Raw genomic sequence first — 144179 nt, forward strand, 5'->3', positions numbered from 1 at the left:
TTATTAAATATATTTCTCTTTCCTTTTTTTTAAAATTTATTTTAGATTTTTTTATCCTTTATTCCCACACTTACTACGAACTTTTCCAAATCTTATACTACTAAAATGAAATTTATTGTCAAAATATTTCTATATTCAAGATAAATTTTAGGAGTCAAGTTCACGTCCATGCACAGAATTCATTCCTATTCAAAACATTGTGCTTTTAGACCAGATTGATACCATGGTAAAACTTTTGGTGGATAATCATAATGAGAGTCTTAGAACATTCAGACGCTCTGCGGTTATGAAGCGTCGTAGCCAGATCGGCAGCACGAGCCAACTAGTTTTCCTGGACGGCAGTTCGAGTCTCGAAAATGATAAATTACTAAATATATTTCTCTTTCCTTTTTTTTTAAATTTATTTTAGATTTTTTTATCCTTTATTCCCACACTTACTACGAACTTTTCCAAATCATATACTACTAAAATGAAATTTATTGTCAATATATTTCTATATTCAAGAGAAATTTTAGGAGTCGAGTTCACGTCCATGCACAGAATTCATTCCTATTCAAAACATTGTGCTTTTAGACCAGATTGATACCATGGTAAAACTTTTGGTGGATAATCATAATGAGAGTCTTAGAACATTCAGACGCACTGCGGTTATGAAGCGTCGTGGCCTGATCGACAGCACGAGCCAACTAGTTTTCCTGGACGGCAGTTTGAGTCTCGAAAATGATAAATTACTAAATATATTTCTCTTTCCTTTTTTTTTAAATTTATTTTAGATTTTTTTATCCTTTATTCCCACACTTACTACGAACTTTTCCAAATCATATACTACTAAAATGAAATTTATTGTCAATATATTTCTATATTCAAGAGAAATTTTAGGAGTCAAGTTCACGTCCATGCACAGAATTCATTCCTATTCAAAACATTGTGCTTTTAGACCAGATTGATACCATGGTAAAACTTTTGGTGGATAATCATAATGAGAGTCTTAGAACATTCAGACGCACTGCGGTTATGAACCGTCGTGGCCAGATCGGCAGCACGAGCCAACTAGTTTTCCTGGACGGCAGTTTGAGTCTCGAAAATGATAAATTACTAAATATATTTCTCTTTCCTTTTTTTTTAAATTTATTTTAGATTTTTTTATCCTTTATTCCCACACTTACTACGAACTTTTCCAAATCATATACTACTAAAATGAAATTTATTGTCAATATATTTCTATATTCAAGAGAAATTTTAGGAGTCAAGTTCACGTCCATGCACAGAATTCATTCCTATTCAAAACATTGTGCTTTTAGACCAGATTGATACCATGGTAAAACTTTTGGTGGATAATCATAATGAGAGTCTTAGAACATTCAGACGCACTGCGGTTATGAACCGTCGTGGCCAGATCGGCAGCACGAGCCAACTAGTTTTCCTGGACGGCAGTTCGAGTCTCGAAAATGATAAATTATTAAATATATTTCTCTTTTCTTTTTTTTTTAAATTTATTTTAGATTTTTTTATCCTTTATTCCCACACTTACTACGAACTTTTCCAAATCATATACTACTAAAATGAAATTTATTGTCAATATATTTCTATATTCAAGAGAAATTTTAGGAGTCGAGTTCACGTCCATGCACAGAATTCATTCCTATTCAAAACATTGTGCTTTTAGACCAGATTGATACCATGGTAAAACTTTTGGTGGATAATCATAATGAGAGTCTTAGAACATTCAGACGCTCTGCGGTTATGAAACGTCGTAGCCAGATCGGCAGCACGAGCCAACTAGTTTTCCTGGACGGCAGTTCGAGTCTCGAAAATGATAAATTACTAAATATATTTCTCTTTCCTTTTTTTAAAAATTTATTTTAGATTTTTTTATCCTTTATTCCCACACTTACTACGAACTTTTCCAAATCATATACTACTAAAATGAAATTTATTGTCAATATATTTCTATATTCAAGAGAAATTTTATGAGTCAAGTTCACGTCCATGCACAGAATTCATTCCTATTCAAAACATTGTGCTTTTAGACCAGATTGATACCATGGTAAAACTTTTGGTGGATAATCATAATGAGAGTCTTAGAACATTCAGACGCACTGCGGTTATGAAGCGTCGTGGCCAGATCGGCAGCACGAGCCAACTAGTTTTCCTGGACTGCAGTTCGAGTCTCGAAAATGATAAATTATTAAATATATTTCTCTTTTCTTTTTTTTTTAAATTTATTTTAGATTTTTTTATCCTTTATTCCCACACTTACTACGAACTTTTCCAAATCATATACTACTAAAATGAAATTTATTGTCAATATATTTCTATATTCAAGAGAAATTTTAGGAGTCGAGTTCACGTCCATGCACAGAATTCATTCCTATTCAAAACATTGTGCTTTTAGACCAGATTGATACCATGGTAAAACTTTTGGTGGATAATCATAATGAGAGTCTTAGAACATTCAGACGCACTGCGGTTATGAAGCGACGTGGCCTGATCGGCAGCACGAGCCAACTAGTTTTCCTGGACGGCAGTTTGAGTCTCGAAAATGATAAATTACTAAATATATTTCTCTTTCCTTTTTTTTTAAATTTATTTTAGATTTTTTTATCCTTTATTCCCACACTTACTACGAACTTTTCCAAATCATATACTACTAAAATGAAATTTATTGTCAATATATTTCTATATTCAAGAGAAATTTTAGGAGTCAAGTTCACGTCCATGCACAGAATTCATTCCTATTCAAAACATTGTGCTTTTAGACCAGATTGATACCATGGTAAAACTTTTGGTGGATAATCATAATGAGAGTCTTAGAACATTCAGACGCACTGCGGTTATGAAGCGTCGTGGCCAGATCGGCAGCACGAGCCAACTAGTTTTCCTGGACGGCAGTTCGAGTCTCGAAAATGATAAATTATTAAATATATTTCTCTTTTCTTTTTTTTTAAATTTATTTTAGATTTTTTTATCCTTTATTCCCACACTTACTACGAACTTTTCCAAATCATATACTACTAAAATGAAATTTATTGTCAATATATTTCTATATTCAAGAGAAATTTTAGGAGTCGAGTTCACGTCCATGCACAGAATTCATTCCTATTCAAAACATTGTGCTTTTAGACCAGATTGATACCATGGTAAAACTTTTGGTGGATAATCATAATGAGAGTCTTAGAACATTCAGACGCACTGCGGTTATGAAGCGTCGTGGCCTGATCGGCAGCACGAGCACACTAGTTTTCCTGGACGGCAGTTTGAGTCTCGAAAATGATAAATTACTAAATATATTTCTCTTTCCTTTTTTTTTAAATTTATTTTAGATTTTTTTATCCTTTATTCCCACACTTACTACGAACTTTTCCAAATCATATACTACTAAAATGAAATTTATTGTCAATATATTTCTATATTCAAGAGAAATTTTAGGAGTCAAGTTCACGTCCATGCACAGAATTCATTCCTATTCAAAACATTGTGCTTTTAGACCAGATTGATACCATGGTAAAACTTTTGGTGGATAATCATAATGAGAGTATTAGAACATTCAGACGCACTGCGGTTATGAAGCGTCGTGGCCAGATCGGCAGCACGAGCCAACTAGTTTTCCTGGACGGCAGTTCGAGTCTCGAAAATGATAAATTATTAAATATATTTCTCTTTTCTTTTTTTTTAAAATTTATTTTAGATTTTTTATCCTTTATTCCCACACTTACTACGAACTTTTCCAAATCATATACTACTAAAATGAAATTTATTGTCAATATATTTCTATATTCAAGAGAAATTTTAGGAGTCGAGTTCACGTCCATGCACAGAATTCATTCCTATTCAAAACATTGTGCTTTTAGACCAGATTGATACCATGGTAAAACTTTTGGTGGATAATCATAATGAGAGTCTTACACCATTCAGAAGCTCTGAATGTACGAAGCTTTGTGGCCAGATCGCCATCACCAGTCTCTTTGTTTTGCTGGTCTTCAGTTCGAGTCTCGAAACTGAGAACATTTTCAATATATTTTTCTTTTATTTTTTAAAAATTTATTTTAGATATTTTTACCCATTATTCCCACACTTACTATGAACTTTTCCCAAACTTTCACTACTAAAATAAAATTTTATGTTAAAATATTTCTATATTCAAGAGAAATTTTAGGAGTCAAGTTCATGCACATGCGCAGAATTCATTCCTATTCAAATCATTGTGCTCTTAGACCAGATTGACACCATGTTAAAACTTTTAGTAGATAATCATAATGAGTGTCTTAGACCATTCAGACGCTTAGCGGGTACGAAGCTTCGTGGCCAGATCGGTAGCCCGAGCCACATAGTTTTACTGGTCTTCAGTTCGAGTCTCGAAACTGAGAACTTTTTTAATATATTTTTCTTCTCTTTTTTTATAATTTATTTTAGATATTTTTATCCATTATTCCCACACTTACTACGAACTTTTCCAAAACTTTCACTACTAAAATAAAATTTTATGTCAAAATATTTCTATATTCAAGAGAAATTTTAGCACTCAAGTGCATGAAAAATGCGCAGAATTCTTTCCTAAGAAAACCATTCTACTTTTAGAACAGATTGACTCCATGTTAAAACTTTTAGTGAATAATCATAATGAGAGTCTTAGACCATTCAGACGCACTGCGGGTACGAAGCGTCGTGGCCAGATATGCAGCACGAGGTACCTAGTTTTGCTGGTATTCAGTTCAAGTCTCAAAACTGAGAATTTTTTTAATATATTTTTCTTTTTTTAAAAATTTATTTTAGATATTTTTATCTATTATTCCCACACTTACTACGAACTTTTCCAAATCTTATACTACTAAAATAAAATTTATTGTCAAAATATTTCTATTATCAAGAGAAATTTTAGGAGTCCAGTTCACGCACATGCGCAGAATTCATTCCTATTCAAAACATTGTGCTCTTAGACCAGATTGACACCATGTTAAAACTTTTAGTTTATAATCATGATGAGAGTGTTACACCATTCAGACGCACTGTTGGTAAAAAGAGTCGTGGCCAGATCGGCAACGCGAGCCACCTGGTTTTGCTGGTCTTCAGTTCGAGTCTCAAAACTGAGAACTTTTTCAATATAAATTTCTTTTCTTTTTTAAAAATTTATTTTAGATATTTTTATCCATTATTCCCACACTTACTATGAACTTTTCCAAAACTTTCACTACTAAAATAAAATTTTATGTTAAAATAATTCTATATTCAAGAGAAATTTTAGGAGTCAAGTTCATGCACATGCGCAGAATTCATTCCTATTCAAATCATTGTGCTCTTAGACCAGATTGACACCATGTTAAAACTTTTAGTTTATAATCATAATGAGAGTCTTACACCATTCAGAAGCTCTGAATGTGCGAAGCTTCGTGGCCAGATCGGCATCACCAGTCTGTTTGTTTTGCTGGTCTTCAGTTCGAGTCTCGAAACTGAGAACATTTTCAATATATTGTTCTTTTCTTTTTTTAAAAATTTATTTTAGATATTTTTATCCATTATTCCCACACTTACTATGAACTTTTCCAAAACTTTCACTACTAAAATAAAATTTTATGTTAAAATATTTCTATATTCAAGAGAAATTTTAGGAGTCAAGTTCATGCACATGCGCAGAAGTCATTCCTATAAAAAACATTGTGCTCTAATACCAGATTGACACCATGTTAAAACTTTTAGTTTATAATCATGATGAGATTGTTACACCATTCAGACGCACTGTTGGTAAGAAGAGTCGTGGAAAGATCGGCAGCGCGAGCCACCTGGTTTTGCTGGTATTCAGTTCGAGTCTGGAAAATGTGAAATTTTTAAATATATATATATTTTTTAAATTTATTTTAGATATTTTTATCCATTATTACACACTTACTACGAACATATCCAAATCTTATACTACTAAAATAAAATTTATTTTCAAAATATTTCTATATTAATGAAAAATTTTAGGAGTCAATTTCATGCAAATGCGCAGAATTCATTCCTATTCAAAACATTGTGCTTTTAGACCAGATTGACACCATGTTAAAACTTTTGGTGGATAATCATAAAGAGAGTCTTACACCATTCATACGCACTGTTGTTACGTAGCGTCGTGGCAAGATCGGCAGCGCGAGCCACCTAGTTTTGCTGGTCTTCACTTCGAGTATAGAAATTGTGAATTTTTTAAATATATATTTTTTTAAACAATTTATTTTAGATATTTTTATCCATTATTCCCACACATACTACGAAGTTTTCCAAATCTTATACTACTTAAATAAAATTTATTGTCAAAATATTTCTATATTCAAGAGAAATTTTAGGAGTCAAGTTCACGTCCATGCACAGAATTCATTCCTATTCAAAACATTGTGCTTTTAGACCAGATTGATACCATGGTAAAACTTTTGGTGGATAATCATAATGAGAGTCTTAGAACATTCAGACGCTCTGCGGTTATGAAGCGTCGTGGCCAGATCGGCAGCACGAGCCAACTAGTTTTCCTGGACGGCAGTTCGAGTCTCGAAAATGATAAATTATTAAATATATTTCTCTTTCCTTTTTTTTAAAATTTATTTTAGATTTTTTTATCCTTTATTCCCACACTTACTACGAACTTTTCCAAATCTTATACTACTAAAATGAAATTTATTGTCAAAATATTTCTATATTCAAGATAAATTTTAGGAGTCAAGTTCACGTCCATGCACAGAATTCATTCCTATTCAAAACATTGTGCTTTTAGACCAGATTGATACCATGGTAAAACTTTTGGTGGATAATCATAATGAGAGTCTTAGAACATTCAGACGCTCTGCGGTTATGAAGCGTCGTAGCCAGATCGGCAGCACGAACCAACTAGTTTTCCTGGACGGCAGTTCGAGTCTCGAAAATGATAAATTACTAAATATATTTCTCTTTCCTTTTTTTTAAAATTTATTTTAGATTTTTTTATCCTTTATTCCCACACTTACTACGAACTTTTCCAAATCATATACTACTAAAATGAAATTTATTGTCAATATATTTCTATATTCAAGAGAAATTTTAGGAGTCGAGTTCACGTCCATGCACAGAATTCATTCCTATTCAAAACATTGTGCTTTTAGACCAGATTGATACCATGGTAAAACTTTTGGTGGATAATCATAATGAGAGTCTTAGAACATTCAGACGCACTGCGGTTATGAAGCGTCGTGGCCTGATCGGCAGCACGAGCCAACTAGTTTTCCTGGACGGCAGTTTGAGTCTCGAAAATGATAAATTACTAAATATATTTCTCTTTCCTTTTTTTTTAAATTTATTTTAGATTTTTTTATCCTTTATTCCCACACTTACTACGAACTTTTCCAAATCATATACTACTAAAATGAAATTTATTGTCAATATATTTCTATATTCAAGAGAAATTTTAGGAGTCAAGTTCACGTCCATGCACAGAATTCATTCCTATTCAAAACATTGTGCTTTTAGACCAGATTGATACCATGGTAAAACTTTTGGTGGATAATCATAATGAGAGTCTTAGAACATTCAGACGCACTGCGGTTATGAAGCGTCGTGGCCAGATCGGCAGCACGAGCCAACTAGTTTTCCTGGACGGCAGTTTGAGTCTCGAAAATGATAAATTACTAAATATATTTCTCTTTCCTTTTTTTTAAATTTATTTTAGATTTTTTTATCCTTTATTCCCACACTTACTACGAACTTTTCCAAATCATATACTACTAAAATGAAATTTATTGTCAATATATTTCTATATTCAAGAGAAATTTTAGGAGTCAAGTTCACGTCCATGCACAGAATTCATTCCTATTCAAAACATTGTGCTTTTAGACCAGATTGATACCATGGTAAAACTTTTGGTGGATAATCATAATGAGAGTCTTAGAACATTCAGACGCACTGCGGTTATGAAGCGTCGTGGCCAGATCGGCAGCACGAGCCAACTAGTTTTCCTGGACGGCAGTTCGAGTCTCGAAAATGATAAATTATTAAATATATTTCTCTTTTCTTTTTTTTTAAAATTTATTTTAGATTTTTTTATCCTTTATTCCCACACTTACTACGAACTTTTCCAAATCATATACTACTAAAATGAAATTTATTGTCAATATATTTCTATATTCAAGAGAAATTTTAGGAGTCGAGTTCACGTCCATGCACAGAATTCATTCCTATTCAAAACATTGTGCTTTTAGACCAGATTGATACCATGGTAAAACTTTTGGTGGATAATCATAATGAGAGTCTTAGAACATTCAGACGCTCTGCGGTTATGAAGCGTCGTGGCCCGATCGGCAGCACGAGCTAACTAGTTTTCCCGGATGGCAGTTCGAGTCTCGAAAATGATAAATTACTAAATATATTTCTCTTTCCTTTTTTTTAAAATTTATTTTAGATTTTTTTATCCTTTATTCCCACACTTACTACGAACTTTTCCAAATCATATACTACTAAAATGAAATTTATTGTCAAAATATTTCTATATTCAAGAGAAATTTTAGGAGTCAAGTTCACGTCCATGCACAGAATTCATTCCTATTCAAAACATTGTGCTTTTAGACAAGATTGATACCATGGTAAAACTTTTGGTGGATAATCATAATGAGAGTCTTAGAACATTCAGACGCTCTGCGGTTATGAAGCGTCGTGGCCAGATCGGCAGCACGAGCCAACTAGTTTTCCTGGACGGCAGTTCGAGTCTCGAAAATGATAAATTATTAAATATATTTCTCTTTCCTTTTTTTAAAAATTTATTTTAGATTTTTTTATCCTTTATTCCCACACTTACTACGAATTTTTCCAAATCATATACTACTAAAATGAAATTTATTGTCAATATATATCTATATTCAAGAGACATTTAAGGAGTCAGGTTCACGCACATGCGCAGAATTTATTCCTATTGAAAACATTGTTGCTTTTAGACCAGATTAACACCATGTTAAAACTTTTAGTGGATTATCATAATGAGAGTGTTAGACCATTTAGACGCTGTGTGTGTACGAAGCTTCGTGGCGAGATCGGCGGCACGAGTCATTTAGTTTTGCTGGTCTTCAGTTCGATTCCAGAAAATGAGAACTTTGTAAACATATTTTTGTTTTCTTTTTTTTTGTTAATATTATTTTATATATTTTTATCCATTATTCCCACACTTACTACAATTTTTTCCAAATATTATACTACTAAAATAAAATTTATTGTGAAAATATTTCTATGTTCAAAAGAAATTTTAGGAATCAAGTTCACGCACATGCGCAAAATTCATTCCTATTCGAAACATTGTGCTTTTAGACCAGATTGACACCCTGTTAAACCTTTTAGTGGATAATCATAATGAGAGTCTTAGACCATTCAGACGCTCTGCTGGTACGAAGCGTCGTGGCCAGATCGGCAGAACGAGCCAACTAGTTTTGCTGGTCGGCAGTTCGAATCTCGAAAATGATAACTTTTTAAATATATTTTTTTTCTTTCTTTAAAAATTTATTTTAGTTATTTTTATCCATTATTTCCACACTTACTACGAAGTTTTAAAAATATAATACTACTAAAATAAAATTTATTGCCAAAAAATTTCTATATTCAAGAGAAATTTTAGGAGTCAAGTTCACGTACATGCACAGAATTCATTTCTATTCAAAACATTGTGCTTTTAGACCAGATTGCACCATGTTAAAACTTTTAGGGGATAATCATAATGAGTCTTAGACCTTTCAGACGCTCTGCGTGTAAGAAGTGTCGTGGCCAGATCGGCAGCACGAGCCATCTAGTTTTGCTGGACGGCAGTTCGAGTCTCGAAAATGATAAATTATTAAATATATTTTTCTTTTATTTTTTTTTTTTAAATTTATTTTAGATTTTTTTATCCTTTATTCCCTCACTTACTACGAACTTTTCCAAATCATATACTACTAAAATGAAATTTATTGTCAATATATTTCTATATTCAAGAGAAATTTAAGGAGTCAGGTTCACGCACATGCGCAGAATTTATTCCTATTGAAAACATTGTTGCTTTTAGACCAGATTAACAACATGTTAAAACTTTTAGTGGATAATCATAATGAGAGTGTTAGACCATTCAGACGCTCTGTTGGTACGAAGCGTCGTGGCCAGATCGGCGGCACGAGTCACTTAGTTTTGTTGGTCTTCAGTTCGATTCCAGAAAATGTGAACTTTTAAATTTATTTTTCTTTTCTTTTTTTTTTAAATTATTTTAGTTATTTTTATCCATTATTCCCACACTTACTACGAACTTTTCCAAATCTTATACTACTAAAATAAAACTTATTGCCAAAATATTTCTATATTCAAGAGAAATTTTAGGAGTCAAGTTCACGCACATGCGCAGAATTCATTCCTATTCAAAACATTGTTCTTTTAGACCAGATTGACACTATGTTAAAACTTTTAGTGGATTATCATAACGAGAGTCTTAGATCATTCAGACGCTCTGCGGGTACGAAGGGTCGTGGCCAGATCGGCAGCGCGAGCCGCCTAGTTTTGCTGATCTTCAGTTCAATTCTCGAAACTGAAAACTTTTTTAATATATATTTTTTTTTGAAATTTTTTAAAGATATTTTTATCCATTATTCCTACACTTACTACGAGCTTTTCCAAATCTTATACTACTATAATAAAATTTATTGTCAAAATATTTCTATATTCAAGAGAAATTTTAGTAGTCAAGTTCACGCACATGCGCAGAATTCATTCCTGTTGCAGCGATTCTCAACCTGTGGGGCGCGCTCCCCTAGGGGGGCGCGAACATACTAGAAGGGGGGGGGCGAGAATATCCAAGAGAAAATATTTTTTAAAAGAGAAAAAGAGAAAATATTATGACTGAAAGAGAAGATATTATGACTGAAAGCAAAGCACACATGCACATAGAAAATAAAATACATTTCGACATATTTAATAACTTATTGAAGTAAAATAACTTACTTAATACAAACATACTAAATTAAAAACAAATTTAATATTTATTCGTGACTTCCTTGGGCCTTTCTTGCAGAGCAAAGTTTTTCGAAGGAAGGCTTAGTATTAAAAATAGCCAGTCTCAGTTCTCGAATATGTCGTCCAAGTACCTCAATTTCATCACAAATAAACTATCGTGAAAATACTAGGCCTCCTGTCTGTTTCTTCTTCTAGGAAATGGCGATTTCTTTTCTTAATTCAAAAATTTCCCACGTGATGACCATCTTGCCTCGCAATTAAATAGTAACGCTGCATGTACTGAACCCATGTCTTCACAAAGTTCGGAAAAGATTCTCGATTTCAGGGGTCTCATTTTTATATAATTTACTACGGTTACAACTGTAGTTAACACAATATTCAAACCAGGACTCATTTCTTTCGAAGCCTAAGTTTCTGTGTGGATCATGCAATGTGTGCACTGAGGCGAATTTTGTTTTAAAAGTGCTTGTATATATTGGAATCTTTCGGACATTGAACAAGCACCATCGGTGCATATTCCGACGCATTTTTTCCATTTTATGTTTGCCTCGTTCCTAAAATCAAATAATGCGAGTGCTGATGTTTTGAGTTCTATTGGTTTGCAGAAAAGTAGTTCTACTACTGACATATTACCACAAATTCGAACATGACAATTAAATGAGCATCTTTATTACTATCTGTTGCTTCGTCAAGCCGTATTGAAAACAATTTGTCACGCAAATTGTTATGATTGTTATTGCTTGTTTTATGATTTTAATTTTAATTCGAAGAATTCTCTGGGTTTGTTGACGTACTCACTATGAAGCGTTTCCGAATGTCGTTTAAGTTTATTAGGTTTCATGCTTTCTGAGGCCAACAATTTTGAGCAAATGATACACAGGGGCCTTTCTTCTTCATTTACTTCAGTACTAATAAACCCAAAATTTAAGTATTCTTGAGAATGTTTCCTTGATTTTATTTTCGGAACCACGCTCGTCTGTGTGCTTGTTGATGCTTGACTATCGTCTAATGCTTGTTTACTTCCGCTTAAAAATTTATTCATGAGTCTGCATAAATCTGCTGCCGTGAATATTTTATATGGTGAATTCCAATTAACACGAAAACATATATAACATACAAATTCACAATTGATTCGATAGCGATTAAAGGATCGACTCGAATGAGACTGGCTGGAATGGAAACTTGCGTATCGAATATTTTCCTTCTTCTTATGAGAAAACATTTACTCCGCGCATGCTCGAGACGACCTCGATCGTGTGGATTCCCTTGCACAAACATTCCTATTTTTATTTATTTTTTTACTTTTGTTTTGCCATGCTTCTGTTTTATTTCTTTTATTATTCTAAAAAATGTATTCCCCTTTTCTAAATTTAGCTCACCCCGTCTAGGTAAACTTTCATTGACGAATTTTTCTACTTTCATATTCTTTTAACGTTATCTCCCTGTTTGGCTTTCATTTCAAATATAATATTTAAATTTTCTCCGCTTTCATTCGTTTCATCTGTTTACTGTCCGCTTGTCCAAAATGCAAAATGTTTCTCGCCAACGTTGGCTAGCTTTTACTCTTGTTTTGGCAGTGAATTAAAAATAATTTAAAAACAGAATCCAAAATACTCAATATACACTATTGTTGTATACATTTTTTTTGTAACGGGGGTCGCGATGAAAGTTATGAGTGAAAACTGGGCCACGAATACTGAAAGATTGAGAAACGCTGTCCTAAACCACGAATTTGTCTTCTTAACAATGAATTTCACTCTTTCCCCTTTTTTTTACTTTTTACTCTTTAATTTAAGTCTTCACTAACCTAATCCTATTCAGCTTGTAAAATCAGACCTTGGACAAGATAAAATATATTTTTATGTCTGCATTTCAGTGTATTGTCAAATTTGAATACTCTCCAGTTTACTCAAAAATATTGTTTCCTCTTAGTCAATAATTAAATTCGCATTATAGATTTTCGGAAACAATAAAATATATTCTTACCAAAAGCGGGACAGAAACATAAAATTGTAATTTTACAGTTCATACTTTGCGTTCTGTCCCTTACATTGAGAATCCAACTGTTAAGCTAAATGTACTCTTCATTCACTCATTCCAATCCGGATAGATAATTGGAAATCTTATTTAATTCAATAGTACATTGCATTTCTTTAGTTAAATCTATAATCTATACTTATAATAAAGCTCAATGTGTGTGTGTGTGTGTGTGTGTGTGTGTGTGTGTGTTGGCGCTCTACAGGCTAGGTCATTTGACATACAGCTATCAAATTTGGTACATGTATACCTTAGAGGTCGGGAATGTGCACCTGGGGTCCCTTTTTTTGAAATTTTAATTAGAATTTTAATTATTAATTAAAAACTAACTTTCCCGCCAAAATAATCTTCCATTTTCCCCACCGCCAACTTTTCCGCCAAAAAAATCTTCCATTTTCTCCACCGCCAAATGAATAAGACTTTTCTCCCAACAGTAATGAGGCTAGGGTAAACATTTTTCGGCGGATTATTTCAAACGATTCTGTTTATTTTCTTAATGTTTTATGCATTTAAAATTAAACATTGTTAATTAATCCATGTTTCAGATTCATTCTGAAGTACTTTTGAATTAAAATAACACAGAATAAAGGAAATTAAAAATGTATAATCTGCATAGCGTTACCCCAACTGGAGTAGAAAAATTCCCGCATTTCGGTTACCGTAAAAGACGAAGAAAATTCACGCATGCGCGTTGTGTTCTGATTGTTGTCATGGCAACCATTATCAACGGACGATTTAAATTACTTTTAGGCGAGTTGTGTGCTTTTGTAATTAAATTGTATTTATGTTAGTTATATATTTTTTTGTATATGCTTATAGTTTTAAGTACATCGTTTTTTAAGTAGTTTTTTTAAACCTGTTTTCGACCGATTATTTTAAACGATTCGTTTTATTTTCTTAGTGTTTGATGCATTTAAAATTAAACATTGTTAACGAATCGATCTGTTCATGAGGAATCTGAGAAAATTTTGTTGACAAATTCTTGAGATATTACATAAATTAAGAAAGATATTCTTTAGTGCCCATAAAGTTGAAACGCTGAGTGACTCTATTTTCATTAATCAGATTATAAAAAAATTCTTTGTTTCAGTAAAAAATATTATTATATTAAATGCAGATTAATTCTTTCCACTTTAATTCAAAGCATAAATTCTACGCGTGCTAACAGAAAATTAGAGATATACATATTACGTTATGACTGAAGGCCTTTATAATATTATGAGTGAATTATATGACTATCAAAATTTGAAGTTTTAAAATATTTTGATGAAGAAGCTATTAAAGTAGGAATTGCATAAAATATTTAAATATAAAAATTTTAACGAACATTAAGATTGGCGAACCGGCTGGTCGACAAATTCTTGAGATATTACATAAATTAAGAAGGATATTTTTTAGTTCCCGTAAGGTTTAAATGCTCAGAGACTCTGTTTTCGTTAATCATGTTATTAAAAAAATTTAACATTTATTGACGAACACGAACACACTGATATTCACCGTTACTCTGATTAGATGTTATAAAATCTGAATAGATAAACATAAACGTGTAAACAGCTGTGCCCCGGTTTCTATGGCAAAACAGCTGGAAAGGGAAAAGAAGTTTCTAAGACAGAACATCTGCTTTACACAATTTTATAGAATAACTTTTCCACTTTTTCGTTTCAATTTTTAAAAAAAATTAATTATTTAATAAGAACAGCTGCTTTACCCAATTTTTTAGAATAGTTTTTCCCCCCTCTTAGCTTGCTTTAAAAAAACATCTATACTTATATATAAAGTTCAATGTGTGTTGGCGCTCCACAGAAAAGACCATTTGAACTACAGCTACCAAATTTGGTACATGTATACCTTAGTGGTCGGGAATGTGCACCTGGGGTCCCTTTTTTTGAATTTTTAATTAGAATTTTAATTATTAATTAAAAGCTAACTCTCTCGACAAAAAATTATTTATTTTCCCTACCACCAAATGAGTAAGAGTTCAGTTTTTTTTCCCAACAGTAATGAGGCTAGGCTTAAGATTTTTCGGCTGATTATTTCAAAGGATTCTGTTTATTTTCGTAATCTTTGATGCATTTAAAATTAAACATTGTTAATTAATCGATCTTTCAAATTAATTCTGAAATACTTTTGAATTAAAATAAAACAGAATAAAGGAAATAAAAATTTCTAATCTGCATAGCGTTACCCCAACTGGCTTAGAAAAACTCACGCATTTGCGTTACCGTAACTAGCGTTGTAAATTCACGCATGCGCATTGTGTTCTGATTGTTGACATGACAACCAATATCAACGGACAATTTAAATTATTTTCAGATTAGTTGCATGCTTTTGTAATTAAAGTGTATTTATGTTAGTTATATATTTTTTGTGTATGCTTATAGTTTTAAGACCATCGTCTTTTAAGTAGTTTTTTTTAACCTGTTTTCAACCGATTATTTTAAACGATTCGTTGTTTTTTTTTTTAGTGTTTGATGCATTTAAAATTAAACATTGTTAATGAATCAATCTGGTCATGATGAATCTGAGAAAATTTTGTTGACAAATTTTTGAAATATTACATAAATTAAGAAAGATATTCTTTAGTGCCCATAAAGTTTAAACACTCACCGCTGTTTTCAATAATCATATTACAAAAAAAAAAATACTTTGTTTCAGTAAAAAATATTGTTATATTAATTGCAGATTAATCCTTTCCACTTTAATTTAAAGTATAAATTCTATGGGAGCCAACAGAAAATGAGAGAGATACATATTACGTGATGACTGAAGGCGTCTATAATATTATGAGTGAATTATATGCCTATCAAAATTTGAAGTTTTAAAATATTTTGATGAAGAAGCTATTAAAGTAGGAATTGCATAAAATATTTAATTATGAAAATTTTAACGAACAGTAAGATTGGCGAACCGGCTGGTCGCCAAAGCCGGCTAGTTGTTTATAAAGCTCAATGTGTGTGTGTGTGTGTGTGTGTGTGTGTGTGTGTGTGTGTTGGCGCTCTACAGAAAAGACCATTTGACCTACAGCTACCAAATTTGGTACATGTATACCTTGGAGGTCGGGAAAGTGCACCTGGGGTCCCTTTTTTTTAATTTTTAATTAGAATTTTAATTATTAATTAAAAACTAACTTTCCTGCCAAAAAAATCTTTTCAATTCCCCCACCGCCAAATGAGTGAGGGTTCAGTTTTTTTTCAAAACAGTAATGAGGCTAGTCTTAAGATTTTTCGGCTGATTATTTCAAACGATTCTGTTTATTTTCTTAATGTTTGATGCATTTAAAATTAAACATTGTTAATTAATCGATCTTTCAGATTTATTCTGAAGTATTTTTGAAGTAAAATAAAACCGAATAAAGGAAATTAAAAATTTCTAATCTGCATAGCGTTACCCCAACTGGCGTAGAAAAACTCACGCATTTGCGTTACCGTAACTGGCGTTGAAAATTCACGCATGCGCATTGTGTTCTGGTTGTTGACATGACAACCATTATCAACGGATGATTTAAATTATTTTTAGATTAGTTGCATACTTTTGTAATTAAAGTGTATTTATGTTAGTTATATATTTTTTGTATATGCATATAGTTTTAAGTCCATCGTTTTTTAAGTAGTTTTTTTTCAACCTGTTTTCGACCGATTATTTTAAACGATTCATTTTATTTTCTTAGTGTTTGATGCATTTAAAATTAAACATTGTTAATTAATCGATCTGTTCATGATGAATCTGAGAAAACTTTGTTGTCAAATTCTTGAAATATTACATAAATTAAGAAAGATATTCTTTAGTGCCCATAAAGTTTAAACGCTCAGTGACTGTTTTCAGTAATCATATTACAAAAAAATATTTTGTTTCAGTAAAAAATATTAATATATTAATTGCAGATTAATCCTTTCCACTTTAATTTAAAATATAAATTCTACGAGAGCTAACAGAAAATTAGAGAGATACATATAACGTTATGACTGAAGGCGTTTATAATATTAGGAGTGAATTATTTGACTATCAAAATTTGAAGTTTTAAAATATTTTGATGAAGATGCTATTAAAGTAGGAATTGCATAAAATAGTTAATTATTAAAATTTTAACAAACATTAAAATTGGCGAACCGGCTGGTCGCCGAAGGTGGCTAGTAATTTCATAGAGCAGCTTTGATATAGAATCATTTTCACACACAAAAAAAGTTTATAGCCAAATTTTAGCAAAATGGCCAAATGTGGCTCGAACGGCAGCAATAGCTTTTCCAATCATAAAGTTCCGATGAACGCCGCAGCAAATTAACAGAAATATAAAAATAGATAAATAAATGTAGTAAAATAGAATGTACCCAAAAAAAAACAAAAAAAAAACGGCAAAGAACAAAAAGTAGTAAAAAAATGGCAGCAATGTAACTCCAAACAAAGCGCTACCGAAAAATTGGTAGCCTCGCAAAGCGCATAATGACTGATTGTATATCAAAGCTTAGCCGAGAACTGTTAGCTGCGTTAACATCTTTTTAGCTTTCCTTTCAAGATGGCATAGATATTTTTAAAAGAGATTAAATAAAGGTTTAAAATGCTAAATGGCCTTTTTAGTAGCTCTGAACGTATTATTTTCAGATACTTTATATTGCATCTCTCTATATATTTTTAAAAAGCTAATATTTATATTTATATTCTAAAATGGATCCTAAAGTTCTATTTATACATCCGCCAACTTATTCTAAAGCTTTCGACCGAACATTTGACCCATGCTGGTCAAGAAAACTTTTATATCATTTCGCAGAAAGTGCTATTGGGTACTTTAGAATTAAGAAGATTGAATTTGAGATATTCGACTTTTATTCGTCTGTATTTTAAGTGGCAGCTTAAATTTGACAAAATTCCAGATCTGTCAAAGCAAAACTTCACTTGGTGTTTACTGCTTTAGCATGAAACACCAAAGAGCATAGCAAATGAATGATTGATCTTTATCGTAGACAATGAAATATCTTATTTCCCTGCTGAAAACAGTTTCAAAATCAATCGGAGGTGATATGACTATTTAAAATCAAGTAATAAAAAAATTATCCAAAGAATTTTTTTCTTTAAATCTTTAAGTTGTTAACAACCTCAATTTGTATTAAGAATTAGAAATTGATCATTTAACGATTAAATGTTTCTAGCAAAAATAAAAAAATCTAGATCTTATTAAAAATAAAAGTTCTAGCAAAAATGAACTGTGTTGCAATCTGAGTAACATAAACGGTAAAACAAAACAAAAATTACGGATACAGAAAGATAAAAGCAGAAACAAGAAAGGCAAGTAAAGAAAGCAAGTTTTAGGATAGACGGAGGAGCAAAATAGCTTTGACTGACCGCTAGATATGAGTTTTTAAAAATTTTAAGAGAAAAATTGCAATTTTGCCTTTCAACGTATTCCACAACTATAAGTAAGGGGCAAATTCTAATGCTTTCCAGAATGACTGGATGTGCAGCTGCATTCTTGAATTCTTTTCTTTTTTTTATATTCTTTGTTCTATTTGATTATTTTCCCCTTTCTATGATTATAGAACTCTCAGTTTGAAAAAAAAATTACTAAAGGCCGATATTCGATTTAAGCATTTACAAAATACAGTTAATTTTCTAATTTTGAGAGTTCTATCTCCCGATATTTATGTATATCTCTTTTATTTTGGATATTTTATTATATTATATTTATTATTTAATTATTATTATTTATAATAAGAACTGTTTGAATATTTTTTCAAGTTCGATAAAAATTCGTATTCGTTTTTCGCATCACTTAAATGTTTTAATCAGATATTTCGGCAATCAGAATATTCTTTTGCAATTACGAGCTAAAAATAGCGTTACTCGTCTACCTTAGCTAAAAGCGTTAGGAATTTAAAATTGCATTTTCCACACCAAGACAATATATTTCGAAAGAGATTTCTCCCTTTAATTTCAGAAATGTCTAGACTCCATTTATTTCGAAACAAATCACGTTTCCAGGTGTTGAAAGTCTCTTTTCACAAATGCAGGACATATAATATAAGTGAGACGGCATTGTTTGAAATAGAAAATATAAGACTAATGACAAATTATTAGGACTACATTTAAATAAACACAAAAGTGAAAATTTGCTCAATGAAAGCGGCATTTCTATTTGAAGAAGGAAGTATGACCAACAGAAATGTTGCGGTAAATTGCGACTTTCATTTAATTGTTGTGTAAATCTATACTTTGTCCAATGATTATAAATAATTATTCACGTCAGCAAGGCCAGAGATACCTAACGGTTTAAAATGCAAAATAAATATACAATTAATAAATTTAATATTAATGACAAAATAATTCGTTTCGTTTCAGCTATTTTGTTGCAAACGACATTTTTTATCTTCATTTTTTAACTAGCAAAAAATAAAAAGGGTAAGTTTATATGAAATATTATTTTGAATCAAAGAAAGATTTCTGGAATTTTTTTCTAGGATTTTATTTATTTAATATACTATTAAAGTTACATTTTGCATTTTCTCTTTGTTTCTTCCTCATTCAACTCTAAATTCAAATTAAATCTAAATAATTGAAAGAGTTTGATTATTTCACGATTTAAAACAATGTAAAAGGAAAAAGCAACGTGTATCAGCAAATGATTGGTATTGGATGATGATGTCGTGTTCGCGTTACCACGTAAAGGGGACGCAGTAGTTTCTGAAGGCAAAGATCCCTTGCGCACCCGAGGGCAGAAGTCTGACATCTATCTCGTATGAAGGTGACATTCACTTGCACAAACCCTTTTCACAGAGGGACTGTTTCACACACCTCATAGATAGAACACAGGGCGAAGAATAGACGAACCTCGACTCGAACCCGGGACGCCCAGATCGCGGGAATGACGTGCTACCCCTAGGCCAGGACGCCGACATTTGTAATGGAACCAATGAATTAGGTATTGCCTGACTGGAAATTATATAATTTTTAAGAAGCTAGAATTTTCTCATGAAGAAAGTTTTTACATTATTTTAACTGTTAATTTATCCATTCTCTTTTTATTATTTTCCCATTTCCATGTACGATATGGAACAAAATAAAGAAGACTGCATCTTCAATATTTGTATTATATATAGCAGAATTTTGAATGGAAGGTAAATCGATAGAACCAGAGTAGATTGTCAGAATAAAATCTTCTTCAATATGAATTTTTTTCTAAAAAGGAAACACCATTATTGTTTGTTCATGATTCTAATATTATTAATGATGCAAATTGTACATTATAGAGAATCTCACAACCATATTATTTAGAAAATTAGACTTTTAAATGAGCAGCAGGAGGGGAACGACTCATCTCTTCCCCATATATACCCCCGCTTAATAGTTTTTGAACACAGGAATAAACTCTGAATATTAGAGATGTTTCGAATAAAATCTAAGAAAGGATCGACCGTCTGTTGGTCTATATTTTCAAATTCATGTAAACGCAATAGTCCAAAAACGTAGTAGTTTAAATCAATAGCATTCGGCATGCGATCTTGTGACTGCAATTATAAGTATTTGTAAAATTTTGTTTTCATTCGGTCAGAAAAAAGACATGCAAAATATATACCAGACAGTTAAATGTCGATTGTGTATAAAAAGCATGACAGTGATTTATCGTCAAAAAATGCCAAAGATCGCACACTAGATTCACGATAAAGATCGATATTTTGTAATTATTGTTCGTTTAAGCCATATAATTAATGCTCAAGTGCATACTTTGTTTACTATAATACTTTTACTTTACGACGACGCACGCAACTCTTAAGTATCGGACTCTGTATATAAAAATCTGAACACTCATGGTGTTCACAGTCTTGGTGCATAATCTTATGTGCAGGCGAAGAGAGATAATGCTTAATTAAAAAAGTATACCAGACAGTTTGACAAAGATTACTTTAATTTGGCCATTGTCATGTATATACACATCATCCGTGCAATATTATAATACAATAATACTAGGAATCTTCAGGAAAAATGTAAAAGAACGTGTTTTTCAAGATTTCAGACGATAGGAAAAACCAAATGAAATTATGAATTTTCAATTTAAAACATTTTGTTCGTTAAACATTTTTCAGATTTAATTTCACAAAGACTAAGTTGCAAAATGAAACATATATGCATCAGTACACATCGTATGCTGAATTTGAGCTATATTTTTGCTTTAAGCGGGGCTCTCAAATTGTGGGTCGGAAGTCAGTTTTTTTTAAAGTATGTTCCTCCCTTCCCCGCCCCCATAAAAACTTTTAAAAGAACTCGTGCTATTCGTCTTTACAAAGTTTCAACACGCCGAAGATAAAGGGGATCTTAAGAGATCCGATTTCAAAAAGAAGATCGTAAGTTTGGGAATCCTTTGTTCAGAGGTATATAATAAAATCAAGAAATTCTGTCTTACGAGAACATTGGATCTTCCTTAAAAACCAATACAAAGGCTGAAAATATAGGTAATGCTTTTTTTTAGCAATCCCAAATATATAGTCAAATATTATAACAATTTTACTTATAAATGCTAACAAATATCCTAACAGTTACAATAAAAATGAACATCAGTTTAAATTTAAAATGTAAAAGATGAAAAGAAAGCGAAAAATCCGTCCACAAAGTGCGCAATTTTTCCTTTATTTAATTCTCAAGGAACTTTCTTTTGTGATCTAATTTTAATTTGCGTTGTTGATTTTGATAAAGTATTAAATGATTAGCATAAACAAAAATAAAGATATTTTCCCCTTTTTTTTAAAAAAAGTATGTTTTTCTATAATGTGAGCAAAATTTTTATGATTTTTAAATTACAGGTGTCATATGGAAGGGATAAACTGACAAAAATTTTCACAGATCAATATTTAAATGATTTTTTTTTAAATTCAGTTTTATCTAAGAAAACAAATTTGTCGAAAAATGTTTTTAAATGCTCTTAAATCTGTCTGAAGTCGTCTAAAAGAATAAAAATCTTACTATAAAAATATTGTTCAACAATTTCAAACAATATATGGTTTAAATACAATGGAAATTAGGCAGGAGTGGTTTTTTGAGAGCCACGTCTGCTCAGATTTTTGTTTCTAAGTGCCCCACACATAAGCGTTCTGTGCTTCAAAGTACAGCGAAGAAAATTGAGTGTGCATTTGTAAGTCATTTAATCCACGGAATGAAATAAAAATTTGGCACTAAACTACAATATAAATGACAAGCTTATATACCAAATTTAATTTATCTCCGTTAAAGTAATTTTGATTTATTGTGTTTAGATGCAGGGCATGAGAATTTACTGGTCAGACGGTCGATTCTTTAACATTGGATCAAAATTTAATAAGTATATATGTTTTATTACTAAAACTTTGTTCCAAATTATATTCATCTATTTACTTTCTGCAATTATCAAGTTCACTTTTATTCGGAAGCCGCACAGACAGACTTCCTGTGGATGAACTTCTGTCAAAATTTAATAAAAGTATACAAATTTGTAATACAAAAAATACAAATGCAAAAATATACAAAAAATATATACCATCCAAATTTCATCCATCTAGCTCAAAACATTCTTGAGTTATCGTGTACCTATAGAGACAGGATTACAATAATAGGTTTTTCAGATTCAGAAGCATGAAAATTCGTCAACATCTTAAGTTCTAATTTTTTGACAAAATAATTTTTTTATATATATAATATTTGATTTTCAATACATATCTTTTGACACATATTTTATATTTTTTTCGTGTAAGAGAAAGTAAAAAAGGTTAAAGTTAAATTTGACTTCTTCAACATTTTGTTTTAATTACTGTCCATGAATGTTATTTCCTGTATTGGCTCAAATTTTTCTAACTAAATTATTCTCATATTAATATATATATATATTCCTACAATCCCATATTAAAAAATTAATTCGTGATAAAAATACAAAGGAATTTAATTATTTTTAATTAAAAAATATCTTTTGATGAATTCTCAATTTTTGATATATGTAAAATAAATTGAATTCATTTTTGCAAAATAGTCACTTTTAATATACTATATATCTGAACTAGACGATGAATGAGTAATGCAAACTGATTATTTTTATTTTGAAATATTTATTTTCCTATGATAAATCATGCATGAAGTGTCGAATTGCTCGGATAAGCCAAAATAGATTCAGTTTCTTTGAGCGAGTTCGAATTTGAATGATATATACTGTTTTCCGTAATCGTAAACATTAAAAATTTTGAACAGTTAGATTTATTTGTAAGAGAAAAAATAGTTTCTGAAGAATTCTCTTTCTAAACTCGCAGAATATAATTGCAACATTTAACCGTAGGAATACGATTAGAGCTTCAGTAAATAATTTCAACAGAAGTGGCTAAACTTTGTCTTCGTTTTTTCTGCCTAGAAATCGTAGTTTTTTTTTTTTTTTTTCAGAGTTTACCAAAAAGGTGTAAAACTGGATACAAATTGGCAAAAGAGGTATCTTAATTCGGTAAAAATATTCCATTACTTAGATTTGAAATTATTTTAATTCAAGTGTTTATAACGTAGGATTAAGGATAGATTTACATATTATTTAGATTAGTTGCTATCTAAGTGACAGAGAAAATATTACTTACATCCTATATTAGTAACAATCGCAAACATAATTTTATGTAATTATTGATAACAATTAACTTAAATATGGCATCACTATTCTTATAAACTTTCAAGACTCCTTCGAATCATACAGTAGCTAAATGTACGTAAATATATATATATATATATATATATATATATATATATATATATATATATATATATATATATATATATATATATATATATATATATATATAAGTATTAGAATCAAGTTAATAGGAAAAACAAAAAATCAAATAAATATTAAACCAAAAAAATTATAAAAAATATAAAAAAAGAATCCGGCCTGAAGACTTTTTCAAGGGTCACCCTCAGGCAGGGATTCAAAGAAAGGGATTTTTTTCTGTGAGGACATACAGACATTGTCTAATAATGATTCCTCGTGACCCGAAAATCCCCTGAAATTATGCTCAAGAGATATACCATTTTAACAGAAAGAAATACAAAACAACAAATTAGAAGAAAATAACCACAACAAAGTAAAAATACAATAACAAAAATAACAATAAAAACAAAAAATATCACTAAAATTAAAATTAAAAACGAAAAGGCCAGGACATACCATCAACAGTCAAGGAAACTTTAAACATCGATTGTGATTCCCTGTTTTAAAAAAAACTAACGGTAAATTATGTAAACAGATGTAGGCTCCCAGCGCTATCTATTGAGTGATCCAATATGCAAGGAAAGTTCTATTTTTATTTAAGCCAAAGGATTAATCCCAAACCACACCTTGTTTAATTAAAAAATTGACATTACAGTAATTTCTAGGAAATTCATTTTTAATTAAATTTTTAAGGAGGTTGTTTGATGTTTCAATATAAGAATTTTTATTATTGCAAACCATTTTGATCCTGTTAACTTGTGAGGAAATTAGAATTTTGAAAATTTTAGAGTTTAGATTGGAATGGTAGTTACATAGTTTTGTTATTTTAAAGTTGAAATCATCCCTTTTATCGTATATACCAACTATTGTTTTATCATTAGCAATTTCGATTTTTAAATCCAGAAAGGTAGCCTCAAGTTGATTTTTATTTGTATCTTTTAAAATTAAATCTTTTGGATAGCAATTAGTAATAATATTAGTATTGTCGAAGTTAATCAAAAGTAGGTCATCAATATATCTCCACCCGTTTATTAAATTATATTTAATTATTTTTTTCTCATAGTAATGCAGGAAAATATTAGCTAAAGCACTTGAGAAAGATGTTCCCATTGGAATGTCCTTGACTTGTTTATAAAAATTAATACCATTGAACACGTAATTTTCAGTAATATTAAAATTACATAACTCAAGCCAGTTATTTTTAAGAATGATATTTTCATTTAAATATTCGTCATATATAAAAGTACAGACCTTTATTAATTTTTCATGAGGTAGATTAGTGTATAAATTTTCGAAATCAAAAGTATTAAGTTTATTAATGTTGTTATCTTTAAGAAATCCAATACTTCTTTGTTACTAGAAATAATAAAGTTGTCTTCATTTTTTATTTTGTCCAGGATAATTTTTAAGTATTTAAAGAAATGTTTACCCATATAGTAATTATAATTGCCAGTGCTACAGGTTACGAATCTGAATTTTAATGGATTATTATGAAATTTAACTGTTGGGAATAAATAAGGATAGTTAAGAGAGCAAGTCTTAGTTTTGGTTGTTTTTTTTTTGCGAAAGCTAGCATTCTTTTATCTAATTCCTTTTTCCCGGTGTTCTTTAACATATAAGTTGCATTAGAGTTATATTCATTAATTAAAAGTTCTTTATAATAATATTTACAAATTAAACAGAAATTATTTGTTGATTTATGTATATATATATATATATATATATATGTGTGTGTGTGTGTGTGTGTGTGTGTGTGTGTGTGTGTGTGTGTGTGTGTGTGTGTGTGTGTGTGTGTGTGTGTGTAGTATGGAAATTTTGGAGTATTTACCAATCAGCCACCAAAGGGATAAAAAATAAGCTAATCAAAAAATATACGATAAAATACATGCATAGTTCGAGGAATTTTGGAAAACACAGCATTAGCTGAAATAAAGATTCTTACATTATCAGTTTACAATTTTCGAGTAATTATAAACTGTTGAATTAGCACTCAGTAACATTTTTTCATCTGTCCGAATCAAAAAAATAATTAATGAGAAGCAGCTGTGATGTGTGTGAGTCACAACCATCTGCATCTGAATGTGGGAAGAGAATCAATAAACATTTCTTAAATATGCTGATTCGGAGGTATATACAATTCTGTATGGCAGGCAAAAGCAAGCGAGGGGAATTTCAAAAATATGATTTATCTATTACTGTTGAAATTTTTCTTTCATGTTAGAATAGGAAAGGCGGCTTTCTTATCAGGAGAATAGTCAAATGTAGAATGAATACTTCATAGATAAGAAACAAAAATTGTATTTTCATGATTTATTCAATTATATAAAATATTAAAATTGTTCATAAAGTATTTATGAACAATTTTTATTTCATGCAACAATTTAAATTAAATTCCATGCAAAATGTTAAAAATTATTAGACTAATTGTAAACTGAATCTCGAGATTTTTAAAAATCTTAATAAGGAAGTTGTAAAGCTAAAATCCTGAGAGAGAGTTGGGCATTGGATAAACTACATAATAAATTTAAATAAATGAAAAATCAAACAGGTGTTTATTTTTCGACAAATTAAAATGCTTTCTAAAATTTATAAAGAAAATTTAAGGTTCCTAACCTAAGTTTAGTTTAATGTATTAATGAAAATAATATTAATATCATATCTTATAAACAAGAGTTAGTATATAAAAAGTTACGCAGTTTGTTTATACAGATATCGCTCTGGTATAAAAAAACGCAAACAAGCAAAGCCAAATAAAATTTGCATACAACCATTTAGAAGAATCGACTTTAAAATATATATTGACCTGTTTTATAAGCTGGGAGAACAACTTTTAAGATTAAATTCTAATACACATTCTAATTATAAGGCAAAGAATAAAAATTTATTAGCTTGACATGAAAAGGTTTTATGCGTAGTAATGTTTCAGGCATTTTAATCTTCACACAATTTGGTAAAGATTTTTTTAGGCCGCCCTTGTTTTTATGATCTCCCGTAGACTATTTGGCTTGGATTGGAACAGTTTTTTGCAAAATGATCCATCGATTTTGGCCCACTCTTCGACCAAATGTTTTCTTAAATCCTGCTTGTTAGAAATTTGATGTTCATACAGTTTTTGCTGCAAATAATCTCACACATGCTCAATTGGGTTCAGGTCTGGATTTTGTGCAGGGCTCCTAATAACACTAAGTGGGGACAGTGGTAGAGGACCCATAACTTGTAAATATCAGCATAACTTATAAATATGTTTCGGATAATTATTTTGGTCTATCTTAAAATGTCTTCAGATTCCCAACTCGCTTGCACTCTGCTTTAAATTTCACTTGAGAATGTCAAGGGAGACATATTTATTCATCATTCCATCAAAAAAAAATGTAATTACCCGGCAACAGTGCTTGTCATACAACCCTAGACTATTTGATTGCCACCTCCATATTTGATTTAAATTTGGCCATAAATTTTTGATATGCATTGCTGCATTTGTTTTCCGCCAAACTTTTTGCTTGCCGTCCGATTCGAAATTGTTTTATTTGCTTTCATCAACAAAAATTACATTTTCTCAAAATTCTTTTGTCTGCTTTACATACTTTTAGCAAAGGCCAGCCTAGCTTGTCGATTTGCTTTGCTGATGTAAGACTTTCTTTGAGGTATTCTGCCATGATATTTTTGTTTTCTTAAGATATTTCTGACAGTTTCAAGATTTATAGATTTTCCAAACTTACTTTTTCATTGCAGAGTCAATTTTACTGCTCTAGTTTTTGAATTAAAGTGAATTTATATCACAATCTACCTCTTTTCACTTTCATTAAATGTCCTTGGACTCCCTGATCTTTCCTTGTTTTGAATACCTTTTGTTTTCTTGAACCTGTGACTAAGGTTAGAAACAGTAGACTTACTCCATTTCAAGATATGTCCTATACAGAGAACTGATTTTCCAGTTTTTCAGTGATCTATTACAAGATTTCGCACATCAACCGATATATCTTTGTTTCTCCACTTTTTTTCTATAAGCATTCTTATTCCTTGAAATTTTTAAGTTTAAAATTACAGTCTAAAAAAAGTGGTATTAAATTCAATTTTATTGATGTGCTATATATTTGCTGAGTTTCTCAATTTAAAAGTGTCCCAATACTTTTTTTGACTCTTATTTGCCTTTGAATTATATTTGGAAAGTTATATCAAATTATAATTCTAAAATACCAAATAAATTTTCCTTACAAATTGTACACCAAATGTTAAAATATTTATTGATTTACTTTGTTTATATTTTAATATGATAAATAGTTTTATAAATAGCTTTGTAGTTATTCACGCCAAGTGTCCCAATACTTTTTTGAGTGACTGTATATTAGAAGTTAAATTGACTCCGTGTTTCCAAAAGAAAGGCAATTGATGTAACAATTCACTGCGAGATGGAATACATATAAATTTTGTGACATCTCATAAAGATAAGCAAAACTGGTTTGATTCGACCCCATGCAAGTAATATAGAGATAAAAGAGCTAGTGCAATCACAGCCTCTCGCAGCCGAACAGCTGGATTCGTGTTTTTATAACCTTGAAAAAAGGGAATTAATACGCAGATATAAGCTTTTCTCTCTCGCATCCTACTCACTAATTTTTTTCTCCCTTATTACAAATTTGTATTTAGAAACAGAAACGGCTGTAAAAAATTAGAAATCGTCGTTAAATAATTACATTTTTAAATGAAACTAATTAACACATTCAGTTTTGATTAGGATAAAAATAATTTTCATGTGTTTTTTTAACTTTAAAAACTATTTTTGTGTACAAACTTTATAAAAAAGTAATTTTTTCATCGATTGAAAGTTTTTTTTAAATTAAAATGACAATATTAATTTAATCAGATGACTTTTTTAAAATGCCAAAAATTAATTTGCTCCATATTAATAAATCAGACTAACAGTTTGTTTTTGATTTAAAATGTTAATAATCTACTTTAATTTTTTTTCTTTTTCTTATGTTCTTCCAGAATTTTGCCAATGAGTTCTAGCAATAGTTTTTCGTGTTATTCTTGTTCTTCATCAACAAAAAAAAGTTTTTTACAAGTATTGTATATATTGTCTTTTAAAATCTATAAAAAAATTGCCAAAGTATTTAAAAAGTAAAATAGTAGTATTAAAATTATGGATATTTCTAATTCTCATTGTTGTTTACCAATAGTACAAACAAATACATACAAATTTCTTTATATCAAAACCGTTTGCATCTATCAAATCATTTATGAAATGTTATAGAACGAATAAAAATTTAAGCAAAACTTCATTGGAAGGAATTGGTTTTATTGAAAAGACAAAACTTTTGATTTTGCGATTGCAGAAAAATATTTCTTGTGGTATTTGTTTCGAAGTCGATGCAGTAAAAACGACGATATTTGGTTAATTTCCATTTAATTGGATGTTTAGTCATTGTTTGCGCTTAGAAAAATTGATGCCAATTTTGTCATAAGTATTAAATGTAGATGTTTGGTTTAATTAGGCCCGGTTATATAGGTGGAGATGTGAAATGTGCACGTATTTATGTGTAACAATAGTGGCTATCATTTACTAAGATGAAGGAGATAAAAATATTTCGTTTGCAAGAGATTTTTTTTGCATGTAAGTTGTTACATATAAGCATATCAAACGCAAACAATCTTACGGTCACTTAAAAAAAAGTTGTAAAATTATCGAAAAATTATTCAAAGAAAAAATTATTTTTATAGAACCATAAAAAACACTTTTTTTGTTTGGTGGCATATACCGGTTCAGAATCTTCAAAAAACTTATTAACTTCTTATATAAATCGAAAAAGACACAACAAAACGAGTTCAGTTTAACCACAGAAATGAAATGTAATCTGTTTATAAAAAGGACTACAAGCCGGCGTCCTGGCCTAGGGGTAGCGCGTCTTCCCCTCGATCTAGGCTTTCCGGGTTTGAGTCCTAGTTCGGGCATGGTTGTTCTCTTCCTTGTGTTTTCTCAGCGAGGTGCGTGAATGAGCCCCCCCCCTCCCCGTAAAAAGTTGTTCTGCAAGCAAGTGTGTGTGTGTGCTATCTTTGTTTGAGCTAGAAGTCAGACTTCTGCCCTCGGGTGCTCAGGAGTCTTTACCCTCAGAAGCTAACCAAACAATCAGCGGTGTGGTTTCTCCGAAACATCTCGTATACGCCCAAATAACGATTTTATATTATCCTCATCCCCTTGCACATAAAAATTAGATCAAGGAGACACAAGTATATATTTAGAATCCTGCACCTAAGTGTCCATTCTGTGCTTTTCTTTGTCGACAGATTGACAACAAAATTGGACACAAAACTACAGTTTTAGTAGCAGAATCATAAACTCTCTTCAGTTTATCTACGTTGTTGCGTTTCTCAGTCATCGTGTTTACATGCATGCGGATTTGCTGGTCTACAGACGGTCAAACTTGTTCAGATTTGTTTCTAAATTTTATATCAATTTACAGTTCAGCTTGTGTATAAATTTGTGAGATTGTATACAAATTTTACTTTTCCCACTCGCTGCGTTTTGTAAATATGCAGGCAAGTAGGCAGAAAAATTCCCTAAAAATGTATTTCGCTTAAAATTTGATAAAAAATAATCTACAAATTTGGTGTAAAGACCAAATAACAAATTTCATCCATCTAGTTTAAAATGTTTTTTTAATTATTGTATTTGTAGATATACAGACAAACATAATTTCGAATTTATGTTTTTCAAACTCGGGGAAGGGGCACGGTGGCCTGGTAGTAAGGTCTCGGCTTCGGAACCGGAGGGTTTCAGGTTTGTGTCCCGATTCCACCGAAGAACCGTCGTGTAAGGGGATCTGTTGCACGTTAAATTCGTCATGACCAAACGTCCTCCCGCTGGTGTGGCATGGTGTGGAGAAGGGGGTGCTAGCTCAAGTGTCGTCCTCGTCATCTGACTGAGGCTCAAATTTACGAGGTCCGTCCCAAAATAGCCCTAGCGTTGCTTTAAACGGGACGTTAATATAACTGAGCTGAACTGAACTCAAACTCGGTTAGATTGAAAATGTGGTGGTGATTCGTCAAAATCTCGTAGGCGAATTTTTTGGCAATATTTCAGCATTCCTTTTTTTATGCGCCTTATATGAGAAAGTAAAAAAAGAAATTGCATAGTAAGTTAAATTGAAAATATTCATAATAATCCATTCTGTGCATCTCACGCACTCTTTAAAGCTTTCAGACATCTGACTCCTGTTAATATATATAATGTGGCCCAAACTCGTATGAAAATTATTTTTAAATCGCATTTTTCAACATGGAAAATCGGACTGTTGTTTTAACATTGTTATGATTTGGAAGGATTATTTGTATAGGTGTTATTCTTATTAACCGATCTCAGTTTGTGGTGAAAGTTTATAAGCCAGTTAACAACTACGTCGCATGAGCAATTGCTTTTGTATCATGGTCATGTTACTGGACTGCGAACCACAAGGTTCCAGGTTCTACCCTCACTCATACCAATCCGCCACATTGGTGACCCGGACGTGATTTCAACAGACTGCGAACCACAAGGTCCCAGGTTCTCATACTAATCCGTCACTCATACCAATCCGCCACAAGTTAAAAAAGCACCCCTCGTATCGACTTTCTTTGCTTTCACATCCCGAATTAATTTCATAACTGAGCTATTTATAAGATTAGCATATGCAATCGCAAACTACGAGGCAAGGTTAAAATATTAAATTAGGCTCAATCGGTCTGATATATTATTTTGATATTTATTCACATCTGAAAATTCAATGAATTTTATGTAAAGTTGAAAGATGATTAGTAATTAAGTGATACAAAGATAAACTCCCTTATTTTAATAAGAAATATAGCAAATTCTTGTTATACAAAATTCTATTGCGTAGTCAAGAAAAAAAAAAATTCAGCTATTAATCCCGAATTTCCTTTCTTTCTTTATTTTTTTGTCTAGCATATGAATTTGATCTGAACTAAAATGTTGTGTTTTTATTAAATTTTAATAATTATTAGATTGCATTATATTTCCTAATTAAGTTTAAAATATCGTGAACTTGAAAACGATTTTTTATCAAACACAAAAATTCTTCATAAAATGAAATGCAGAAAGATATTTTGGCCACGTTTTTGAAAACAAATTTCGCCAAACCGACGAGAATGTAGCTCAGAAGTTTGTTCTACATTCAAATAGGTGATAAACATTTAATTTGATTAAAAAAACATTTATGCAAAAAAACCAGACGGATATTAGAAAATATTCTTTGAAAACATCACTCGTTCCCGATTGGATAATATGTGATGCAGATTTCAGTATGCTTTATCATCTTTGAAAACCATTTGCTGAATTTGAGAGAAGTTTCTGGAAACTATGACGTCAAAATTCTGATTAACATATTGTCTGCGCATTACACTTTGCTTTCGCATTTTTAATCATTTTGTTATGTTGTGGTGGTGGGAGAAATGTCGCAGATATTCTGTTCGTTTCGTGTATTCCGATTCAATTTCAAATTTGGAAATGCTATGCAATTTTTTTCTGTTCAAGTTTTTTTGATCTCCCAAGGAATGCAAGAAATAGGTCTTTAATTATCAATTGAAACAATCAAGAGACATCAAGATTAATTTAATCTTCTGTGGATTTGCTAAAATATTGGACAAAGAAAAGAAAAAATGGCATCTTCGAACTTCTAAATTACCGGCCATCTTGACGTTCTCTTGCATGCGTATTTGGTAAGTTTTAACATTTTTCTTGTCTTAGTTCTTTGATGGTTGCTATAACGCTTCTTAATTTTGCGATTTTTTTAATAAGTATCGGATACAGAAGTGTTTGATGTATTGATTATTTAATAATTTTTATAACTGAATGCAATTTTTATTGCTAGATGTAATTTAAGACTAAAAATGTGTAATTAATAGGTATTGGAGAAAATTGAAGTTATTCTTGCATGGACAGTAAAGAACGACTGTACGTCTTTCAAGGAAAGACATTAAGTTTATTGTGTTTAAAACCCATGTTTGATTACTTTGATTATTAAAAATTAAATGTAACAAAATTAATTTAAATGTAGTAATTTTATAATCATTGGAAATAATCGGAATTTGAAATGAAATGTTTATCGTTAGGGAAGAAAATTATCCAATTTTATTCATGCATTTATTTTATTGTATTTATATGCATGACATTAGTAATTAATTTTAAAATCTTGACATGATGTGCTGATTATTTGCGATTTATATAAAATTAATGTACCAAGAATCGTGTTAAGCTCTTTTAAAATTTCTCACTTATGTTTTGAAAAATAAAAATATGGAATTTTTTTTAAATGGTACTCTTTGAATCTTCAAAGATAGTGAAATGTATTGTCATTTATTTTTCATTAAATTGTCACATAATTTTCTGTTAATTTATCAATTGTGAAAAATCCTGAAGTCGTGATGTGTGGTTTTACTTTGTCACCTTTTCTGATACGCATTATACTTTCATATTCGAGAGCATGCTATGATTAAAACGGATTGCTCTTGTTATTGACGATAATCATTAAATTTCATTTAATGCGAATTTTCGTATCCGAGTACATCAGATGAAAAATAAAACGAGTACAATTCAATAATGAGTGAATGGCTGTTTTTATCAATTATTTTCAGATGTGATTTCTTGGTTATCGTTTTTCTTATTTTATAAAAATGAGTTAAATTTTTTGCTGTTTAGTTTTTTAAAAAAAATATATGCCATCGGGATACAATTACACTTTTAAGGTTTGTGTAATTTGTCCTACGAAATTAAAATAACCTGAAAATTGTGCGTCAGACTATTGTTATTTTTTTGGAAAAAAAAAGCACTCGGATGATTCGCATTGGAGTTTCTCTTACGGCAAATATTAGTGCATTTAATATTTATACTCGTATATTAGTGTGTTAAATGATAAAATATGATATATTTTATTAAAAATTAAATTTTGGCGTTGTGAAATGCATTTTGGTCTCTGACGGCACATTTGAATGGAATTCGCGAATTTCTTTTTCGTAATGTTTTTTTTCTTTTATATAATAATTCAAAATATTTTGTTTATCATTCGTTTTATTGTTCAATTAGTCATACTTATTTTATTTCTTAGTATTTGTTGCCAGATCTCAATATCCTATGATTTTTTTTTTTTTAGTTTTTGCCTGTGTAATGTCAGTGTATAAAAATATACAGACCAATTAATCTGTATATGTATTTGAACTTGGTGAATTATACATTTTCTTTTTCTGTCCCCCCCCCGCCCTTATTGTATTTTGGAATGGAATTGAAATTGAGTTTTATAGCACCTTTAGAATACCAAAAACATATTTGTTTAGATTGTTATGTAAGTATATTGAATTGAAAAATTTGCAGTGAGATGGAATACCAAAAAGTAGTAGGTAGGCTAAGTAGTTTAATTTAGAACATTATGAAATTATTCACTAAAGATTTGTAATTCATTAGAATTTCTCAAAATACATTTCTGTAGATTTCAGTACAATCGGCTGGATGAATCATTTTTCTGTTGGTTAATAAAAATGAATAATTAAAGTGTAATGATATGAAAGATAATCAGTATGTCTAAAGCAATCGCTTGCATATATATATGTGCAAATGTAGCATATAATTATATGTCAATTACAATTCAAAGGTTTCTAAGAATTTCCACCAAAAAAGATAACATATTCGTGATGAATAAACTATATATTTGCATAACAAACTTTACTCGTGTCATCGGTATACAGCTAAAATAATTGTAGAAGGGAAAAGGCCATCTCTATTACAGTATAAAATGTTCTTGTAAATTTGTAACATTTTTTGCATGCCGACAATTTATTGATATTTGCTGTTTTACCTTATACAGATATTTTATGACAAGAACATCTCATTTTTCTTCTCTGTTAATGGGATCACTTTTAGTCAAATATCTGTAGGTCGCAAAATTGAAAAATATTAAGGGTTAGAATACCATTTTTCGTGGCTATATAAACCAACGACCATTAACTGCAAAATCTATTGCATACAACGTCTCTTACGAAAAATTATTTTATTGGATAGTGATGTAAATTTTACAACTTAAGTAGATAGTCGTTTTAGTAATTTACTTTTATTTCGATTTACAAGTTACAAAAATGACTTGAAACTTACTTAGCTTTTAGAATCAACTTCTACTATTGATTGATATGAATGAATCAAATGCATGTTTATACTTGACCTCTTTAAATGACCAGATTTTTAAAACAATCTGTAATGAAATGATTCATATGAAACTGAATGACTTTATTTTAAAGTTTTTATTCAGAATCTTAAAAGGATGTTGTACGCGAGTTTTACGTTGTCACTAGAAATGATATTTGAACCTTTAATATTCTTGCAATTTTGCGACATGGGATGTAGTGAAGAATAGTGTGCCCCTGAGTTTGTCGCCCATATGACAACCCATTGGAAAGCTCTTCTCGCAACCCTAATGCTGTTTTTATTACTTTTTGCAATGGTTGAGTTGTACATGAACTACTATATTTTGAAAAATGTTAAATTAAAAATATTAAAAAAATATAGATTAGCGATTTTAATTTTGTTTTTTATTATAATTAAAAGTTTAATAAAGTTAAGCTTATAATTAAGTTATATTATTTTTTTAATGTGAATACGAATAGAAAATATTTATTCTTTTGTAATTTTTAATTGTCAGTATGCGCTTTAAAAATCGTCTGAATTCCTACTTTATGAAATCGTCTGCATTCTCACTTTCAAAGACAGCTGCAATGGAATTCTTCGCAGTTCTAGTAATTCTTTTGGTGTTCTAACGGTTGGTTCCCTTCATAATTTATGATGGCAATTGTGCAAGAATGGATGTCAAGTAAATGGGATGGAAGAGTATTTCGAACCTGCAGAATGCATGAAGGGGAGCGATATATATATATAATTAAGATTTGATGAAGTTCGGAAAGGATGCTTGTTTGAAATTTTATATGGAGAATGGTTTGATATCGAACAGGCAGAATGGATGAAGGGTGAGTGGAATATATTTTTACGAGTTGATGAAGTTGGGAAAAGGATGTTTGTTTGAAATTTTGTAAGGAGAATGTTCCGATTGCTTTTTTCTCCATTCTTTTCTTTTGGTTATGTACTGTTCCTGTTATCCTCACAGTCCTTATGTTCAATGTGCTAGTGAAGCTTACTAGGTTCCCGCTCCCGCTACTAGCGGAAGCCGTAGGATGTTTTTTAAGTTAAAATTTTGCCCGATGCCTTCTACAGATCTGTGGAAGGCACCGGGCAGTCTGGAAAAGATACTTATCAGTAAAAAGTCCTAATTATATGGCGGGAAATGGTAACCATAACTGTTCCGCGGAAGTATTTGTTTATTTTGTTCGCCATATTTATTGGCGACTTGGTATTGTTGGGGCAGCAAGGGACACACTAAAATTCACTTTTACAGCGACTTGTTTTCTGGAGCAAATTATTCAAATTTTTTTTACAATATTTGTTTTTGAAAGTAATTTCTCAGTGGACTTCTAAAAAGCTTCGTTTTAGTGGAGTAGTGCATCGAAATATGTCAAGTAGAATTTAGATGTAGATGAAATGAGACATGTAAACAGCCCCACGAATTTGATTAAATAAAGGCATTTGTTGTATAAGCAGATTTTATTAATTCATAAATATTATAGGTAAAATTACTTCGTTTCGAATTAAAATTTAAAAATAAAAGCTCAATAACTTGATTTTATTTATTGCATTACAACTTTCTTTTTGTCCTACATTTGAATATTACCCCTTATTCGCGTACATTATAAGTAAGCAATTTATTGAAATGTCGCATTTAAAGCATTAAGTTTAATGAATTCCCTTTCTCAATTTTCATTATACACAGAGTATGATTGCCTATTTACCAATGCAATTGAGATTAAATACTTCAGTAAATAACTGCGTTTTTTTAACCCTTAAATGGGGAAGTGCGGTCTGTGAGACCGCTAGCGATTGATTTTCTGTCACCCCTATTCTATTTTTAGCTCAGTTGAATGTATTGACCCTGTAGCTTCCTGTTTTATGACCTTGAATACACGTACACTTTTTGAACCGATTTCAGCAGATGCTTTTTAAAATAATTCAGTTATTTATTTCTTCGAGCGTGGTCTCTAAGACCGCATCTCCCTGTTAGTGTCCCAGTGATAAACAAGGCTTAGCAGTTGGCGCTAAAACTTGGGCCCCGAAATAGCATCCAGTTTACTGATCTTATTATGAAGCAGTACTCCAGACACTTTTAAATGAAGAATAAAGTGATTTTAGTGATAAGGATAATTGTACAGAAGAGTTTTTCGAAAAAAGTTTGCATTGAACTGATTTTGATATGTATGTTCAAACATAATTAAATTTTCTAGTGGTAATGTATTTTCAAAATTTATAAAATATACCAAGAGATATATATACAGAATTTATAGGTTGATTTTTATACTAGTTCTTAACCTGTATATTTAAAATGCCCTAGAAAACCGTGTTATGAAAGTCATACAAGCCGATAAAAACAAGGGCCAATTTTACCCATTGTCATTTTTATTTTTCATATAATTGTTGAATTTTGCATTATATTGTCTTCTTCCATATACTGTAAAAATAAATATAATTTAAAAAGTGAAAAGTTATATGCTTTTTCAAGAATATTATTTATTGTAACATGTAATTTGAGAAGAAAATGTATGTTCCAACGCATTTGCTGTTTTTGATAATATATTTCGGAAAATTTCTAAAATATGTCTTTATATCAAGAAAAATATCTGCAAAATATATTGGCAGTTTTTCATACTAATACATTCATTAAAAAATTTAATTTTAGTGTAAATGAAATGCGGTCTCATAGACCGCACCTCCCCAGTTAAGTCCTAAAATTTCACCTCCCCAGTTAAGGGTTGAAATCAAATTTCGATTCATTCGGTAAATTTTTTTAATCATTACTATCAGCTGAAATATTCTGTTTGTACATTTTCTTAAAAACTTTGAAGATTTCCAAAATAGATGTTTAATGTAAAAGACCAAATGGTTGAAATTATTTAGAATAATAGTCTGCAGTTGCCTCATTTATTTAGTCTTTTCTGTAATCTCTTCCAGCAGCTGCATTGGCAAAAGTAATACCAACGCCTACTAATCGTAACATTTCTTGACGGGAAGTTTGGCTTGAATCTCATGAATAATAATAGGCAAAACTTCTGCAAATGGAACCCCCTTTTTTTTCATCTGCGCCTGTCAAATTGTTTTTAAAAGAAGTCGGCCTGAGATAAATAGCAATGGGATCTGCCGATTATTAGTTTCATAAAATTATATTTACTTTATACAAACCTCTCTCAGATGAATCAAAATAGGGGACGATTAAGTCATAAAAATACAAACGAAACTATGTATTAAAAAGAGTATTTATGCATTACTTTTGCCCAATCCAGAATTCTGTATTCTGTAAGTATACGGGATGTTATGACTAGATATTGCTTAGGGGCGTCATACAGAAGTCAAGGTTGAACTTTACCCCGATAATTTTTCAGTCTAGCTAGGAATTGTTTTGCCTTTCATATGTTATGCAATTTCATTGGAGTGGCTGGCACTTGAAGCTTGCTGACTGCCTGCTATATTCTTCCACTTTTTTTTATTCGGAACAGCAGATTTTAATCTTTATCTGAAGAGCAGTGTGAAATCTTTGACGTTTATTTCGCTTTCAAGTCGCGAGCGTTCATATTCGTACTTAAAATGGATACATTCGTATAAAATTCTCCGATATTGTGTTTTATTCGTCTTAGCATGTATTGTCACAGTATGTAACAATTGATGTGCATTATTTTAGACCAGATTTCTGTAAGTATATGGATAATTCTTGGATCAAGTAACGTTATTCAGAGATGAGGTTTGGGCTAAATCCGAAAAATAATTTTTAAAAAATTCTCCGAAATCCTCTGTGCAAAGAGAAGACTGAAATTTTATCGAAAATAGAAAATCGCCTGTAAGCGATTGCATTAGGTAATTTATTCTTTTAAAAATTAATTATATTTTTCAATATTTTGTTTAATTTTTGTCAATATTTTGTTTAACTTAATTTTTTTTAAAACAGAAGGACGTTTTTGGAAAGTTTTTAAGTATTTATGGAAGTATTTATATAAAATGTTAAAAAAAATCACAATACATCTGTGTCAATTTAAATAACCTACATTTTTGAAAATAAAAATCTGTTATTTGAAAAAAACTACTTTTAAGTATAGAAAAAAAAACAAAATTAGATGCATCATTAAACGCATAATATATATAGTTTTTGATTTTTTTTTTTTTTTTTTTTTTTTTTTTTTTTTTGTAACGCGCTGTTAACCACTTTTGATTTTATGTTAGCGTGAAATTTATCATTTTTAAAAACTTAGACATGCAGCTAACCTGTACCCTGTTTGTCATGCTTTACTTTATTTCTTTTATAGGTTGACATTTTTTTGTTCTTTTTCAGTTATTTTATAATAACTACCAAACTTTCTTTTTTTTAATTCCGGTTTATGGTAAAGGAATTTGATAAAATATCACACTGAAATTTACCATCGTTTTAAATGTTACATTAAAGTAAATGCAAAAGGTAAGAAAAGGACTGCAATTGAAACTTAATGAAAATAGAATAGTTTTGTAAAAGTAGATTAATCAATTTATGGATGATTTTTAAGTATGTGACTGGAAGACTGCAGGTTCGAAATGCTATTCCAACCAATATCCACTATTTAGTGGTAGAATTCCGGATTAGGCAGCAATCTAGGCCGGTGGACTGAGATGAGATTTAGCCCCTTGGCGTACGAATTTATTTAACTAATTAGATGAGGCATATCCTTCTTCGGACAGTAATTATTTTAATTCCTATAATAATATAAGAAACTTTGCATAAGCATTTTTAGGCGATTTTTGTATTTTAAATCTATGGATTTAAAATTCAGTAATTCGACGCGAAAATAAGATGCGTCATTGAAGGGGTTTATTAAAACGATTTTATTTGCCTAGCTGCTAAATTAGTTAAATATTACGAATTCTTTAGAACATAAATGACAATTATTAATTCCTTCACAAATAGAATTGCTGTGTTTTCTATTTGCTTCATTATGCTCAATTTGTTTTTCTAATATTCGAAAAGAACTGGGCATCTGCTTGAATAACGTTTATTTGCAAATGTTTTCATAATTAAAATAAACATAAAATTATATTTTCATAGAATGTGAAGCAAAAATAAGTGTTAAAATGTTAAACTAAATTGATCATTTGTTTTTGTCTAAAACTATGAAACGAGAAGCCTAAATATGCCCACTGCATGTTGTTAAAAATGTCTTAATCCATAGCAATTTGTATCCATTTTTCTTCGTTATTTTTTCTTCAGTATTGTATTGAAAGTAGCTGCCACTTCTTAAATGTCTTTAGTTTTATTAATGTGTTTTATTTTTATTTTTATAAATGTTTTTTTAATACTTATACCCAGTCACTGCATTTGTGTTTTTTATTAATAAAACTTATTCTTTCAGGCAAGTGGTATCATTTTGACTCGTCATTTTGTCGACTCATCATTTCATCCATTCATCTCTTCATCAATGTAAGTTTCATTCAAATTTCAATTTTTTTTTGTGAAGGATTGGCCAAATATATAAGTGCACTTGACTAATAAAAAAAAATTATTTCAAGTAGTTACTATATAAAAAAACATTTACTAGTATCTACAGAAATGAGAAGGTGGTATCGGTTTTGTTTTTGGGGAATTTTCTTACGCAAGAGTCTGCTGAAATCGTTGTCTAATTGCACTAAAAAGCTTTGGATAGGAGGATAACATGTTGGAGGTCCAATTCCGACAGAAAGTTATTTGTAAATTTAGAAATATGGCCTTATAAAAGGCCTTATATGGTGTATTCTATTATTAAATATAAAATTGTCTTGTTTATGTAGCGTGCAAAATTTTTAATTGATTTTCTAGGGTCATAATTATGTGGTCCAATTGCAATAATCATCGGATGATTTAACAATGAATTAAGAATGCAATAGATTAATTGGCTTATGTGCTTGAAATTTTCACATATTCTGTAATATTTGGCGGTGATTTCTCTCCTTAAACCGCATTAATACTAGACCTTGGGACAGGTTAGAAATGCCATGTGTGTTTAATGTCTTTATTCCCAGGATTCGTTTAAGGGCGTTTTATGCTTCGTCGTAAAATGAAGAAACCCGAGTATGCATTTTAGATGGCTTTTATTTAAATTTTTTAAACTAAACTTTGACACAGAATTACAAGGTCATATACCAAATTTAATTTATATAGATTGCGTTTTTGAGTTCTTGCGTGAGAATGAATGTACCAAAAGACGGTCAAGCATTAAACAGGGTTCAGTCGAAATCCAGTACGGATCTGCACTGTAAGGGCGCCAATCATGTATCAGATTCGATACATGGAACTCTCTAAATTTCTATAATTGTTTCTTTGTACTCAAACTTCCGTTAACGGATTTTGAATAGAAATTGATGTAAATTAATAAACTTGATTTACAAACTTCACGCGATTTTTTTTTTTTTTTTTTCATCTGGCTCTAAGTATTTTTGAGTTATACGAGTTCAAAAAGGATTTCATCGGACTAGAAGGATGAAATGTGGGGGATTCGTCAGAATTTCGAGCATGAACTTTTTAATGATTGCAATAAATTCTCTTTGCTTACTTCTTATTCAAGAATGTAAAAAAATGATTGGTACGATTTTTGTTGCTGTTAACTACATAATATTTTTAAAATTCGATAATTTGTGGAATTTTTTAAATCAATTTGATATTTGGTTCCAATTTATAAGCATTTAGTGATTACTTGACTTGAAACCATTTCTACTATTTATGAAAGTCGTTGTCAGACAATATCAAAGTATCTGACTCCGAAACGGAGAATAACATTATTTTGGATTACAATAGATTAAACTGACACATGGAAAAATTGACGGATTTTGTTAGAACCTAAAGACGAAATAAAAGCATAAGCAAAAATATATACGCATATTTTTAAATTTTGCTTCCTGGTAAAACTTGTAACAATTTTCCTCTTGTTTAATGCAAATCATTGTGTCCCATTTTTCAAAATTCTTTCTGAATTTATTATTAAATGGAATTTCGGAGAATATGAAATAAATGGCGGATGATCCATCTAAATATTCAAAACATTGTTACTTCTGTTTTAATTATGAAAATTTTATTGTTTTTTTACATTATCATATAAATATTAAATATAATTTATATTTGCTTATTTAATAGTTTTAATTCTTTTCCTATTGTTTCTATATTTATTTTAGCCAAGATTCTTAGATGATATTTTACTGAAAACAATAGGTTTTTGTTTATTAGTGTATTTTGTAATTTTGTATTTCTAAAATTTTTGATTAGACGATTCAAAAATGTCATTAGATCACTAGTTTCAAATGATAATATTTATTCTAGACTGTTCTCTATCACTTTCTGTAATTATGCGTTATTTTAAGATAGAATAATCAATTTAAATCTAATCTTCGACAAATTTATTTTCAAAAGTTTAAGGAGACATAATGACGCAACATAGTTTTTTACATAACTTGATCGTTTCTTAGTATGATTTTAGTCTCGCAAAATTTCGGTACTAGTTATAATGTACCAATTATTTTCAATTGTCCTGTTGTAAATATGCTTTTATTTGACAGTGAATTTTAATCATGAAGTGTGAATAATTACAAAATTTTATGTAAAAGAACATTGATGAAGGTAAGTAGTTGCATACTGTGTAAGCTTCCTAGACTGTATGAAAGCAGTTTATACCGTCATGTGAGTATTTTGAATTACAGCTTTAATTGTGGATATATGCCTTTTGCATTTCTATGGCCATTGTGATAAATAAGCGTCCTTCAGATTAGAATTCCCTTAGTTTAAAAAAAATACTATCTACTAAAGTAAAAATACTATCTACCAAACCCAGTCCTCTAAAATACATTATATTCATTATTTTTCTTTATATTGTTGAATTCCCGGATTGCCTTTCATCTGGCGCATTTTTTTCCCCTAAACCGTCATTGGTGATAAAGCAAATTCATGCTATTTAAGCATTTATATTCTTTACCAAGACATTCATAGATTTCACACATATTTTCTTTTGTGAAGTCGGGTATTTCTCGGTATTCTGTTTAATTTCGGTTCGAATTGATTAAGTTTCCTTCGAGTCTCGGTCTTTTGATATTGGGTTGAATAATAGTGCATTATTAAAATTGGTATATTTTGGAATAATTTATTTCTATTTTTTGAATAGAGGTTAAACTATTGCATTAGACTGTAAGCTGATCAATTAGAAACGTTCTTTTTTTTTTTTACGAATTTGATAGAAATTCCATGAACTATTAAAATATATTGATAGTGTATCAAATACAAATAGTCAATTCTTATCCGTTTCCTTACGTTCACATAAATCTTGGATAAATTTACTAAAACTGAGCCTCCGCTTAAATAATACAAACGTCAAGACCGCGCAGTCGTGGTTTACTATAAATAATTAAAAATAAGGATACCTTCACAAAGCTGCTAAAATAAAAATGTAAGCTAAAATAAAGCATTAATATTCTAAGCTAAAAATATGAGACAAAGGTAATTTATTGAGTTAGAACGCCCATGCGTAGGGATACAAAAGCTTAAATTCGTCACTGGAATAATGAGTCATATTAAAAAGTTTCAGATATTAAATTTTAAAATTAATTTATATGTGAAGATCATATATAAAGGACATCGTTAAAATCACATTTTCTAAACACTAATGAATGAGTGAATTTGCTGTTTGAGGAATCTCCTGTTAATAATAAAAAGATCACATAAAAATAAACTAGTTTCTACTTAAAAATAAGATGCATTTTGCGTAAAATTTTTTTAATATTCATTTACAGTGATTATTAAACTGGAGAAACTTGAAAAGAGGATTTTCTAAATTAACTTTAAAAAAAACAATTACGCCTGGTCATTTTTGGATAATGAGCACTATTTTATAATAAAAGGACAATTCAGGGTTCTTATTAAATATAGGAACAAATAATAGATGCATATACAATCTTAAGATAGAATTCAGGACAATCATAGGCGTCTTCTCTCTAAATTGTCCCAATTTATATTTTTCAAAAATATCTTTCGAGCAATAAACAACTCGGTTATCGGCAATAGGTACGAATTTTTTTTTCGGTCATTTCTTTGAGGACTGTTTAATTGCTGTGATTGAATTGCTGCTTTCCTTTTTTTTCTATTTAAATAACCTAGAAAGTCCATTAAGTAACTATTTTATCATTGAAGGTTCAAGAGTTTTAGTTGGTAATAATTTTGCTGTTGAGCTTACCAAGATCCCAAGCGTTTTTCCTAGTTTTTGTTTAGCCTCTTTCGTGAAAATTGAGCTAATTTGATCAGAAATGTAATAGAATGAAGTCGTACATTTTTATCGATATTTAATTGCTCTATGCCATCAGCAAAGATGAAACATCCAAAAATTTCTTTAAACGCATATATACTTGTATCAATATAAACCATTCACTTGAGTACTTTTTCAGTTGTATTTAACGATGAATTGCTGCTGAATGTTAGCTGGAAAAAATATTTTGCCGTTTGAATTGTTTTATGTTTGTTTAAAATGACCAATGGAATACTAAAATGAAAACTGTTTATCCTATCGTATTCTTCAATATTTTTTTTCAAAAAGAGTTATATACAATATTTTTAATTGTTATTAATCCTATTCAGTTATTGTCTCTTTCCTTTGCATATGCAGGAAAAATTTAGTCCTCAATTCGTAAATGAGTATTCATTATTGTCAAATTCATAGTTACACTCAGTTATATTCATTGATTTTTCATAAAAGTTGGCTTTATTAAAATAATTACAAGGTGATATGTATCAATCTACAAAGATAGTAAAATCATTAATTTAAAGCACTTTCTAGGCTGTATGTTTAGCCGAAGTTTCAAGATCAAAACGTTTACCATACTTTCGCATCAGGAATAGATAGTTACGGTTTAAAAGACTGCGTATACGGATTTGATGCTTTTAAAAATATTTAGCTCTTAAATTAGGTGAAAACTACAATGTTACCTCGTTTAAGGAAAAAATTCTTTTGGATGATAGTTTGGATCAAATTTGCTTTGTTTTGCAATAATTGCATCTAAATTGTGCAATAACTAATATTTTCAAATATTTTTCATATTTAGAAAATTAAGATTAAGAACTTTTAAAAAAATAGTCCTTTTTAGAAAGTTTTCCGTTAATATTTAATTTTGCTGTACATTTTTTTAAAATTCTTATAAAATCTTTATTAAAATTAGATTTGATTTTGGAAGCCGAGAATTTATTTTTTTTGTAAAATTTCAATCGGTCAAAATTCGAATGCTCCATTTTTATTCTTAAAACTTTTTACTGCTACGATTTTTGACATTTTAGTGGAGACGATTTCGAAAAATTGAAATTGAGAACTTTAAAGGTTTAAACACAAATTTTATAAAACCGGTTTATATAAAATGTTTTTCTCTATAATAAACAAGCATGTTTAAATCGGAAAGTAGCAATTTAATAATTGTTACTATATCAATATAATTAGTAATTGTTAAGCAAAAATTAAAAACTTTTTATTTGATAACATTTTTCTAGTCGACGAATTTACAAAGTCATTCTCCTTTATATTAAATTTATTCTTTTAAAAGCAGTGAAATAATTGTAAGCTATTAAAAAAAAATAACGAAAGTCTTGAAACAGGTCGGCTGTTTTCAGAAAGACATGGAATAAAAAAAAACACTGCAAAAATTTTAATCGCAAAATTTTTTGCTTGAAACAGTGCTGTAATGTAAAGAGCTATTCCAAATATTGACTTTGAAATTTTTAGTTGTATCCGCAGTGTCTTTAATTTTGATTTAATTAACGAATTTGACTCTCAGATTTTGAAATCTCTTATAAATTGATTTATTTGAAACATCCGATTTATCGTCTTTGTCTTGACATTTCACATAAAATTTTTTCATTGAAAATCTTTTAATTGATATTTCATTAATTAAAAGAACATTTTCAAACCTTTTCGAAATTTAAGTAATAAAGGAATTGTGTTGATACCTTAAAAATGCTAGCTGTTTTTGTTTTGTAAAATTATCCCAAATAAGGAGCGACGATAACACCTACCAAAACAATTGCATCACTGACTAAATATTTTTTCGAATTTTTCGAAGACTTAATCAAAAGTTTAGAAATGGTTTGAAAATTTTCATTCCAACGGTTTTTAGGATATCAAGTTCCATACAGATGACCTTAACAATTTAAAAATTTTAATCTGTAAATAATATTTTGAATTATAAATATATCAGCGCTTGCTTTTAATTTTTGGACCCTGTTTTCTTCAAAAAACGAACAAATGAATGTATCTTAATCTGCTTTGCCTTTTAAATGACTGAATCCTTTCTCTTTTGTTAAAATGAAAAAAGAAATTTAAATGTAAAAATTTCATGTTTAAATCTCTATTACTGAAAATAATAATCGAGTTTGAGAACTGTTTAAAATTCTTTTCAACATATTCTTTTTGAAAAATGTAGATCCGTTTTGCATAAGCTTTAAGAAATCTCTTATTTTCCTTGTTTGTAAAATTTTGCAAGTTTCAAAAGTTATCCTTTTGATCGGAGTGCAGGCTAAGAAAATGCCATGCATTAGTTATTTCAAAGAAGTTGCGAGTTTTTTTAGTAAACCGAATTAAAACAGTAGAATTAATCATTTTCTCAAGTGCCACTTGTGCCTGAATGATATTTTGAGCTTATAAAATAAAATTTATAAACAGCAAATAAATCATTTGTAGATGTTAAACTTCGTTAAAAAATATTCAAATTTTCCAAGGCTTACTCACTTAAACTAAAATTTTTAACTCTGTAATCTAAATAGAATACTAAGAAATCTCAACTATTATCATCTAATGTAAACGGTATATAATTTTTTGCTGGCAATTTTATCGTTAAATTATTTGTATAAGCTATGAAAGGGGGGAAATAAACATGATTTAAAGAAATGACTGAGATGTCTCTCTATACGTAGAAGGAAAATATTACAATAATATGTTAATAAATATGGGAAAATTCGCAAAAATAAAGAACTTGATTCGCTAGTGAAGAAATAATTTGATTTCAAAAATGTTTTGCATGGCTTAATCGAATGAATCCTTAAATGAATGAAGAACGGTTAATTAACCCTCTTATCAAAACGACTCTTATTGTAGGATTTTGTTACGACAGTCAAGTCAGAAATTAATTAATGTAAATCTGAAGTTATATTTTTGTGCACGATGAAAATCCTACTCAGAATTATCAGCTAACATTTAGGGAATGTAGCTTCAAAATAAGCAGTAATTCAGCAGAAAATAACAAAAATGCACAAATGAGGGGAAAAAAACCTATAGTAAATTTACAGACACTCAAACACAACATAAAGTCTACCCAAATTAATTGAATAATTATTATACTACATTTGTATAATTAGTAATTGTACAAGCAGACCTAAAATTTTTCGATTTAAGACTAGTTGATCAGAAACAGGGAAAAGATTGTAAATGTCTATCCACGGGAAATGATTGTATAAAAAAATTTCCGAAAATGATTTGCTCCATTTCTGTAGCTTTAGTATTCGCATTTTTTCCCAGTGGCCATCGGAATGCAAAAGGTTTATTTTGTAATAGTGTCAATACATTTATTTGTAGTGGAATCTCATTTAAAAAGATATGTAATGCAGTTTGTATTTTTAACGCAGTTATTTAACTACGCATGAGTAAGTAAAAGGAAATTCTTTCTCTAATCGGTGTGACGCTCCTACCCGTGTCGCTCTGTTGTTGTTCTCGTTCCGTTGGAGCGATTCATTCGACGCGACAGTCCTCGAGAAGGAACAAATCGATTTCTAAGTGTTGGTCAAGCATGAACTTCTGTTTCTGCAACGCGTTTTATCTAGTGGGAAGGGCTGAAAATTTGAGATGACACAAAGGTAGAACGAATTTGAATCTCGTATTTTTACAAGACGTTGGGCTACAGTCTTGGATCAGAATTTGGAACCATTTTTAACTCATTCACTGCTAGATATGTTAAGAATGTTTTTCTAATGTCCAGTCACCTGAGAATTATCGAAAATAATGCATTCTGCGGAACCCTCACTTGACTTGAATTTCGCCTTGGTTGAATTGAAAATGTGAACTTTTCTCATTTAATTTCATTGGGAGGATAAATTTGCTTTCTATTGGGGGAAAAATTAGCCTGTAAAGTGTTGATCCTTTAATGAATTTCATGTTATAGTTACGCTGCATGTAAATTTTTTGATCGTTTAAAATATTTATATTAAAAAAAATTGATATTTAAAATATTTTTAAATTATTTTGTATTGAAAAATGAATACGATGCCTTATTAACAAATAGCCGTGAATTTAACTCGCGGTTTAGGATCAAACGTCTTCTCTCCAACACTCAAAATTTAGGAAGGAATCGAATGAATATAACAGCTTAATGTAATTATTTTTCTTATACAATTGATACATAATACTCTATTTTATTTTGAATTTTATAATATTAATGTATATATGCAATACGCAAAGTAGCATCTCTTAAAGTAACTTTAGAGTTGCTTAGGAAGAGACGTGTTATTCTTTCTGCAACTGTTTATAGAGATCTTGTTTCTTATATCACCAGCGTATTTTTTTCTTCTTTTCCTATTCAGTTTAAAAATAAAGCAAATCTAACTGAACAGAACTCGGGTTTGAACAATTTAACATGGCAGGGATTTGAATTTAAAAACCGATATATATATATGTTAATTTTTCTCTGCTGTTTTTTTGTCTACGACGTTTAGCAGCGGTATTAGTAGTTCTAGTAATAAATTTATCTGAATTCATGTAATTAAAGGAATAACTATTTGAAAAAGTATTCGAATATCTTAATTAAAAACTGAGAATTCAAAAGCACAATTTGAAGAAATTTATGGGAATTATTATTGGAAAAAATTAACTCTAGAGAGGAAACTCTCTCTCGAACTCACAAGAAATGTTTGCGATGGTTTTGAGAAACCCACAAAAGCTGACGAATTTTCGATTCTTATGATCCCAGTGTTATTCATGTATATATTTAGTACTTAAATAATATTGACTATTTCAAAATAAAAAAAAATACCATACAGTCGCAGGAAGATCTAAAAGTGTTATGTAAACAAAATTACCTTGCAACACTATTATCATAGGATGCAACGTCTTTGGTAAATGTATCAATCGTAAAAAGGTTTCACTTCATAAATTTTTTATTGTGCATTCATTCTCATGCTCGACACCCACTTTTAAATCATGTGATTAATGTAAACAAAAAATAATACAATGGGAATAAACTCAACGGAAGCCACAGCGATGTGGCGATTTGCGTGAAGATGTCTAATTTGAAGACGCATTTTTTGCATAGCAACCATGATCGACTGGAAAGGTAATGTTAAGGAGGCACATCGGTCCTTAAAGAAAAGGAAGAAAACAACGCAATTTTGTTTCTGGTAATTTTCTGGATGAAAAAATATTGAAATACAAATATTTATTGCATCTGAGAAAACGAAATATAGACTGAAATAATGGTTCGTTCAATGCATTCCTTCTGCTTTATATACATGAGAAACTAAAGACACGTTGAAACTGAAGTTTGACGAGTACAATTATGAAGCATAAAACAGCAAAACCTTTTACCTATCCTTTTTTCGGAAGATCTTATTTTCCCATTTAGGAAAACACATTGCTCAATCATTCTGAAGTTTGGTTCAGTACATCGTTTGGTTCAGTTATAAAAATAAAAAGAATAATTAAGATTATTTTTTTTCGACACTCTATGAACCTTTTGTATGTGTACTTTTGGTTCGTAAAAAGCAGAAGTAAAAACTTTGCTAAATCCAACAGTAGCAGTGAATGAGTTAAAATTGGAATTTCTTTTACAGTTTCATGCGAGTTGTTCATTCCTAAGAAACATCTGGTATTTGAAAATTTTACCTTAATTCTTACCCCAGCTCTCTGTAGCATCCAAAAAATTATTCCAAAGCTGATGAATTCTTTCTTTGAATGACGTACATTTCTTACATAAGAATTGAAAAAATGTAATCTTTCCATTACATCAGTTCATTGCAACTGATGTCATCAGTTCATTCACTGATGTCTAAACATTCAGATACAAGATTTTGAAGATGTATTACATCGCTTAGAATAAATTTACATCTAAAAATCAAAAGTTAGCACATTTAATAATTAAGTTAATAGTTGCTTATTAAAATAGTTAACAAGATCCAATTATTGAAGCCAAGAGAAATGATGGATTTCTTTGGCGAAAATAGGCAGTTGTGTGGTGCAAATTTTTTAAATGTATATCGAATTATAAATCTGTCCAGTTTAAATCTTAGATGAGTTCCGTACAGGCAGCAACTGACATGAGATGAAGTTCTTAAGAATATTTGGATCTAAAAGAATATGTCGTAAACCGTAAAAAATTGTGATGAAGAGAAATTATGGCTATAGTACAATAAAATTGTCTGAGCATGCACTATGTAATACTACACTGAATATTGTCACAGTGAAGGCATGTTAGCAAATACAAATTAAAAGAAAACTAAATTTAGAACTAATTTGAAAGACAAAAACGAAACAAAATCATAAATAACCGATCTGCTAGTAAAAAATCAATGATTTTGAAAGAAAATTTGAAAAATAGCTGGCAAGTTAAAAATGTAAATACAAAAAAAAAAATCGAACCCTGAATCGTAAGTCTTTGATGTTCTTTGCAAAAGCGAAAAAAAAGTAGCAAAACTTTTTTCAAAAATTCCGATTATGTCGTTTCTGTAGCGTTTTAAAAGCCTAAAGACTCGTTTGATTCAGGGATGATAGGTGTATTCTGATCAAGACTGTAGTTCATACACACTGTTTGCTTTAGTGATTGTACAACTGACATTTGATTTTTGTTTTTTGTACTGAAAAATTTCTGACCAGCTCTGGTAGTTTTTCATTTAATCAAGTATTTTGGGGAATAATTTTACTAAAACCAATGATTGATGCCGATGCATGCGCTCTTCTGGAAATGCTAATTCAAACAATAGAGTTCATTCGGACTCTTTATGAAACCGAATTCCCAAGTATTCTTCTATCTTGGTTTGAATTATTTTGCTTAAATAGAAAATACATTATTAATCCAGTTGGTTAGTTTTTATTCGAAGAATTTCGATTAATATTTTTGTTGCAAATCCCTAAAGTTGCTTTTTCCGAATTTGAAGGTAGCGTATGTTTTTCGACAAAATATTAAGTCTCGCCATTGGCTTCTGTAGATGATATAGAAGTTTACAATAGATGGCATATTCATTTCCTTTATTTAATATTAGAATTGTACACGCTGCCTGCAATATTTAAGTTTTGTCCTTGAAGATGAAATTTTTCATAAAATGTGAGTTTAAGACTCGAAAGACTTTGAAGACTACATAAAAGTTTGGTTTTGTTTCTCTTTCTGGTTCAAAAAGAAATTTGAATAAGATAATACTAATATTATGTAGTTTCCATATTTCTAACTTCGGGGAAGTATTTCAGATGACCTTTAAAAGTATAGAAAGTCATAATAAGCGATTTTAAAGTACCATTGACAGCTTATAAGAATTTCATCATTTTTTGAATTTCATTCTTATCGGGAATGCTGAATATTTCTTCTCTTTCAACATACATCATTTGGACTTCAAACGAAATGTAGTGGGTCTCATTTAACCCTAAAATTATGACAAATAATGGAATATATATAATTAAATACTGAAATCTATACAATTAACATTGTAGAGAATAGTTGGAAATTATACTTTACTTAATTATAAAGTAAATCAGGATTTTTCAGCTCGCATATTGGAAGTAAATACAGTGACGGGTATTAATATTTTTAAATCGTATTGATATTAAAACATTGAAACATTTTAAAGAAAATAAATTTGTCCTAAATATTTGCTTGCCATCACATATCAACAAGCTTTAAGCAAGTTTGGTATCGTGAAGAAAAGTTCAGTAGAAATAAAAGAAACTTGAAATATTTTAAATTCATGATGAAATGGAGTATATGCACAACGGGTGAATGGTTGAAAAGTAGAGACACGCATATGTTTCTGATTATTTAAATAAGTAGTAAAATGTAGTAAAACCTCTTCCCTGCGATTTTTTTAAATGAAGTAAAAATTTATTCGAAGTTCTTCAACGGAAGTTTTTCTTATAAGGTAAAAAGAAACTCGTTTCTTGTGATGCGGTTATTTTCGGATTCTTTACATGCTCGCTTGCTAACACGGGAGATGTTAGCAAACAATCCTTCGTGATGTTTCAATATAATCCACTAGTTTACTTTCAATTGGATGGATTTGAGACACTATTTAAGCAGTTCTCATTTTCAATATAAAAATACCAAATTATTTGTTGAATGTTCATAAATTGAACAGCTAATGAATAAATTGAATAAATTGAGCTAATGAATCCAAACATTGTCAAATAATCAGTTATGCGTCGATCGATATTTTTAGGTGCTTTGTTTTAAATTGTGGTATATTTTGTACTGTATTTCTTATCGAAAATTTTTATTTTTGGCATGTTATCCAGCCTCTTGATTAATTGGCAACTTGCATGTTTCAGTAATTATGAATTTCAAAGGTAAGTAACTTCGTAAGATTTTTCAATATTATGAATTATCGCTGTAATTTATAATATTTTAAACATAGATAATTTGATAGAAATTTTCTTATTCGACTTGTTGTCATCTCCTTTCTACAATATAGTCTTGAGCTCAAAAGTAGGTTTCTGGTTATGCCTTTATGGGCCACGGTGGCCTTGTGATAAGGTGTCAACTTCGGAACCGGATGGTTTCAGGTTCAAGACCCGATTCCATCGAAGAACAGTCGTGTAAGCGGGTCTGGCGCACGTTAAATCCGTCCTCCAGCTGTTGAGGTTTGGAGAGAGAGGGGGAGGGGGTGCCACCTCAGGTTCGGCCTCGTCATCTGACCGTAATTCAAAATTACCAGAACCGTAACAAAATAGCCCTAAAGTTGCTTTTAAACATAACGTTAATGTAACTAAAATTGTTTATGCTTTTCTTAGAAGAGGAAGATAGATTTTGGTTGTTTAGAGGGATATTTTTTAAATGGGTTGAAAATATTGATTTTTATTTTTTATTTTTAATGTAATACTCTTTGCGTGTTAGGAGGAAAGTGTATCTTTGGGGGGGGGGATGGAAAGCGAGCTATTCATAGGAAAGCTTTTTTTTTGTCTTCATTGGCTATAAATAGTTTAATTTTTACAGAAAAATATTTCTAGTCTTGCATAATATAGCTTTTCTTTTGGAAAAAAAGACTAAGCAGAAACCTGAAATTCAGTTTACCCCTGTATTTAAGTTGAGGATGAGACGCTTTGTTTCTGTAAAGTTCATCTAATAAACGTACCGTTTCAACATTCCTCTTATCTATAGAGATTTAATGTAGGTATATTTTATTATATAAAAATTTAAGAATATAAAAAATGTCTGAACGTTAAAAGTTTTTATAGCCTTTGGCATGTATCTTCTCGACAAGTGGAATATATTCTTTGAAATAATTTCAAACTTACCGAATGAACAATTTGATTCATAGGAATGCATGAATACATATCGATTTACGCCCGAATCAAACGATTTATTGCTTTATCTTCAAATCTTGATAGTGGTTAAGAGTGTTGCATACAAATATTACTAAAAATAGTGGAGTGTCTTTAGCAAAATTTGAGATCACATTTTCCCTCTTATTTCTCAAGTTTAACTAGAAAGTGCTATTTGCGATTTAGATTTTCTTTCGATATCTGTACTTGGAAAAAATTCTCACTAATTAACTCAAAGAATGTTTCTTTAACAAATTCGAAATACTGTCTAAAAAATTTGAAAAATTAAATTAAAATGAATTTGAAACATTTTTTTTTTTTTATTTAACAACAACAAAAAAAAAATGGAAATTTGTTATATTTACAAATAGCGTTTAAAATTAAAAACAACTTCTTGAAATAATTAAAGGCCTGCCGAGAGAACAAAATATTTCATACAAAAATGTAAAAGATGCAACTTAAAAAAAAAAAATCCTTAGCGTATTCGTCATTTATCCAAAGAAAATTCGTTTAGAATTTCTAGATATCTTAAATGTACTAAAAAGTGAATATTAAATTATTGATAAATAATTTGTATTAAATATTGATTTGCTGGTATTCTTTTAAGATGATTTTAAACGATGTTTCATTTCCAAATCTGTAAATTGTCATTCGGTATAAATTAACAAGACAAAAAATAATCTAATCCATGTATTATTTTTAAAAATTAATGTTGTAAAAGAATCGGCTTAAAAAGTTGATTCAAGTTTGATTTCTCTTCAAGAATTTAAAAATCAGTGCCTGAAAATTAGACGAATTATTTTGAAAGCCTATTTCGTTATTCTTTTTATTATATCATTAACAATCTCTTCTTTAGTATTTAAATAGTTACTTAATTTTAATTTACGATGATAAAGGAAGTGCATTCGATAGTGACAATTGAAATGTAATTTTCTCCATGTTAAGGATTGTTACATTTTCATGTTTAATAAATGCGAAGGCTTTTACTCTATTCAAGATGTACTTGCAATTCATGTATAGTTTCCTATAATGTATTTCTAAATAAAATTCGACAAAAACATTTAAAAAATAATTTGGAAATATAAAGTAATATTTTGAGGGGAAAACATCGATTAAAAAGCTGAATAGATTTTCTAGAAAAGAATACCAAAATGCTTGCATATGCCTATCCAATAAATAAAAATTATGGGAAAATAGTGCATTTCAAATGAAACAATCTTCTCCAGCTGAAAACAAAAAGATTTCAAACGCTTATTACGACAGGAAAAACCCTTAACAAAATCCAGTTTTGAGATAGGTTTTCAGAAAAGAACACTGAAATAATAAGACATTTTTAGTGTAATGAAAAAGAAATTCGTGTAAGAATTATTTCAGATTCCAACAATTTAGACACTTAACTGAATATCTTGATTCTTTATATTCCATGTCGGAAACTTTTTAGATTTTAACCTGTAGCATAAATGTTCTATATTTCGTGTTTCCGAACTTTCTTGAAAGCAGTCAATGCATTTGATAAAATGTGTAGTTTTATTAGCACGGTTTTACTTCAAAGAAGGCTGGTGAACTGATTGGGATAGGTTGTGGTTCGGTTGATAGTTAGACATGCAACTCCACTTGACTACAAATGCTTTCATAAATTTTTTATTAATTTCGAACCGGCAATTTTTGTCGGTCAAGAGTGAATCATCTGCCTACGAATCATAATTATATAAGAAACAATTCACTTTTCACTTCAATTCACTTTTGAATATTATTTTTAATTTTCATCGAGTTTCAGAAAGTCTTCTGATGAATGTGTTTATCAACAGTATCCCGAAGGGGCAAATATGTGTTCATATTTTATTTGACTATTGAAACTTATCAAATCTTTTTAAATGCAGGTGTATCACATTGGCTTTTGGATATTTACTTTGATTATTTGAAAAGGTCTCAGTCTTTATTATCACAAAATATAATGTTATCGCTCCGCATAAAAATTTTTGAAAAGTAAATAAAAATTTAAATAAGTCTATTCTTTTCATAAATTCTTCCAATCTTGTAAAGACTGAAATAGTTACTTTCAACGTTTTCTAGAAATTAGTTCCCTTGTATTGTATAAAAATTCCTTTGGATTTCTTGTGAAGATTTTTTAAATCTCTTTATTAACATCTTTGTTTTCATTATTTTTCGTAAGATTTTCAATATGCATGTTTTCTTAGTGATCATTGATTATAGTAATCGCTGTATCTTCATCAATATGAAGAAAATCGGACAGTTCTGTATCATCTTAACAGATGCCCTGCTTTTCAATTGCTACTAATTAATAATGCAATCTATTTATTTTGTTTAAAACAATAGTAGGTAAAAAGTTTCAAAACCTTATATAAGTAAATACAAATTAGATACTCAAGAAAATAAAATACATTAATTTATATTAAATATTTAATTATAAATTATGTAAATTAGAAATTTTATTGGACTCGATCGTTACTGATGGAGTTTCCAAATGGCAATGTATTATTCTCACTTTCCTCCAAAAATAAGTGGTCTGAGATGAATTTATAGGGTACCTTTTAGCAAATACATATCTGCTAAAATTCTATTTAATATACTGCATTCTTGTTTTCTGCTTTGCGCAAGTTGTATTTTAAATCTTGATGCTGTTTTGCATCATAACTTGAGACGTACCTAAATAAAAAAGAACACTTTTTGTGTTTGATTTATTGAATTTGTTGTGAATGAATATCCAATGTCATTAAAGAGAGGTGAATCAGTCTATATTTCTTTTTCGAAATTTGTTACTGAATCTGATTTTACTCATTTTTGTGCAACATTTTATTCGGGAAGAACTAGTATTTTAAAGCTAAGATAGATCATTGACTTCGTTAATTGTTTAAAGAATTTTTTCTCATGCTTAAATAAACTCCTGTATTCCGCTTGTAGTCGTAAAGCAAAATTTATAACTTCGTGTTCTGCAGATTATCTTACTATTTCGTCGAACTTATTTCTTGAAAATAGATGCATAAGTTTAAATTATTTTTAGTTCACCGTACTTTGAACAGTTTTGTAGTGAACTGTATCTTGAATTTAATTTTCTCAAGATCAAGGCGTTTGAATAATTCGGTCACTACCGTTTTCACACTCTCAGAGAGTTGCAAGTTACTCAGTCTTATGTTCCATTTTTAATTTGTTTCCAAAGGAAAATATTTGTCATTAATACTAGCCAGCAAGAAATTTAAAAATGTTTTCTATGCAAGATGAAATACTTTAGCTGCAAATAAATGCCTGCTTTCAAATTTTAAGACCAGAAAGGCTAATAATTATGGCAAAATATGCTATATAGCGATCCTGAATTTTGAAATATGAATGTGGCTTTGCAACATAAAGCAATGAAAAATATTCTAGTGAAAATTCCCACCCCCTATCAATTAATAAGCATCCAATAAGAATACACTAAAAGGATTTCTTATTTGTCATTGGACGGATAATTTCTCATACAATAAACTGGTAACTGAATAAAGATTGCCAAAAAAATATAATTTTAGCAAGGAATCCTTATATTTTTAAATATAATTAGTACTATTTGTTTTTAAAATTTACGTTCTTTATAAAATTGACGGTTACTCATTTATATAAAATATATACAACTGTTGTTCTTTTAACTCCGCAGCTGATTTAACAGTGGGAGTAAAAAAATGGCATTTCATTCAAATAAAATTGGATCAGTTTGCAAAAGTTCGGTTAAAATCTTCCAACCTTCTGATAAATTGAAGATAATGTGAAGGATATTTTTAAAATTATTAATATCTCTCCTATCAACGTGTACATTTTTGTCATTTAATTATTTACCATAATCTTTTAAAAGCAAACATATAACTTTATTTTCAGTAAAAAAATGCGATGAAACGCATTTTGCATCTTTATCATTCTCATTTAAAATTGAGTTAAAAATTGCTAGTTAAATTGCATTTAAAAAAAAATCTTTTTAAAACAAAAATCACCTAATTGTATAGCATGATTCCAAAATTTTAAGTTATGTGTGTATATAATATGTATGTATATGTACGTATGTTTATAATATATATATATTAATGATATATCAAGTATCGCAACATTTTCCTCGAATTTTACTGAAGAGTATTGATATTATGTCTGTATGATTATTTTTTGAAAAAACTGAGACTTCAAATTGTAATATTTTAGATTCTGAAAATGTCTAATTTTTGCGCCAGTGCATAGATAGAAAATTTTATTATTTTATCTTTTGCATGAGCGAACTGAGACTATCTATGAAATTTAAAAAAAAAATTAATTAATGAAAAATTTCGTATAAAGTTTAGTTCAATTTTAAATGATTTTTATAAATTTTTAAATAATTTGAATTAGAGATCGCTCCCTGTTTAAAAACAGAGTGCTCACATGAAGTTAAAAACGAGCGCTTGAAAATAATAATAATAATAATAATAAAATAATAATAAAGCGCGCGCTTGAAATTAAAAAAAATAATAAAGCGCGCGCTTGAAATTAAAAAAAATAATAAAGCGCGCGCTTGAAATTTAAAAAATAATAAAGCGCGCGCTTGAAATTTAAAAAATAATAAAGCGCGCGCTTGAAATTAAAAAAAAAAATAAAGCGCGAGCTTGAAATTAAAAAAAAAATCGCTTGAAATTTTAAAAGGGCAAGATGTACTATGTAATGTTATGTAAGTTACATGTATTCAAAGTTCGCTATAAATCCGAAAATATTCTTTTAATTTATTTCAAATACTGAATTTTGTATATATTTTATATTTATTCTGTGTTAGAACTACGCTAGTAATTTGGTCAGATGTAAATATAAAGCTATTTTTCCATTTATTAACACAGCATTTGGTAGAACACTTGCCTTAACTTTAAAAATTTGATAATGAAATATATACTGTTTTTCGAAAACTGCAACATCATTTTAAAATGTTCAAATGACTCATGAAGTTCTGTGTGCCTATACAGTCACTGGTAGTTCTATGTACCTGTGCCAAGACATTTTCAAACTTTCATTGATGCTAGATCTGTTTGCAACTTGTGAATAACAATCGCTCATCTGCATAACATCGTATGTACTCTCACGTGAAAGCTTATGTTGGAACCTATGCATCGAGACTTACTATTTTCCACAAGAAAATTAAAACGACTCCCTTTCAAGGACCTGGATAACCTCATCAACCTATATATAAACTTAATGCTATAGTAATAAGTCTCGCTAGATGACACAACGTTCCAATCGGTCCAAAATTCTTGTTCCAGTGCTAAAAAAAAAAAAAAAATGGGGCAGTTACTGTTTAGGTGTGTTCATCCTTAGGAAAATCTGCAGTCAAAAGCAAGACAAATTTTTATGGACTAGCTTCTTAGCGCTAATTACGAGGATTCCTGTAAAATTGAAGTTTCGGAAGCCGTGGAGGCCTTTGCATGATACGGGATACCTTTTGGTTAAATGAATCTACTTGCGTAATTATCAAATTACAACCATTTTATAGACAATCTTCCGTGTCCACCAAAAACCATAAGCTGGCAACTTCAAAAATTTTCCAAGAAAAAGCTCTTGGATTCAGAAAGGCAAAGAGATGCAGTTAATCTCATATTTGAGAAATGGCGTCCGGCAAGCTGTACTGAATCATTCCGTGACTTCGATGAAACATGTCTTTGCTGACCAAGTCGAAGCATATAGTCTGTCTTCAAATGATAATCTGCTAACGATGAGGTCAAAATGTGCAAACCAAATACTTTTGACTAATAAAATACACTGATGGCAGCTCTGAGACTCTGGGAATAGTTGGACCTAAGCACCTGGCACATCCGCTGATATAGAATGGACTTCACACTTTGGCTGACTGTTATACCATATCCGATGACCTTCTCCGCTTGACCCAAGACCCGCTTCCTCCACCATTCTGATACATATGGGGTTAAAGAGAGCGAGCATAGAATGACTGGAAAGATCGAGGTGCGAGACTATTCAAAATCATATGCCCTAAGATACTACGTAATCTACAGCAAAAAATATCTCCTAAATCAACTCTGGGAATTTCTGAAAAACTTTGTTACCTTCAATAAAAAAAAAAAAAAGTCGAGTTGAAAATTGAACAAATATCATTCTCTTGCATTCTGTGTATTCGTTGCTATGCCGTTTGAAAAGAAAATTTAAAAGTTCGATTATCTACTGAACGTCTCTCATGCAATCTAAAAACTTGGTACAAACGAACTTTTCTCGGAACTTTAAAATTGGACGAATGGATTTCCCACAAGATGAACAGCTTCTCTTGAACACGTGGTAACCTTTCTCTTCTGCAATATCCAGCAGTTGTCATTGAAGACTGTAATGTGATCAGAAGATGCAGAACTGATTAATATGAAATTTCCAAACAGTGAATGAAAATGACTTGTTATTCAGTATCTATTGTACAATTTCTCTATGGTGATGCAGTTTTTAAAGAGGCAGTTTTTCCACAAAATAAATGGCGTATATTAAATATAATGTTTATAAGAAGAATTAAATTCAAAAAGTATTCATGAAAAGAAATTACCTAAATGGATTTAAAATTTATTCACTTTCTTGGTAAACTTCGATATCTTAAAATATTCAGTCTCTCTAAGTATTGGCGCAAAATTTATTTAACAAGCTATCTAAAGCAATCCCGATATTTTACCAGGTAAATTTCAGTGTACTCTTCTTAATAGCTCTGATTCTTAAATGTATAGAAATGCTGTAATTTTATTTAAACTTCCTTGGCTGTCGGAGAATGTACATCATATTGTTTTAGAAATAGAAAGAAAAAAAAATCCGACTCTATATATAAAAAAAATCCGTCTTAAGATTCTTATTAGTCTAAACTATTTACAAATTGTTTAAACGAATTGTGATTGCATTTTGATGTCTCAGTCCATAATTCATATATAGTAATGCATAAACCTATTGCTTATAATTTTATTTAATTTATTGAAATGAACTGCAAGAGTTTTTCCGGAAAATGGATTATGGGTCATTTTCTGAGCTAATTGCCACAGTAAAATTTCGGAAACTTCTCGTACATTTCCTTCAAAGAATACCACTGTGTCTGGATTTATAAAATGCTTTATTTCTATCATAGTCCTGTTTCCATATTTGTATTTTTTAAAATTATTAAAGTATTTACAAGAAAATATCAATTTTGTATGTCAATTGGAAAAACGAATCCCATTTTGGGACTCGTAACATTTCAAATGGTTGTAAATGGAACTGTAAGATTTATAACTGCTCTGCGTTTAAAAATGAAAGATGAAAAAAAATAACTACTAGTATTTAGCCAAATTAATGTAACTAGGACAGTTTAATTTTTTTACTGGACTAAATAAATTTTGTTTCAATTATTTTATTCAGATATTTATTTTTATTGCTGAAGATTTTAAAAAATGGAAATAAGGAGTGGCGAGAACAGAAAAAAAAATCTCCCTTTCCGAATAAAAGGAAAAAAAAACAATGATAAATACAGAGCATTTCTTTAAGTTTCATTAACTTTTAATAACAATTATTTTGATGGCTTTTTACATTTTTGAATATATGAACTGTATTTGGAATACTGCAAAATTATGAATATGTTAATATATATTTTCCATATATAAATTGTAAATTTGTAACTTTTTAAAAACTTTGACTGCCACAAATTTTCATTACATCCCAAAAGATTGCACGTTACAAATTGAAGTAATAGTGCTTATTAGCAAATAATAATAATAATAATGAAAACTGAAGTTTATTTTGTAAATAACCAACTATAATAATGTTAGAAGTTGAAGGTTTCAGTCATAGTTAAGTGTAGCTTTTCTGTGCATTATGTTTAAATATATAATTGAAATTATTCATACCAATAATATTTCTTGGTTATAAATTCTTGTATTAATAATAGTTTTAATATATGGTATGTACTTCCAATAATATAATTATGAGAATTAAATGTACTACTTCAGTGTATTGTCTCGAATTCCAGTGTAATGGCAGTCAATTTTTACATTGTGTAAAAAATTTTGGAATCCCACTAGTGATTATTTTCAAAATATATATATAATGGAATAAATATTATTATATTAATGAGGCTATTTGTATTCGATTTTAAGTAATTTCTTCTAAACATGATAAAAGATAAATTTTCATAGTTGCTTGATATTCCTTATATTCTTGAAAATCCAAAAATTTATGGAGATGAGCAATGAAAAGATGCACAAATCTGAGTCAAAAGTAAATTGGGTTGAAAAGTATTTCCGATAAATTTTAAAATTAAATCGAATTTTAGAAATTTTAAAGCTAATGAATAACTTAATAAAGTACTTAATTTTTACGGAATTTCCATTGTAGAGATACGACTACCTATTTGAGCAACCTGAAATTTTTGTATGCTAAATTTTAACTTTCGTATGCACCACTAACGTATATACGAAAGTTTTACTTTATTCTATTAGATAAGTTATGCTGAACTATATTACGTTATTCCCTATTGTAACGTATTTCGTATATTAACCACTAACTGTAAATAAAATGCAGGTCTTGCATCACGAGTGCTGAAATATTCTGATGATTAGGTGTATGCCAAATTTGGCATTACACCTGTAAAAAGCTCATAATTAGAATAAATAAATCGAATTTAAATAGCTATCAAAGCTGAAATATAAAAAAATCACTTTTCTGCAGCAATTTCGTCTTGTATTGGTTAGTCACCTTGTGAGATTTATCTGGAATTACTTTATGGTCACAACTGAGGAACTTTTTTCGTTGGTAAAAACGCTTATTGTTGATTTGGGATTGGTTGAAATTTATTTATAGCAACTTCTTTTATTCATAAGATCATCAAATATCTTACGAATGCATGTATACATTGCAGATGTTTGATAATTTAATATTCATTTCCATTTAAGACCCTTCACTTCCTTTGATTACAAATTCTATACAGTAAGATGAGCGAATGCATTTCGCCGAAATATGCTGAATTAAAATGAAGTGATTTGCTGTTACAAATCTTGTTAAAATGAACGGAATTGTTACGAAATAAACTTTTATTTTTCAAAATACAGTCAATAATTGTATTTAAACCTACTTTCTATAAAATTGACTTATTTACGTTTACAGCATATACAACGGTTATACTATTAGTATGTTACATTATGAATATTATTTTGACGAAGACTCATTTGATTAAATAAATGCATAATTATGGTTCCTCACTTAATTTCCTAAATCATTTGACGGCGTGTGTAAAGAAAATGGTACTCATTTGCTTAAAATATATGCTGTTGAATAATTCAGTTAAAATCTTTGTTAAATTTTAAATAAAGATTTTTTTTGTCAATGTCTGGTTCTTTTAATATTAAGAATTGCTGACATTAAACTGTTGATAATATCTTTTAACAGCAGATTTTAATTTTTTTTAAATTAAAAAAAATGCATGTGCTTTCTTAAAGATTACCATTTAGAAATTTAATTAGAAAGTTGCAAAGTAAACAGGTTTTTAAAAACTATTTAAAACCTAAATGTCTCTACGAAGAAAATGATTCCAAAGTTTTTGTTAAGCTTATTAATATTGAATGTTGTAATATTTATATAGGCATCTGGAATGTCACTAAAGAATTCATTGATATTATGTCTGTATAAATATTCTGAAGAAACTGAGATGTCAAAATGCAGTACGTTAGATTTTGAGAATAGAACTTTTTGCGTTAGTGCCTAGGTTGCAAATTTGGAAATTGGTTTCTTTATCATTTATGTCAATGAATTGAGCGTTTCTGTGAAGTTTTGAATATATATATTATATAATTTGCTTGTTAAACTCGAAGTAATCTGTAAAGGCGTAAACTGGAAAATCGATTTCGATCGATTTTCGGTATCTTGAAATTTTTTAATTTCAAGATACCGAAAAACTTTTAATCGGTATCTTGAAATTAAAAAAGATACTTAAATTCAAATAAAAGTTTAAAAATCGAGTAAAACTGTATGCAAACTTAAAAAAAAACTCAGCTGGAAATAAATAAAAAACTCAGCTGGAAATAAATAAAAAACTCAGCTGGAAATAAAAAAAAAATCAGCTGGAAACTAAAAAAAAAAAAAAAAATCAGCTGGAAATTAAAAAAAAAAATCAGCTGGAAATTAAAAAAAAAAATCAGCTGGAAATTAAAAAAAAAAATCAGCTGGAAATTAAAAAAAAAATCAGCTGGAAATAAAAAAAAACAGCCGGAAATTAAAATGGCTGTTAATTGAAATAAAGCTGGATGAAAAATTAAAATTATATATAATTTAAAGTTAAAAAATAGCTCGAAATTAAAAGAAAAGGCTTGAAACTGAATAGTTTAAAATCGAATGAAACTTGGAAGCCTTAAAATAGCCTGTTTTGAAATTTTAAAGTGCGAATTTAAAAAGAAAGCAAAGTAACATTACTTCAGAAAATGTTGCTGAGCTGTTTCATAATTTTTTTCTTAACTTTATCTTAAAATACCTCACAGAAACGCTCATTTTGGTTGCTTGTATACATGCATTTATTTTATTCTGAAATGCAAATAGAAAATAATTAATATATATATTTGTATGCTTTAATATATATTTGCAGTGCCTTTGAGTCATAAAAATATCGTATGCAATATTGTATTGTACGTATTAAAAATTCTAAATAGAATATATATATATCACTATTTTTAAAGTGTTATACGTATCATTAGATATTCAGCTATGAATGCAGAAACCATATCTGTAAATATTTCGTTTCATATTTGAAGTACTGTCGTTAATATGTTAAAAAGTGTTTTGAATTATATTTGTAAACCTTTAAATAATATTTTGAGTTCTGTATTTAAAAATAACATGAGTTATTTATGAGATGCATGTATAAAAAGCATTTCTTTATTGACTTTGTTAGAATGTCTTCCAAAATTTTAAACTTGCATATAGTTAGTTATGTATGAAATGTACTGTTTTTCAAAAACTGTAGCCTCATAAATTATTTGAGCATTTCAAAAGTATGAAATTTACAGCACTGTTACTGCTGATGGATATTATTTACTTTGCCAAAATGCCTTTTCATTGCAATTTATTAGATATTTGTAGCTTGTGAACAGTATTAGATTTACATTGTATGCACTGTCACTTGAAAACAACATCTGGAACTTTGCATCCTTTGAACTTGTTTGTCATCAAACTCCCAATGCTGGGATCTTTATTGGATAGCCTTATATATGTGTAACTGATCAAAAATAACTTTCAAAGTTTTAAGCAGTCAGTCCAATGTTCGTGTTCCAAGTACAAAAAAAAAAGTGTTTACAAAACTGCCATTTTTCTGATAACGCCATATCTGTTGGTATCCAGCAGTGTCCTTACTTTCGAATCTGCAGAAATATGTAGGAAACTTCTGTGGTGCAGAAGTCTTTTTAATCGCTTAAGCTCATGGCAAGTACTGGACATCTTTTGGATAAATGAATTCAGCCATGCAAGCTCAAGGAATTACTAATCTGCATAGACAAACTTGCCATCCAGGACCATATTCCAGCCTGCTTATCAGTCTTGCTTGTTCTTCATCGAGTACAATTTATATGGGCTCCACACAGGGATATGTCATTTTCATATTAAGGATCCAACATTGTCTGCATTAAATGTATCAAATAGTTTCCACTGAGGAAGTCCGATAAAACTGTCTATTTGCCAACCCACTCAAGTAAATAATTTGTCTTCAAACCATTCTGACAGTGATATGGTCAGTATGTGCAGACAAAGATTTCCATCTACAGTTTTTGGCAATTATAGTTCGGGATATCAGTGGTGTCGACTTCATTGGATCAGAAGTCTTCTCCATTCAAAGAAATGGACGAAATAGCCTATTTGCCAGCCAAATTAAAGCGAACAGTCTGTCTTCAAATGATTGACTGCCAATGATATGATCTGTGTGTGCAAACTAAACATTTGATCTACAGCGTGTGCCTACCTACTAAGCCAGTGCCTGCCTTGAGAATAGTTAAACTTAAAGCCTGATATTCCAGCTGGGCAAAGAATGGCCTTCACTCTTGAATTGACTATACTGGATTTGCCCAATGTACTTCGTCGCCAATAATTACCTTTCCTCATCATAATGGTGCCTGCGAACTTAAGGGAAGAGCGCAGCATAACTGGCTTGATCGAAGTGCGAGACTGTTCTAATGCGTATGTTCTATGAAACAATATTCAATAGCAGGAAAAGTTGGACACATAAACACTGCTAACATTTAAAAAAAAACCGAATTGAAGACTATCTTCCTGCATTCAGTATATTCATCTGCCATGTGTTTTGAAGGTGATTTCGAAAATTTATCAAGCACCTTTGAAACCAATTAAAAACTAATACGAATGAACTTTAATTAGAACTCTTATGTGGAAATCTATTCATTCAATTTGATAAACAGCCAGCTCAAAAAAAAAAAACTTTTGGTTTTGTGTTGGTATTTATAAATTGATGCTGCAGATGGAAATGTGTTTATAAGATGGTGATGAATAAAATAATTGAAATGTATAACAAATCATGTTGTATGTTTATATGATGCTGCAGTTTTCAAAAATAGTATTTTTCACAAATGAATGTCAAAGTATTGAATACAATATTTATAATCTAATTAGTTGGAAAAAAAACTTTATAATTGTTTATTCGAAAAGAGTAAACTCACTAAATAAGATTAAATTATATATTTGTTCAACAATGCAATACTAATGCTCACATACTTTTTAAATATGCAATACTAAGTACTGGCGCAAAATTTAATAGTATTTATACTTTCATATTTGGTAAATGAAATATCGTAAATAAATCTGTGAATGTTACCTAATAATTTTGATCTTTCAATTTTTTTTATTAACGGATAAAATAAAGTTCCAATTTTATTTAAATTTACATAAAATGGAGGTCAGTAAATAAAAAAAACTGCATTCGAGGATTGCTGCATTAATTAAAATTTGTCTATACAAATTAAAAATTCGATTTCACTAAATATTCTCTTCTGTATTGCTCACAAGTTGTGTAATGATGGCGTTTTGACATCTCAGTTTGCTATATTGTTTTATTCCATAAATTATTTAGTGAAATTTGAATATAATTCATTGAAATAGATTGCACGGGCCGATCTGTCCAGAACGTAGCTCTTCCAAGCAATTTTCTGGGCAAGCTCGGATACCATTGAAATTTCGAAAACCTTTTATGAATATCAGTTATGAAATCCTCTGTATAACCTGAAATTTATAGAATGCCTCCTTTCTGTCGTGGCTCCTATAATGTCCAAGTTTGTATTTTGTTAAACTCTTAAGAAATATTAAAAAAAAAATGTTTTAATATCCGGTGTGAAATTTCTCAAATCGTGCATATGCCAAATCTAAAACTGGATCCCATTCAGAGATTGGTAATGTTTTAAATGGTTGCTTTTAGAGCTGTTTGATCTATACTTCTCCTAAGCCTTTAAAATGAAAAATATCTATTATTTTTATGCAATTAATGAATATTGTATATTTCACTGCTGTTCTTGTCTCTTGAAATAAAAAAAAACCAGAAGGAAGGAGGGAAAAGAAGAAGAAAAAAAAAATCCCTGCTCCCCAAAGAGACACTTGAAAATAATGTAGAAATTTTTATGAAATCTCATTACAAATGCTTTTGTGCAAATGATATGTATGTACTTAATTGTGAAATTTTTAAATTTAAAATTTGAATTTTCAACATGTATGAAATTATAAATGTGTAAATGTGCGTTTTGCATATTGAAATTTTACTTTTATAATTTAAAAATCTGATTAAAAGAAGAATTTTTTAAGATTCAGAGAAAACACGTAGTGTAACAAAGTGCCTGTTAAAATCATTTTTTACCAATAAATTGGAAGAAATTTTAAGAAATTGAATTCTTAACACTTGTTAGAACTTCAGAAATGTTTCTTGCTATAATTAAGATGTCATAATCTGTACTTTGTGCTTAAAAATTGAATTCAAATTACATTTACCAACATTATTTCATGGTAATAATTCATTATAATAATTTATCATGAATAATTTATAATTGGTTATGCGTATTGTATTTCATTCTCTTGTATATTATATACAAGGAATATTCTAATATTGCTTTGTTTGAATTTTAGTGCATTTTTATTGGAAAAAATTTTGGAATCGTATGTCAGTGGTTCTTTAAAAATAATCCTTAAACAATTAGGCGGATAGAGATAAGCAAATTTGACATTATGCTCTATTTGAGTACATTTAAATTGTATTTAAAATTTTCTAAGAAGCTTGATAAAAAGCACATTTCAAACTGTTTTATATTATGCATTTAAGAGATTCAGTCGCACTTCTATGAAGATAAGAAGATAGTTTTTGTGAGTTGAAAAATGCATATATTAAAGATTGAATTGAGAAATACTTTTTATCAATTTTTATTTAAATACCAATGTTTTTTGTTACAATATTAAACTTTTTAAAGTAGTTAGTCTTCGTAACTTTAGTCTGTCATTACGACAGAGCATTTGAGCAACCTGTACTCTTTCTAAAGTATGATTTTTGTTTTAATGTAGTATTATAAGGCATACTAAATAAATTATTTATTTAGTATATAGACTTGTAAAGGCATCTGTTTGTATTTTCTCTGAAATGCTGTAAACGTAAATTAATATTTCACAAACTTCATCTTATATTGAGGTTTTGCCGTGTGTGATGACGATACAGTAATTCCGTATATAACTAAGAAAGCCTTTTTGTCCGAAGAAATGTTTCTAATTTTTTGATATTGTTTTCAGTTATTTCTGAGATTTTTTTCCCTTCCTAAGAGCATGAAATATCCTGTGAATACAGGAATATGAACTGATCGTGCATCCACAAAATTTAAATTCCTCTTAAGACTTTCCGTTTCCATTTATTGCTTATTCAGTTCACTACAAGACTGGGCAAATATATTTAACTGAAATTTGCAAAAAATAAGGTCACTTCGAATTAAAGTTTTTATAAAAGTTTGTAAAAGTAAGATTAATAACCATTTAATACCGCCTTACGCCCCTTGATTTTACTAATGCTTCGTGTTATGTTTCTCAGTGCATTAAAGGTGCCCCCAAATCCTTTATTTTGATTCATTTAAAATTGCCTTGTTTAAAACTAGTTTCATTTGTCTAAAGCTACGAATTTTGTTCAGTTCATTATAAACCGAAGTAAAGTTAGTTTTTCATGGGAAGTTGTAGAACATTGAAAATAATTTTGAATTTTGAGGGAAGTGAGAATAATCCATCAATTAAAATTATGCATAGTTCTGAATCATCAACAAAAATATTCTTAAAAAAAATTTGATTCATTTTCTACAAAAGTTTATCAAAATGAAATGCTGGCCTTTCGTTTGATAGGTCACGAATTCGACATTTAGCTTGATATATAACACTAAAATAAAGCCCTTTATTATGGTCTCTTCTTTATTTAAGTGTTATAATAGGTTATTAATACATGGTCAATAAATAATACTGTTCTGAATTTTTTTTTATTTTCAAATTGGAAATTTAATATATGCTTCTATTTTTATAAGATTCTGATTCTTTGCAATATGTCTGTATCATATTAATAATGTCGGGCATTTTTTTAATATTTAATTTCTGGTGGAAATATCTCATTCACTTTAATAAATTTTTAGACTTCTGGTGAAAAGAAACCTGAAAACTTTAACCAGTTTCTTTATTTTGTGAAAGACAGCGATGTTCTAGTGGTAGGATTTCGCCATCGGAGCGGGAATGTTTCAATTTCGAGATTTGATTCAACCGAAGAGCCGTAGTATTAGTTGGTCTAGTACTCGCTAAATCTTTAGTTTCTCCCATTGGCGCTGGCAGAGATTCCAGCTCGCGTCTCATCCTTTTCATCTGACTGCAGTTCACAATTTCTATATCTTCTTAATGGGAAATTAAACTAAATTTCATTCTCTAAAGAAGTAATTAAAAATAGAAATTATTACCACAATGTGAAAAAAAAAAGGATCGACAGGTTAGTGATTCATAGGCAGATGATTAGCATTACATTTTGATTAGACCACATCACGTTACTTGGATAATTATTTTTATTTGAACTTGAGAAAATTTTCTTCTTTAGTTGAATTATCCATTGATCTTACCTTAAATATTTTTATACAATGAATGAAATTTCATACGGTTTTTTTTGAATCTGCGCATGTTGAAATGCGGTTAAATCGAAACATCAGAAATGGAATATGAAGATTGAAAATTTAATTTTCTCAAATACTTATCTTCTTTGGCTAAATGATAATTTTAAAATGAAAAGTTCTTTTTTCCTTTCGTAAATATCATATGCAGCATTTGCAATCATAAAACAAAACACTATTTCTAAATATCTCATGGTTTTTTACTGTATGCTAAGAAAGAATTTAGAGTTCAACTCTTTTAGAGTTCTGATTTATCTCAGCAGTTATCTTCTGAACAGTCGTGATTACAGTTCAGAAATTTTTTTAGTTCATTTAAAATTTAATCCAATAATTAATTTACAAATTAGATTCGCGAAATTAAATCTACTGGGGAAAATATTTTCTGCATGATTTCCCTCTAACTCTGGAGGTTAAACATCACTAAGAGTTTCGGAGCAGTTATGAATAAAACTCGCTTTTTTCATATGAAAGTGAAATGAATAGTTTCATAGCAAGTGAATAATATGCATGCAACTCTTTCCTAAACGATAATATTTTGTATACCATGCACATCTCAAACTCTATTTTAATTTTTCTTTTTATGATATAGTTTTTCGGAAAAGTAATACCCCTTATACTATTTTTATCACATTTCGGTGAAGCTATATTTTTTAAGATTTTTACATCCTGATCAGCAGCAACGCAGAATGCTTATTCTGGTAATGGTAGCCAAACGTACAGATATGAGCAACGCGGTGCAATAATGTAATCATTAATATATACCCCATGATTTTATCATTATGTTACATAGTATATACTTTCTGATATGGAGTTATAATAGAAGTGTCGCGCATTTATTTCGTGTTGAAATAAAGAAAATACTTGTATTTAATTTTGAAAGGATTTTAACGTCAAGAGTTAAAAATTTAGATGTCTGTGTTTCAGATCTGCGCCACAAAGCTATAAACCCCAGAGGGTAGAAAAGGCAACATTCCATTTTTTTAGAGTACTATAAGTACTATTTTTGATACTATTAAAACAGAATTTATTTGCCATATCGATATTTTTAATTTTATCGATGCAGTAATTACATAATAACTCGAAAGAAGAATAAATTATCTAATAAACAATAAATGTATCCCGCCACATAACTCGCCGATTAACATGTTGATCTTGAAATTAAAATGAATTTTTAAAAAAATCATTTGATTGTAATATTTACTATTCAATATTGCACAATCAAAACTGCTAAGAAATCAAATTATTTTAAATTGGAGATATTGAAATGATTCTTTGTCTCATTTCAATGCATTGAATTCTTTCCTAATCATATTTTGTTTGGCTTATTGTTCATAGAAAAATGTAATAATTAATGTCTAGAAAGTCGTAAAAACGCTGATAAATATATAATATATGAAGAAGTAACGTCTTTTTTTTCTTAGAAAATATTAGCAGTGAGAGAAGAGATTATACCAATGTCCCTTTACAATGTTGTGAGTTCGGCGCGCAGATAGGTATTAAAGGCGTGTAGAAGGAATGGTTACTATCCTTGACGAAGTGCTTCAAGAAGAGCTAATCATATACAAAAGAATTTTGAAGTTTCTCTTATATTATATGAGAATAGATGGAACTTTTCACTAGACAGTTCTGAACCAAATTGACCCAAATGACAATATTCTGTTAATAAATATGAGAATCTTTCGAAAAGAAACGCCACTGTTCGAAAAGAAACTATTCCTTTGCACACTAAAAACGGCGAATCAAATTGCATTGAAGCTTGATATTTTGATATGGATGTTCGCTTTTATTCAAATTACCTGCACGTTTAATGTCAAGTTTCTTCAAGGTTATAAATCTTTCACTCCTTCCTTGTCTGTTAAAATGGCACTTCGAATAATTTATCAAAACAGAAATGCAGGCCATGCAACTCAATAGTGTCAATTCTGAAGAGCTCCTTGAAAATAAGCAAAGCTCATTCGATTTTAATTTTACAAATACAATTCGATTTCGACGTATTCTACAAAAGTTATCCTCTTTATTAATTATTGATTTTTTATATTACTAAAAAGAATAAGAAAAATATATCTTTACGTTAATTTATAAAGAAATCTGAATTGAATGAGCTGTACTAATTTTATATTTCCTTTTTATAAAGTGAAGCATATTTATCTAGTCAAGCAATTAGTCTTAAGTTAGATGCGGAATTACATAAAAATTTCATTATATTTCGGTGATCGTACCATGTTTAGACAAAAAGTTTGAGTATATCTCTATTTTTATTTGTTCTAAGATATTCTTCATTGCAAGATCATCAGTTGCAGTGCGGCTTGACACAAAATAATAATAAAAAAGAAGTTTTGAAAGTTCTAAGCGTTTAAGAACATTGAAATTATATTAAAAACTAATTTTACAAGTATTCTAAGGCATTTTAAAATATTTAGGATTACGAATATCAATGTCAAGAAAATTTTGTGAAATTCAAGATTTAGAGAGTCAATGCAATAAAATGAACACAATTTTAAGCGAGCCACTGTCTCTGAATTTAAGTTCGGTAGAAAAGTAAATAAGCGACTGTAAATTGTCATTGCATTCTTTCGCTCTTGTAGTAAATTACGAAGAAAGATTCCTAGGCTTCCTTTTTATAATGTTGCTGTCTGGGAGTTAAGTATTTACGTTCAAGTAGTGTAAAGAATAATATGAAATTAGATTCGATTTAGATCTTCAGTAATTATTCTTTATAACTGTTCTTTATCCTGGATGACATGTATTAATAACGTCCGGTTTCCAATTCGCTATACAGGAATTAAATTAAAGGAATTTAAAAAAAAAAATCAGTCTTAGTTGCGCAATTTTTAGCGTTTAGCGCGTATCCTTAATTATGGAAAAAATTTTAATCGTACCTTGTACTATGTTAAGAATAATGCTAATATTCTCTTTCGAAATTGAGACGCTGGCATTTATTTTTTAAATAAATACTTCGTTACAATTTTCATAACTCACTGTAGTATCGTTATACTTCGTAACATTTCGCAGTCTGTCTTAGCATCGAAGAGGAGTTTGCAATCAGTGTAAAGAAAATAATGAGAGTTATTGCGTATTAGAAAATGCCATTCTTTTTACAGCAGTCGGTTTGTTTGGTTCTATTAGGAATTGACAAATGAAAAATCGCCAAATATTGGAATAAAAATGAGTCGAGCTGAACTTCGTTGAATAGAGAATATCTTTCACAAAGGCGAGTTTAAATAACACGCAAATGCCGTTTGAAGTCGGAGTCCTGTAGAAAATTTCATTAAATGGAAGCGGGTTGTATATAGACTCTAATAAAATACTTTTGAGCATAAGCATTTCAAATTTACCACTATTTCGTTTCTTTCTTCTTTGATATCCAACAATTCTTGATCGCACTTCTGGATTAGTGTTTCTTCTTCGTTGATTTCTAAATAATCCTTGAATAAAATTTCTAATTCATTTATTACTGCCAGCTGATGGCAGCTGAATATAAATTTTTCTTCTTCAACCGTTGAACTACTTTTAACAAACCTCTTAATACTTGTTAATTAGGCTTTTATTCTTCCACGGATGCTATTTAACTCTTTGGCTGTTTCAGCTTTATTTTTATCCATATTTTCGCTAATCCGTCTCGCTAGGGCCAGAATGGAGAGGTTCAACAATGACGGACCTTTTTAGAATTTTAAAGATTTTGTTTCTCCTCTTTCGGGAGTTCCTTTGAGCTTTGCCTTTCGGCGTTGCTGCTACATCTATCAATTTAGAAATCTGATTGTTTTTCACATATACCGCTTGAGGGCGTTATAAGTGAGAGGCGGAGCAATATGCTTACGTAACAATGATCTGATTTAACACATATTTTCATAGTTATATTAATATATATTGGGGAATAATTCAATGCCCTGTAATGTGTAGGAAAAATCAGAAGTAAATTGCTTGATTTCAAGATTACATTGTGCATAAATATCAAAATATATTCTGAAAACAATATTTCTGAAAACACTGATTTGCAGGAGAGCAATTACGAAGACTCATTAAGAAGCAGTTCTGAACCTACGTTTTGTAAGAGTGCAATGGTAACTGCGGGTAGATAATTTACGTTAATTTCAGCTCATCTTTTTACACTTAGATGACGTTTAAAGAGTATCTACTTGCGGAAAAAGTATCTCTTGTGAGGGCTGATTGTGGGAAGCTTTGCACTTCCAGATGGCATGGGCTTTTGCTATACTTGTGGTGGGAGAAATGAACTGGATTGTTAACTGAATTACAGGCTCTGATGAAGCAGGAGGGGTAAGAGAGCTTCATCTTCAGGAATAGAAGAGGGAGACGAAAATAATTTTTCTGAAATTGTAAGTTTTCGAGGATTTCCTATTGCTTCCGAGAGGCCAGTCGTAGCAGGTCTAGTAGTTAACGATAGGTATAAAGTTATAAGAACTATTCCATTAGTGAATTAACCCTCCAGCTGCTTATCCCGATATTTCCGCGGGTTAGCAATCAGTCCATTGTTGTTGTTGCATCCCGTTTAGTGTGTCTTTTTACGATTCGATTTTTATTATGTCATATTATTATCGTGTAATATATAGTATCAAGTCACTTTGTTTGAAAATTTTTTTAACTTATTTGCGAACAACGCATCTAAATATTGATTTTAAAAAATTACGTAATCAGAGTATCGATCAGTTTTTCTTCATTTGTTTTTCATTATGATTGCATTTCTTTAAATACTTCCAAATATTTTTTTATTATATTTGATATCCAGTAAACTCTTTTCGTCTGGTTACGAGTTTTTAGCTTTCTGTTTGATTTCCAACCTTGGTCTTTTGTTTTGTGATATTTTGATATGGAAAATAGCAAAATTCTCTCAAATTTTCTTGTTTATCAAGGAGGAAGTGTATTTTCTAGGGGAATGATAAGTGCGTTTATACCCACCACGAAACTAACTGGCTTTTCTTTTTACAAATGCTTTTCTGTTGTTTTTCTTGAATTTGTCAATGAATGGTGGAATGCCTGCTATTGAATTTGATGCAGCGGGAATTGCATTTGCAATGCCAATTATTATGGTAAAAACTGGCACTTTTAAAACACATTGCAGTTATAATTGAAGTTCTGTAGGTTTCGATTTGTACCTTTGTTACAGAAGTTGTGATATTGCAGATATTGAAATAATCATACATGTTTCTTTAATTTCTCAAAGAAATAAAAATTAAATAATAGCATTTCTGTTCTGTAATAGCTAAGCCCATAAATTCCAGGTATTTTAAAGAATTGTAATCTCTTCATTCTTTTTTCATCCTTATAATGGTTTGAACGAAAGCTTTTAATAATTTATACAGGTGTTTCTTCTTGGGGCGTCAGACAGTACGATTTCGTCTTTTATTTCCTGTAGTTCAGATATCTTAATTCCATCTTACGCATTCTCCTGGTTTATTCTGATAAATTATTTGTATAAATATTTTCGGTGACTTGAAAATTTTGATAAATATTTTGACGGGTGATGCTATGGCCATCTAGGACTTTTCTTTTATTTCTGGGACTGATTTTTCTTTGATAGGAATTTCGTCTAAAGCTAAATATGTAATTATAAGAAACTATAAAAAAAAACTGGTAATAAAACATCTAAAGATTGCGGCTGTAGTAAACATACCTGACACGTGGGGTTCGCCCATCGAAAAACTAAATTCTTCAGTAAGCGTGTAAGTAATTTAAAGTAAAGCGTTTAATGAATTTACCATTGCAATCATATGTCATACAAGTCATTAAAGTATTACAAATTACCATTTACCTTTTGACTGTATATTGAAAATTAAAAAATTTTTCAAGTAAAATGACTACTTTTACTTAAATTTTTCTTTCTCTCTCTCTAATACAATGTCTTATATTTCCTAAATTCGGTGCTAAGAATTTTGTCCTGTAAATCCTTACAGGATACTTGCAGGATAATTGCACTTACAGGATAATTGCACTTTCACAATTGCATTTAATTTTGACCGATTTGATCGAAATTTAAGTGATCTGTAATGTCTGTGAAAGCCATATGCTAGTTTCCATTTTTGAATCAGACTGACATATTTAATTCTATAAATTCCTCTTTCGGAATCGGGTTGGTCGAAATATGAAGTAATAAATTTTAATGTTCGAATTTTTAACAATTCAATAGAGTATTTACTTTTGCGTTCAATAATGCAATGACTTCTAAGATTAAGAAATTTAAATTAAAACCTTTTGATGTTTATTATTTAAAGTTGCTTTTATAAGTTGAAAGCTACGTAGTTGAAAGTATATTTGTAAATCAAAATATGGATCTTAGCAAAAATTGTCAAAACGTAAGTATAGAAAAGATACAAGTCGATTAAAATTCTTATTCCATTTATAATGTACTTAAATGCGGTGTGAGATCTTTAAACCAAATTTGTAGATTTCTAACTAATTTTCAATCATGAAATTAATACAAAATAAGCTTGCTTGTTTGCCCAATTAGAAGCGAGCAATAGTAGCAAAACGTGAAGAATTATAATATCATATTTTTTTCTTATTCTTATTTTCTTATTTCATGTTGCTCGATTGTACGAAATAAATTGTTGAGCATAATAGAAAATTTCGAAATACTTTTTATGTTAATCCACTTAATTAAACAACTTATTAATTTAAAAATAATCCTAGTTTTTGTAAAGAAGCGATAGTAAATACTCCAGTATACAGCTGTTCCATTTTTACGTTCTCGTATATGATATATGCAAAGAAAATCGAACATGAGATTTCCTTCCCCTCACCCCTCCCTCCAACGTTGGAATGACGTCTACCTGGCGTCTCTCTGCTTGCCGGTCACTGAACACGATAACACAAAAGCGTTTTTAATGGTTTAAATTTTATGTGTGATCTTAATACGAATTTTTAAAAAATTCTACCGAACTTTGCTCCAAATCGACGCAGAAATTCTGGCTGGTTGTCTCTCTGAATGCAAAGGTGGTAATGTCACGGCTTCGGAACCGGAAGGTTTCAGGCCGATTCCACCGAAGAACCATCGTGTAAGTGGGTCTGGCGCACGTTAAATCCGTCAGAACCAAACGTTCTCCCACGGGAGTGGTGGAGAAGTTTGGAGAGGGTAGGTGTCGTCGTAATTTCTGTCTTCATCTCAGGTGTCGTCTTCTGACCGAGGTTCAAAATGACGAGGTCCGTTCCAAAATAGTCCTGGTATTGCTTTAAAACTGGACGTTAATGTATCTATACTGTCCTAATGCAGGTGAACAAAATAACTAAACACAAAGCGATAGATAAATTTTAATATGCAGAATTTGTATCTGAAGCATAAATTAGTATCAAAATTTGAACAAAATCTGTCAAAGCTTTGACCGTCAATCAATCAGTACATTCACATGCAGGTAAATGGGACGACTCCCAATAGCAGAGGTTTATAATTAAATGAAATTTGGTATGTGATCTTGTGACTAAAATTGTCTTTGGTAGAATCTGGATTTTAATCGGTTAGAAAAAAAGATGTCCGATGTTTTTCTTTACTGTACTATGAAGCAGAAAATCTAGTTGCTGAAAATAAGAATCTAGATGCTCGTGCGAATCGCGGTGTTACCGAAGGTCAGTAATTTTATAAAGGGAGATTAATATATTATTAGATTACAGAGCACGTGGATAAGAAAGGAACAGTCCCATTCTTCTTTGTTTTTGGCTACTGCAGTTTTGTATCTTTGTGTAAATGTTTTAATTTTACACCATAGTTCTCCCAAAAACGGCCTTTTATCGAAAGAAAAAATATCTATTTTTGTAATCTTAATTGCTAACTTTAAAAGTTGTTTCCTTTTATTATTATTTTTTTTACAAAACCTTTTTACCTTGCCTATAACTACCAATAATTAAATGCCATGTTTCAAAATCTGATTTTAACCCTCCAGTTGCTTATCCCGTGATTCCAGAGGATTGACAGTCAGTCCATTTTCAATTGCGTCCCGTGCTTTTGGAAGTTTAGAGTGTTTATGTTACACGGTCTGTAATCTTAAAGATAAAGTATCAATTCCCTTTATTTAAAACTTAAATTATTTAAACTTATTTGCAATAGTAATAAATAGTAATTTTAAAAAATTACGCAGTCAGAGGGTTAAAAGTAATATGACTATTTCTGATTCAAAATCCAGCAGTGAAACACTATTTTCAGTCTTGTAATTATTGTAGGGCTATATGAAACTGAAATCTAAAATTATTTGAATTCAGTATCTTTTTTATTTCTTTTTGAGAATATGTTTGATGCTAGGACTAAGCAATATTTTTTGTAAAATCACTTTTCACTATTTGCAAAATCACTTTTCGTGAAAGCATATTTTTAAGTGTCTAGTGTTCTGTATTTTTGTAATTATGAATACGAGAAAATATTTTTAAAAAGATATTTTTGGGCAAAATTCGTTTTTATGTGTATTCCACCTGCCGCTTAAAACTGGAATGTTTAACATGGGATGACAAACTACGTTCGTCTTTTTTCTATTTGAAATGTATGTAAACTAGACTTAAATTTTCCTATGTATCAGAGTGATTAACAAATATAGTTATACTTGTGAGGCAAAAGATTAAACGTGAAATAATTTGTATTTAATTTTTTATAGATTAAGGCTTTTTGAACCTTTGCACTCTGATGGCTCTTCTCTGGCACAAATCAAACCGTTGCATCATTTTGACGTTTCATATATACAGAGGTTAAAAATGTTTCCGTACGCAGTTATGACTATTAATGAAAGTTTAATTTTTGACACTAAGTATTTTGTTATGAAAATGAAAATTTGAAAATTGGTTTAACACAATTTTATTTATCATTTATGAATTTTATAAAGGAAAAACTACGGAGAAAATTAAATACGTAAATTGAAAGAATCAGAAAATGCCACTAATAAGGAACAAAAAAAGTTTCCGTACGGTATTTGCATAGTACATTTAAGGTCTTTTTCGTGCTGACCAACTTGCATTTAATAATCGGTAGGCCTTCCTTTGAGCTTTATCATTCTCTCAAACGTTGTGACTTCACCTCCAAGTTTTTTGTTGTTGTTGTTGTGTCTGGAGAAATACTGTTCCAAATGTCTTGAATGGCTTTGAGTTCAACCTTGTTCTTTGTGTCATATTCTTTTAGTTCATGACTGATTTTTTCCCATAAATGTTCTATAGGCCTTAAATCTTGAGACTAGGGAGAGCTATGAAGCTGTTGTTTAATATTATGCGAGACATTACTGTTGACATATCTTAGAGGTGTGCTCAGGATCGTTGTCCTGCTGTAAAGTAAAGTTAGTTCCAAAGGACAATTTTCTGCAACGGTGAAAACATTTTGTTTTAAAATGTCAAGATATATGTATCTATCCATATTTATCACTAGAAAACAAATGTCTGACACCAGCAGCACTCATACACCCCCATACCATGTTCCCGCCATCACCATGCTTAACAGTTCCACATAAATTCCTAATTAACATATATTGCTTTGATTCCTCCGGACCATAACTCGACCATCTGACCTACGGATATGGAATTTTGATTCATTTTTAAAATTACAGGTTCCCAAAAATAAGAGGCTTACTTATATGCTTCTTTGTAAATTCGAGACACTTTTCTGTTGCAGGGACTTATAACAGGCTTCTTACTGGCCGCATGCCCATTACAATCCTTTTTTAATGACATTTCTCACCATTTGAGGTGCGACTTTGATATTGTAATCAATAATTAAATCAGTTGCATTAATCGGTGGGATTATATTGCCCCTTGCACATATTTCTATTATGCAAGCAATTTAACTACACAGGTCTTTCCAGATCGATCTCTATCTTTAAATGTTTACAGCTCACGGTATTTTTTTAATAATATACTGCAATGTAGATTTTGGTTTGTTAATGATTTCACTAATTTTTTCATAAATAATCCATCTTTTAATAACCGAATCACTAACTCTCGAATAGATTTCTGAACTTCCATTTTAAGACGATCTTCTACAAATTGGAATTAAACAACTGTTGCTATGTCGTATTCTTCACTCTGAGAAACCATCAAATTTCGAATATTTACTGCTAGCCAGTTATAGAATACGTCAGGAAGAATTATTATATTGCGTGCGGAAACTTTTTTTCCATGTTACTTCATCAGTTATCTTAAAACTTGCACACAGAAAAACTTGCTGCGTTTTGTAAAAATATAAATTTATTATGAAACTCCCTCTTAATATTTACCATATATAAGTAATTTACAAAGATAAAAAACAAAGTTTAGAAATAATGCTAATTTATTTTTATTTTTGTCTTCCGTACGGAAACTTTTACCTGCTATAGATATTTTTCACTTTTGATTGCTTGAATATTCAAGAGTAGTAAAATGATGTAGAATTAATTTTTCGTGGATATTCTATCAAAACAATTGTGTTTATTTTTCGCAAAGGTAAACATTAGATATATATTTATGCATGTAGTTACTTTTCCAAATGCAAAGGGTTAATTTGTCAAATTTCATTTAAGAATTATAATAAATTCGCACTTTTATTGTTACAGTGTGGTAAGGAATGCGATGCTGTATTCAAGTGTTATTACAGGTCAAATGTTTCCACAATCTTCAATAAAATTGGATTAAAAGTTGGAACGAACTGGGGAATGCATTTCTTGCATAGGTTTTATTACCTTCTGAGCTATGGCTAGTGCTTAAATTAAGTATTATGGCATAAATATTTAGAAGAAAAGTTTTTATTCTATTGAAGATACACATTTCATATCTATATCATTAATACATATCTATATCTTTAATATTCAATCTAACGTTAAGTAAAATAGAAAATATCACTCTTATTTTGAAGTGTTTTGAATAAATTTAGTTTGTAAAATGTGTAACAAAATTTTGAATTCTATTTTAATGGGCATTTTTTTTATCTATAATATCTGAATGTTGGAGATATTTCTTCGAATCTCAATCGCAGTTTAATAAAATAAATGCCGATGAATAAATTCATAAAATCTGCTTGGAAATCTTTTATTTTCTCTCCTTTATAGTTTTATCTCACAAATATTGATGAAAATACAATATCAAATTTTAAAAGTAATCAATTTTTCAAGATTTTTAAAAATAGATTGTGTTAAAAATTAAGCTGTATATTTTAAAAGATCGCATTGCATTCTCTATAAAAAATACAGTTCATGTTTGGAATGAAAGAATATTATTTATTAATTTCTATTTAAAGGTTCCTTCTTCTAGTTCGAATAGTGGTAGCTCGATAGTGTTCGAAGTTCAATTCATCTTTTGTATATTTTTTTTTTATTAATTGTAGCAACTATAATGCACGCGAACAGGAAAGAAATGCATCTTATTTCTACAGTTGAGGAAATAAACATATTTAAATATATATAAAAGTATAATTAAATATGCTAAATGTTTCTTAAATTATTAAAATTGGAGAAAGAATTAAATAAAAATTCTAGCTAATTTTTTGAAAGCCTTGCGCTAAGGTTTTTGTACTATAATTGGCTTCTGTCGTTTTGGGGAAAATCATTTTAACTTCCGTAAATATTTATTTCATTTTTTAAAATTTTAAATATATTTTTTATTGTGTACTTATCACCGAAGAATAATTATGTGCTGTATGTGGTAGCTCGAAACCGAAAGGACTCGGTGATTGTTTCTATTTAAAATAATTTTATTCACTATGAGCAAACAACTTGCCCTGATAGAATTTTCACAAATCTACTTTATTCTATGAACTCGCTAGCTGTCGGTTTACCGTAATAATGCGATTAAAAATTGTGTATCCATTGCATTGCTATATGATGAATTATATTTAGGCTTATTGATTTGAAAGCATTTATCGTAGTTGTGAAAGGAATTAAACTTCACAGGAAAATAACTTTGCCGTAGGATATCAATTATAATTAAAACAGAAGTTGTGTAAGTAATTAACATTGAATTTTTCTGGTAGTCCAAATGTAAGTACGACTCTCTAAATTTTTGAAGTCTGGTTCAAACTGATTATAAACTTTCTCCATTTAAATAAGTATCAGTCGGTGAACACGCTTATTTTCCCACAAAGGCAGATAAATCCGTTGTGCGGTTTCTGTCTCTATATTTATTAATGATATGAAAGTTTAGTTTGTTTATGGCTTGCTTCTTGTCGACAGCACCCGCTACTGAAATATCATTGTAGAATTCTCGTTCATGAGACGTATTCCTGTTTTATGAGGTAAATATTTAAGAAAGTAATTAACAAAAATCTAAACCATACTCGCATAGCACATAGATAGATCGCGAGCTGGTATTTGGCCAATCCTTATCGTGTTGTGACTTTCACTTCTTGTTAAGTGTTAATTTCAGACGTTGAAATTATTAACTTTGGTTAACACAGATGATTCGCATGTCAAAATAATCTAATGCGGTCTTTTAGTCCATTATTTGTCGTTTTAATATATTTTTGATACCTTTTATATGCATTGTTATTAATATTTTTCTTCCTTTATCCATACAATTGGAGTTACCATTCAGCGAGAGTGAAGAACATTCAGCTGGGCTGAAGAAACTTTTGCTGGTCATACCGGACAGGAGTGCAGGTCTGAAACTCCTCTCAATGAAGGACCTTTTACAAGTGACTGAATTGATAGTGTATTAATCAAGGACACCTGTTGACATTTGAAAGGACAATCTGCTGAATTTGTTACTGATCCATGAACAATGGACATTTTTTTTTTCTCAGAAGACTTAAACACACTTTCTTCTCCACTTTCTTGGACTTTTTCCTTTGCTTGTTCTTCGGAATGAGACTATGTTGAAATATCTTTTGTGTTGGATTTCTTCATTCTTTAAATCATTAGGACTTATCACAGATATAGACATTGGACTTTCACAATATGCAAGAATATCTTTTTGTAAAAACATGCAAGAGCTTCCACATTATTTTGTAATTTAAATTTAACTATTATCTATTTTTAGTAAGTGACGAAAGAAAAAAAAAATATAACTTCATCTTTCTCCTACAAAAGAAAAGGGGATATAGACAGCCGCCAAAAGGCACCCATAAACCCGCATCGCTCGCATCCAGACGCCGTTTTATGAGCTGGCATGCGACTGCTGTGTGGTCAGTAGGTCTGTGTTGTGTTCTTTTATTTGCGCTAAAGCTCCTTCAATTATGGAAATCTGGTATTATTCTAAATTTGTAGTTGTAGTTTCTACTTCCTGTTTCAAGCGAATTATCTTCTTCCCATTTAAAGAAATTAGTTTGTTGACTTTTAAGACAAATTTGCCATCTTATATAGGGAGTATATATATAATATATATAGGTTTTATCTTAAGTTTAGAAAAATTTAAATAATTATCAAAATCAAGCCTTATATTCTTATTTTAAATTGTCATTTAAATGAGATTGGAGTAGAGGGATTTTATTTAAACATAATAATTGAATTTAAACAGTATAAATTCTAATTATTATCCCTGAAGAACAGAAGTGAAATGCGATTAATATTTTCACTTCGCTATTTGAGCATTGTTGTATTTAATATTTATACCAGGTACTTTCGGATAGTTTTTTTATTTCACAAAATTCCTAGTTTGAACGAAAATGGAAATATGATATGTACAGTTTTTGATTCGCTATCAACAAACTTATTTCATATCATCGATATCATAACTGTATTCTAAAAACTATCGTCAGTAAAGGTAGCTTAGACAGGCATTTGCGCTGATGTTGGTAATTTACATATGTTAAGTGAAAAAATGTTATAGAAACCATCTCTAAAAAACTAACCCCAAACTCTTAATAATGGTGCATTTGTTTTTTATATTCGCCTTCTTGCCAAACGCTTGAAATCAAAATTGCAGTTAAAATTAAAACGTAGAAAAATTAAATATATTTAAAAGGTTGCATTTTTGAATTAGCACTTTTACATGCTTCTGAAAGTACAAACCGGTTGACGTTTAATCTCTCTCGTGGAAATTCAAAATTTTATCTGCGCCAAAGCGACTAGAGTTATGCATCTTTGATATTAATGCTTAATAGGGCGTGTCGTTTTAAATAAGACTCTCCTCTTGCAAATCAAATCATTGAAATCTCTCTTTTTCAAAAAAACGTAATTTGTTTTCTGTAAATTTTTTTAATTGAGCTCTCCAAAGTCGCAATGAAGTAGTATGAAAGGCCCAAATGCTTAGTCTTATTAAAATCATACAAATAATGTGAGCTCCCCGCGCTGATAAAATCAGGCCTTTTTTTGTTAGTTTAAATGGTCGTTTAAAATGGATTTAAGTAATAGATTTATATTTAAATATCGTAAAGCGAGTTTAATTGTTCTTTATCCCTTTTAAAGCATGTTCTCTGGTGTACGACGAATTCTTTATTCACATCCCTGTATTGTTTTAATATTTGATGACCGAAACTTTACGCGTATGTCGTCAAGTTTGCTCCCATAAAATGAGAAATATGACTCCTTGATCTCGAATAGGATCGTTTCCAGATTTTAATTTTGTTATTTTGCGAAAATTCCCGGTAAAGTTTTAAAAGCAATAATGCACAAAGATCTCTACATTTCGGGCAACGTTACTTTAAATGACAGTCGAAAAAATAATGTTTTTGAATGTTGACGAATTTTCGAGTCGTTATCAACCTTGTAGCCTGCTCAGTAAATATCAGAAAATCCGGAACTGTATGCTAAAAGCAGTCGCCTTTTAAATTATTAGAATAACTGGAACTGGGTAGGAATAAGATGCGTGACAAGCATCAAACAAGTGGGAAAAAATGAAATTTCAACTTTTAATTAGTTACTATTCAATTATATAATATCCCGTGAATTAGAAGCAGTTTCTTTAATTCAGCGATTTAAATTTTAACTAGTTTGTTAAATTGAAAAAATAATTACGATATCATCGAAAATATTGGTAAAACTAATCGCTTCCTTCGCTCGTGGCAAGGGAGATATAAATAAAAGAAGCTTCGCTAAAAACAGTGATCAATAATAAAAATAATATTCATTAAGATGTTTAAAGTTATATATTATAATATTATAGCAACTTATCTTTCGATTCTTGACTTAAGAAATGAAATGGTAACTTTTTCTCTCAGTTAGGCGTCATCTATACCAACAAGAAAGGAGCGGAGCGTTTGGCACATAAACTTGTAAGATTTAACTGGTTTGATCATCAACTGTAGGTTGTAGTAAGGTTAAGTTTAATAATTTATTAAAAAGGACGGAAACAATGTAATAAAATAATCTGAAAATATTTGAATTTTCAAATATATTCCATATATCCTAAATGACCGACGGTATAGTAACGGAATGTGGCCTCTTGTAGTAAAAATCATTAGAAGGAGAATTTTTTTAGAAAAAGTTCGGGTTTGATAAATTTCAAATATTCTCATTAGCAAAATAACGGCTATGGGAATAAGAAAACGATTAACATTTAGATATGATAAAGGGTCAAGATTGGATTTCAGTATTCAATTTATTGCAATTCAAGTAAATGCGTTTCGAATGCTCAAAACATAAAATTCTGGGAAAACTCGTAGCTAAACTTTTTTTATTCGAGTCATTTTTGGAGGTTTGCACTTTTTCTCTTTGCTGGTACATCGTTTACTTATTCGAAGCTTGGTTGTGCTTTTCTTTTTAATTAATCTGTTTAAGGTCATTTTATAAATAGTTCAAAATATACCATCTATAAAATCACTTGGCAGTAATCGCAGATCTTTTAGAATAATATGGCAATTGATTGTAAGTAAATTTTTAAAAAATTACTGCACTACTTGAGCACGAACTTGATTTAAGGTTCGTGTGTATATGTAATATAAAACTTTTTTTTAAATTCTCGAATTCTAAACTTCAATTAAAGGCAGGAAGAATAGTCGAAATTGTGATTTCTTACTGCCCTAAGGTTAAAAGTTAAATGAAATTATACTTTATTATAAATTCTGTTATACGCGCTCCCGCTGGAATGTTAAGAATCGGCAGAAATTCGAAATTGTGTGCATTACTTTTCCTTATCGCGCGAAATTAATATACGTTCCAAGTAAAACTGCAAGGTGGGGAAAAAAAGGAATAATTTAGAACTTTAATTTAAATTGTAACACATTCTTGAATTTCTGTTGGAGCCGATTCGTCTTTCAGTTGACATCCAGTTTGCTAACCAGGCTTCCGTATTTATGTGGATTTTTCTGCGATAAGCTGGTAATTCAATTAATTAAAAACTTGGAGAATTGAATAATTTCTCTTTATGGACAGTTTGAATGACCATTAAAACTGCATTTAGATAATTTAATTTAAAGTTAGATGTAATGGAGGTTCGAAGTTAATATTCAATACGAGGTTTGAGTCATCCGTTCATAGCGTAGAATTCGCTCTTTGGAGTTCTGCATTTTCTCTTTTATTACCATCTAAATGCTAAATAACCTGAAGTGATAAAATGGAAAATGTCTTCCATTACTTCCAGCTGAATTTTCCTCGATCATTTATTCGTTAATTGATTCAGAGTCGATAAAAACAGAGGCTAGGTATATATCATGTAAAAAGGTAATTTCTGATGTTGCATTAATTTTTATGTTCTGTCTTGATCGGTAGGGGGGGGGGAGGGATCGATTTAATTTTCAGTACCGTATTCACTTCGAATTTTGGAATATTTATATGTGTGTAACTATTTTGCAACTTCAAAAGCTAAAATGTTAAGATAAAATTATCATTTGGTCAGGTTCCTACATATCAATTTACGTTCATTTAATTATAAGAATATATATACGTATATTTGAAATTTTAACTTTGATTTATTTTACCACGAGAGTTGTATTATGGACATCGAAAATGTGATAGAAATTCGTCTATCTACATCGCGACATAAGAGCAAAATTTTTCTGTTCATTGATTTTACTATGAGATTTTGGTAGGGATTTCTTGGACACGAGCAGACTTGGAAAGGAGTGTTTTGAAAAGAATTTTAATATTTTTATCCCTTCGTTGTTATGGAATCGGCAGTTTTACTTCGAATGTGTTATAATTCAATAAACAAAACAAAAAGTAAGAATTAAATCAGGATGCAAGAGAATGTTTCGGAAGAAAAATAAGATGGGCTGAATGAAATTAAAATTAGGAAATCATGTTTCAACTAGATATCATTACATACATACATATTTATATATATATATATATATATATATATATATATATATATATATATATATATATATATATATATATATTAGCATAAAAATTTAAGTCTCTTGTAAAGCTTAGAATAGAAATTTCCATGGATTAAAATAAAAATAATCCCGAAATCGGTATGAGCGCCATTATTTATAATTTTATGCATTTATGAAAAGAATTTTGTGTTCTTGTGAATAACAATATATTAATATAGTGATTTCTAAATTATTATCTCCAATGTTAAAAGAAATTTGATCTGAAAAACAAAATTTTATATATTTATTCCATTTAAAAAGCAAAATTGCATTGCATTTCATTACATGGTAAGCTTTATAAGAACACAAATTTTGTGTTTTGCTTCCATAAATTGTAATCAATAATTCATTCTCTTTGTTCTCCATTGTAGAAAAATACTAAAACTTGAGAGGATTTGTTGGTGAGTAGAAAACACTTCCTCAGTGTAGCTTCATACATTCATAAAAGCAAGCAGGCTTGCAAATGAATAAGTAATCAAAACTTTCTTTCTTAAAAAAAAAAAAAAAAAGAGATGAAGGTGATGGGATCTTCTTTTAATAACATTATTCCGATCGAAAGACTACGAAACGTATTGTTTGATAGATACCCCCCCCCACACACACACATAGAATCTAATTTTTTTTAAATCAAAAAAATAAATGGGAACGTTGATTTGCATCTTTTAAGTATTGTTCTGTTTCATCAATCTCGTAGTTAAATTTGTATCTCTCTTCCTTGGCGTTGATTTAATTTTAGTTTGTTCACAAAAGTGTTTGGAAATAACATCGCATCTTAATTGCCTTCATAAACTTTCAAATTGCCAAAAAGGCATTTATATCCAGATAAGAACTATGTGATTGTTTTGAAATTGCTTATTTAAAGGGGTCTTTTAATATTAAGCTTTAAAGTTTTGAAAATCTGGGAATGCAGTGATATTTGCAATTGTCATTATCATCTATTCAAAATCTTTTATCATTGAATAATAAATTGCTCAAGTTGCAAAAAATATGCCTTATAAATTTTTAATGCATATTTATTTGAAAATGCAAATAACAAAATCAAAACATAGGACCTTAGCTTTATTATAATTACTGAAAGGAATAAACGTAAAACTAAACACAGATATTTGCTATTTAGGAGCAGACGATTGTTTCGTAGTGAAAAGGATTTTAACCGAACACGTGTTCTGTCTAAAATTGTTTGCTTACTGCCGTCGAGCTCGCACCTGTTGTGCACTTCTTGTATTTGCTTTTATGTTGATCGTTCTGTATGAAATTTATCACATTCAGGGTTGGTGTTCAAGAGTAGAGGGTTGAGGATCATGTCTAGCAGGGTGGAGATCGGAAAGAAGGCTCGAGATATAGAGCCTTGGGAACTAAGGCAAATGCTGCAGGTAAATGAATCAATTAATTACTATACTTTCTGGACTGAGGAATATTTCATGAGTGTTTTCCAATTGATTAAAAATTTTCAAATTTATTCTTTAAAAATATATCTTTTCTGTTTGAGGTGGAATGACTCGAATTAAAAGTTTTATCTGAAAATTTCCGTTTCGGAAATACGGAAGCTATCGGTGGAGAGTAATTTTAGGCAATAGTCATTTTTCAGATTCTTTACAAATCTTGTTAGTAGTTTTGGTGCTTTCAACAAACTGGATGGCATGCAAGTAGCATAAGTTCAATTTTGTTTACATAATATTCCCTTATAATGATCAATAAATATGTAAAATAATATCCCGCACTATAAATTCCTTTTAAATATCATTAAATATTTCAACAATGCGCTAGTTTCTCAAGGCCTTTTTATATTAATAAAAAATACACTGAATTATTCCTGATGTTTTTCTGAAATCTTTGTTTCTATGCTCTTTTTATGGTTCGAAACTTTCAATGTACCGAGATGTTTCATATTCTTTTGAAAAAACTAATTAATTCCGGCCAGCGGTCTTATTTGCAGAATATGCATACATTAGTGATTCTAAAACTTTTTAAAATTCTTTTGCAACTTCTTTTTACTTGCATTTGCTCCATGAATGCGAATGGCATCGAGTCAAACTGGAGAGTATTTACGTGGTTGGCTTCTCATTGGTATAAAAGAGATAAATCCAGATTTGTTGTTTGCGTTTATTTTTTTAATTCTCATCTACTGAATGTCAATAAATGGGTGCCATTACTGTTCGCTTCCACTGTCTCCTGTTCCATTATAATGCATTGAAGGAATGCTGTCTCTTCTAGTTCGGATCTTAGTTTAGTTATATTAACGTCCCGTTGTAAAGCAACACTAGGGTTACTTTGGGTCGGACCTCGTCATTTTGAACCGCGGTCAGATGACGAGGAGATAGATAGAGAGAGATATTCTGTCAATTTCATTTATTGAATGAAAAATTGATTTTTTTTTTCATTTGAATATTCTTAATATATACATTGCTTTATTAGGATCCGAGTAGTGATATTTTGGATGATGTCGACGCCAAGCTCCAGAAAGGCCATAATAGAATAATCGTGGAACTTGAATTAAAACATAAAAAACCTCAAAACGATTTTATAAATAAGCCATCGTTACCCAAGTAAGCATTTTTATTATTTTTAGTTTTTTTTTATGGCTCTTAAAACCGAAAATTATTTTTATATTTATTCAACACAATTTTGTCTCCAAGAAAATCAAAACTTTTTATACATCTGAATTTTGAAAAAATTTTCAAAACACATGTAAGAAATAAGTTAATTCTTAAAAAAGCGGAGATGTATTTTAAAATGTAATTAGAAATTGGAGCATTTTTTGCTACATTATTTCGTTATAATGTAATATTATGTATGTTTTAGTGACTTATAATATCAATGGAGCGTTTAGATACTTTCTTTTTGATTTAATATCTTGTAATATGCCGGATTTTTATAGTTCATTAATAGTGAAGAAAAATGCCTCTAAAATGCAAAGAACGAAATAGACAATGTTAATCTAGAAATCTCCCATTAATAAATAAATTTTACATTTATCATATTTTGTTTGCATTTTTATTTCTATTTATATCGCTTTTCCTTGTGAATTTTTATGTCCTTCGTGCTTTTCCTCTCAATATCTTTTTAGTATACAAAGTGTCTCAAAAACGTTTTAGTATTATAGTTCCGTGTCTTCAGCGAACTCCACTCTATCAAGGGTCAGGCGAAAGCAATAACAGTCCTTATCATTGCAAGCCAAACTTCACGCTGTAATTTTCTGACTCGATAGATTTAATGTGGGTATATTTATAATGATGCACCTAATTGATGCAATTTAGTGAATTTTAAGGAATATTTACTATTATTTTTAGTTTAAGGATGCAAGAAATGTAGAGATATTTTCTGGCAAAACTTTAAAGAAATTATTGATAACGACAACTAACAACTATGAATGTCTATAATTGTATTCTATTTCTATCTTTTCATGAAATATTTTATCTCTGATTAATTTCAGCTTAAGGTAAATCTTTAAAATCTGATCAAACTTAAATTTTAAAACTTTAATAGACATTTAATATATAATTAAATGCCTTGCTGCCAGATTCATAATGTAAATAGTATTAAAAGTCAATTTTTCTTAACATTTTCTGCATTAAATTTTTTAGTAAAAACAATACATGATTTCAATTAGCATATTTTTGGCAAAATAAATGAGTTACAGGATGACAACAAAATTATTTAAAAATTCAATACATATTAATTCTACAGCATCAAATCTTTCAATCACAGATAAGGTTTTTTCCTATGTCTCAAAACAGTAATTATATCTCTTATTAATATACTATATGTGAAATACACTATTGTTCTCTTTTGCCTTATTTGACGAGGATTATAATACTGTAAAGGGAATCGGTATCATTTCAAAACCAACTAAGTACCTCAAACATTCAAATCCGTCATACAAACAGAATACTGCAATATTTTTAAAGCTGTTGCATGTTTGGTAAAATCCAATGAATATAATGTAGCTTGATTTTAAAATATATTTTAATATTTACCACATATTTACATTTTCTTTTAGAGGCATTTACAGGTCATAACATGCAGTTAAAGTCGTAAAAATGCGGATATAAAGTATACAAAAGGTTAAAAGAATAAATATAAGTTGTATTACACAAATGTGATTTAAAAACATAAAAAGTTCTAAAATTCCAACGATAAGTGATTCTCTGAGAGGCGAAATTAATTAATTAAAAGTAAGAAACCAAGCAGTGAACTAGTACCGCTATATGAAGGTCTTAATTAGGAAACAAAACGATAAATTAGTAGCGCCATCTGTAGGCAATGTCTCTTCATAGAAATGCCGAGCAAAAAGCATTAAATCGAAAATTAATTCTTCAAGAAATTTCATTAGTGAGACATAAAGCACGATATGGTTTCATGAAAGAAATTAGCCATTTCTATAGAACTGGAATGAGTCGTGAACTCTATTTTAAACAGCTAATATCAAAAATTGATTAAATAAGTTTAAAAATCTGGTTCTGTTGATGACTTTCCAACAAGTGGCAGGTTAAAAGAAGTAATACATTTCTGTATCTCGTTTATTATTTTTTAGCGCATTTCTGCAAAATGAATTCGTATTGCACCAAGGGAAACATGTCAGGCATCTAGGACAGAAACGTTTCAAGGAGACCTGAATTGTATGCCTATACAGAACAAACTTTTCAGACTTTTCAAACATTGTTCCTGAGACAAGAATTTGAAATTGAGATTCTCGGTGGAATAAGTGACGACAATAATCACTTAAATTGGATTTGTTCTTATAAATCATCCTTTCATGGCGTCGGAAGGGGTAAAAATGCAAGTCGAGTGTGAGAATTAGAGAATCCATAGGTAGTTCCATAGATAAAAGTATATAGCGCTAAGAAATTTATTGCGTAACGAAAGATATGTGGCAGAGTTTCACTTTTACACTAGCAATAAAAATTATGTTGCAATTAACAGACAATCAGCCTATAAAATTATTAATAATTTACAAAAAATAGTTGTTTGTTTAAATATATTTTTTTGCTGAATGAATTTTCATAACCAGGGAACGACGCCATATTCAGCCTGTAGTTTTCCATCCACATTTATTCATCTAAAATATTTTTCAGATATTCTGAAGCTCTGAGGGAATTACGAAGAAAAGAATTTGTTTTAAGAAATTCAACTTTAACGTAAGTCATAAGATTATTACTTTAATTTAAATATATTTTTCTCCATTCAGATAACCATGAAAATGATGTTTTATTTTAGATGCCATGCCATTAAATATTTTTGCTAAAGTATCATTAAATCTGATAACTTTTAAGTTTAATAAATACTATTGTTTCAAAATATTTAAAATTACGAGGAAAACCAAAGAATAGTTCCTTGACTACAACCACTTAATATATATAATTTCAAATGAAAGCTCACGATTCCTAGATTTGTTTATAAGTCACCAGCCATCTTGTCTTAGTTGAATATTGAACTCGATGTGATTAACCATGGTTCAAATCTTTTTGATGGTGGCTTGATTCAATGTTTCATTTTAAATGTTGTTTATTACTAATTTATGTTTCTAAAGAATAATAGATCTTTCTTTACATTTCTGAATAATTATTCTCAAATATTCTTCGAATACATAGAAGAATTTTGAAATGCCCTACAAGTTGTGGACAGTTTTTCTATTCTTGTATGTTACGATATGCTCCAGAATAATAAGTTTTATTTTATCTTTAAATTGTATTCTGTATTCCTTTGCAATTTTTTTCCCATTTTTTACTGAATTCGAGGTCATTTCGAAGCTAATTAACTGCGATAATTGAAAATATTTGCGATGTTTTTTATTTAACGTGAGTGTCAATAGAGATTTTAAAAAAATTGTGAATATCGCTCAGTTATCCTAACTTCATAACAGAGTAAAGAAGACTGAGTCAGGTTTCAAAACAGGGACTTTTTTCTTTTACGAAATTCCTGCAAAATCATAATATATATTTTATGGATGCATGCAGTTTCGTTGTGTTTATATTATTTTCTTAATTCTCATTTATAGTACACGATAAAACATATGCTATTTTACAAATACGAAAATGTCTGCAGAAATAGTTTCAAAAACGAATTTTTATTCAATTTAAATTTGATTTATTTCATGTTCAGAAGGACTGACGATTGTTATTCCATTTTAACATGCATTTGATATGCTGGAAATTAGAAAATTTTTATACCTGCGTACTTTCGATAAAAAAGCAATATTCTAATATTTCAAAATTTAATTTATTATTTTATCAATCAATTTAACTAAATTTGACTAGAATTTAAATGTGTGTTAAAATTCGGAGTATGTGGCTTGATAAATTTAATTTTGCGTTGTAAATAATTTCAGAAAAATAATTACCGTATTACACGATAATTTTAATTATAAATTAAAGATTAATTGAAAGAGTAGAAAAATTAAAATTAAAGTTATTCTGAGTTTAAGCATATTAATAAAAGTAGCTTCAATGAATAGTTTCATTAGATTTATTTTGAATTCGGCGATATCTAAAATGGCAAATTTTTAGAGAATCTTAGTGTCGTTTAATTTTTAATAAAAATGTCTATATATGCACTTGCGCATACGAAGAAATAAAATTGCAAGCATGTTGATACCACCTGAAATTTAAACATGGTTTTTTCAAAGTATGCAATTTTAAATAATTTTGATTTCGAATAAAATGTATCAAGAAATTCTTAAGAATCTCTAACTGATTTTATGCTTAAATGTCAAAAATTAAAAATATTAAGCATTTAAAAAAAGTTTTTATTATTATTATTATTGATTTTCCGTTTCTATTCAGAAATCTTTGGAGAAGTCCTAACGTACGCTCTTTATACAACTTAATTCTTGCTTTTTTTGTATTCCTGTACCTGCACATCGCTATCTTCTATTACTTTAATGTCGAACGGTAAGTACCAGATTTTTTTTTCTTTCTTAGATTCCGTTTGCATTCAGTTTCTAGAAGTTACTATGCTGTAATCTTCATTTGAAAAAAATGTATATATAAACATACAATTCTTTTATTTTATTCGCCTACCATAGACTTGTTTATTAACCACAATACGTAAGCATACCATTACTTAACCCTTCTTTGCATGATGATAGAAATTTCCATCATAACATCTAGTGAACAAAAAATGTACTGAAAACAGGTGTACTGTAAATTTATTGACTTTTTTCACAACTATTGTGTAATAAGGAACGTAGCTGTCAAAGAAATTAAATGTCACAATCATTATAGGAGGTTTGAATTTGCCATTTCGCTGCTTGTTGTGGTTGGAAGAAACTTTCTATTTCTTGAATATTTTTTATAACACATCTGATTTCTTTTTCTTTTCTTTTCTTTTTTCCTAATAAATACGATAATGAGTGGAGGAATTTAGAAGAGAGGGACATTGAAGATTTCCTTTAATCTAGAGCAGGAATTATCCTGATTTATTTCACAAAAAAAAACATACAAAGGAGGGTTGAAAATCAGTAAACAATGTGATCTGAATCATGCCGCAGAATATAGAAATGCGCCAGTTGATCATTTATGATATGCACAAATTTAAACTGGATCACTGATCAATTTATAATAAAGGTTTTTACTTTTAAATATCATATAAAGCCTAATGATGATAATCCGCATGTAAAAATTTTAATATTGTTATAAACCTAATTCAATTTTGAAAGGTATTCACTGATTAACAATTTAAAGAAAACTATACAGCATGATATCCATATTTTCCTCCCTTTTGTTCAGGGCAAATTATCCTTTGCATTCTTTTATTCGTTCATTGACAATATTTTTTCTATTATTAATTGGACGATAAATTCTTATAAATTGAATTTTAATCGTTTTTTTTTCTTCTTTTTTATTACTCTGCTTCCATTTATTTAAAATATTTGGAATAATCCCTTTTTTATTTTTACTGATTTGATGAAAATTTCTATTCGCTCATATTTCTTCACTCTTTATGACATATACTTTATTTTATGTCTTCATATATGTGATGGATTTTTACACTTTTGTGACGCAAATTTTTATGTGAATTTTATTATGATATTTGGATAATCTAAACATTTTAACTGTACAGAGTTGACGAAATAAATTCACTGAACGCAGATTTTATTGTTGATTATTTATATTTAAGCACAATAATATACATAATTAACTTTTTATAAAACATATTACATTAATACAATGTCATATGTTCTATATCATTTTTTTTATTTCTTTCTCGAATTATTTTCTAAAATCACATAACCACATTTTTTTATGTTCTCTTTGGATAAACATTTGAAATTTTTAATTGAAATAGTGTGTTCATGTTTTGCCTTCTTCTCAGTCTAGCTTTTGAGGAATACTATTTATTATAACTGCATTATAACTATTTTCTGTGCTATTCCACTTCAAGAAGATATTTGTGTTCCAGTCAGGTGCAGTTTTTATAATTATAATTAAATTTAATCTTATTTTAAAAATATGTTAGTAAATTGTTTATAGTTAAACATATTTCCACCTTTAAAATTACATATTTTGCTCCTTTTTATTCATTTGATCATGGTTCAAAATTGAGAAATCTGTTCCAAATAATATCTTGTAGTAGCATTATGCGAACAAAACTAAATTGAACTATTTTTTAATTTTTCATTTGTTCTTTTATTTGCTAAAAATTGAGAAATCTGTTCCAAATAATTTCTTATAGTAACATTATTCGAACAAAGCTAAATTGAACTATGTTTTAATTTTTCATTTGTTTTTTTATATAAACCTTTACTCCCATTGAGGCTTTTAGGTCGACCCAACTACCTTAATACAAAAATATATTTTAAAAATAGTTGATACTTAAAAATTATTTACGCAACATGATCGAATATATCCCTTAGTTTTTTAAGTCCATAATCCAATTCAAATAAAGTTTTTTTTTAATTTAAATAATGATTTTATGAATAATTGTTGCATTCTATTCGTTATTTTATTTTATTGTGATTTAAATTTTAGGCTAACAAGAGATTTAGCATTGGTTTCATGGTCATTTGGTCAGTTTCACATTGTTACTGCCGTATGGATTGGCATCAACTTATCGATTGTTTTCTTTTTACATCCTGTCTTTCGATTCTGGGCTTCTTCTAGAGCATTTGCGAAGAAGAAGGGTAAGTATTAAGTATTTTTGGGTATCTTAAATAAATATGCCATTGAAATAATGAATAGTCCAGAAAAATATGGGATAAAGTAGAAATGAAATGATTTGTGTTGTCTCAAGTGAAAGATATGATGATAGTAAGATAATATTCATATGATTCAAGTGATACTATTCATCCTCTTTATAAAAAGTTAATTTGTATTTTCGTTATTATTTTATATTTTTAAGCTTTCTAAAAAGAAATATTTTCCAAAATGTTCAAAAACATTTTGAAATAAACATATTTAATTTTGAAGTCAGTGTTGCTTTGCTAGATCTTTGATCATTTTTCAAAGCATGTTACATTTAAAAGGAAAAAATCAGCATATTTTATGACTTTCAAATTCAAAGTTTAGTGTTAAGTTGCAAATGGAAAAACTGATTGTTATATAGTTCCTTAGAAAATATATAATTTAATTATTTTGTGATTAAGATCTTATATTTAAAATTTCTATAACGAAAGAGAACGTTGTGCACAAAAGACAAAGGCTTCATATGATGATAGAATTTTTCATATGCTTGTGAAACTGGTAGAATCGAGAGCTGAATGTGTTTTCTGCTCGGAACATTTAGACATAATTTTTATGAAATATGAAATTTAAATTTCCAGATACTTTGGTGTCATATTTTTAATATTAAAACGCACTAATTTCTTTGAACTGTGATTTACATTTTATATTTTGCTTTTGGAAGTAATTTTTAACTAATCAAATAAGACTTTAGAGAACCTTAAGATATTTATTTTTAGTTATGAGATTCAGGTCTTTAAAATGATCTCAAATACCATAACTAAAACTTATTCCTTCCAGTTAGTCTCGCTTTGTGTATAAAGAAATGCAAAAGACCATATTAGCACTACAAAATTCAGACTCAGACTTCAAGTACATCTTTCCAAAAATGATCATTTGAATAAATCATTTTTAGGACTTGATTCAGCAAATATACTTATGCTACTTCATTCATCTTTACAGGATTTGTATGCCAAGATGCGCTGTATTTCTCTCTAAAGCTTTCCCTATTCTATTTGAATTTTTTTTAATTCCCTAAAATTCTAATTGGATTTTTTTTTAATCCTTTAAATTCTAATTGGATTTTTTAGTGTATTTTTTTGTTGTTGTTGTTGTTATGTGTGAACTTTCCATGACAAAAATAAATTTTTCTTTGAAATTATAAAAATAAATAAATAAACTCTGGAAAAACTAACTAAATTACATTCCAATATTTCCTTCATACCGAATCGTCGTTTATGGCCAAGAGTTCAGTTTAAAGATTGATTGTTGTTGTTTTTCTGTAGTTTATTTGGCGCAAGAGTCATATTTGGCTTAAAGATTGAAAAGGTTGCTGGATAGAGATTCGATTGAACGCTGGTCTGTTGTATGGCAAATCCATTGAGCATCCTCCTGCTAGAGTTGGACGGAGGTTTGAAGAGGATATGGTGGTTCACTTTTCACCTGCATTTTTTAATCGCGTTCTAAATTGAAAGTTGAATCCTAAAAGAGCTCCAATATAGTTTCAAAACGGGTCGTTATTTTGAAAAAAGCTGAAAATCTCAGTTATTGGTTATGTACTCATGCAATTTGATAACGCTTTTATTGAAATTATTTAAAAGTTGAATGCAAAAACATAACAGTGCAGATTTTTTTTAATATTTTGTTTTTAATGAATGAATAGAATAAACAGTTTTTTGCTACCCTACCGGTTTTAATTCCTGGTGGGATTAAACCGATAGGGTAGCATAGTAATCTTAGGGAATTTCTCATTTTTAAATCTGTATTTAACCATAAATTTATTCTAGCTTTCAATTAAATGCTACGTTTTATTTTTTACTTCTATTGCTATTGCTTCAAAAAAGAAAAGAGCATCTCATATTCTTAAGAGAATTTAATTGATTTTTGTTTTTTAAATTAATATTTTTATTAATTTTAAATAAGCGTATACAGAATTAAAGAACGTAAATTCTGTATTTAATGCATGATACGTCGTTAAAGGATTCAGTTAAAATAGCAATTCATTTAAAAGATTTAAAAAAGAACGCCTGAATGTGACTTTAAATTTCTCAGTTGTCATGTGAATGGAAATGACCATATCCTCCCTCCTAAAAAATGTGTCATCTAATTCAGAGTATAACCTCTTGAATTATGAATTTCTTTTAAGACCAAAAATGAATAAGCTTTGAGGATGTCGTAATTAGGGTTACGTGCAGTTGTGGTTGACTCCAATTATTGCAACATGTTAGAAAAATAATTTTATTTACTTTTAAACTTAAGAAATGAAACAAATAATTTTGATTCACTACAAGCTTCACCGAGGCGAGTGAGCGAACATTCCGAAGAAAACGGAGACAATAGCTTTTTAGAAGCATCGTGCGTGTCAATACCCGGATGATGTGCAGCGCGCCATTACGTCACACACAGCCTCGACGGAGACTGTAGTTTACAGATTCATATGGAAAGATGATAGGCATTCGCTACAAGATCCTTGGAGGAATAATGTCTGAAATGCGTGCCCCATAACACTAGATTTGAGACTGAATAGCCATTGGATATTTTACGTATCACCAATGTAGCGCATATCTAACTTTCTTAAACTCATTATTTGATATAAAGGAAATAACTCGCAATTTCTTCGCAAAGAAGATATCAAGTTTACACCAGTACTATAATTTACTCATCCTTTATTCAATCCTGAAAGGTGTTTTATAATTCTGCTTTTCAGTACTAAAGGAATGAAATTTAAAAAAGACGATTTTCCAGTTACAACAATTTTATATACAAAATCTGATTTTACATCAAGTCATAACTAGGTAAATTTATTAAGAATACACTTTTTATAATTTATTCTGGTTAATATGAATATAAATCCTCAAACAACGAATTAAAGTTTTTCCATTTTTATTTTTCATTTTTCTGGAAAATTGGTATAAAGTGGCTTACGTTTAAATTAAAGAATTAATTTTAAATTAAATTAAAGAACGTTTCTGAATTAAAGAATTTATGATCGCTCAATATTTAGAGCTCTGTATGTATAACGATGGATACTTTAATCTCTTTATAGATTTTGTGATTCAATATTTTGCACTTTATTCACTTCGTATGAAACAAAAACAATGGATAAACATGAGTAGATATGAAATTAATGGATATTTTAATCTCTTTATAGGCCTTTATGATTTGATGTTTTGCATTTTATTCGTTTTGTATGAAGCGGCTTTGCTGATAATTCCACCAAAAATAATCATAGACTGCAATATACCACCCGCATCATCTTGCGCGTTAGTAATGGAACAGGTCGGTATTGTATTCTTTTTTATAAACCAAGTATACATAAATAAGAGTTAATAGAGTATACAAGTTAAAAGTTAAATAAGAATTTAATGTTGTCTTTATTTCTCTTACATTTACGTTATGTTATAATTAATACTTCTCTCATTCGGTGAAACATCAGAAATCTATTAATTAATAAATTGCAAAACCATTTAGGGATGATATTCTAAATATATAAAAGATCTGGTTTATCTTTATGTTCGTTTTAATCGTCGCTTTGCAATCTTGGATCGTTTTATATTGTATATCGAGATGAAATATGGGTCACAGATGGATTATCCCAAATGGAATTTTTTTTAAAGCTATTTTAAAATTCGAATTAATTTTTATTAACTTGATTCTAAATGATAAATTAGAATTAATAGTTGGGAAATTTTAGGAATCATCATAATTTTGTTTGCAATTGGAGAGCTATAATTTTTGTATCATTCTAGAGTTCAGTACCTTTCTAATTATCGTAACTTGAAGTTTGTAACTGAAAATTGATCTGTGCAACTTTTCTAATTTTAGTGTGTTTTCTATTTATTTATTTTACTGAATAAACTTTTTTTTCCAAGTTGACCTACGGGACTTAATTATTAATTAAACACCAGGCTTATGCATTAGCATTTCGCGCAATATTTGAGTTCCACGTGTTGCCATTCAATAAAAATAACAATTGAGAGTAAATGAATTATTATTGCATACGAGTTCTTTTCATATTTTTATGTGGTTTTAAAGAATTCTTTTTTCGCTTCTGTATTATTTAGCTCAGTGGTATCTTGATATGATACTTGATAGTAGTTGAATTATGCCTTCGGAGGCCTTATTTATTTTTATTTCGCTGATAGTGTACATAATAGGCAATATAATGTGGTAACTAAACTACAAGTGTTCAATATTCAATTGTAAGGGTCATTAATTATTACATGGAACCAGTTTAAATATCAAGATCAGAAAAAAAAACATTTATGTATATAGTTTGTAGATTATAAATTTCTTTTTCAAGTTAATTATTTATGGTTATAAGAAAGTAGTTTTTTTTACAAATCTGAAATCCAGTAAAAATCGCTTATCTAGTAAAATGGTTAAAAGTTTAACAGATAATGGATTCAGGTACCATATATCTGCTATAGTTATAAATAAATTTGTTGAAATTAAACAGAGGAATAAAACGTTAGGTTTAGTAGATAGTTGAACTTAAGATTGAAACAACAATAGTGAGATTGAATCAAGTAATAGTACTGAATTATTGCTTTCTAAAGGAGCTCAGAACTGAAATTTATGGAAATTCCAAGCAAAAGTAATTTTACAGAGCGAAGAATTATTTTAGAATATTTAAAAAAACTGCTCCAGCAATAAATGACGATTTAGAGGAAGACATAAAACAGCTAACTGAATGCAAGAAAAGTTATTTAAATTCATAAGATATCACAGCTAGCTGGAATGAAAATGGACCTGTAATATTGCTAAAGTAATATGTTTTTTGTATCAGCACAAATCCAAAGTGAGTATGTGTATGTTACAAAAAGATTTTTAATGCTACTTGCGATGGAAAACAAATGCCGGAATGTATTTCCAGTTTAAAAGAAATTAGAACTTAAAACTAAAGCAATCTACGGGACATATACGTGACCATATGCTCATCACTGAAGTTTTCGATGATTTGCTTCCAGATTATCAGTATTTCCTTAGTGTCTGTGAATATGTACCTCCTGATAAACAAGGTATTAATGACTTTATTAATAGATTATCAATTGATAGATAAAAAAAGATTGAAAATGCACAGACTCAATAAGGAAATGCTTTCATAAGTAAGAAGTTATAGAAAAAGAAGCAATATGAGCAAAATGAATGCAAGCTGTAATATCTATCAAAAAGTGCTTTTCAAAGACTTTGATTTAAAGTTATGTTTTATATGTAGGAAGCAAATTATAGAGCCAAAACTTTTGACAAAGGCCAATTCTCGCCTACAACCAAAGAATAATTTAACCAAAAGAAAAAAATATAAGATTTCATCAGTATTGTTTAGCTGTTGAAAAATGAAAGTAAAAGAAGTTGGCATTTCATTTTTATTGGTCTAAATTCTGTGGTTAGTCAGCACATGATATATGACAAAGCATTGATTTATAAAGGAATGCTAAGTCTTATAAAAATAAAGATTGTATTGGAAATACAATAGATGCTTTTGGCAGAGATAATTTTCAAAACAGAGCATTTGATGAAAGGGATTGTATTCCAGTGAGTTGAAAAATGTTTTATATTTTCTTAATTTAAAACGAATTCACATTTTCGTTAGCTCAATAAAAGAGAAAGTCTGTGCAATTGAATTAGATAAAAAATTTGCAGAATCATGAACGACGAAAAAAAAATTCTTGGAAATAGAGTGGAAAAGTTATGCAAATTAATCCAAAACAAGTCTTTTTGGAACATATAGTGATAGATTATTCGTAGTCATCACAGTTTTTTAATACAAGCTAATAATATCATCTGCCTTTTTATAATGCATTTATTCATTCAAAAATGTTTTAGAAATCTAAGGAAAACGAACTTTATTTTCCTTATGCTCTCTAAATTTTTAATTCTCGTAATGTTTATTGACGTCCAATTAAAAATGGTTTATATCCCTTGATGTATAGTAAGAAATATTCAACATTTTGGAACTATCTGATGAAGATAAGCCAATAATGACGACGTAAAATATAGAGCAACATAGACTACAGCGTTGATAGCAGATATTGATTGATAAGACAGATCTATTTCTTATTATAACATACTGATGCCTGGATAAAAAGCATTTTGTCAAGTAAAAATATAGTTAAGACAATTATGATTTTCAAATTATTTGATCTTTCATAGTTTTGAAATATCTTTTTTATATTTTATCTGCAAATTTCATTTTCATCGTTTCATTCATTGTCATTGATATTAAATTGGAAAGGAAAAATATTAGCATTTTTTGTATCAATTTTTACTTATATATATTTTATTTCGCTTTATATCTATATTAACATATGTTTTGTATTTCTTCCATTTCAGTCTAGACTTTTTATGAAGAGTTATGCATTTGTTCGAGAAAACATTACCAGAGTTTTAAAGTATAAGCTCCATGAAGGTATTGTGAAATCTCAATTGATTCGTATTTTTCGTGATTCAATCCTGCTAAAGCCATAAAATTATACAATGCCGTTAAAAATTAAGAAAATTTTCGTTTCTGGTGTTTATCGTTAGAATGACAATTTTAATAAAGTTAGATTGCATATACGATATAAGAAAATAGCTATACGACTGTAATTCATGTATAAATTATCGTGTGCAACCATCATTAACATCAAAAGATTTAAAAGAAAATCAGAATAAAGTACAGACTGGCAAAAAATGTGGCCCTCTCCTAATCCACAGGTCTCGCATTATTAATTCAAATTTCAGTTTTTATAACATAAGGTTTGGTTAGATTTAGTTTGAATAAGTTATATTGACGCTTTCTTTTAATGCATCACGAGGTCCTCTTGTGTACACAGCCGGCCACCCCGCCAACCACTGTACGAAGGAGTATTGACAGGAGCATCACGAGGGTTATTTGGGATGCAGAATACTTAAAAGATTTGGTACTTACCTGCTCCAAATGTCACCATAGTATTCGGAGGATGTTCGGTCCTCGATGTCAGATTCAACGTAACCAAGTCCACTTGCATCTGGAATTCTTTGCCACGAATCCAGATCTTAAACCTTTCCCCAAGCCAGCGCAGTCTAATCCAAGATTGATAATCCAGTTTCTAATATGTCAGTTGCTGCCGGAAATATGCTTGAAATGCTCAGGATCTCTAGCAGAATCAATTCATTCAAAGCAATATAAATCTTCTGATATTGTTGATGCTTGCCTTTAAGAGTACCTATCATAAAGAATTGAATCACCAATGTCTATTTTGATTTCACTTTTTAATCAGTCATTTCTACTTTATGTATGTGTAACACTAGCTACACATTTCTACCTGCGTTTTTCGATAAAAATCTGCTTAGAACACCAATAGCTGATATTTAATGTCAAATCTTGATAAAATATTTCACTTACTACAGGTTACAAGGATGACGATGATTCATTCAGTTGCTTTCCCAGTGCGCAAATCTTAATTGCGTTCGAATATTGCACTATTTAGTATTTCAGTAGCAAAAATGTGTCCCACTGAAAATTTTAATACTACAAATAAGATGATTATAGGAATTCCCAAGACTTTTAATCCTATTGTGATATCTCGGCTTTGAGAAGAAAAGATTATAAATATGAGACTCGATTTTTCTGAATATTCACTGTGTGTGTTGGCTAGCTTTATGTAAAACTCGCCGTCGATATTCAAGACATTCTCGAATTAAAGTGTGGAGTGTGGCTCTGATGTTTTCCTAATCATCTAATTACGATTCAAAACAATGAGATCCTTTCTCAGTGTAGTCATTGCACATAATGTTCTTTTGATAGAATCTGCAAAAGCACTTATTTTAAACACCTACAGAAAATAAATTCAACTTAATCAAACTAAACGTTAAAGTTTCTTTAGTGTAAATCCGCTCTTATCATGCGCAGTATGAATATGACAGTTAATTTTTTTTTTTTACTTATTTAAAATATTGATAGCGATTTATTAAAAAGCCTTCCATTAATAAACAATAAATAAATCTAGAATCGAACAATGGTATTGTGATAATACTTTAAGCATCTTTACTTTATGCAATTACTTCGTTAATTAAAATTGGTATTACTGAAAAATCAACTTTTCGAAATTAAGAGTATTGTAAAAGTGGTTTTTTGGCTATAGCATGCGCCAAAGCTGCCTAGGAAAAAAAAACAAATTTATTAATCAATTTTTATTTAAAAATAGAATTAAAAGTTTGATAAACCTCTTTCTGAGTACTACCGAAAAACATACTAGATCTGATTTTTGAGGGTCAAATAATTTGCCTTATCATGAGTTTTGAATAATTTTTAAATTTGCATGCTGCACCAAATAATATACAGAGAATATGCAACCAACAATCACTATCAGGTTAAAAGTAATTAAATCTTTAGTACTGCGTATGAATCGTAACAAGCAATTATGCCTAATGTTAGAAAAGCTTTCCAGTTTTTTTTAATTTTATCATTTTTTAATGTTTTATATACGTTAAGAAGTTAAAATAATCATGCCTAAAAGTAATTATTAAAGAAATTTCGCAATTTTGGTAGCTTTTAATGATCTCTACTTTTTTCTTTACTTTTTATAAGTACTGTTATTTGTACTGTTTTTTTTTCATATTAAAAAATTAAAAAGCTACGTTTAAGATTTTTTTTCAGATGATGATGAGGAATCAAACTCACCTCCTTGTCCAGAAGTAGGAAAACTGATATATTTTTTATTTGCACCGACATTAATTTACAGGGATAGCTATCCAAGGTAAAAGAAGGAAAAATTCTTGCATTCGTTCTTTCATTTATGATATTTTACGAATTTGCAGCTACGAATTTTGCAAGTCAGTTATGCATATGTTTATATATATATATATCATCAATAAAATTAGACAAATTCTTGAAAAATGCTTTAATATATTTCTGTCGCTTTAAAATATCATCTCTATAATAGAAAAAAAAATTACATTCGTTAATTTACGTGCAATGTACTGCGACTTACAAGATAATAACCACACACCTCTGTTTTCCAAATTTCATCATGGAATAAAAAAACTGATTTTTATTTTTTGCAAGCATGAGTGATTGTGGGGGATTCTTTTTTTTCCCCTTTTCCTATTTAGTATGAACATGAGACCTACATGCTATGTCTATGTAATAAAAATCATACCATATTCGCTACTAATTGCGAAAAATTCAATTATTTCCTCCAGTTTTAATATTTGGAAAACAGAAATAAAGGACGATATTACTTGCTATGCAATGGTATGTTGTTTACAAACAATATATATGAATTTGTGAGAATTTTTCTGTTGCATAGATGAGATTTTAAAATAGCATGAACACATTCATTCATTTTCCTTTATTCAATATAAGAAATAAAAATACACGAAATCGTAGTAGAAATAGTATTAAAAAATCCTTTCCTTAATTTGATAAATGCTTTAAAATTCTAAATATTTTAATTATTCATAAATTCATTCGATACTGAAATAAAATTCATCTGCATATCAAATGAGATGTTAAAACTTTAACTATTGAGTCAAGTTCATCAGTGGTGAATAGTTCTTTTAGGAAGCATCGATGTAAATTGATTTCTTTTTTTTAAAAACAAACAAACTTAGATTTAAAATAAATTTAAGTAAAAAAATTATTTTAGAAGCGATCTTGTGTGAATGTAATAAAAAAGGAATTTTCTTATTTTAATTATTTTATAATTCATTAACACAAACATCAGTGAATTTTGAGACAAATTTTTTTCTCAAATTCACTATGAGATAGTGATACTATTGCAGAAAAAAAAATGCAGTATGATAATTATATTCTGAAATATTTAAATATTGCATAATTTACTAATTTACAAGTATACTTAATTTGAAAACTCTATAGTGCGTTAAAAATTGATTATAAAGTTCCATTTTTATTTCCTCACGTAGAAAAAGTATTGCAATCGTTAAAAAAAATTTTACTCTAGATTTAAATGAATATATGTTAAACTTAAATTCTTGAGTTTGGAAAACACATTTTTGACATTACGTCTGTCTGTGACAAATATAACTCAAAAAAGCTTTGAGCTAGTATATAGTGTTTGCACAAAATTTGTGCATTTTTTCGAACGGATTTTTTTTTCAAAATACGTTCGAAGAATTCTAGTTCGACTAATACAATTAAAAAATATCTGGCCATCTGTCAACTTTTCTGTAAAATCCGTTCTGAGGAAGTCTGTCTGTACGGCTGTTAGAGCACAAGCTAACACGATAACTACAAAACGAAGAGAGATGTATAAAACTCAGTACATAAATTTAGCAACTGTATTGTAATTACGTATCTAGTTTAGAGAGAAATTCAACAAGAGGTTGACTACTTATTGGTTTGTATTTTCAGAAACAAATAAACGCGATAAACTTAAAAACGCAGTGACTTAAAAATATCAAATTTAGCATGGGATTTTGTAACTACAAAAAGCAGTTTTAAGCAAATTTTTGTTTGAATCAGTTGAGAAAAACGTGTCAAAAATACTAATTCGATTTTCGGATACTTTTTACACAAGTCAGAGATGGGTCGCCAAAAAAACTCGCCAAGAATGACACGATGCATTCAGTAAAAATGGTAAATTCACGACAAAGTTGAATATATCATAATTAAAATAGGTCAATACCATGCAGGGTGCTCTCTGGGTTAACAGCTTTATTAGGGACTGTGAGTGAAAATTTTTGAAAGACTACTCCCTCTGGTTAAAAATATGGAAAAGTCACGTTAAATAAAAGTTTGTAAAAGTGTTTCACTTTTTCTTCTATTTTCAGAACATCTGGTATTCGCTGGGGTTTCGTTGCCTGGAATCTTTTGCAATCATTTCTTATTGTATTGGGTGACTATATTGTCTACATTTGTTTTTTAGCGAATAGCTTCAACAAGTCGGGCATTGAACCCATACCCATCACTCATTTTGTGGGTTTGTTGGCTATTGCAATCTTCGCAGGTAATATGATCTCGTTCTTAACGTTTTATCGCATATTACACTGTTTGCAGAATGCTTTTGCTGAAATGCTGAGGTTTGGCGACAGGTTGTTTTATGACGTAAGTATCTTTCTAGTTGCGTGCTGATTTCATATGTTTATAAATGTTCAGAATAACTGCTGATGGAGTGACCTTTTCTAAGATTTTTTGTTATGTAGATTTTAAACACGTTTTTTTTTCTTTTTTTTTTTTTTTTTTGCTTTATGTGAGTGATAAATGTAATTTTCAAAATTCTTTAAAAAAAATCAATCTCACTTGTTAGATGAGTCTGGTATTTCTCATGCCTTTGTTTGAATTTCAGTATTCAGTTTTATCATGATTAGTTTTGTTAATGTAACGAGATTTTCTGCTTTCATAACCAGGAAGTCCCACGGGGGAGCACCTCGTAATTGAAAGTGAGAAGCGTTTGGCATGGTGGTTGGTTCTCGCCACCCTTGTAGGTATACAAAATGTTGGGGTGGCTAGTTCCCATCGATGATGGGACGTGCTTCTTAGGGAAGGGTTGTACCGTAGCCGGTGATGGCCCTTAGGAAACAACCCCAGTTCCCGGCAGTGTTGCTGTCACGGCAGTCCAATCATTCTTTTCCGTATGCCTTCGAACGGGTCAGAGTAATTAGTCTATGATTCACCACCAAAAAAGTAATATAGCTGAAAACAATTAGTTACTTGCTTCCTTTTTGAGTTTATTCTAATGCAGTAAATGAAACAAACAAACAAAAAAAAAGAACCATCTTACTGGAAGCTTCATAGAATTTTTGAGGATGAACAAAAAAATTCTTACTTACATTAGCTGTCCTAGTTTTAAACATCGATATTGTATAAGATTAAATACCGTTTTCTATAGATACATCCTAATATTAGCGAACAATTTAAAATTTTCATTGCTAGAAATCAAATACAGATATTGATTGTATATTTCTTTCCCATAAAATTCTGAATAACTTGATTGATTTCCTTAAATATTAAACTCCATTTTTTTGTTGTGGTGGTTAGAACTTCTAAAAAACAAGATTACTTTATTAAATTTAAGCGAATTTTTTTATTAAATTTAATTGCAAGGACTATTTTTATACATACAAATTTTATAATTTCATTTATAATTGTTATATGTAGATATCTTTTCTTTTCCAATATTTTTTTGATATATTTACAATAAATGTTTACAATTTTTAAAATTATAATAGATTGGAGTGTTCATTTAATTGACAATTACCCGCCTTCGGCGATTAGATGTTTCGTTCAGTATGTTGGTTGTATTTAACTTCAATTAAATATCTTATAATAATTATATTTATGATTTTCTCAAAAATAATTTGTTAACTTCAAATTGTGAGAGATATTAAAGCTTTCTTTAATACCCCTCCAAGGTTTTTTGTATGTTGTATAAGTGAAATTTTCTAATAAAGTCTCAAGGCTTCCTCGCTGAAAACAGAGCTGTTAGTGTAATGGACCTTCTAATGTAAATCGTATTTCACAGTGATATCCTAGTCATTTCGGTTTATTTCTCATGTGAATCCCATCTCTACTATTGATATGTATGAATGTGGGCGCGCTCTAAATGACCTCGAGTTACTAAATTTTGCTCAGATTTTGAGAAGTATGAATGGGCATTTCAGAGTGATTTCTATGAAATTTTAATTTAAATTTAAATTAATTAAAATAATTTAGATTTTTGAGGTAACTTCTGAAAAAATATTTATATTTTTATATGAAAATGAATGAAATTATTTATATGAAAAATATTTTTTTTGCATCGTTTTAATAACCAGACAATTATCTTTTTCATCTGTTCAATGATTCAGAATTTAATTCCTGTAAGATTTTTAGACCTATATATATATATAATTAGGTTTTAAATGTATTTTGGAGAATATTTCACAATAATATTTTCATTGCTGTGAATGAAACGGAAATCGGTTTCATTGTTTCTTCCAATACGTAATCGCATGATTTTCGTTCATTGTTTCATGCTAGAGAAGAAGGATTCTAATTAATAGCTGAGTAGTTTATAGACGAATAAAAAATGAAAATCGCGTTATTTAGAAGGTGAATGAACTGGACATAATAGAGCTCTGACGTCATGGAGCTGAACTCCATTAAAAAGGTTCTCATACATGATGAACAGAACTTATGTAAGACTATTAAAACTACACTGTTTGAAATCTAGATTCTAGTATTGTGCAATTTTTCCTGGAATTGAAAGTGATATCTTCAAAGTTTGGCTCGGAACATTTCTATGAAGTTAAATCTTATGAATGCACGTTTGCTTTAGGAGAACGTTTCTTATTGAGGCAGTAAACTACAAGCGTGTATGCCTGTGAAAAAGAACTTGCTTTTTCAAATTAAATTTTGTTTTCTTTGATGCTTGTCTTTATCTATTTTACTCTGCTACTAATAACTGAAAGAACTGAAAAAATAATGTATTTCTGAAAGTCACTTGCACCCAGAAAAGATGATACCTCGTGTATTTTTATTTAAAGGATTGGTGGAACTGTACTTCCTATACAAAATTTTACCGATCTTTGAATATACTTGTACATGATTGGCTGTACTCCTACATCTATTGTGATATGTACGCTGTAAGTAACAAATTTATTTGCATATTTAAATGAACCACATAATGCAAAAATGCTATAAGTTCTCTGTTTCGAGAACAGCGTTAGTTCATTTGGAAGACAAGTTGAATGATGCGTTTGTGTTTGTATTTTAGGGAAAATATCCATCTAAATTTAATATGCACCACACTGATGGTATTTAAATATTTATATCAAAGAAAAGAAAAGAAATCTTTAATAAGCGTTTTAAGAATTCAGTGTTAAGTTTTAAGCTGAAATTCACATATATTATTCTATTTATAAACTTAACAAAAATCTTAGATATTATAAGTTAAAAAAGAATTGAAGTGGATATTTCTATCCAAATTCATAATTAAAAAAAAGCCTATTAATAAAAAATTTAGTGAAGAAACAATAGTAAATATTAATTTCTTTCTACATAAAATATAACGCTGTATAATTTTTAGATTGTATTAAATCTTTAATATAATCTAATTAATTGTATTAAATCGTTTTTAAAAGCATCAGAATATTTTGCTTTTTAAAGGTATTTGATTATTTCTCGCTGCTTCTCTTTTGTTTAGATTTTGAAAAGCAGAACTGTTGCTATGTTGTCAGTTTTTATGCTATCTGCAATTGTTCACGAATATATCGTAGCCATTTCTCTCAGATTTATATTCCCTCCTTTATTCACATTATTTTACATAGCTGGTAGTAAGTATCCTTTCATGAATTACTTTTTAATTATTCTAAATAAAAACATATTTAAAGCACGTTTATATCTGTGTACTGTACTGCTTAAAGCACGTTTTATTATAAGAACATCAGAATACAAGATATAATAACCGTAACCGATTATATGTCATATACATAATTTTTTAAATCATTAATGAATACCTAGAAATTTTCTTCATATTAATTTGCAATTTCTTTTTCTTATAATTTTAATTTTGCTTCAGTTTCTTTATAGTATTGTTTTCACTACTTCATGATAACACGATTTTGTTTTCACCTTCACATTTTAAAATTATTTTCAAATTTTCAACACACTAATAAAAGCGTATTTAGAAAATTTTTAATTAACCTTTTAATAAATATTTTGTAATTAGCTATTGTAAATATTACTGTAGTGATTGGATTTCGAAGCGTTAGGAAATAAACGTTCATAGATGGCGCTAGACCACTTGCGCGAGTGTAATTAAAGGAGTGAGGTCATTCGAGTGTTTGCTCTTGGAGGAGAAGGAGTTACTGAGCAGAGTAACACGAACGAATCTGCAATAAATTTGTTAAGTTTTCTATTTGCCTAATTTTTTCAAAGCACTCACGAACCAGCCACGACAATTACGAAATCTGAAAATCCTTTTTTCTTCCAGATTCAATATATAAATTGAGCCATGCATATGGAGTCAAAACTATTGTATACAAGTATAACTGAGTATAAAAGTGATTATAAATTTCACGTTTATAGAAGGAATCAAATAAAGCTAATACAAGTATTTAAAACTGCTTTGGCCTGTTTTAACAAAACTAAGAATGCTTTTTTTTGTAGAATTGAATATTTTTGAATACGCCTTATTTAAACCGTTTATAAGTGAAATTATTTTGGGATTCCTCAAAATGGATTTTAAAATATCAATATAAAAGTTGAAAGTATTTTAATTAATTTAAATTAAAAAACATTAATACTGAACATTAAACTTTATGAATAAAAATATTAAATTATCTAAATTCAGTAGAAATATTAAATTGAAAAATAACATTTATATCATATCGAATAATAACAGATATGGATTAAACTTCTTTTTTCCTTTGGAGTGGAAATTTATAATAAAGATTTCCTATATTAAATTTGGGATATTTTTACAGTGAGATCTGAGTATAAGTAGGACAATGAAAATTGACTTTGAAAAATAAAAAATAAAGTTCAAAAGTTGACTGATTCGGCCCTGAAAGTCCTTCTATTCGTCATAAAGTGCTAATTAAAAATCCTGACATGTTGTCGAGGTACTCTTTGTTCCTTATCCGGTGTGACACCTTCCCGATAAGGTGGGAAAAATCGATTTTTAGCTGTCCTTAGACTAAAAACCGTAAAAAAGCAAAAATGAAATCGATTTTTAACTGTTTCTAAATCAAAACTGGTAAAACCTTCAAGAAAAGGAAGTTTGGGGATGATTTGCTTGAGAAATTTTCAGTATACTGTCCACCGTTTCCTCCTGCCAGCTGAAGGAGCAAAACTGCATGTTTCACAACATATCGGAGTGTTTCAGTGGTGATAATATAAATGTGTTGCATAATGCATGTTTGCAATTCACCTAAGACCGCATTCGGACGTCTGTACACAACATTTATAGGTAACTCCACAGGGTTCAAGTATGTTGATCGTAACGGCCAAGCTGTTGGAAAATGGCGACTGATAATTTTGTCATTTCCAAAGTGAAGAATCAAGATCTGCTTTGCTGTGTTGAAATGTCCTGGGGAGTGCTACCCAGCATAAAAATTGTGATGTCCACATCCACTCTGTTGCAGTGTTGAAATGAGTTGTTGCGCAAAAGAGATTCATAACGTATCCTATTGACTGTACCGGTTATAGGATTCAAAATATCAATCTGTTCAAAAATTAAGCAATCAATAATAAAGGTTGCCGTAAACTCTCACCACACGGTGCCCTTTTGAAAATGAAGAGGTAATGGTTGCATTTGGAACATATTCTCTCTTACCAGTGTTTTGGAATTGTGAATGTTGATAGAACTTTGGAGAATTAAATGGGCTTTTTTGTCTACAAAATGATTTATGGCTATGCATTGTCCATTTCCTTTGAAGCAAAAAAAAAAAAAAAAAAGAACCGGCTTCAGTAATAGCTCCTCGTTTTGACAGATCAATAGGAAGTAACTCCTGAAAATGTGTAATTTTGAATGGGTAGTATTGCAAGAATGACAAAATCATGCACACAGATATGTCTGAAGTCTGGAAAATTCCCTATATACTGCGCATTACCAGAGCAGTACTTGGCACTTTCTATAGTGGTGTAGCCACATCCTCCCCTGATGTCGAAGCAATTGCTTTCCTCTCTATGCCACATTTCACTTCAAATGAGCCCGTCTCTTCAGCTTTATCAATCATCTTCTTCAGACCGAATGCTGTTATTTTACCGGAACCGCTTCTAAAATCCCGTAACGTCCGGGATTACTTGAAGGTAATTTTCGCATAGTCACCATTCTTGTAAAAATATTCATAGTAGAGACACGACTATCTTCTGAAACGCAGAAACTGCTTGTTCCTTATTTTTATCACAAGAATAATGTGAGCTGCGCATATCATGTCTCTGAATTTGCACCTTTAAATTAACACATCTTTTAAAGCAACAGATTTCAACATACTGTGAAGAATACAGCCCCATATATCGGTAAACTTTTGAATTTTTTCATTCATAAAACGAATTTTTCAATATGAAATATTGTGTCATTCTGACCAGTAGTTCTTTATTAACAGCCTTTTGAAAGTGCAATTTTAATTATAATCAACCGATACATTGCTCTACTATTTAAGAAATATTAGCTCCAGTATGCTTTATTTAAGCTCATATTATTAAATACTCTTTTTTATAGGCATAAGAATGATTTAGCCTCTCTTTTAACCCTTATTATATGAATAATCATAATTTATTAAATTTTGGCATGTTATATCTAAATCAAAGTTACATAAATATCTAGTTTTAATTTATTCAAATTTTTCCAATTTTTGTATTCTTTTGTAACTGTCTCGATCTTAATTTTTTTTTAAATTTGCACCAAACTATTAATAAAAATCCAACATTTTTTTTTCAGTTATATTCATTTTTATGACTCGAAGAAGAACCTCAAACTTCTGGAACTTTTTCCTTTGGTTTACTTTGTTGCTAGGATATGGACTTTTACTAGTTTTCTACTCTTTGGAAATGTCTGCCAGGATCAACTGCCCGAGGATTTTAGTAGGTTTTTCCTCCTTTAATTTAGTTTTACTTCCTACACACGAAGTATAGAAAGAGAAAATATTATACACGTCAAAAAATTGCAAGTCGAGACTTCGTTGAAACTCAACGTTTCAGAACTGCCTGAATCCGAAAAACACGTTTCTGGAAGTATACTTGTCTGTCTGTGAACACGATAACTAAAAAATGGTTTGAGCTAGCCGAGCGAAATTTGTTGTATGGTTTTTACAACAAATTTGAAGATTTCTGTCAAAGTTTGAACAAGATCATTTCAAACGAAGGTCTGTCCCTTCAATTGTTCCAGTATATCTTAACACGATAAATATCAAACAAAAAAGCTGGATGGATAAAATTTGGTACCCAAATTTAAAATTTAAAGTGTAGACCTGCATTTAATTTAGAACCAAATCCGTGCAGGGCTTAACCATCTTTCACAAGCTTTTCTTTACTTTTTTCTACACTTTAACGTGATGACTAAAAGATTTTAAATATGATATGTGATTTTGAAACTATCATTGAAGTTTTATGTCAAATTTCATTTTTAATTGGACGGGAAAAAAGTATATACATTCGATTTTCTGGTACTTTGTACTAACCAAATCCTGGCGATTAATCGCCAAAAATCGCATGCTCTTTCGTAATCATTGTCTAATATCTATTCTCTATCTTTCCAATTGCATTTAAACAGAATTCAAAATCCCAAAAATCTGAAGGACTGAAATTTGATTTATGGGTTTATTATCATAATCACAAATCTATATCACATTTTTTAGATTAAATCTATCAAAGAATGAAAAGCTTGTTGGTGTATCCGTTTGCTCGTATGTGAATTCGAAAATTTATAAATGCTTTAAGCTAATTTGCGATCAAACTTGCAAATCTGTATAAATTAAAGAATCTAATTGCTCTACTGGAAGTTGACTTGCAAAAGAAGTGCTCGATTCTTTTCTTTACGAGACGGAACTAAGCACAGAATTAGATTGTTGAGATGATACTTCCGTTATTTGAAAGTTGGGGTATAACGCATCCACATCTCAGACCTCACTGTTAATGACATGCACTGTTGCATCCTTGTAACTTTTTTCCTTTATAAATAAATATCTAGAAAAAATGGAGTTTTTTTTATCACTTAGCATGATTATTTTCACTATCACTCAATGTCTTTCTATCACTTTCAATTTATCACTTAGCATTTTATCTTGTGATAAAATTATGTTGTTTTGGTTTGGGGTGTTTGAAGCCTCGAAATGCACGGGCAGAAAATCGGCGATTTATTGCTTTGAGGCACCAGTTTTTTGCTTTTAGGGTTGTTAGAAAATGATAAAGAAGATTGTCACATTTGGTGACTTATAGCCAACAAAAGGTATAAAATAGCACGAATGTTTGCCATGCACCCGATTCTCCGGTCTGGCCAATAAAGTTGAGGGACGTTGGAAGTTATCGTCCGGAAAAGCGCACAGAAGAAACGGGAAATGAACGCGGAACAGTGAGAGAAGTATCGAAAGCTATATAATATATGTTTTTTTTGTTGTTTTTCTTAGTTTTCAATTTTCCTGGCTAGCAAAAATTTTTGGAGCTCGAACGATTTTGAGAGTTAAAAAAAAGTCGTTTTCTAAATATCGACGTATATGCGTAATCTGATATTTACGTAATTGTTTAAAACCCGTTTAAACTGGCTTTGCAAGAAAAAAATCTGGCCTCGCGAAAAAATTTTTATTGATTTTAAGATTTATTTATTGATTTTAATATGGTCAAAAACCATCGCTTTCCTAAATGTTGGTGATTGCGAGATATGAGTCATGTGAGAACATGTTTTTCTATCGGATCGATACCACTTAATTTAAAACAAATAATGTTATCATATGATTACTTGAAATTTGCGATAGCAGATTTCAATTTTTTTTCCCCCTTCTTTTCCAGACCATTTCACCTACACCTACCAAATTTGGTACATGTATACCTTGGAGGTCGGGAATGTGCACCTGGGGTTCCTTTTTTTGAATTTTTAATTAGAATTTTAACTTTTAATTAAAAACTAACTTTCCCGCCAAACAAATTATTTCTTTCCCCACCGCCAAATGAGTAAGGCTTCAACATTTTTTCCCAACAGCAATGAGGCTTAGGCGTAACATTTTCCTGCCGATTAATTCAAACGATTCTATTCATTTTCTTAATGTTTTATGCATTTAAGATTAAAGATTATTAATTAATCGATCTTTCAGATTCATTCTGAAGTACTTTTGAATTAAAATAACTCCGATTAAAGGAAATTAAAATTTTCTAATCGGCATAGCGTTACCCCAACTGGCGTAGAAATTTCAAGCATTTGCGTTACCATAATTGGCGTTGAAAATTCACGCATGCGTATTGTGTTCTGATTGTCGACAATGGATACGGACTTCGTTTTGAAGGTTTAATATGTTTTCGACAGATTATTTCAAAGGATTCTGTTTATTTTCTTAGTGTTTGATGCATTTAAAACTAAACAATGTTAATTAATCGATCTGTTCATGATGAATCTCAGAAAATTTTGTAGAAACCTTCTTAAGATATTACATAAATTAAGAAAGATATTCTTAATTTTGCATAAGGTTTAGCTTAAATGCAAAGCGACTGTGTTTTCAGTACTCATATTTTAAAAGAAAAAAAATTCATTGTTTCAGTAAAAAATTTCCTTATTTAAATTGCAATTTAACCATTTCCACTTTAATTTAAAGCATAAATTCTACGGGGGCTAAAAGAACATTAGGAAGATACATATTACGTTATAGTTGAAGTCTTTATAATATTATGAATGAATTATATGACTATCAAAATTTGTAACTTTAAAATATTTCCATGAAGAAACTATTAAAATACGAGTTACATAAAATATTTAACTATTAAAATTTTAACGAGCATTAATATTGGTGAACCGGTTGGTCGCCAAGTTTTTTCCCCCACTCTAATGAGGCTAGGGTTAACATTTTTCGGTTACAACATTTCTGTATTTTCCGTAAATTTATGCTTTAATTTTATTTTAGAAGTATAATATTTGGAATAGTTCATAGTAAGTGTGGGAATAATGGACAAAAATTACTAAAATAAATTAAAAAAAAAAAGAAAAGAAAAATATATTTAAAAAGTTCTCATTTTCGAGACTCAAACTGAAGACCAGCAAAACTAAGTGGCTCGTTCTGCTGATCTGGCAACGAAGCTTCGTACACATAGAGCGTCTGAATGGTCTAAGACTCTCATTATGATTATCCACTAAAAGTTTTAACGTGTTGTCATTCTGGTCTAAAAGAACAATGTTTTGAATAGGAATGAATTCTGCGCATGTGCGTGAACTTGACTCCTAAAATTTCTCTTGAATATAGAAATATTTTGACATAAAATTTTATTTTAGTAGTATAAGATTTGGAAAAGTTCGTAGTAAGTTTGGGAATAAAGGATAAAAATATTTTTAAAAAATGTAAAAAAAAGAAAAGAAAATATATTTAAAAAGTTCTCAGTTTCGAGACTCGAACTGAAGACAAGCAAAACTAGATGGCTCGTGCTGCCGATCTGGCCACGAAGCTTCGTACCCGCAGCGCGTCTGAATGGTCTAAGACTCATTATGATTATCAACTAAAAGTTTTAACGTGGTGTCATTCTGGTCTAAAAGCACAATGATTTGAATAGGAACGAATTCTGCGCATGTGCAAGAACTCTGCTCCTAAAATTTCTCTTGAATATAGAAATATTTTGACATAAAATTTTATTTTAGTAGTATAAGATTTGGAAAAGTTCATAATAAGTGTGGGATTAAAGGATAAAAATATTTTTAAAAAATGTAAAAAAAAGAAAAGAAAAATATATTTAAAAAGTTCTCAGTTTCGAGACTCGAACTGAAGACCAGCAAAACTAGATGGCTCGTGCTGCCTATATGGCCACTAAGCTTCGTACCCGCAGCGCGTCTGAATGGTCTAAGACTCTCATTATGATTATCCACTAAAAGTTTTAACGTGGTGTCAGTCTGGTCTAAAAGCACAATGTTTTGAATAGGAATGAATTCTTCGCATGTGCGTGAACTCGACTCCTAAAATTTCTCTTGATTATAGAAATATTTTGACATAAAATTTTATTTTAGTAGTATAAGATTTGGAAAAGTTCGTAGTAAGTGTGGGAATAAAGGATAAAAATATCTAAAAAAAATGTAAAAAAAAGAAAAGAAAAATATATTTAAAAAGTTCTCAGTTTCGAGACTCGAACTGAAGACCAGCAAAACTAGATGGCTCGTGCTGCCGATCTGCCCACGAAGCTTCGTACTCGCAGCGCGTCTGAATGGTCTAAGACTCTCATTATGATTATCAACTAAAAGTTTTAACGTGGTGTCATTCTGGTCTAAAAGCACAATGATTTGAATAGGAAAGAATTCTGCGCATGTGCGCGAACTCGGCTCCTAAAATTTCTCTTGAATATAGAAATATTTTGACATAAAATTTTATTTTAGTAGTATAAGATTTGGAAAAGTTCGTAGTAAGTGTGGGAATAAAGGATAAAAATATCTAAAAAAATGTAAAAAAAAGAAATGAAAAATATATTTAAAAAGTTCTCAGTTTCTAGACTCGAACTGAAGACCAGAAAAACTAGATGGCTCGTGCTGCCGATCTGGCCACGTAGCTTCGTACCCGCAGTGCGTCTGAATGGTCTAAGACTCTCATTATGATTATCCACTAAAAGTGTTAACGTGGTGTCATTCTGGTCTAAAAGCACAAAGTTTTGAATAGGAATGAATTCTGCGCATATGCGTGAACTCGACTCCTAAAATTTCTCTTGAATATAGAAATATTTTGACATAAAATTTTATTTTAGTAGTATAAGATTTGGAAAAGTTCGTAGTAAGTGTGGGAATAAAGGATAAAAATATCTAAAATAAAATTTAAAAAAAAGAAAAGAAAAATATATTGAAAAAGTTCTCAGTTTCGAGACTCGAACTGAAGACCAGCAAAACTAGGTGGCTCCTGCTGCCGATCTGGCCACGAAGTTTCGGACATGTATAGCGTCTGAATGGTCTAAGACTCTCATTATGATTATCCACTAAAAGTTTTAACATGGTGTCAATATAGTCTAAAAGCACAATGTTTTGAATAGGAATGAATTCTGCGCATGTGCTTGAACTTGACTCTTAAAATTTCTCTTGAATATAGAAATATTTTGACAATAAATTTTATTTTAGTAGAATAAGATATGGAAAAGTTCGTAGTATGTGTGGGAATAAAGGATAAAAATATCTAAAATAAATGTAAAAAAAAGAAAAGAAAAACATTTTAAAAAAGTTCTCAGTTTCGAGACTCGAACTGAAGACCAGCAAAACTAGATGGCTCGTGCTGCTGATCTGGCCACGAAGCTTCGTACACACATAACGTCTGAATGGTCTAAGACTCTCATTATTATTATAAACTAAAAGTTTTAACATGGTGTCAATCTGGTCTAAAAGCACAATGTTTTGAATAGGAATGAATTCTGCGCATGTGCGTGAACTCGACTCCTAAAATTTCTCTTGAATATAGAAATATTTTGACATAAAATTTTATTTTAGTAGTATAAGATTTGGAAAAGTTCGTAGTAAGTGTGGGAATAAAGGATAAAAATATCTAAAAAAATGTAAAAAAAAAGAAATGAAAAATATATTTAAAAAGTTCTCAGTTTCTAGACTCGAACTGAAGACCAGAAAAACTAGATGGCTCGTGCTGCCGATCTGGCCACGTAGCTTCGTACCCGCAGTGCGTCTGAATGGTCTAAGACTCTCATTATGATTATCCACTAAAAGTGTTAACGTGGTGTCATTCTGGTCTAAAAGCACAATGTTTTGAATAGGAATGAATTCTGCGCATGTGCGTGAACTCGACTCCTAAAATTTCTCTTGAATATAGAAATATTTTGACATAAAATTTTATTTTAGTAGTATAAGATTTGGAAAAGTTCGTAGTAAGTTTGGGAATAAAGGATAAAAATATTTTTAAAAAATGTAAAAAAAAGAAAAGAAAATATATTTAAAAAGTTCTCAGTTTCGAGACTCGAACTGAAGACAAGCAAAACTAGATGGCTCGTGCTGCCGATCTGGCCACGAAGCTTCGTACCCGCAGCGCGTCTGAATGGTCTAAGACTCATTATGATTATCAACTAAAAGTTTTAACGTGGTGTCATTCTGGTCTAAAAGCACAATGATTTGAATAGGAACGAATTCTGCGCATGTGCAAGAACTCTGCTCCTAAAATTTCTCTTGAATATAGAAATATTTTGACATAAAATTTTATTTTAGTAGTATAAGATTTGGAAAAGTTCATAATAAGTGTGGGATTAAAGGATAAAAATATTTTTAAAAAATGTAAAAAAAAGAAAAGAAAAATATATTTAAAAAGTTCTCAGTTTCGAGACTCGAACTGAAGACCAGCAAAACTAGATGGCTCGTGCTGCCTATATGGCCACTAAGCTTCGTACCCGCAGCGCGTCTGAATGGTCTAAGACTCTCATTATGATTATCCACTAAAAGTTTTAACGTGGTGTCAGTCTGGTCTAAAAGCACAATGTTTTGAATAGGAATGAATTCTTCGCATGTGCGTGAACTCGACTCCTAAAATTTCTCTTGATTATAGAAATATTTTGACATAAAATTTTATTTTAGTAGTATAAGATTTGGAAAAGTTCGTAGTAAGTGTGGGAATAAAGGATAAAAATATCTAAAAAAAATGTAAAAAAAAGAAAAGAAAAATATATTTAAAAAGTTCTCAGTTTCGAGACTCGAACTGAAGACCAGCAAAACTAGATGGCTCGTGCTGCCGATCTGCCCACGAAGCTTCGTACTCGCAGCGCGTCTGAATGGTCTAAGACTCTCATTATGATTATCAACTAAAAGTTTTAACGTGGTGTCATTCTGGTCTAAAAGCACAATGATTTGAATAGGAAAGAATTCTGCGCATGTGCGCGAACTCGGCTCCTAAAATTTCTCTTGAATATAGAAATATTTTGACATAAAATTTTATTTTAGTAGTATAAGATTTGGAAAAGTTCGTAGTAAGTGTGGGAATAAAGGATAAAAATATCTAAAAAAATGTAAAAAAAAGAAATGAAAAATATATTTAAAAAGTTCTCAGTTTCTAGACTCGAACTGAAGACCAGAAAAACTAGATGGCTCGTGCTGCCGATCTGGCCACGTAGCTTCGTACCCGCAGTGCGTCTGAATGGTCTAAGACTCTCATTATGATTATCCACTAAAAGTGTTAACGTGGTGTCATTCTGGTCTAAAAGCACAAAGTTTTGAATAGGAATGAATTCTGCGCATATGCGTGAACTCGACTCCTAAAATTTCTCTTGAATATAGAAATATTTTGACATAAAATTTTATTTTAGTAGTATAAGATTTGGAAAAGTTCGTAGTAAGTGTGGGAATAAAGGATAAAAATATCTAAAATAAAATTTAAAAAAAAGAAAAGAAAAATATATTGAAAAAGTTCTCAGTTTCGAGACTCGAACTGAAGACCAGCAAAACTAGGTGGCTCCTGCTGCCGATCTGGCCACGAAGTTTCGGACATGTATAGCGTCTGAATGGTCTAAGACTCTCATTATGATTATCCACTAAAAGTTTTAACATGGTGTCAATATAGTCTAAAAGCACAATGTTTTGAATAGGAATGAATTCTGCGCATGTGCTTGAACTTGACTCTTAAAATTTCTCTTGAATATAGAAATATTTTGACAATAAATTTTATTTTAGTAGAATAAGATATGGAAAAGTTCGTAGTATGTGTGGGAATAAAGGATAAAAATATCTAAAATAAATGTAAAAAAAAGAAAAGAAAAACATTTTAAAAAAGTTCTCAGTTTCGAGACTCGAACTGAAGACCAGCAAAACTAGATGGCTCGTGCTGCTGATCTGGCCACGAAGCTTCGTACACACATAACGTCTGAATGGTCTAAGACTCTCATTATTATTATAAACTAAAAGTTTTAACATGGTGTCAATCTGGTCTAAAAGCACAATGTTTTGAATAGGAATGAATTCTGCGCATGTGCGTGAACTCGACTCCTAAAATTTCTCTTGAATATAGAAATATTTTGACATAAAATTTTATTTTAGTAGTATAAGATTTGGAAAAGTTCGTAGTAAGTGTGGGAATAAAGGATAAAAATATCTAAAAAAATGTAAAAAAAAAGAAATGAAAAATATATTTAAAAAGTTCTCAGTTTCTAGACTCGAACTGAAGACCAGAAAAACTAGATGGCTCGTGCTGCCGATCTGGCCACGTAGCTTCGTACCCGCAGTGCGTCTGAATGGTCTAAGACTCTCATTATGATTATCCACTAAAAGTGTTAACGTGGTGTCATTCTGGTCTAAAAGCACAAAGTTTTGAATAGGAATGAATTCTGCGCATATGCGTGAACTCGACTCCTAAAATTTCTCTTGAATATAGAAATATTTCGACATAAAATTTTATTTTAGTAGTATAAGATTTGGAAAAGTTCGTAGTAAGTGTGGGAATAAAGGATATAAAATATCTAAAATAAAATTTTAAAAAAAGAAAAGAAAAATATATTGAAAAAGTTCTCAGTTTCGAGACTCGAACTGAAGACCAGCAAAACTAGGTGGCTCCTGCTGCCGATCTGGCCACGAAGTTTCGGACATGTATAGCGTCTGAATGGTCTAAGACTCTCATTATGATTATAAACTAAAAGTTTTAACATGGTGTCAATCTGGTCTAAAAGCACAATGTTTTGAATAGGAATGAATTCTGCGCATATGCGTGAACTCGACTCCTAAAATTTCTCTTGAATATAGAAATATTTTGACATAAAATTTTATTTTAGTAGTATAAGATTTGGAAAAGTTCGTAGTAAGAGTCGGAATAAAGGATAAAAATATCTAAAAAAATGTAAAAAAAAGAAAAGAAAAATATATTTAAAAAGTTCTCAGTTTCGAGACTCGAACTGAAGACCAGCAAAACTAGATGGCTCGTGCAGCCGATCTGGCCACGAAGCCTCGTACTTGCAGCGATTCTGAATGGTCTAAGACTCTCATTATGATTATCCACAAAAAGTTTTAACGTGGTGTCATTCTGGTCTAAAAGCACAATGTTTTGAATAGGAAAGAATTCTGCGCATGTGCGTGAACTCGACTCCTAAAATTTCTCTTGAATATAGAAATATTTTGACATAAAATTTTATTTTAGTAGTATAAGATTTGGAAAAGTTCGTAGTAAGTGTGGGAAAAAATTATAAAAATATCTAAAAAAAATGTAAAAGAAAGAAAAGAAAAATATTTTTAAAAAGTTCTCAGTTTCGAGACTCGAACTGAAGACCAGCAAAACTAGATGGCTCGTGCTGTCGATCTGGCCACGACGCTTCGTACCCGCAGCGCGTCTGAATGGTCTATGACTCTCATTATGATTATCCACTAAAAGTTTTAACGTGGTGTCATTCTGGTCTAAAAGCACAATGTTTTGAATAGGAATGAATTCTGCGCATGTGCGTGAACTCGACTCCTAAAATTTCTCTTGAATATAGAAATATTTTGACATAAAATTTTATTTTAGTAGTATAAGATTTGGAAAAGTTCGTAATAAAAGTCGGAATAAAGGATAAAAATATCTAAAAAAATATAAAAAAAAGAAAAGAAAAATATATTTAAAAAGTTCTCAGTTTCGGGACTCGAACTTAAGACCAGCAAAACCAGATGGCTCGTGCTGCCGATCTGGCCACGAAGCTTCGTACCCGCAGCGATTCTCAATGGTCTAAGACTCTCATTATGATTATCGACAAAAAGTTTTAACATGGTGTCATTCTGGTCTAAAAGCACAATGTTTTGAATAGGAAAGAATTCTGCGCATGTGCGTGAACTCGACTCCTAAAATTTCTCTTGAATATAGAAATATTTTGACATAAAATTTTATTTTAGTAGTATAAGATTTGGAAAAGTTCGTAGTAAGTGTGGGAATAAAGGATAAAAATATCAAAATTAAACTTAAAAAAAGAAAAGAAAAATATATTGAAAAAGTTCTCAGTTTCGTGACTCGAACTGAAGACCAGCAAAACTAGATGTCTCGTGCTGCCGATCTGGCCACGACGCTTCGTACCCGCAGCGAGTCTGAATGGTCTAAGACTCTCATTATGATTATCCACTAAAAGTTTTAACGTGGTCTCATTCTGGTCTAAAAGCACAATGTTTTGAATAGGAATGAATTCTGCGCATGTGCGTGAACTCGACTCCTAAAATTTCTCTTGAATATAGAAATATTTTGACATAAAATTTTATTTTAGTAGTATAAGATTTGGAAAAGTTCGTAGTAAGTGTGGGAATAAAGGATAAAAATATCTAAAAAAAATGTAAAAAAAGAAAAGAAAAATATATTTAAAAAGTTCTCAGTTTCGAGACTCGAACTGAAGACCAGCAAAACTTGATGTCTCCTGCTGCCGATCTGGCCACGAAGCTTCGTACCCGCCGCGCGTCTGAATGGTCTAAGACTCTCATTATGATTATCCACTAAAAGTTTTAACGTGGTGTCATTCTGGTCTAAAAGCACAATGTTTTGAATAGGAATGAATTCTGCGCACGTGCGTGAACTCGACTCCTAAAATTTCTCTTGAATATAGAAATATTTTGTCATAAAATTTTATTTTAGTAGTATAAGATTTGGAAAAGTTCGTATTAAGTGTGGGAATAAAGGATAAAAATATCTAAAATAAAACTTAAAAAAAATAAAAGAAAAATATATTGAAAAAGTTCTCAGTTTCGAGACTCGAACTGAAGATCAGAAAAACTAGATGGCTCGTGCTGCCGATCTGGCCACGAAGCTCCGTACCCGCCGCGAGTCTGAATGGTCTAAGACTCTCATTATGATTATCCACTAAAAGTTTTAACGTGGTGTCATTCTGGTCTAAAAGCACAATGTTTTGAACAGGAATGAATTCTGCGCATGTGCGTGAACTCGACTCCTAAAATTTCTCTTGAATATAGAAATATTTTGACATAAAACTTTATTTTCGTAGTATAAGATTTGGAAAAGTTCGTAGTAAGTGTGGGAATAAAGGATAAAAATATCTAAAAAAAATGTTAAAAAAAAAAAGAAAAATATATTTAAAAAGTTCTCAGTTTCGAGACTCGAACTGAAGACCAGCAAAACTAGATGTCTCGTGCTGCCGATCTAGCCACGAAGCTTCGTACCCGCAGCGCGTCTAAATGGTCTAAGACTCTCATTATGATTATCCACTAAAAGTGTTAACATTCTGGTCTAACTAAAAGCACATTCTGGTCTAAAAGCACAATGTTTTGAATAGGAATAAATTCTGCGCATGTGCGTGAACTCGACTCCTAAAATTTCTCTTGAATATAGAAATATTTTGACATAAAATTTTATTTTAGTAGTATAAGATTTGGAAAAGTTCGTATTAAGTGTGGGAATAAAGGATAAAAATATCTAAAATAAAACTTAAAAAAAAGAAAAGAAAAATATATTGAAAAAGTTCTCAGTTTCGAGACTCGAACTGAAGATCAGAAAAACTAGATGGCTCGTGCTGCCGATCTGGCCACGAAGCTTCGTACCCGCAGTGCGTCTGAAAGGTCTAAGACTCTCATTATGATTATCCACTAAAAGTGTTAACGTGGTGTCATTCTGGTCTAAAAGCACAATGTAGTGAATAGGAATGAATTCTGCGCATATGCGTGAACTCGACTCCTAAAATTTCTCTTGAATATAAAAATATTTTGACATAAAATTTTATTTTACTAGTATAAGATTTGGAAAAGTTCGTAGTAAGTGTGGGAATAAAGGATAAAAATATCTAAAAAAATGTAAAAAAAAAGAAAAGAAAAATATATTTAAAAAGTTCTCAGTTTCGAGACTCGAACTGAAGACCAGCAAAACTAGATGTCTCGTGCTGCCGATCTGGCCACGACGCTTCGTACCCGCAGTGCGTCTAAATGGTCTAAGACTCTCATTATTATTATCCACTAAAAGTGTTAACGTGGTGTCATTCTGGTCTAAAAGCACAATGTTTTGAATAGGAATGAATTCTGCGCATGTGCGTGAACTCGACTCCTAAAATTTCTCTTGAATATAGAAATATTTTGACATAAAATTTTATTTTAGTAGTATAAGATTTGGAAAACTTCGTAGTAAGTGTGGGAATAAAGGATAAAAATATCTAAAAAAAAATGTAAAAATAAGAAAAGAAAAATATATTTAAAAAGTTCTCAGTTTCGAGACTCGAACTGAAGACCAGCAAAACTAGATGGCTCGTGCTGCCGATCTATCCACGAAGCTTCGTACCCGCAGCGATTCTGAATGGTCTAAGACTCTCATTATGATTATCCACAAAAAGTTTTAACATGGTGTCATTCTGGTCTAAAAGCACAATGTTTTGAATAGGAATGAATTCTGCGCATGTGCGTGAACTCGACTCCTAAAATTTCTCTTGAATACAGAAATATTTTGACATAAAATTTTATTTTAGTAGTATAAGATTTGGAAAAGTTCGTAATAAAAGTCGGAATAAAGGATAAAAATATCTAAAAAAATATAAAAAAAAGAAAAGAAAAATATATTTAAAAAGTTCTCAGTTTCGGGACTCGAACTGAAGACCAGCAAAACCAGATGGCTCGTGCTGCCGATCTGGCCACGAAGCTTCGTACCCGCAGCGATTCTCAATGGTCTAAGACTCTCATTATGATTATCGACAAAAAGTTTTAACATGGTGTCATTCTGGTCTAAAAGCACAATGTTTTGAATAGGAAAGAATTCTGCGCATGTGCGTGAACTCGACTCCTAAAATTTCTCTTGAATATAGAAATATTTTGACATAAAATTTTAATTTAGTAGTATAAGATTTGGAAAAGTTCGTAGTAAGTGTGGGAATAAAGGATAAAAATATCAAAATTAAACTTAAAAAAAGAAAAGAAAAATATATTGAAAAAGTTCTCAGTTTCGTGACTCGAACTGAAGACAAGCAAAACTAGATGTCTCGTGCTGCCGATCTGGCCACGACGCTTCGTACCCGCAGCGAGTCTGAATGGTCTAAGACTCTCATTATGATTATCCACTAAAAGTTTTAACGTGGTCTCATTCTGGTCTAAAAGCACAATGTTTTGAATAGGAATGAATTCTGCGCATGTGCGTGAACTCGACTCCTAAAATTTCTCTTGAATATAGAAATATTTTGACATAAAATTTTATTTTAGTAGTATAAGATTTGGAAAAGTTCGTAGTAAGTGTGGGAATAAAGGATAAAAATATCTAAAAAAAATGTAAAAAAAAGAAAAGAAAAATATATTTAAAAAGTTCTCAGTTTCGAGACTCGAACTGAAGACCAGCAAAACTAGATGTCTCGTGCTGCCGATCTGGCCATGACGCTTCGTACCCGCAGTTCGTCTAAATGGTCTAAGACTCTCATTATTATTATCCACTAAAAGTGTTAACGTGGTGTCATTCTGGTCTAAAAGCACAATGTTTTGAATAGGAATGAATTCTGCGCATGTGCGTGAACTCGACTCCTAAAATTTCTCTTGAATATAGAAATATTTTGACATAAAATTTTATTTTAGTAGTATAAGATTTGGAAAACTTCGTAGTAAGTGTGGGAATAAAGGATAAATATATCTAAAAAAAAATGTAAAAATAAGAAAAGAAAAATATATTTAAAAAGTTCTCAGTTTCGAGACTCGAACTGAAGACCAGCAAAACTAGATGTCTCGTGCTGCCGATCTGGCCACGAAGCTTCGTACCCGCAGCGATTCTGAATGGTCTAAGACTCTCATTATGATTATCCACAAAAAGTTTTAACATGGTGTCATTCTGGTCTTAAAGCACAATGTTTTGAATAGGAATGAATTCTGCGCATGTGCGTGAACTCGACTCCTAAAATTTCTCTTGAATATAGAAATATTTTGACATAAAATTTTATTTTAGTAGTATAAGATTTGGAAAAGTTCGTAATAAAAGTCGGAATAAAGGATAAAAATATCTAAAAAAATATAAAAAAAAGAAAAGAAAAATATATTTAAAAAGTTCTCAGTTTCGGGACTCGAACTGAAGACCAGCAAAACCAGACGGCTCGTGCTGCCGATCTGGCCACGAAGCTACGTACCCGCAGCGATTCTCAATGGTCTAAGACTCTCATTATGATTATCGACAAAAAGTTTTAACATGGTGTCATTCTGGTCTAAAAGCACAATGTTTTGAATAGGAAAGAATTCTGCGCATGTGCGTGAACTCGACTCCTAAAATTTCTCTTGAATATAGAAATATTTTGACATAAAATTTTATTTTAGTAGTATAAGATTTGGAAAAGTTCGTAGTAAGTGTGGGAATAAAGGATAAAAATATCAAAATTAAACTTAAAAAAAGAAAAGAAAAATATATTGAAAAAGTTCTCAGTTTCGTGACTCGAACTGAAGACCAGCAAAACTAGATGTCTCGTGCTGCCGATCTGGCCACGACGCTTCGTACCCGCAGCGAGTCTGAATGGTCTAAGACTCTCATTATGATTATCCACTAAAAGTTTTAACGTGGTCTCATTCTGGTCTAAAAGCACAATGTTTTGAATAGGAATGAATTATGCGCATGTGCGTGAACTCGACTCCTAAAATTTCTCTTGAATATAGAAATATTTTGACATAAAATTTTATTTTAGTAGTATAAGATTTGGAAAAGTTCGTAGTAAGTGTGGGAATAAAGGATAAAAATATCTAAAAAAAATGTAAAAAATAGAAAAGAAAAATATATTTAAAAAGTTCTCAGTTTCGAGACTCTAACTGAAGACCAGCAAAACTTGATGTCTCGTGCTGCCGATCTGGCCACGAAGCTTCGTACCCGCCACGCGTCTGAATGGTCTAAGACTCTCATTATGATTATCCACTAAAAGTTTTAACGTGGTGTCATTCTGGTCTAAAAGCACAATGTTTTGAATAGGAATGAATTCTGCGCATGTGCGTGAACTCGACTCCTAAAATTTCTCTTGAATATAGAAATATTTTGACATAAAACTTTATTTTCGTAGTATAAGATTTGGAAAAGTTCGTAGTAAGTGTGGGAATAAAGGATAAAAATATCTAAAAAAAATATAAAAAAAAGAAAAGAAAAATATATTTAAAAAGTTCTCAGTTTCGAGACTCGAACTGAAGACCAGCAAAACTAGATGGCTCGTGCAGCCGATCTGACCACGAAGCTTCGTACCCGCAGCGCGTCTGAATGGTCTAAGACTCTCATTATGATTATCCACTAAAAGTTTTAACGTGGTGTCATTCTGGTCTAAAAGCACAATGTTTTGAATAGGAATGAATTCTGCGCATGTGCGTGAACTCGACTCCTAAAATTTCTCTTGAATATAGAAATATTTTGACATAAAATTTTATTTTAGTAGTATAAGATTTGGAAAAGTTCGTAGTAAGTGTGGGAATAAAGGATAAAAATATCTAAAAAAAATGTAAAAAAAAGAAAAGAAAAATATATTTAAAAAGTTCTCAGTTTCGAGACTCGAACTGAAGACCAGCAAAACTAGATGTCTCGTGCTGCCGATCTGGCCACGACGCTTCGTACCTGCAGTGCGTCTGAATGGTCTAAGACTCTCATTATTATTATCCACTAAAAGTGTTAACGTGGTGTCATTCTGGTCTAAAAGCACAATGTTTTGAATAGGAATGAATTCTGCGCATGTGCGTGAACTCGACTCCTAAAATTTCTCTTGAATATAGAAATATTTTGACATAAAATTTTATTTTAGTAGTATAAGATTTGGAAAACTTCGTAGTAAGTGTGGGAATAAAGGATAAAAATATCTAAAAAAAAATGTAAAAATAAGAAAAGAAAAATATATTTAAAAAGTTCTCAGTTTCGAGACTCGAACTGAAGACCAGCAAAACTAGATGGCTCGTGCTGCCGATCTGGCCACGAAGCTTCGTAACCGCAGCGATTCTGAATGGTCTAAGACTCTCATTCTGATTATCCACAAAAAGTTTTAACATGGTGTCATTCTGGTCTAAAAGCACAATGTTTTGAATAGGAAAGAATTCTGCGCATGTGCGTGAACTCGACTCTTAAAATTTCTCTTGAATATAGAAATATTTTGACATAAAATTTTATTTTAGTAGTATAAGATTTGGAAAAGTTCGTAGTAAGTGCGGGAATAAAGGATAAAAATATCTAAAAAAAATGTAAAAAAAAGAAAAGAAAAATATATTGAAAAAGTTCTCAGTTTCGAGACTCGAACTGAAGACCAGCAAAACTAGATGGCTCGTGCTGCCGATCTGGCCACGAAGCTTCGTACCCGCAACGCGCCTGAATGGTCTAAGACTCTCATTATGATTATCCACTAAAAGTTTTAACGTGGTGTCATTCTGGTCTAAAATCACAATGTTTTGAATACGACTGAATTCTGCGCATGTGCATGAACTCGACTCCTAAAATTTCTCTTGAATATAGAAATATTTTGACATAAAATTTTATTTTACTAGTATAAGATTTGGAAAAGTTCGTAGTAAGTGTGGGAATAAAGGATAAAAATATCTAAAAAAGATGTAAAAAAAAGAAAAGAAAAATATATTGAAAAAGTTCTCAGTTTCGAGACTCGAACTGAAGACCAGCAAAACTAGATGGCTCGTGCTGCCGATCTGGCCATGAAGCTTCGTACCCGCAGCGCGTCTGAATGGTCTAAGACTCGCATTATGATTATCCACTAAAAGTTTTAACGTGGTGTCATTCTGGTCTAAAAGCACAATGTTTCGAATAGGAATGAATTCTGCGCATGTGCGTGAACTCGACTCCTAAAATTTCTCTTGAATATAGAAATATTTTGACATAAAATTTTATTTTAGTAGTATAAGATTTGGAAAAGTTCGTAGTAAGTGTGGGAATAAAGGATAAAAATATCTAAAAAAAATGTAAAAAAAAGAAAAAAAAAATATATTTAAAAAGTTCTCAGTTTCGAGACTCGAACTGAAGACCAGCAAAACTAGATGGCTCGTGCAGCCGATCTGCCCACGAATCTTCGTTTCCGCAGCGCGTCTGAATGGTCTAAGACTCTCATTATGATTATCCACTAAAAGTTTTAACGTGGTGTCATTCTGGTCTAAAAGCACAATGTTTTGAATAGGAATGAATTCTGCGCATGTGCGTGAACTCGACTCCTCAAATTTCTATTGAATATAGAAATATTTTGACATAAAATTTTATTTTAGTAGTATAAGATTTGGAAAAGTTCGTAGTAAGTGTGGGAATAAAGGATAAAAATATCAAAATTAAACTTAAAAAAAAGAAAAGAAAAATATATTGAAAAAGTTCTCAGTTTCGAGACTCGAACTGAAGACCAGCAAAACTAGATGTCTCGTGCTGCCGATCTGGCCACGAAGCTTCGTACCCGCAGCGCGTCTGAATGGTCTAAGACTCTCATTATGATTATCCACTAAAAGTTTTAACGTGGTGTCATTCTGGTCTAAAAGCACAATGTTTTGAATAGGAATGAATTCTGCGCATGTGCGTGAACTCGACTCCTAAAATTTCTCTTGAATATAGAAATATTTTGACATAAAATTTTATTTTAGTAGTATAAGATTTGGAAAAGTTCGTAGTAAGTGTGGGAATAAAGGATAAAAATATCTAAAAAAAATGTAAAAAAAAAGAAAAGAAAAATATATTTAAAAAGTTCTCAGTTTCGAGACTCGAACTGAAGACCAGCAAAACTAGATGGCTCGTGCAGCCGATCAGCCCACGAAGCTTCGTACCCGCAGCGCGTCTGAATGGTCTAAGACTCTGATTATGATTATCCACTAAAAGTTTTAACGTGGTGTCATTCTGGTCTAAAAGCACAATGTTTTGAATAGGAATGAATTTTGCGCATATGCGTGAACTCGACTCCTAAAATTTCTCTTGAATATAGAAATATTTTGACATAAAATTTTATTTTAGTAGTATAAGATTTGGAAAAGTTCGTAGTAAGTGTGGGAATACAGGATAAAAATATCTAAAAAAAATGTAAAAAAAAGAAAAGAAAAATATAATTAAAAAGTTCTCAGTTTCGAGACTCGAACTGAAGACCAGCAAAACTAGATGGCTCGTGCTGCCGATCTGGCCACGAAGCTTAGTACCCGCAGCGATTCTGAATGGTCTAAGACTCTCATTATAATTATCCACTAAAAGTTTTAACGTGGTGTCATTCTGGTCTAAAAGCACAATGTTTTGAATAGGAATGAATTCTGCGCATGTGCGTGAACTCGACTCCTAAAATTTCTCTTGAATATAGAAATATTTTGACATAAAATTTTATTTTAGTAGTATAAGATTTGGAAAAGTTCGTAGTAAGTGTGGGAATAAAGGATAAAAATATCTAAAAAAAATGTAAAAAAAAGAAAAGAAAAATATATTTAAAAAGTTCTCTGTTTCGAGACTCGAACTGAAGACCAGCAAAACCAGATGGCTCGTGCTGCCGATCTGGCCACGAAGCTTCGTACCCGCAGCGCGCCTGAATGGTCTAAGACTCTCATTATGATTATCCACTAAAAGTTTTAACGTGGTGTCATTCTGGTCTAAAATCACAATGTTTTGAATACGACTGAATTCTGCGCATGTGCATGAACTCGACTCCTAAAATTTCTCTTGAATATAGAAATATTTTGACATAAAATTTTATTTTACTAGTATAAGATTTGGAAAAAATCGTAGTAAGTGTGGGAATAAAGGATAAAAATATCTAAAAAAGATGTAAAAAAAAGAAAAGAAAAATATATTGAAAAAGTTCTCAGTTTCGAGACTCGAACTGAAGACCAGCAAAACTAGATGGCTCGTGCTGCCGATCTGGCCATGAAGCTTCGTACCCGCAGCGCGTCTGAATGGTCTAAGACTCGCATTATGATTATCCACTAAAAGTTTTAACGTGGTGTCATTCTGGTCTAAAAGCACAATGTTTCGAATAGGAATGAATTCTGCGCATGTGCGTGAACTCGACTCCTAAAATTTCTCTTGAATATAGAAATATTTTGACATAAAATTTTATTTTAGTAGTATAAGATTTGGAAAAGTTCGTAGTAAGTGTGGGAATAAAGGATAAAAATATCTAAAAAAAATGTAAAAAAAAGAAAAGAAAAATATATTTAAAAAGTTCTCAGTTTCGAGACTCGAACTGAAGACCAGCAAAACTAGATGGCTCGTGCAGCCGATCTGCCCACGAATCTTCGTTTCCGCAGCGCGTCTGAATGGTCTAAGACTCTCATTATGATTATCCACTAAAAGTTTTAACGTGGTGTCATTCTGGTCTAAAAGCACAATGTTTTGAATAGGAATGAATTCTGCGCATGTGCGTGAACTCGACTCCTCAAATTTCTATTGAATATAGAAATATTTTGACATAAAATTTTATTTTAGTAGTATAAGATTTGGAAAAGTTCGTAGTAAGTGTGGGAATAAAGGATAAAAATATCAAAATTAAACTTAAAAAAAAGAAAAGAAAAATATATTGAAAAAGTTCTCAGTTTCGAGACTCGAACTGAAGACCAGCAAAACTAGATGTCTCGTGCTGCCGATCTGGCCACGAAGCTTCGTACCCGCAGCGCGTCTGAATGGTCTAAGACTCTCATTATGATTATCCACTAAAAGTTTTAACGTGGTGTCATTCTGGTCTAAAAGCACAATGTTTTGAATAGGAATGAATTCTGCGCATGTGCGTGAACTCGACTCCTAAAATTTCTCTTGAATATAGAAATATTTTGACATAAAATTTTATTTTAGTAGTATAAGATTTGGAAAAGTTCGTAGTAAGTGTGGGAATAAAGGATAAAAATATCTAAAAAAAATGTAAAAAAAAAGAAAAGAAAAATATATTTAAAAAGTTCTCAGTTTCGAGACTCGAACTGAAGACCAGCAAAACTAGATGGCTCGTGCAGCCGATCAGCCCACGAAGCTTCGTACCCGCAGCGCGTCTGAATGGTCTAAGACTCTGATTATGATTATCCACTAAAAGTTTTAACGTGGTGTCATTCTGGTCTAAAAGCACAATGTTTTGAATAGGAATGAATTTTGCGCATATGCGTGAACTCGACTCCTAAAATTTCTCTTGAATATAGAAATATTTTGACATAAAATTTTATTTTAGTAGTATAAGATTTGGAAAAGTTCGTAGTAAGTGTGGGAATACAGGATAAAAATATCTAAAAAAAATGTAAAAAAAAGAAAAGAAAAATATAATTAAAAAGTTCTCAGTTTCGAGACTCGAACTGAAGACCAGCAAAACTAGATGGCTCGTGCTGCCGATCTGGCCACGAAGCTTAGTACCCGCAGCGATTCTGAATGGTCTAAGACTCTCATTATAATTATCCACTAAAAGTTTTAACGTGGTGTCATTCTGGTCTAAAAGCACAATGTTTTGAATAGGAATGAATTCTGCGCATGTGCGTGAACTCGACTCCTAAAATTTCTCTTGAATATAGAAATATTTTGACATAAAATTTTATTTTAGTAGTATAAGATTTGGAAAAGTTCGTAGTAAGTGTGGGAATAAAGGATAAAAATATCTAAAAAAAATGTAAAAAAAAGAAAAGAAAAATATATTTAAAAAGTTCTCAGTTTCGAGAATCGAACTGAAGACCAGCAAAACCAGATGGCTCGTGCTGCCGATCTGGCCACGAAGCTTCGTACCCGCAGCGATTCTGAATGGTCTAAGACTTTCATTATGATTATCAACAAAAAGTTTTAACATGGTGTCATTCTGGTCTAAAAGCACAATGTTTTGAATAGGAAAGAATTCTGCGCATGTGCGTGAACTCGACTCCTAAAATTTCTCTTGAATATAGAAATATTTTGACATAAAATTTTATTTTAATAGTATAAGATTTGGAAATGTTCGTAGTAAGTGTGGGAATAAAGGATAAAAATATCTAAAAAAAATGTAAAAAAAAGAAAAGAAAAATATATTTAAAAAGTTCTCAGTTTCGAGACTCGAACTGAAGACCAGCAAAACTAGATAGCTCGTGCTGCCGATCTGGCCACGAAGCTTCGTATCCGCAGCGATTCTGAATGGTCTAAGACTCTCATTATGATTATCCACAAAAAGTTTTAACATGGTGTCATTCTGGTCTAAAAGCACAATGTTTTGAATAGGAAAGAATTCTGCGCATGTGCGTGAACTCGACTCCTAAAATTTCTTTTGAATATAGAAATATTTTGACATAAAATTTTATTTTAGTAGTATAAGATTTGGAAACGTTCGTAGTAAGTGTGGGAATAAAGGATAAAAATATCTAAAAAAAATGTAAAAAAAAGAAAAGAAAAATATATTTAAAAAGTTCTCAGTTTCGAGACTCGAACTCAAGACCAGCAAAACTAGATGGCTCGTGCTGCCGATCTGGCCACGAAGCTTCGTACGCGCAGCGAGTCTGAATGGTCTAAGACTCTCATTATGATTATCCACTAAAAGTTTTAACGTGGTGTCATTCTGGTCTAAAAGCACAATGTTTTGAATAGGAATGAATTCTGCGCATGTGCGTGAACTCGACTCCTAAAATTTCTTTTGAATATAGAAATATTTTGACATGAAATTTTATTTTAGTAGTATAAGATTTGAAAAAGTTCGTAGTAAGTGTGGGAATAAAGGATAAAAATATCTAAAATAAAACTTAAAAAAAAGAAAAGAAAAATATATTGAAAAAGTTCTCAGTTTCGAGACTCGAACTGAAGACCAGCAAAACTAGATGTCTCGTGCTGCCGATCTGGCCACGAAGCTTCGTACCCGCAGCGTGTCTGAATGGTCTAAGACTCTCATTATGATTATCCACTAAAAGTGTTAACATTCTGGTCTAACTAAAAGCACATTCTGGTCTAAAAGCACAATGTTTTGAATAGGAATGAATTCTGCGCATCTGCGTGAACTCGACTCCTAAAATTTCTCTTGAATATAGAAATATTTTGACATAAAATTTTATTTTAGTAGTATAAGATTTGGAAAAGTTCGTATTAAGTGTGGGAATAAAGGATAAAAATATCTAAAATAAAACTTAAAAAAAAGAAAAGAAAAATATATTGAAAAAGTTCTCAGTTTCGAGTCTCGAACTGAAGATCAGAAAAACTAGATAGCTCGTGCTGCCGATCTGGCCACGAAGTTTCGTACCCGCAGCGCGTCTGAAAGGTCTAAGACTCTCATTATGATTATCCAATAAAAGTTTCAACGTGGTGTCATTCTGGTCTAAAAGCACAATGTTTTGAAAAGGAATGAATTCTGCGCATGTGCGTGAACTCGACTCCTAAAATTTCTCTTGAATATAGAAATATTTTGACATAAAATTTTATTTTACTAGTATAAGGTTTTTAAAAGTTCGTAGTAAGTGTGGGAATAAAGGATAAAAATATCTAACATAAAACTTAAAAAAAAAGAAAAGAAAACTATATTGAAAAAGTTCTTAGTTTCGAGACTCGAACTGAAGACCAGAATAACTAGATGGCTCGTGCTGCCGCTCTGGCCACGAAGCTTCGTACCCCCAGAGCGTCTGAATGGTCTAAGATTCTCATTATGATTATCCACTAAAAGTGTTAACGTGGTGTCATTCTGGTCTTAAAGCACAATGTTTTGAATAGGAATGAATTCTGCGCATGTGCCTGAACTCGACTCCTAAAATTTCTCTTGAATATAGAAATATTTTGATATAAAGTTTTATTTTAGTAGTATATGATTTGGAAAAGTTCGTAGTAAGTGTGGGAATAAAGGATAAAAATATCTAAAAAAAATATAAAAGAAAGAAAAGAAAAATATATTTAAAAAGTTCTCAGTTTCGAGACTCGAACTGAAGACCAGCAAAACTAGATTGCTCGTGCAGCCGATCTGCCCACGAAGCTTCGCACCCGCAGCGCGTCTGAATGGTCTAAGACTCTCATTATGATTATCCACTAAAAGTTTTAACGTGGTGTCATTCTGGTCTAAAAGCACAATGTTTTGAAGAGGAATGAATTCTGCGCATGTGCGTGAAATCGACTCCTAAAATTTCTATTGAATATAGAAATATTTTGACATAAAATTTTATTTTAGTAGTATAAGATTTGGAAAAGTTCGTAGTAAGTGTGGGAATAAAGGATAAAAATATCTAAAAAAAATGTAAAAAAAAAAGAAAAGAAAAATATATTTAAAAAGTTCTCAGTTTCGAGACTCGAACTGAAGACCAGCAAAACTAGATGGCTCGTGCAGCCGATCTGACCACGAAGCTTCGTACCCGCAGCGCGTCTGAATGGTCTAAGACTCTCATTATGATTATCCACTAAAAGTTTTAACGTGGTGTCAGTCTGGTCTAAAAGCACAATGTTTTGAATAGGAATGAATTCTTCGCATGTGCGTGAACTCGACTCCTAAAATTTCTCTTGAATATAGAAATATTTTGACATAAAATTTTATTTTAGTAGTATAAGATTTGGAAAAGTTCGTAGTAAAAGTCGGAATAAAGGATAAAAATATCTTAAAAAATATAAAAAAAAAGAAAAGAAAAATATATTTAAAAAGTTCTCAGTTTCGGGACTCGAACTGAAGACCAGCAAAACTAGATGGCTCGTGCTGCCGATCTGGCCACGAAGCTTCGTACCCGCAGCGCGTCTGAATGGTCTAAGACTCTCATTATGATTATCCACAAAAAGTTTTAACGTGGTGTCATTCTGGTCTAAAAGCACAATGTTTTGAATAGGAATGAATTCTGCGCATGTGCGTGAACTCGACTCCTAAAATTTCTATTGAATATAGAAATATTTTGACATAAAATTTTATTTTAGTAGTATAAGATTTGGAAAAGTTCGTAGTAAGTGTGGGAATAAAGGATAAAAATATCAAAATTAAACTTAAAAAAAAGAAAAGAAAAATATATTGAAAAAGTTCTCAGTTTCGAGACTCGAACTGAAGACCAGCAAAACTAGATGTCTCGTGCTGCCGATCTGGCCACGAAGCTTCGTACCCGCCGTGCGTCTGAATGGTCTAAGACTCTCATTATGATTATCCACTTAAAGATTTAACGTGGTGTCATTCTGGTCTAAAAGCACAATGTTTTGAATAGGAATGAATTCTGCGCATGTGCGTGAACTCGACTCCTAAAATTTCTATTGAATATAGAAATATTTTGACATAAAATTTTATTTTAGTAGTATGAGATTTGGAAAAGTTCGTAGTAAGTGTGGGAATAAAGGATAAAAATATCTAAAAAAAATGTAAAAAAAAGAAAAGAAAAATATATTTAAAAAGTTCTCAGTTTCGAGACTCGAACTGAAGACCAGCAAAACTAGACGGCTCGTGCTGCCGATCTGGCCATGAAGCTTCGTACCCGCAGCGATTCTGTATGGTCTAAGACTCTTATTATGATTATCCACTAAAAGTTTTAACGTGGTGTCATTCTGGTCTAAAAGCACAATGTTTTGAATAGGAATGAATTCTGCGCATGTGCGTGAACTCGACGACTAAAATTTCTCTTGAATATAGAAATATTTTGACATAAAATTTTATTTTAGTAGTATAAGATTTGGAAAAGTTCGTAGTAAGTGTGGGAATAAAGTATAAAAATATCTAAAAAAAATGTAAAAAAAAGAAAAGAAAAATATATTTAAAAAGTTCTCAGTTTCGAGACTCGAACTGAAGATCAGAAAAACTAGATGGCTCGTGCTGCCGATCTGGCCACGAAGCTTCGTACCCACAGTGCGTCTGAAAGGTCTAAGACTCTGATTATGATTATCCACTAAAAGTGTTAACGTGGTGTCATTCTGATCTAAAAGCACAATGTTTTGAATAGGAATGAATTTTGCGCATATGCGTGAACTCGACTCCTAAAATTTCTCTTGAATATAGAAATATTTTGACATAAAATTTTATTTTAGTAGTATAAGATTTGGAAAAGTTCGTAGTAAAAGTCGGAATAAAGGATAAAAATATCTAAAAAAATATAAAAAAAAAGAAAAGAAAAATATATTTAAAAAGTTCTCAGTTTCGGGACTCGAACTGAAGACCAGCAAAACTAGATGGCTCGTGCTGCCGATCTGGCCACGAAGCTTCGTACCCGCAGCGATTCTGAATGGTCTAAGACTCTCATTATGATTATCCACAAAAAGTTTTAACGTGGTGTCATTCTGGTCTAAAAGCACAATGTTTTGAATAGGAATGAATTCTGCGCATGTGCGTGAACTCGACTCCTAAAATTTCTATTGAATATAGAAATATTTTGACATAAAATTTTATTTTAGTAGTATAAGATTTGGAAAAGTTCGTAGTAAGTGTGGGAATAAAGGATAAAAATATCAAAATTAAACTTAAAAAAAAGAAAAGAAAAATATATTGAAAAAGTTCTCAGTTTCGAGACTCGAACTGAAGACCAGCAAAACTAGATGTCTCGTGCTGCCGATCTGGCCACGAAGCTTCGTACCCGCCGAGCGTCTGAATGGTCTAAGACTCTCATTATGATTATCCACTAAAAGTTTTAACGCGGTGTCATTCTGGTCTAAAAGCACAATGTTTTGAATAGGAATGAATTCTGCGCATGTGCGTGAACTCGACTCCTAAAATTTCTCTTGAATATAGAAATATTTTGACATAAAATTTTATTTTAGTAGTATAAGTTTTGGAAAAGTTCGTAGTAAGTGTGGGAATAAAGGATAAAAATATCAAAATTAAACTTAAAAAAAAGAAAAGAAAAATATATTGAAAAAGTTCTCAGTTTCGAGACTCGAACTGAAGACCAGCAAAACTAGATGGCTCGTGCAGCCGATCTGACCACGAAGCTTCGTACCCGCAGCGCGTCTGAATGGTCTAAGACTCTCATTATGATTATCCACTTAAAGATTTAACGTGGTGTCATTCTGGTCTAAAAGCACAATGTTTTGAATAGGAATGAATTCTGCGCATGTGCGTGAACTCGACTCCTAAAATTTCTATTGAATATAGAAATATTTTGACATAAAATTTTATTTTAGTAGTATAAGATTTGGAAAAGTTCGTAGTAAGTGTGGGAATAAAGGATAAAAATATCTAAAAAAAATGTAAAAAAAAGAAAAGAAAAATATATTTAAAAAGTTCTCAGTTTCGAGACTCGAACTGAAGACCAGCAAAACTAGATGGCTCGTGTTGCCGATCTGGCCATGAAGCTTCGTACCCGCAGCGATTCTGTATGGTCTAAGACTCTTATTATGATTATCCACTAAAAGTTTTAACGTGGTGTCATTCTGGTCTAAAAGCACAATGTTTTGAATAGGAATGAATTCTGCGCATGTGCGTGAACTCGACTCCTAAAATTTCTCTTGAATATAAATATATTTTGACATAAAATTTTATTTTAGTAGTATAAGATTTGGAAAAGTTCGTAGTAAGTGTGGGAATAAAGGATAAAAATATCTAAAAAAAATGTAAAAAAAAGAAAAGATAAATATATTTAAAAAGTTCTCAGTTTCGAGACTCGAACTGAAGACCAGCAAAACTAGATGGCTCGTGCTGCCGATCTGGCCACGAAGCTTCGTACCCACAGTGCGTCTGAAAGGTCTAAGACTCTGATTATGATTATCCACTAAAAGTGTTAACGTGGTGTCATTCTGATCTAAAAGCACAATGTTTTGAATAGGAATGAATTTTGCGCATATGCGTGAACTCGACTCCTAAAATTTCTCTTGAATATAGAAATATTTTGACATAAAATTTTATTTTAGTAGTATAAGATTTGGAAAAGTTCGTAGTAAGTGTGGGAATAAAGGATAAAAATATCTAAAAAAAATGTAAAAAAAAGAAAAGAAAAATATAATTAAAAAGTTCTCAGTTTCGAGACTCGAACTGAAGACCAGCAAAACTAGATGGCTCGTGCTGCCGATCTGGCCACGAAGCTTCGTACCCGCAGCGATTCTGAATGGTCTAAGACTCTCATTATAATTATCCACTAAAAGTTTTAACGTGGTGTCATTCTGGTCTAAAAGCACAATGTTTTGAATAGGAATGAATTCTGCGCATGTGCGTGAACTCGACTCCTAAAATTTCTCTTGAATACAGAAATATTTTGACATAAAATTTTATTTTAGTAGTATAAGATTTGGAAAAGTTCGTAGTAAGTGTGGGAATAAAGGATAAAAATATCTAAAAAAAATGTAAAAAAAAGAAAAGATAAATATATTTAAAAAGTTCTCAGTTTCGAGACTCCAACTGAAGACCAGCAAAACTAGATGGCTCGTGCTGCCGATCTGGCCACGAAGCTTCGTACCCGCAGCGATTCTGAATGGTCTAAGACTCTCATTATGATTATCAACAAAAAGTTTTAACATGGTGTCATTCTGGTCTAAAAGCACAATGTTTTGAATAGGAAAGAATTCTGCGCATGTGCGTGAACTCGACTCCTAAAATTTCTCTTGAATATTGAAATATTTTGACATAAAATTTTATTTTAGTAGTATAAGATTTGGAAACGTTCGTAGTAAGTGTGGGAATAAAGGATAAAAATATCTAAAATAAAACTTAAAAAAAAGAAAAGAAAAATATATTGAAAATGTTCTCAGTTTCGAGACTCGAACTGAAGACCAGCAAAACTAGATGTCTCGTGCTGCCGATCTGGCCACGAAGCTTCGTACCCGCAGCGCGTCTGAATGGTCTAAGACTCTCATTATGATTATCCACTAAAAGTTTCAACGTGGTGTCATTCTGGTCTAAAAGCACAATGTTTTGAATAGGAATGAATTCTGCGCATGTGCGTGAACTCGACTCCTAAAATTTCTCTTGAATGTAGAAATATTTTGACATGAAATTTTATTTTAGTAGTATAAGATTTGGAAAAGTTCGTAGTAAGTGTGGGAATAAAGGATAAAAATATCTAAAAAAAATGTAAAAAAAAGAAAAGATAAATATATTTAAAAAGTTCTCAGTTTCGAGACTCGAACTGAAGACCAGCAAAACTAGATGGCTCGTGCTGCCGATCTGGCCACGAAGCTTCGTACCCGCAGCGCGTCTGAATGGTCTAAGACTCTCATTATGATTATCCACTAAAAGTTTTAACGCTGTGTCATTCTGGTCTAAAAACACAATGTTTTGAATAGGAAAGAATTCTGCGCATGTGCGTGAACTCGACTCCTAAAATTTCTCTTGAATATAGAAATATTTTGACATAAAATTTTATTTTAGTAGTATAAGATTTAGAAAAGTTCGTAGTAAAAGTCGGAATAAAGGATAAAAATATCTAAAAAAATATAAAAAAAAGAAAAGAAAAATATATTTAAAAAGTTCTCAGTTTCGAGACTCGAACTGAAGACCAGCAAAACTAGATGGCTCGTGCTGCCGATCTGGCCACGAAGCTTCGTGCCCGCAGCGATTCTGAATGGTCTAAGACTCTCATTATGATTATCAACAAAAAGTTTTAACATGGTGTCATTCTGGTCTAAAAGCACAATGTTTTGAATAGGAAAGAATTCTGCGCATGTGCGTGAACTCGACTCCTAAAATTTCTCTTGAATATTGAAATATTTTGACATAAAATTTTATTTTAGTAGTATAAGATTTGGAAACGTTCGTACTAAGTGTGGGAATAAAGGATAAAAATATCTAAAATAAAACTTAAAAAAAAGAAAAGAAAAATATATTGAAAAAGTTCTCAGTTTCGAGACTCGAACTGAAGACCAGCAAAACTAGATGTCTCGTGCTGCCGATCTGGCCACGAAGCTTCGTACCCGCAGCGCGTCTGAATGGTCTAAGACTCTCATTATGATTATCCACTAAAAGTTTCAAAGTGGTGTCATTCTGGTCTAAAAGCACAATGTTTTGAATAGGAATGAATTCTGCGCATGTGCGTGAACTCGACTCCTAAAATTTCTCTTGAATATAGAAATATTTTGACATAAAATTTTATTTTAGTAGTATAAGATTTGGAAAAGTTCGTAGTAAGTGTGGGAATAAAGGATAAAAATATCTAAAAAAAATGTAAAAAAAAGAAAAGAAAAATATATTTAAAAAGTTCTCAGTTTCGAGACTCGAACTGAAGACCAGCAAAACTAAATTGCTCGTGCTGCCGATCTTGCCACGAAGCTTCGTACCCGCAGCGATTCTGAATGGTCTAAGACTCTTATTATGATTATCCACTAAAAGTTTTAACGTGGTGTCATTCTGGTCTAAAAGCACAATGTTTTGAATAGGAATGAATTCTGCGCATGTGCGTGAACTCGACTCCTAAAATTTCTCTTGAATATAAATATATTTTGACATAAAATTTTATTTTAGTAGTATAAGATTTGGAAAAGTTCGTAGTAAGTGTGGGAATAAAGGATAAAAATATCTAAAAAAAATGTAAAAAAAAGAAAAGATAAATATATTTAAAAAGTTCTCAGTTTCGAGACTCGAACTGAAGACCAGCAAAACTAGATGGCTCGTGCTGCCGATCTGGCCACGAAGCTTCGTACTCGCGGCGCGTCTGAATGGTCTAAGACTCTCATTATGATTATCCACTAAAAGTTTTAACGCTGTGTCATTCTGGTCTAAAAACACAATGTTTTGAATAGGAAAGAATTCTGCGCATGTGCGTGAACTCGACTCCTAAAATTTCTCTTGAATATAGAAATATTTTGACATAAAATTTTATTTTAGTAGTATAAGATTTAGAAAAGTTCGTAGTAAAAGTCGGAATAAAGGATAAAAATATCTAAAAAAATATAAAAAAAAGAAAAGAAAAATATATTTAAAAAGTTCTCAGTTTCGAGACTCGAACTGAAGACCAGCAAAACTAGATGGCTCGTGCTGCCGATCTGGCCACGAAGCTTCGTACCCGCAGCGATTCTGAATGGTCTAAGACTCTCATTATGATTATCAACAAAAAGTTTTAACATGGTGTCATTCTGGTCTAAAAGCACAATGTTTTGAATAGGAAAGAATTCTGCGCATGTGCGTGAACTCGACTCCTAAAATTTCTCTTGAATATTGAAATATTTTGACATAAAATTTTATTTTAGTAGTATAAGATTTGGAAACGTTCGTAGTAAGTGTGGGAATAAAGGATAAAAATATCTAAAATAAAACTTAAAAAAAAAGAAAAGAAAAATATATTGAAAAAGTTCTCAGTTTCGAGACTCGAACTGAAGACCAGCAAAACTAGATGTCTCGTGCTGCCGATCTGGCCACGAAGCTTCGTACCCGCAGCGCGTCTGAATGGTCTAAGACTCTCATTATGATTATCCACTAAAATCGTTAACATTCTGGTCTAACTAAAAGCACATTCTGGTCTAAAAGCACAATGTTTTGAATAGGAATGAATTCTGCGCATGTGCGTGAACTCGACTCCTAAAATTTCTCTTGAATATAGAAATATTTTGACATAAAATTTTATTTTAGTAGTATAAGATTTGGAAAAGTTCGTATTAAGTGTGGGAATAAAGGATAAAAATATCTAAAATAAAACTTAAAAAAAAGAAAAGAAAAATATATTGAAAAACTTCTCAGTTTCGAGACTCGAACTGAAGATCAGAAAAACTAGATAGCTCGTGCTGCCGATCTGGCCACGAAATTTCGTACCCGCAGCGCGTCTGAAAGGTCTAAGACTCTCATTATGATTATCCAATAAAAGTTTCAACGTGGTGTCATTCTGGTCTTAAAGCACAATGTTTTGAATAGGAATGAATTCTGCGCATGTGCCTGAACTCGACTCCTAAAATTTCTCTTGATTATAGAAATATTTTGACATAAAATTTTATTTTAGTAGTATATGATTTGGAAAAGTTCGTAGTAAGTGTGGGAATAAAGGATAAAAATATCTAAAAAAAATATAAAAGAAAGAAAAGAAAAATATATTTAAAAAGTTCTCAGTTTCGAGACTCGAACTGAAGACCAGCAAAACTAGATGGCTCGGGCTGCCGATCTGGCCACGAAGTTTCGTACCCGCAGCGCGTCTGAATGGTCTAAGACTCTCATTATGATTATCCACTAAAAGTTTCAA

The 144179-nt window shown here is 30.4% G+C and overlaps 1 protein-coding gene and 2 long non-coding RNA genes across 3 annotated transcripts; all 3 read left to right on the top strand.

Annotated features, from left to right (window-relative positions):
• Positions 1-32125: 32125 nt before the first annotated feature.
• LOC129958837 (uncharacterized) lies at positions 32126-82735 on the top strand. Its single transcript, XR_008783329.1, has 3 exons — positions 32126-32395; positions 40190-40257; positions 81962-82735. It is a non-coding gene; the product is annotated as an uncharacterized LOC129958837 (long non-coding RNA).
• A 5170-nt stretch (positions 82736-87905) lies between these two features.
• Positions 87906-107240, top strand: LOC129958421 (sterol O-acyltransferase 1-like). Its single transcript, XM_056070906.1, has 10 exons — positions 87906-88008; positions 89051-89181; positions 91711-91773; positions 93418-93525; positions 95605-95756; positions 98945-99072; positions 102127-102202; positions 104414-104513; positions 106549-106724; positions 107125-107240. Exons 1-10 carry the CDS (start codon positions 87937-87939, stop codon positions 107238-107240), a joined length of 1122 nt encoding a protein of 373 aa, XP_055926881.1. The 5' UTR covers positions 87906-87936.
• A 1763-nt stretch (positions 107241-109003) lies between these two features.
• Positions 109004-113618, top strand: LOC129959452 (uncharacterized). Its single transcript, XR_008783433.1, has 3 exons — positions 109004-109341; positions 109902-110031; positions 113142-113618. It is a non-coding gene; the product is annotated as an uncharacterized LOC129959452 (long non-coding RNA).
• Positions 113619-144179: the final 30561 nt, after the last annotated feature.

Source organism: Argiope bruennichi, chromosome X1 (genome assembly GCF_947563725.1).
Source record: "Argiope bruennichi chromosome X1, qqArgBrue1.1, whole genome shotgun sequence".
NCBI lineage: Eukaryota > Metazoa > Arthropoda > Arachnida > Araneae > Araneidae > Argiope > Argiope bruennichi.

Coding starts and splice junctions, on each gene's coding strand:
- LOC129958421 (XM_056070906.1), top strand. CDS start 87,937: ATGTCTAGCAGGGTGGAGATCGGAAAGAAGGCTCGAGATATAGAGCCT. Junction 89,182..91,710: donor AATAAGCCATCGTTACCCAA/GTAAGCATTTTT, acceptor AATATTTTTCAG/ATATTCTGAAGCTCTGAGGG. Junction 93,526..95,604: donor TATTACTTTAATGTCGAACG/GTAAGTACCAGA, acceptor TTTAAATTTTAG/GCTAACAAGAGATTTAGCAT.